General features: G+C 50.1%; 6 protein-coding genes and 4 pseudogenes across 8 annotated transcripts; 5 read left to right on the top strand and 5 right to left on the bottom strand.

The window, feature by feature from the left end:
- Positions 1-11,714: 11,714 nt before the first annotated feature.
- Positions 11,715-14,471, bottom strand: LOC136501279 (uncharacterized). Of its 3 annotated transcripts, none has more exons than XM_066496781.1 (8): positions 14,009-14,471; positions 13,783-13,898; positions 13,596-13,684; positions 13,424-13,498; positions 13,207-13,299; positions 12,947-13,042; positions 12,607-12,795; positions 11,715-12,234 (listed from the first exon to the last, which is right to left on the bottom strand). In XM_066496781.1, the coding sequence occupies exons 1-8, from the start codon at positions 14,377-14,379 to the stop codon at positions 12,157-12,159; spliced, it is 1,107 nt and encodes a 368-aa protein (XP_066352878.1). In that variant the 5' UTR covers positions 14,380-14,471; the 3' UTR covers positions 11,715-12,156. The 3 variants fall into 3 exon arrangements, with proteins under 3 accessions (XP_066352878.1, XP_066352877.1, XP_066352879.1); XM_066496780.1 differs by having other exon boundaries at positions 11,716-12,234; positions 12,947-13,045; XM_066496782.1 differs by lacking the exon at positions 11,715-12,234 and having other exon boundaries at positions 12,444-12,795; positions 12,947-13,045; positions 14,009-14,470.
- Positions 14,472-18,148: 3,677 nt separating this feature from the next.
- Positions 18,149-19,239, top strand: LOC136501967 (dehydration-responsive element-binding protein 1I-like). Its single transcript, XM_066497469.1, has one exon. The coding sequence runs from the start codon at positions 18,203-18,205 to the stop codon at positions 18,959-18,961; it is 759 nt and encodes a 252-aa protein (XP_066353566.1). The 5' UTR covers positions 18,149-18,202; the 3' UTR covers positions 18,962-19,239.
- A 1,537-nt stretch (positions 19,240-20,776) lies between these two features.
- Positions 20,777-22,437, top strand: LOC136500078 (dehydration-responsive element-binding protein 1J-like). Its single transcript, XM_066495498.1, has 2 exons — positions 20,777-21,072; positions 21,400-22,437. The coding sequence occupies exons 1-2, from the start codon at positions 20,777-20,779 to the stop codon at positions 22,046-22,048; spliced, it is 945 nt and encodes a 314-aa protein (XP_066351595.1). The 3' UTR covers positions 22,049-22,437.
- A 23,763-nt stretch (positions 22,438-46,200) lies between these two features.
- On the bottom strand, positions 46,201-48,423 carry LOC136501212 (uncharacterized; annotated as a pseudogene).
- Positions 48,424-52,100: 3,677 nt separating this feature from the next.
- On the top strand, positions 52,101-53,191 carry LOC136502042 (dehydration-responsive element-binding protein 1I-like). The gene has a single exon (XM_066497524.1). The coding sequence runs from the start codon at positions 52,155-52,157 to the stop codon at positions 52,911-52,913; it is 759 nt and encodes a 252-aa protein (XP_066353621.1). The 5' UTR covers positions 52,101-52,154; the 3' UTR covers positions 52,914-53,191.
- A 2,050-nt stretch (positions 53,192-55,241) lies between these two features.
- LOC136501487 (dehydration-responsive element-binding protein 1J-like) lies at positions 55,242-56,388 on the top strand. Its single transcript, XM_066497008.1, has one exon. It carries the CDS (start codon positions 55,334-55,336, stop codon positions 55,997-55,999), a length of 666 nt encoding a protein of 221 aa, XP_066353105.1. The 5' UTR covers positions 55,242-55,333; the 3' UTR covers positions 56,000-56,388.
- A 23,665-nt stretch (positions 56,389-80,053) lies between these two features.
- LOC136500488 (sorbitol dehydrogenase-like) lies at positions 80,054-82,989 on the bottom strand. Its single transcript, XM_066495843.1, has 3 exons — positions 82,642-82,989; positions 81,263-81,330; positions 80,054-81,147 (listed from the first exon to the last, which is right to left on the bottom strand). Exons 1-3 carry the CDS (start codon positions 82,775-82,777, stop codon positions 80,239-80,241), a joined length of 1,113 nt encoding a protein of 370 aa, XP_066351940.1. The 5' UTR covers positions 82,778-82,989; the 3' UTR covers positions 80,054-80,238.
- A 1,317-nt stretch (positions 82,990-84,306) lies between these two features.
- On the bottom strand, positions 84,307-86,103 carry LOC136500079 (pentatricopeptide repeat-containing protein At3g09650, chloroplastic-like; annotated as a pseudogene).
- Positions 86,104-131,351: 45,248 nt separating this feature from the next.
- On the top strand, positions 131,352-133,819 carry LOC136499091 (uncharacterized; annotated as a pseudogene).
- A 39-nt stretch (positions 133,820-133,858) lies between these two features.
- Positions 133,859-137,881, bottom strand: LOC136499092 (hydroxymethylglutaryl-CoA synthase-like; annotated as a pseudogene).
- Between the last annotated feature and the right edge of the window lie 6,298 nt (positions 137,882-144,179).

A 144,179-nucleotide genomic window follows, 5' to 3' on the forward strand; every position in this document is an offset into this window, starting at 1 on the left:
AGAACCCATGTGCTTCATGTTCAAACTTCTTCACACCGCAGTGAGGACAATTTGTGACTAGGTTTTAGCATATGGGTATCTGTAGGCATGTTACTATACACCTTTTCGTATTGGTCAGGTACTTCAAGGACAAAAGTCGTGTCTTCCTCAAAGTCATGGTCTTAGACATCGTTATGGTCTTCCTAATCTGAAATGACATTTAAACCACAATAATTTAAGTAAAGAAGTGGAAGATTTTATTGCCATTCGGTATTTCGCACAAATACCTTGCCCAGCAAACAGGCATCCCTCGTCCTCTTCCTCATCATCTTTAAATATATCTCCCTCATCATCGTCATCATCTTGAAATATATGACCATCAAAGATATGAGAGTTAGTACAATGATGGGTAAAAATAAATAAAGGAGTTCAAATAGTCTATGGAATGCTAGAAAATAGTGTAAATTACCACTGTCATCAAATTGTGGTTCCGTCGGTGTGACTGATGTAGGCTGAAGGCTAGGTCCTGTCCTTTCTGATAATCATGTAACGACCAATGGTTGCATTAGGTATAATATGGTATGCAATATTGGTCACCTTGCTAGGATCATGAGGCCTTAGTTTTTACCGTTGTTGGTCACGACTGATTGAGGTAAGGGTGTTATCATTTAGGTGTTCTTCAGCCATGCATTCATAATCATCAAATAGTGGTTCTAGCGATGTCGTTGTTGTAGGTTGAATGCTTGTTCTGCCGCTTTCTGTCAAACACATAATGGCGATGGATGGGATATGTATAACATGGTATTAGGTCAATGAAATGGGATAATAAGGCCTTAGTGTTTACCGTTGTTGATCATGACTGATTGAGATAATGGCGTGTTATCATCCATATGGTCTTCAACCATGCATTCACAATCGTTAGTAGATGATCTTGTGTTCCCACCGATGCGGCACCCAAACAACGTGTTACGACGGGTTAACAATGGATGTCTTTGCCCAGATTAAACAGTGCATCTATGTGTCATATGGCTAGGTAGTATATCATCGGATCTGTCTTCATTCATGTCCTCTTTAGCTTGTGGGATGTGAAGATGTGTTGCACTGGACTCTAGGATAACCCAATTCCTTGGACTTATAGATGCATTTGTAGTGGGCCATACAACCTCAGGATAGTACATTGGATTCTCCATGGCGATGGACTCCTTGTTGAGCATGTGCTTTTGCACCTCTCTAAATTTTTTGTTAGACAATTTCAATACCTCCTTACGCCTTGGTTCAGAATTATGCAGCCTTTGGCGCTCATGCCTCACTTTCCTCTCATTAGGTGTCATATTTTTATACCTCTTCCTAAAGTACAACCTTTTTGACTCATTCTCAAGGTGAAAGGTAAACTTGCAGACCAGATCTGGTACTTCCAAAAATAAACTCATTAGAGTTTCAAAGGATTGGAGCATTTTTCTAGAGAAAGTTTGTTGGGAAAAAATGAAAATGCATTGACCAGATGGTCTAATGCCACAATTGGAGTACGAACCAAAGTATATAAGGTGATGCCAAAACTAATGGATGGATTTTACTATGCTTTGGGAATGCACATACCATATGGTTCAACGTTGACCATTGGATCATCCGGTGCTTAGCTTTTTAGAGAGTTGTTGGTGATAGCTGGTTTTTTGTCTCGCCTATTTATACCGTTTCATTGCATTCATTTGGTGACTCTTAGATACCAAAGAAATTCATTCATCTAGGAGAGAAGTTCTTGATGCAATATTAAGGACATAATTATTGCAAGGAGAGTAGTAAGTGTGCATGTAAGTCCTTATTAGGTTTGTTCTTGGTCAAGTGAAGCTCAAGGCTTGTTACTCTTGGTGGTTCGCAGCAACTAGCCAATCTTAGAGAGAGTAGTAAGTGAGTGCAGGGTCACTTGGTGAGTTCTTAGAGAGAGTGTGAGCCTCCTATTAAGCTTTGTGCTCGGTTTGAAAGCCAACCAATCTGGAGATGGAGAAGGGTCATTCTTAGTGATTGCTGGAGTGGTAGTGTCTAAGTGAAAGCAAACCCCTTAGTGAATGCTCCATCAAGTACTAGGAGGAAGTGCTAGCTACTCCAATAACTTATGAAAAAAACAGTGTCTTATTGCCCAATCTTTTAACATTCCCACACAAAGATTTAAGCACTTTACTTTCTTATTACAAGTTAATTCTTATTGTGTGCTTTATATTCTTATGTTTGTATTGTTTAGCGCTCTCTAGCATTTCACTTAGGTTGGTCACAATGATGGTTCCACAAGCTTTCTAGGTGTGAAACATGGTGTAAACTAGAATCCAAGGTTGCTATTTTTCTAGCTTTTTTAACCCATTTACCCCCTCTCCCCTTCTTGGGACATCAATGCCATGCTTGCCTCAGTTGCCATGTCTCCGCCTTCTTCTAGTGCTTGATAGTTGATAATGAAAATGTTGTGCCAGATGGTCTTGCCAGTCTTGCCCCAATCTTACTGCACTCATCCTTTTCGACCATAATAACCTCCTTAATATATACACTTGACTCTATTTCACCCATTACTTTGAGCTTAGCTGCCAGATGCTGTCATACACATGTTTGTGTCCATATAGGAGATCATCGGTTGGCCCTACATCATCATTCATAGGTGGCTCATGTTCCTGTCCTCGTTGAGTTTGCACATTGTTGTCTCTGGGTCGGCTACACCCCATATTCATTGTCGGTGGTAAAAAAAACAATGATAAATATGGAGCTAAATTTGAGTAGTAGGTGCTGAAGACCAAATGCTAATTAATTAGGGTGTATCCTTACTGGTTACAAACTCACAGAAGGTGCGCCGGCAGAATTAGAGCCATATTTTTCCTTGAAACACACAAAAACACTCAGTACATGCACACATACTTACCCCCTATGAAGCACGCACACCCTGCTTGGCCATATGAACGCCTTTGAGATATCATGAGTAATGACATATCTTATGATCAATGAAGTCACAACATGCTCCTCTCTATTGATGCGCACATCGCGTAACATTGGAAGAAAATTTATCTATTTAGAACGCACAAACTTCACATGATTCAATTTGTTAATTACCATATGAACTATGAAAAGAACTTGCACTTTAAAAGTATCCTTAGAGTTTATTCTCTTCCTAGAAAAATCTTTTTAGGTTCATACTTAAAAGTTATTGCACATGAAACTGATGTTTAGAGAAGTATAAAGGGTAAAATGTAAGGTTAGAACATAGGCAGTGAGAGGACAATAAGACCAGATTGGGGAATTTCACCATATTAAAATAGTATAGTTCTCACTCCTAACATACCCCCCCCCCCCCCCCTTCCGCCCCGTCCCTCTTCAAGAATGTAAGCATATTTATTTGACTCCATATATAGTTTACAATTATTTTTCATAAAATCTATAATTCAACCAGTACTATCTGAAAAAGTTGAAATATGAATTTTGTTAATGCATTGCAATTAATGTTTCTAAAATAAAATGTGCATTGCTAATTTAGCATTAGCATTTGAGCTTCTTCTTGCTGACCAGGATAATCTTAAATTTTAGCTTGGCCTTAATCAGCAAACAAAAATAGTTATTTACACTATGCACAACCTTCATACTTTGAAAAAGAAACATTGTTCTGCGTATTGAAATCACATATCTGGTTACCAGATATTCTAACAATACAAATGTAAATGTGCTGCAACGAGCGGGGTCTCTTCCAGCTTGGACCTGAAATCGAATTGTTCATTTTAATTTTTTAAAAGGAAATTAGTAGTGGTTCTTGAATTTAAAAAAAAAATCCAAATGATTATATCACCTCAACCTAGGTGGCTATGAATAATGCAGGACAAAAACGACAAACAATTCACTCTCAGTGAACAATGCATTTTGTCGGCATGGAGCGTGCATGCTGGCTCACATGCACCTTATCTAAAAGAAAAAACACTGTCCTTGTTGTGTTGAATTATTCGCATAATTGCGTCCACAAGTACAAGGCTCCCGCTGCCATTAGAAAGATTAAAAAGTAAAATGTACCTTTCAAGTAAGCCATCCCTCTCAACAACAGGAAAGAGCTGCTGCTGATCATTCAAGAGCGAGCATGCAGGAGCATGCACGCGCACGACCTGCATCTGCATGGCCCCCCGGCACACTGGATGGAGCCACCCTGGATTCCTCATCAGGAGACAACTTGAACTTAAGTCGCTAGCAATGCTTATTAACCGTGTATGCGTATTACCTTCCTGGATACTACTGCTATAGATTACCACATACTGCGCCACATGAACTTTTGTTGTTTCTCCCTGTCATCTCTGCTCTCTCTCCTTTTGTCCACTTGTCCTGAAATGTTACACACAACAACTTCTGCTTCATTCATTTTGCATTAGCAGTAGCAGTAGCTATAGCTGTAGCTGTGCTACCTCGGCTAGGGGTTATTGAGTGAGTAGTTCATGTGCACCAACTCCTTAGGCTGTTTCATGCAAAGGAGCATATTCACAAAAGGAGCAAGATTCCACCAAGTTCCAACAAAGGCCATGGAGTGCTCATCACATCTGCCTTTTTTAACTAGTCAGTGGCACAAGGCATTAGCTAGCTCTCTCATTATTAGCTTTTGTAATTTTTCAAAAAAAATTACTAGCTTTTGTCAGAGGAATAAACAATGTTGGCGACAGCGCATGAATACATATGCATGCAAAAGCTAGCGGACCAATTGGACGTAGCTCTTGCGTTGCTATCCACATAAGCAATTTGTACTGTTACCTGGCAAATTTGCCCTTGCGTTGCAATGAGAGAAAATAAGCAATCGAATATTCAAAGAAAACAAGAACAGGAACGGTATAGATCTATTTATGTTTTACTTTGGAAGCTACAATTTATTTTGAAACATAGCATAAGTTAGTTATGCCAATAATATGACAATGTTTTATTAAACCTATGTCAATTAAAGCACGTCTTTGTATACAAAAGTACAATTTTGAAAGTTTTTTTCGGTACAAAACACAGAAATATTTAATCATAAATATATCTAACTTTAATTTTCATACTATACATGTACTATTACAGTAATATCAAATTTTGTGCTTCCTTTGATGAGGACCCATAAAAATATGTAATTCTAACATTTGATTCAAGTCGACAAGGAATTAGTTGCTGATATATAGAGTTCTGATATCATCATGACAAGAGATATCTCTCTATTTTACACATGGTGGCACTTGTCACTTAGGCTTCTCCTCTCTCTCCTCTGCTCACTCCTCTACCTTAATATTTAGCCTGCTTACAGCACATTATTATGCTTGGCTCTTAGCAGCACACATGCATTTGCATACATGAGAGGTGACGATTGGTCGAGCAGCCCATTTTTTTTTTGCGTCTAGTAGCGTATCATCATTAACCTAAGTACAATGTAGGCATTAGCTGCCCTCTAGATTATTAGAACCGATGAACATATTAAACAATTCAGTAGCAGTCCCCTGAGGATTTCCAAGGGCCATAAAAGCAGTAAAATATTCCTGGAATTGTACGTCGTTTGTGTGCACGGAGCACGGGAGGCTTTAGGAGTTGGATGATGGACGGATCGGCTGTAAAGACAACTGGAAAAAGGGTCCAAAATAGTTAATTTCATCGGACCTGAAGATCGAGAATGCATGTACAGTACGGGCATGGACATACACACACATGGGCAGCTAGCAGTAGCAGTAGCAGGGCAAGGACATGCATGCATGCATCTCAGTTCTCAAGAATGCAAGCAGAGCACTGCATGCAGAGACGAATGACTGATGAACTGTCTGGAGACAATTATCTTTTTAGGAAAGGTAGCTGCTGAGCATACTTAAATATATGCAGAAAGCACGCAACTTTGCTACGGCTTGGTAGTGCTAACTCCCCTGCTGATGCGTGAGTGATGATGAACTGCATCTATCGATCTATATTCAGATGAGCTTTTGAAAAGGCCTTGGCGTAGTAGTAGCTTTCGTGTTCGCAATGATACGACGGGCGAGGTTGCTAGCTCGATGTGTGCGAGCTGCGGCTGGGCGGGCGCGCACGGAGGGGATGGTCTGGTTGGCCAGCCACGCATGCGCATGTGGCTTAACTGAAGCAACGTGCATCTTACTGTGCTGGACCCGGGCGTCGTCGAGGTCGAGGGCGATCCTGCATGCAGGCCAAGTAGCTGCATGCATGCATGGTGTGGACATGTGGTCGTCGCGGTAGAGACGACGAAGCATGTGTGTGTGTTCTCGATCCGCGATATGATTGTCCGGATGCAAGGTCCAGGCGGCACTCATGTATGTATATGGGGCTTTTCAATTCATGTATACTCATACATGGGAGAAAAATTAAAGTATCAAGCTACTAGCTAGCAACTTGTGCTAAAACTGCCAAGCTTCGCCTCTCTCTCTCTCTCTCGCTCTCTCTCTCTCTCCCTCTCTCCTCTCTCTCTCGTATATCTCTCTTATATATTAATATATAATATATATATATAATATAGATATATATATCTATATATCTATATACGGTAAGGCTATTATGCAGCTGGCCACAGAATAACTTATTCTATAGCCACCTTGTTTTATGATAATGTTTGTACCAATTTACGATAATGACAATACATATTTACGATATATGGGTTACTATAATTCAAGATGATACTTACCATAATGTTATAGTAAATCACTTATGAGAGAGTTACCATAATCTCGTAAATTAGTATAGTAATTATCATAACTCAAATTGGCCACAGAATAACTTATTCTGCGGTCAGCTATAGAACAATACGTCTATATATATATATATATATATATATATATATATATATATATATATATATATATATAGAACTACTATCCTGTAGCTGGCTACAGAATAACTTATTCTGTAGCCACTTTGAGTTATGATAATTACTATGTTAATTTATGAGATTATAGTAACTCCTTACTAAGTGGTTTAATATAACGTTATGGTAAATATCCCCATGTGTTATAGTAACCCAACTATCGTAAATATGTATTGACATTATAGTAAATTAGTATATAAAATTATAGTAATGAAAGTGGTACGATTAACTTATTGTAGCATTGATAGCCTTCCCATAATATATATATATTATAATATTATAGAGAGGCTATTCAGCAGCTACAAAAAGTTATTCCACCTCATTACCATATTTATATCTAATTTACGATAATGTCACTATAGTGGTACGGGATCCTAAATATATTAACACTGTGGAATACTATATCTCATATTAACATATATTATGTACTCAAAGGGCTAAAATAGATTTTTACTACAGTAGTTCTATAATATTATAATATATATTATATATCTAATATATATATATATATAAAATAATATATATAATATATATATTATACTGTAGCTAGGAGTGGAGTATGCATGCATGCCGTTGCTGCCAAGCACTCGATCGTAGTGCTGACTAGTGGTGATGGATCACGAGCGGGGGTCATAATAAGCTTTTCTTTAGTTCCATATATAACATACGTGAACGCGACATGATCCTGATCCACCGTCGACGATCTATCAATAATGTGGAGCATGTACTACGCTGTCTGTGATTCACCACCAGCCAGCTGATCGAGAGAGAGTTAGTTAGAGGCTAGCCCTGTACGTAGCTGTAGGTGTGGGCACCGCCCCGGCCTGGCCCTTCTCCTCCGTCGTCGCGTGTCCATATATGCAACTTGGAATGAAACCGAACCAATCTCAGTTCGTCACCCGTCGTCGTCGTCAGTCGTCAGATGGCACGTCGCTGTCGAGCACACGAGCCGCACAGTATCTCGTCTCCGATTCGATCGCCCGTGCATGCGCACGAGTCCGCGAACCCGGTGCTACTACAGGCCGGGCGGGCGGACAGGTCCATCAAGCCGAAGCCAATATGGAGATCATCGGCATGAAAGCTAGCGCGGGCGCGGGCGCGGGCGGCAGGACCAGGACAGTGCCGCGCCATGGACCGCGCGCATGCAGGACCGACAGGCCGAGCAATGCCACCTAGGTTGCAGAGCGAAGCGTGCCTGCGGCTTGCGAGCGCGCGGGACGGACATCGGAGGTCATCGGCTCATCGCAGATGCACATCCGTGGGTATGCACGCCACCGGCACCGATCGGCTGGGAGCGACAGCGTAAAGGCGCGCCGCCATGCACGGTGGCGACCCGTCGTCTAACACATGCCAAGCGGCTAGGGCCAGCCCTACGCGCGCCCTGGCGTGCACACCGCACACGTACGTACAAGTGGTCTCGACTCGCGTCTGTCTGCTTTTTTTCTTTTGTGTGTGGTTCGCGTCTGTCTGCTTCGGGCTATAATTTGTAGTTTCTGCACGGGCCACGTACGCCAGTGATTGGCACACAATCGGCTCGCGACCATCGAATGCATGCATGGTGCGCGTGGTCCGTGCATCGATCTACCGACGCCGGCAGCGGCAACGGCACATTGGCTCCGCTAAAAGCCCCGGCCGGCGCGGTCCCCGGGTGGGTGGGGCTGCGGCCAGCTGGCCAGGTTACCCGCGCACGAGGTTCCCTTCCGCTCGCCTTTTGGCTACTACCTTTTGGCGTCGATCGGGGGGGTCGTCGTGCGTTCGCGAGACGTACTTGTCCCCGGCCGCCCGGCGCGGGGCCGCCGTGCGGTGCGCAAGAGGACGCTGGCCTTACGGGTTCATCAGTCCTTCACGGCTGCAAACGTGTACACGGCGCTGAGATGCAGTGAGCTAGTGCGCTGAGCTCCAGTCCTTCGCTCTAATAATTTCTTCGTTCCCAGCTCCCATCTTCCTGGGAGACCAAGGCAGCGATAATAGGCCCAAGAGGCCAAGACTACAGTGCACGCTAGCTGGTTGCTGTTGCTGCACCTGAACTTTGCACGTGTCCCGCGTGAAGATTTCATTATTATTACACTAAATACACCTCGGGAGCTCAAACTGGACTAACGGCAGTATCGGAGGTTTCATCTAATTTATTTTGCGTTTAATATCTCGTGACACATCAGTGCTCACAGTTACGTACCAGCACAGCACAGAAGCTGACGTGGTAGTCAGACTATCCTAAGAGTGCCAAGGTCTCTAAACTTCCAAAATAGTACACATTTAGGGCATGTTTGGTTCGTCTAGTAGCTACTAAATTTAGTAGCTTTTAGTTACTTTAGTAACTTTTTAACCAAACGCTATGACTAAAGCTACTAAAAGGGTTTTAGTCCTCTCTAGTAACTCTGGAGTTACTAAAAGTGACTAAACCGTTTAGTAGTTACTAAAGTTTAGTAGCTCGAACCAAACACCCCCTTAGACCATCAAACTTGCTAGTCATATCACATCAGGAAATGATTTCTACAAATAATTAGCACTATAAACCTATATATTGTCAGCTGTTGACTATACGATGACTCGATCTCTTCCTCTCTCTTCGCCTTCCTCTTCTTAGACCGTCTTCAACGAAGAACTCATATGGGCACCTAAACCTAAAATGGGTGGTAAGAGACCCAAAATCAACCTCCAACATAGTACATATATGAGAGACCTATTTTTGGTTGCCTAAGAGACACAACCTAAATATGGACATACTCTCTCCTGAAAACTCATTTGTAGAAATGATTCTTTTTTTAGTCTTATTGTTGGAGAATATGCCGAATATGTATTGAACCTTTAGTCTATAGCGCTGCCTAAAGAACGAATGAGTCTTGTATTTTGGGTGTTGTTGTTGCCTTAGACTTCTTCCAGGACTAGCGCGATGCATTTTTACTCTTGACGAAAAATAAGCGTGCATGCCCAAGGTGATCTCGATCGATGTGCTGGTGGCTGCTGCTTGCCCGGCCAGGGTTCGTTTGACTGCGGCAGCCGGCGGAGCTCAGCTCACTCACCCACGCGTTGTGTCTTGTGGGAGCCGTTTGAGTTGACCTGGGGACCGTGCTTACCGCGGCCGCCCCAGCTCCAGCTGCACCCATAATCAGTCTGTTAGCTTAGTCGTATTTAACTTATAAGCATAATTTATCAGTCAACGAATAATATTTTTCTCTCACTATCAAACTAATCAACAGTATTTTCAGCCATGACTTATAAGTCAAATCAGTCCAAACGAACGGAGCGAATAGAGGCAGTCTTTTGCGAGGAACAGCCCCGGTCGCCAGCTGCACTATACTACTTAGCGTCACCCAGTGCGTCTGCATATATATATAGCCATTTCGTATACCTAAGCCTCACAGTGGATCGATCAGGGACCTTTTGTTGGGTGATCGATCAGCTTGGAAAAAGGCAGCCAACATAGACGTACGTACGTACTAATAAGTACGTATAGAAATTGTGTGTGTCGTATATATATACGTGCAGATGCGATCGTTAAGTGGATCACGCGAAGTCGTCAGGCAGTACAGCTACAGATGGCCTTTCGATCGGCTCCTTTTAGTTTGGAGCTCATCGTGCAAATAAATTGCCTCGCAACCGTTTTCCTCAACACGTGTGCAGCGCACCAGACATATGATGCATGGTATATATCTGACCTTTATTCTGCACAATTGGCTTCTACGTGTATATATATACACTATATCTTAGGTTGACAGTACTCCCTCTCGGTCCCAAGATAAACGTGTATTTCACTTCTCGAGGACTAGAAATATAAAAAAACAGTATCAACATTTGTATCTCTAAATAAGTTTATTATAAAAATATATTCTAATCTAATGATAATTATTATACTGCATAATATTGGTATACTTTTGTATAAAATGTAGTTAAACTTTACAATGCTTGACTCCTCGGGAAGCGAGATGATGCGTGTACTTTGAGACGGTGACGTTGAGTTCAGTATGGCAAGGTATCATAACAGGTACAAAAAAATGAATTCAAATTAATGCGTGTGGTAGTTTAGCGTTTTGACATATTCACAATACTTGTCCTCCTATCCTCTGAGTTTCATCTCGTGGATTTCCTGCACATTTTTATCCTTTGTTTGAATCATCACATGATATTCAAATAAAAGATGCAGTTATTAGCTAATAAGCTAAGATCAGTACAACGACGATTACTATGTTGTCACTGCTTACCCTTACCCAGCTCAGGGCGCTAATTAAGCTAGGGAGAAAAACACCGTACTACATTTTTAATATATAATAGTGAAGCTGTTTTAGAGTTATAGTCGATCAAGTACTCAAGTTGTTTACATGCATTATTTGTCTTGATTAAGTTCACAGAAATTAAGTGCCTATATGGCCACTGGTATTGACAGCTTCTTCCTCCGATTCAACTTGGATGCCCTTTCCTTGCTCGTGAAGCCACTTGATGAGAACAAGCTAATCAGCATGTTAGCTTGTTAGTTTCAGCCAGGGCTTATCAGTCATGGTACAGTATTTTTCTCTCACAACAAACCAGCAGCCAACAGGACTTATCAGCCCAGAAACCAACCAGCAAACAGGCTAAATATAAGATGATAAGATACTCCCCCAGGTCATAATATTGCCTTCGCCCTGTTCGCTTGGCTTAAGTTCTAGTTTGAGTCCATCGGTTGTAGCTACACGATACCTTAGTTCATAAGTCAAATTCGGATTTTGCTTGGACTTTGCATAACTGGTGGTGTACTATTATACTACCAAGCTATACACAATACCTTAGTTCAATATTCTGAATACTGACACAACAAGATCATACACGGGCCAAACTCAGTCCGTTAAAAATAGAAGACCTGAAGTGGACATGTTCAGCATTCCTTTAGCACATAACCATCCATAGACGCACCAACTTACATGGGCCTTGTAGGCCTTTCTGTTTCCGGCCTTCTCTTTTCCTCTGTTTTCAAAATGGTGAACATGCCTTTCCTTTGGCTTGAAAAAATAAAATTGCACTTTCCTACAAAAGAAGAATACTGAATTACACAGCAAACAACGATCATCTCGCGCCAACTAGAGTGACATTGGCACCAAGAAAATAACCTAGGTGCTTTGTAACTTCCTAGTGACAATGGCACCAACGAATCAACTCGGTTTTGGTAAATTAACTTCGGCAGATCCTCGCCGCAGGGTAATCAATGAGTCCACAATTGCATTTTTGCGAAGCTCGTTATGGCGATGGCAACTTAGAAAAGCCACATGTTGGCGATGGCAAAAAATAAATCTCAAAGGCATTACTACCAAGGGTAACTGTACAATCCGCAGCAGGCACAACAGCCAGGATGCCAGGTCCTCAACAAGTTCTGGTCATTCAGGTTTCAGAGGAAATTCCATCAGAATTTTCTCAAAATCTATTGGTTTTCTCCAAGCATATTTACCAGTGTCCTGCATAGGGTGACAGGATGATTAAAACACAAAATGCATCTTTGTTGCTTTGCCCAAATATGAAATGGCAAAGAAAGTAGAAGAAAAAATACAGGTAGTGTTTTGTTGTCTTGTGTAGAACTGTAGATATTCAGAAGATAAAACTGCGCTTGACAGTTCATCTAGAGGTACTTCAATCAAGTCATTATCCTTGTGGAGAATCTGGACTGTTAAGTTTCAGATTTCCGCTGAATCGAAGTTTAAGTTTCAGCTAGTAAAAAGTTCAGTACTGTACTGTGAGTTTGTGTACATTGTGGAAGTCTTCATCTATAGCACACCCTGCAGCTGTTCATACAAAGCCCAAAGGACCAATCCTATTATAGTGTCCCTCACCAGGCCCTTGATGAGTGAGCTAACCCATGTATCAGATGATGCTCTACCAACCAGGTCTCGGAATCTCAAATCCCCTTGATCAGAGATCAGCGCGTACACAATGCCATTAATGTGCCCCTTCCCTACAACTCCAACAACAGTTTTGCTCTTGTTCACAGCCTTGCTCCTCTTCAGCGACCATGCAAGGAACTGCAAGAAAGCATCCAGAGTTTAACTGAACTGCTAGAGGCATGGATGATTGAAGTATGGTGCAAAGGTTGATGCAATTAAAAAATGCACATAGTTGCATGTTCTGCAAGAGTGGAGGATTTAAATAGGCTGTTCAGAATCATACTCATACCATGTCGCGTTCATGTATTAGAGACTGCGAGAGTGCAGGATAAGATGTGCTAAGTTTCTCATACAACTCATATGGGCTGACGGCAGTTTTTTCATCCTGCTACAATAGTAATAATCAAACAAGAATGTCAACAGACAACGGCAGTAAAAAATGATTTCTCCGACATTTGGTTCATGATACATTCTTGTACTAAAAGGACTGGCAACATTTTCTTTTAGGCAATTACCACTGAGGACTGACAAATGAATACAAGTACTTACTGGCGTGTCAGTTGTCGACGTAATTCCGCGGAACAGTGAGATGAGTAGCTTTGTCTTTTGATCCCAGGTAAGGGATTTCCATGCTCGTTCAAGCTGCATGAACAATCTGATATGAGCTTCAGCTATTCTATCAGCTGTACTTTCCAGAGTTAGCAATGCAAGCTCAGTGTGCAAATACCATTAAAATAAACCATTGTTCAGCTAATAAGCCACATACAGTTATTTCAATCGGGCGATCGCCAAGAACAAGCTGAGCTCCAATGTCTTCAGACACCCTCCTAGCTGCCCGGAACTACCAAAACACAGTATATGGTAGTAGAATTCAGTTGCTATATTGTCACATAACATCTGAAGAAAACTTACATGTCAGTTTATGAGCAAGCACCTACCTCTTCTCCAAACGGCCGGTTCGCACTGGAAGAAATTTTAGAAGAAAAAACAGCGAGGAGCAGACGCAGAGCAAGGGCGCTCTGACCACCTGTACCATCCCAAAGAAACCAACAAAATCAGCAGGTCTCAGTCGTTCCATGGCTGATGAGAAGTGGTAAACACAAGGCAGTGGTCGGTCGCTCTTACCCAGGTTGATGCTTCTGTTGACTGCACCGAAGAACTTGGAGCCACCAAGAGAGAACATGTTGGACTTCAAAAGCGGCTCGTCGGAAGAATCAGTGGACACGTACATGATTCCAGCTCTGTAGCGAGGGCTCTGCAATGGCGTCAATTAACCCCGGGAGAAGATTTGACAACACTTCTTTAGTTTAAGCGGCTTAATAATGTTTATTAAGGGAAGGGAAGGCCTTGCCTGCTCCGGCAGAGCTCGACGACGACGTTGTCGGGTTGGACGGCGCGGAGGACGCGCTCGACGTCGGCGACGGAGTCCGGGGAGAGGTGCGAGGTGCCGAGGATCCACACCTCGTCGGGCTCCACGAAGTCCGGCGGGCGCCACGCCGGGACCGGTCCGAACCGCCGCCGCGGGATCCGCACGAGCGCGCCGGACTCGACCAGCCCCGCCAGCGCTGGGTTCCCCGCGGCGGCGGCGCGCGTGTCGGCGAGCACGGCCGCCCGGTAGTCAAAGCACGGCGGCGGCGGCGGGATCGGCGGCCGGAACGACGCCGCCGCGGCGGATGGGGTGGGCCCCGCTGCCATCCTGGCCGTGGCCGGTCGGCTGCGCATCTGGGATTCTGGGTGGCGGGTGGTGCCCGCGCGGCCGCGCGCCGTGGGGAGGATATGAATGGGACCGGGCCGGGGATTGGGCGGCTGCGTCGATGGGCTCGGCACCAGTCGCCTGGTGTTGATCGTAACCTGGTCACGGTTAGTTTTTTTTTTTTCTCTCTCCATCTCACTTTAATTTCATTTTGAGGACTGAGGAGGTGTCCAAATATGGGCCTATCATCCATGGGCCGTGTGTTGGAAACAAAAAAAGAAACTTCAATTTTGAGGCCCGTTTGAAAACAGAATATTTTTTTACTGTTGTTATTACCGACTCGCAATGCACCTGTGCCACTTCAACGTAGGGATAACTTAGAAGTGAGGTAGTCTAAAAGAAAAAACTTAGAAGTGAGGAGAAAGTTCAGTGGCTATAATAATTATCATAAATGAATATCAAAATGTGGAGAAAATGTCACATGTTTTCAAATTCACGTTTGGATGTGTGTCATGTTTCTTGCATTAAAATTTGAGTTCAAAATCAAATTGGATTGTCATTTTTTTTAGCTGTGAATTTTATGGTAAATTCAATTTTCATGGTACAACCTACTAGGATTACAAAGCGGATGACCACTGCTTAGCAAACGTCGCCTGATTTTCTTGGAAAAACCAGGCGCCTGTACAATAGCAACTCCCTTAATTTTATCTGCAATCTAAAAACAGAATTCCTATTTAGTTTTCTAAAGCCCATGTTATAACATCCGGATGGCAGCTCATGTCTCTGTAGATGTGTCCTGTCCCTCTCTGCATAATTGAACACAATCTTGCCCCAGATTGGGGTTAATCTGGTGGATAACATGCAATTACTATCATAAATGCATCTTAGAATGTGGAGAAGTATATATATGCCCTTATTTGGAGCCATCAAGGTGAAGCAGAGGGTACACGGAAATGCATAGACGAACCCTCTTATTTTCATTTTTGTTTAGTTTATTTAGAGCAAGGCTAATAATACAGCTAGTTTGCTGACTGTAAGATTCCTTACAGCCTTCTTTCAGCCCACTCATATAGTAGTTAGCTCTTTACAGTTAATACATGACCCACTTGTCTCTCTCACAGACTTTTTTTGTTCTTGTGCTCAAGCCGGCTGTAAGCTTACAGCTCTCCTCTCCTCTCTCCTCCACCTCAGCATTTAGTCGGCTTACAGCCTGCTATTATACTTGCTCTTAAAAGCAGGCACTTAAACAACTTTGAGATCGATTGGCGTACAGACTTCAGGCATGAGGTGGAGCTAGAATCCCATCGAAGAGTACCTTGTCAATCCCCATACGAATCGAAATATTGCTTCTTTTCCTAGAAAAATATTCGTACAGGCAACGAGGTCTTTGGCTAGGAGTATAGTACTTCAAAAATGAAGAAGAAGCAAAGAGGTCCTAAGATTGAAACTGAACCCGATGGCTGATGAGTCATCTTTGTCTAGCGCTAGTTAACCACGCAATTGCAATGTAAGGGCTGATGCCGTCAGTCGCACAATCCTAGCCGCCGTCATGACTCATGGTTGACATCAGGACATATGTCTGCTTACACGGGCTAAAGGAACCGTAGTACTTAGATCCTATTTGATCCATTTGTCACGACAGCCTCTAAACTTTTGCCGCTAAACTTTAGTCCTTATTTGAGTGTTTGAATCCATGGCTAAAAAAGAGCTAAAACTGTAAAATGAGGTGTCCTTCACACCCCCAATACTTTTAGCTCAATTTTGCATTCTTGGTGTGCAAATGGACTAAATTTTAGTCTTCTCTTTTGCTCACTTTTAGCCTACCTGTTTGAATCCATTTGCTAAAAAAAAAATAGACTAAAAATACAGGGCAAAAGTTTTGCCATGGGAAACAAACTAACAAAAACCATAAAATAGCACATTACTACTAGAGCATCTCCAGCAGGCTACTTAAATCCACGACCTATCCTATATCTGAGTAGTGGAGGCCAAAAAAAACATACTCCAACAGGCTACCTACTTTTGTTGGCCCAATAAAATTTTCCTCCCACTACCTACATCTGTTGGACCAACAAACCTGGCTACCTATTTTTTGCTCGGTAGTTTTCCTGCCCGCACTCGTCTTCCTCCCGATGCCGACCTCGCTCTTCCCCATCCCGGCCGCCGCTGGCCCTCCTCCACCACGCCCCCGTCGGATCTGGAGGTATGCCATCGCCACCGGCCCTCCTCCACCCCGCCCTAGCCATCATTGCCCCTAGCGACGACGCCCTCCTCGGCTCTGTGATGCCTGCCGACGGCCCTGTTCCACGGCGCGGTTCCCCCGGCGCACGACCTCCTCACCGGCGTGGGCGTGCGGCGGCCGTCCCCCGGCGTGGCCATGCCTCGTCGACGCATCTCTCTGCCTCCCGGCGGCGCGCCTCCCCTGCCCAGCTTGCTCCTCCCCGGCGCTGAGTAGCCCCTGCCCCCGCGTGGCCCTCCCCGGTGGCCTAGCCCGAAGGCACAGAGGCCACCCCAAGGCCCGCCCTGGCCCTGCGCGCCTCTCCAGCCAGCCGGCCGCTGCCAGCCACGCTCCTCGCCGGCGCTGAGGAGCCAACATCGCCCAAGAGTACAAGACAGAGGATGACATATGGGACCCACGTGTCATTCTTTGCGAGGATTAATTTCGATAGCCTGTTTTATGGAGTACTGCTAAAGTTAGAACCGAAATATAGGTAGCATAAAAATAGGTGCCTACTAAATAGACATTTAGATAGTCTAATTTGGATAGTACTGTTGGAGATGCTCTTAGCCTCCTGTACACGCTAGCCATCACCGGCTCGTATTGCAGTAGGAGTACTATATTTTTGCTCTAAGCGGATAATTCCATTTCACTGATTGGCACAAGCTAAGGACGATGTGCTCACTCTTGGTTTGGTCAATGGTCCTCCTCCTGTTAGCTGCCAGCGGCTGCATGCATGGTCCGCCGGTTGAACAAAGAGCAGACTGGCAAACGCCGGCGCCCCTTACCCCTTGAGCGACAGTCATCCGACCGGTGAAAAATGCGGCACGAGCGCGAGCACGCGCGGCGCGTCAGCGCGCAAGTCACCGCCGCGGTGGAGCTCTCGTCGTCGTCGGCCCGAGCTGGTCCCCGGCCGGCGGTCCTTCCTCCGACAAGTTCGGCGAGAGTCTCTCTGCAAGTGGCACCGGGATTTCTGCCCGCGCGCGGGTGTTCTGTTTCCGGCTGCTGTGCTGTGCAAGTTGTTCTGCTTCCGTGGGTAATTTCTACTCATGCCCGGCGGCATCCTGTGCTGTGTTTGTTGGTGTCGTTATCGCACAGCGGACTGGGACCGAAATTGTGCTGTCTGGCGCTGCATGCATGCACTGGTCTGGTTTTGGTTTCGGTGGCCCGCGGCAGGCCACGGTGTGCACCTCCCTCGCCCTGCCCAAACGGATAACGAGCCTCGCGCTCCTTCGGGCAGCCGTTGCTGAAGCCGCACTTGTTTATGGCACTGTTTGGCAGATAGATAGCAGATCGGTTAGGCACAGGCACAGGCACAGGCATTGTGCGCGCAACCAGCCAGCCTGGTCTAGTGACACTAGTGACTAGTGGTCTGCTGCAGCTGCACGCGACGGGCACCGGATACACCTCCTCCGTCCTCCCCACGGCTGCACCGGCACCTGTTTTCGGTCATGTCCTCGCCCACGGCCCACAGGACGACGAAACAGTTTCCACTTCCTGCCAGCGCCTTCCTTGCCTTCCCTCCGGCGGCCACTTACAAATACGCGCGCTCCAAACCGCCATTTCCCACGCCACGCCACCTTCGCACGACGACATACCAGTACCACTCCTCAGTCCTGACCTGCCACTCTCCGATGGCGCGCCAGATCAAGCAAGAGCCGAGCGCCTGCTGCGAGTCGGCGGCCTCGACGCCGCAGTCGCCGCCGGCGCAGCACACGGAGGACGTCGCCAGCCCCAAGCGCCCCTCGGGGCGCACCAAGTTCCGGGAGACGCGGCACCCGGTGTACCGCGGCGTGCGCCGGCGCGGCAGCGCGGGGGGCCGGTGGCGGTGGGTCTGCGAGGTCCGCGTGCCGGGCCGCCGCGGCTGCAGGATCTGGCTCGGCACCTTCGCCGCCGCGGAGGACGCCGCGCGCGCGCACGACGCCGCCATGTTCGCCCTCCGTGGCGGCCACGCCGCCGCGGCCGCTACGCGGTGCCTCAACTTCCCGGACTCGGCCTGGCTGCTGGACGTGCCGTCGCCGCCGCCCAGGGCCGACAACGCGGCCGGCGTCCGCCGCGCCGTCGCGCTGGCCGTCGAGGGGTTCCTCCGGGCGCGGTCAGCCGCCGAGGACGCCATGTCCGCCACCTCGGAGCCGTCGGCGGTGGCCAATGATGATGGCACGGCCACGGAGACGGAGACAGAGGCGTCCTCCTCCTCGTCGTCGTCCGGGAGCGACGACGCGCGAGAGGCCTCGCCGTTCGAGACGGACATGCTGAGCGATATGGGCGCGGGCTTGTACTACGCCAGCTTAGCGCAGGGGCTGCTCATGGAGCCGCCGCCGTTAGACGCGCCGTGCGCCGACGACGACAGCCACTGTGACGACCTCGCTGGCGTGGCGCTCTGGTCCTACTGAAACTGAAACACAAATCGACGAACGCTTGTAGTTGTACAGATTATCTCTTCTTTCCTTTGTGGATAATGTGAATATTCCACAATCCTAGTGAAACAGAGAAAAGCAGCAGTGGTATCCTTTTCTGCTGGAATGCTAGAAATAGAATGTGTAGTTGTTTTCAGTCGAGGAATGTTGCACCTCGAAAACACACGGTGATATCCGGTATGCTGATTTCAACTATTTTCGATCACTTAAGCAATGTACCGTATTATGACCATTCCACTTGATCTATCAGAACAGAATCAGAATGAATCCTTTGGTACAACATATGGATTGTCAAGTTCTTACATGGAACGCGTAAAATTTGCAAGTGTTATTGGCAATGTTTTACTAGAAATGGTGACACAAATATTGCACTTCTTCATTTAATTATAAATGTTGAATGAAAGTGTCGACTCAAAAATCTATTAAAAACGTTGAATAATATTCCTTTGTGAAAATTGTTAAACCAACAAGTCTTATATAGAAAAGTTTGAATCAGCTAAAATGCCGAGTAAACAAATTGCAAATAGTAAGTTGATTGAAAGAAAATATTGAATCAATATTTTTTAAAAAGTAGTAGATGTTTAATCAATGAATGCAGTCAGTGAGAAAATGTTGAGTCAACGATCATGGAACTAGGAAGGAACATGTAGACTAGATTTATCTCCATGAAACTTATTTCAACCCGTTCAACTTTGATTATCAGTATATTTGCTAAGTTGATAACTTATTTAATGCCATAAAACTTTCATAGAACTTTTGTTGAGACCGGCTTTAGAAAGTACGCAGGTACCTCAAAAGGAGAGAGATCGGATGAAATTGACCAAAAATAGAAATAAAACCCCATGATTGGTTGGCTAAGGTAATCAATGATGATTATGACGCGACCCACACACACATAGCAAGGCTAAGGCTAGTCTCAGTGAGGGGTTTCATCTCCCAGTTTCCAACATACCCATATTTTGAAAATAGTATAGAAGAATTTCATCCCCATGAAACTCCCTCTACTCTTATGAAACTTTTATCTTCTCTCTCTTCATCAAGACAGTGTCATGTCAGCATATTTAATGCCCATAAAACTCTATGAAATCCCCATTGAGACTGGCCTAATACAGCCGGTTGTTGACTGTACGAAGACTTACAGCCAATCTATTAGCCTACTTGTATAATAGTTACCCGGCTTATAACTCACTTTTCCGTCTCATAGAACTTCTTGGTTTCTGTGCATAAGCTGCAGCCTGCTTGTCTTCTCTCTCCTCACATCCCTCCTCCACGTCAGCATACAGTCCACTTACAGCTTCTTCCTATACTTGCTCTAAGGATAGAGGTGGGGGAGCATGTTAGACCAGGCAGTAGATTGGTGGTTTGTGGGTACCTAACTGGGCCCGGGTGAAGGAAGAAGGCAAATTTTGGAGGAGACGAGACGACGCCCAGCATCAGCGTGTGAGGAATTGAAGAAGGTAAGACAACAAGCTAGCGACCGGGTGATGTATCTAGACGGGCCTCAGTCAGCCCTCTGGTTGGCACTCACACGAGGAGGGTGGTCGCAAAGTAGACGCGCCCTTTGTGCAAACATATGGCTGCTACGACTGCATAAAGAACGCATTCTGTATGTGATGGTGCAAGTGTACAATTTGGCATGGTCCATGTACGCACAGGACCAGCGCAGCAGAGCAGCCTGCCCAAAGAGACAAAGAAAATGCTCAGAAAACCGGCCGCCGCGCCCACGGGTGGGTGCATCGGCATACCGGAAACGGAAATACCCCTAGCCCGTTTCTGGCTAATGGTGCCGGTATGGCGGTATCCCGGTGGCAGGTGCCTTGGTATCCGCCGCTGCAGCAGCCTGCAGTGCAGGCGTGTGCGTGTGCCCGATATCGTCGTCAGCTCGCCGTAATCCGATCCTGGCAGTCTGGCACACCACGGCCGGTCCTGGAAACCGGGGGAGACCGCGACGGCGTTGGCTGGCCGACCGTCCGCGCATTCGAAGCGGCTAAGCAATCGGCCGCGGCGGCGAAGTCGACGTTCCCCAGTCCCCGCTCGGGGGACTCGGCGGCGCGGCAACCCAGCCCAGCACCTGGGTTCGTGCGGCTGTGCGCTACAGCGGCCGCCGGTCACGAAGGTTCCCATCTGCTTCTGCTTCTGCTCTGCCTGCCGGAACATGTCAAACACAGGCGCAGTGCAGCCATCACAGACGCTCGCACCTCATCATCGTTTTCTGCGCACTGTACGCCAGAGAGACCAAACCAAACCCGTGTTCTCCTTCCGACACGTAGTCCGCCGCAGTATAAATCTAAATCATCAGCTTCCGTCTCCGGCCGCGGAGGAAGGAGTACCTATAAATACGCTCGCTAGCCCGCGAACCCGCGCAACAGCGCCAACGACCAACAAGTGCAACGGCCATGGATTTCAATTTCAAGGGGCAGCACCACCGAGCCCCCGGCGCCGGCGGCATCATCGCCTTCTTCGAAGCGGCCGGCGGGGCGGACCAAGTTCCAGGAGACGCGGCACCCGGTGTTCCGCGGGGTGCGGCGGCGCGGCCGGGCCGGGCGGTGGGTGTGTGAGGTGCGCGTGCCGGGCAGCCGCGGGGACCGCCTCTGGGTGGGCACGTTCGACACCCCCGAGGCCGCCGCGCGCGCGCACGACGCCGCCATGCTCGCGCTCTGCGGCGACGCCGCATGCCTCAACTTCGCCGACTCCGCATGGCTGCTCCACGTCCCGCGCCCCGGCGACCCCTCCGCGGGCCTCCCCGACGTCCAGCGCGCCGCCACCGAGGCCGTCGCGGGCTTCATGCAGCGCCAGCGCGGCGGGGACGCGCCCAACGCCGCCTCGCAGGCCAATGCCGCTACGGCGGCGGCGGGCGTGGACCACGCCGACGACGCGCCGCCGGCGATGGACAGTGGCGGCGGCGGCATGCTCGAGCTGGATGTGTTCGGCGGCATGGACGACGCCGGCTCCTACTACGCCAGCCTGGCACAGGGGCTGCTCATCGACCCGCCGCCGCCCGCCGTGGACTGCCCCGAGGAGGATGAAGATTGCGGCGCCGGCGAGATGGAGCTGTGGAGCTAGCCCCCATGATCCAATGATCCGAAGATCCGAGTAGGAGTAGAGCAGAGGATTAACGCAAACAAAACAATCTGATTTTTCGTTTTATTTGTTTGTGCTTTTTGTTTCACATGGTTAGAAATCCTGCCGTTCTCTCTGGATTGGCGAGGACGGCATGATGCTTGGTGGAACTGGAATTCTACGTTGCATTTGAGAAGGTTCTGCGGGTGGTTTATTTCGACGGGGTTTATACAGGCCCAACTTGGGCTCTAGTTTTTCCCGTCTTTGAACCAATCAAAATTTGTTGAAACGAACAATGCATCCAGTATTGAACAAACACTCGATCAGTTAATTCCTACTCCGTACTACTTTGCGCTGCGGAGATTCTTTTTGCGAGGCACAACCAACTTGTGGAGTCAGTCACCATCAACTATCCGTCAAATGGATTGGAGAATCCCTACCAAACTCTGATCTGGGGTTGCAGCCGTGGCTGTTGTTTTCTATTCTAGCTACAGTAGAAAGATGTCTATTGTGTGCGGGTCTCTTCGTTTGAACTTATCAGCTAGAATCGACAGTATTTTTCTCTCACACCAAAATAGCTTTAGCCGGCTTATCAACCGGCTTTAATACCGGCCGAACAGGCCATAGAATCATTCTCGGCTGGAATGGTTCAATAATCTGTATAATGTTTGGAATAGTTTCTAGCTTCGTTTCCGGCCAGGTAACCGAACGGACCCTTAAGGGCTTATTTAACTGCATGTCAACTCACTCTAATCTATATGGGTTGCAAGACATTAGGATCGAGAATCAACTAGTTATACACTCCAAGACCTTTTATTTTAATTTTATATATGGATTGTTTTACATGTATTGTGATGGATCGGCATGTAGCTAAATAAGCTATAGAAGATATCGGGATTTAATTTGGTTCCCTGGCGCGCGCTAGCTGCTGATGGGAAGTCAAACCTGATATGCGTGCCTCATGTTTGTAGTAGTATCAGAAATCGACGAAACCACTGTTGCATCCGTGCTTCCCCCGTCCCATCATTAGTCATCGCACCGAGCCACTGACCACTGTACGGGGTTGCCTTGGGAGGCTGGGAGTCGGCACAACACGCGCGACGCGACGCGACCACGACGCAAGTGGGAGGCCACGGAGACGTGGACGCGCGCGGCTCCACTCGGTCCAGGTCGACGGAGACGGCAGCACGGACGTCACCGCGCGGTGGCAGCGGCGGCGGCGGCCTTGGTTTGGCTTTGGCTTGGGTCTTGCAACCTGCAAGCTCCCCACCACCACCACGCTCCCGCGTCGTCGGGGCGGGATTCCAAGTCCGCGGACCGGAACGGATGGACGAGGAGGAAAAGGTGGTTTTTGTCATGTGCACCGTGTGGACGTCGTGGCCCTCTTGACTCTTTCTGGGCACTGGGCCATGGTGGCTCCTCGCGGGCGGCGGGGCGGCGTGGCGCTGATGGCTGCCTCTGCCTCGGCGGCGGGCGTGGCAGGCGACGGCATGGGATCTTTCTTGCCCACGTCCTGTGCCTCGCTCTCGATGCAAACCGTCGAATCGAGGGGGCATTCATTCAATTCGGGAAAGGTACCTTAAGCCCGAAGTCATGCGACGCGACGCGGCGGTATGGGGGATCCTGAAAAGGTGATCCTTGAAGTCATCCGCCGCCCATACATGGATTTTTTTAAAAAATTTTAGCACTTTTTTAAACTAAATCTAAATCTAACACTGTCTGCTTTTTATTTTTAAAACTAACATTTTTTGCCACGTTTATTGTCATAGCGTGGCGGGCTAACGTGGCGATGACCGGACCGGCTGACCGTTGACGTGGCGGGGTCTACCGCGCCACCGATCTTGGCGCAGCAGTGCCTCTCTCTCTCTCCTCTCTCTCTCGCTCTCTCTCTCTCTCTCTCTCTCTCTCTTCTCTCTCTCTCTCTCTCTCTCTCTCCACAGCAGAGACTATTGGAGCATCAGTGGAGAGATGATCGAAGCTTCCAAGGTTAGCCATGGTCGGGCGGAGGCGTAGGCATCGAAGTCCAACAAGGTGCGCTAGTAGGCAGGTTGTCACAAGCCAGACTCCAAAGCATGGGTAGAGACGAAGCTACATTGGAGGTAGGGCTCGGTGGCCACCAGTATCTCCGCTCACTACGAGCGTGCAAAACCCGTCCACCTCCATTGCTCCATCTCCCTTTCTCCTCCTCGGTCTTAAAGACCAGCAAGGGGACGGCATCTGAATCGAAGGCGGAACCAAATGAATTCATCCCTTACAAGCAGCTGAATCGAAGGTGAGACCAGGTGGGTGGCAACGCCCCGGAATCCCTACGTGAGAGTGCTTGTTGTGCGTCGGCACAAGCCACAACGTGCGCAGTGGCATACGGTGGCGTCTGGGGAGAGGGACGTGTGGCGCAGCCAAGCAGGTGAAAAAGAAGCACGTGGATAAGGTTAAAGGGGGCATTTTGGTCTTTTCTCCATCCGTGGTCACCTTTTAGCCCCCGTCAAATGCTATTTGCCAACTAGTTGATAAACAACTTGTCCTTTTCTTGGCTAACAATTAGTCCATCTTTTAGCCCCCATGTTTGGATCCTTAGGAGCTAAAAAAATAGTAAACTAGTAGTTGTTAGGCCATGGGATCCATACAGACTCTTAGTTGGTTGACTTAATAAGTTTAGTGATGGATAGTCCCATTTCACAACTTTGTGACCGATTTGCTCGTATATGACCAAGTTTTGGTGACCATAAATACAATGTACTTGAGTGAAAAATATACAGAAGCAATTATATATTTCATATGTTCCTTGATACCTTTCAACTATTTGAAGTAATTATTTCATACCTCTTATCTTGCAACTAAGATAACCCCAACCCAACCCCTACCTGAACCCCTACCCTAATTTTGATGGAAATTCAAACAAATTTGGTTCCAAAACAACATTGTATCCTACCTTTTAATTTTGGAGCCCCTCTTTTCACATGGGTAACCCTCTATATATAGCTGGGAGCAATCCATGGGGCTCCTATCCACATCATTTCCCACTTCCAACACCACTACCCATAGTTTTGCCCTATCCTGAGCACATTATTCTACTAGGTATGCGTTGTCATGAGTTGTGCAATCTACTCATACCGCAAGCACATAGTGATGTTGTAGCCTCTTCCCTAGGAATACATCAGTGTTTATATCGAACTCAAGGAACATATAGGACTCTAGCTAAGCAAACAGTTCTACTAACTAGATCCTTGAAAGGTTGAAATGTTTATATCAAAAATGTTCGCCAGACTGACTTATCACAACTCTCAGTGACATCTTGTGCCACTCTTTACATGCTCTATGATAATGAATAGATTGGCAAAAAATCTAACCACCACGGTTACGACCACTAAGCAAGATCAAACTTGATTAAGAATTGCATTGTACAATTGACCAACCACCAGACATATGCATAGCCAACTATAGGTTATACTAAAAGAGTGCAAGAGTTCAAATAGATGATTGCCCCTTGCATAGGAAGAACATATGATACTAGCTCATCAGGGCCTTTATGTCGATGACTGGCCCCTATGGGAGAAATCTCAGGAAAAATGAGCATGGGACGGAGCGATATTAGGCGGTGCATACTACAACCAAAGCTAGTGGATTCGAGTCTTTGCCTATCTTCATGCCTTTTGAGCCCCAATCTTGATCTCTTGGGTGGTGCTTCTTACCAAAAAGAGGTGATCATTTAAGCTTGCCTCTTTGCAAATAGCAACATCAACCAAAAAACACAAGATGTTGTGTTATGGGGGTTCGTGTTAGCGCCACATTGCATAAACCCTATTATAAAGGATGAAACAATCAATATAAATGTTGTAAAAATGTTACTGCAAATAGCACCAATAGTAAGTGACAAGTGTTTTGGTGATCAATAACAACTTTAATGTTTGTGATTAACTATTTGTATTAATGGCATATCTTAAATCAAGTCACAATGACCATAGGAATCTTAAGTCTGTAACTTATGGAACGATCAAAGAATATTGATGTCAAGATTAAGGGTCTTCTAGTTCTAAGTGTTACAAGGAGATGAAGGACACTTAGAGTTGTTTTTTCTAGTGGTAGTTCTTTGAACGTTCAACTATAAAGATGGGCAAAGAGATAGTAGCTTAACCTAACGAGTTTAGATTGGTTGGATATGGAATTGTGGAATTTTAGCATAAGGTAGACCATAGAAGTTCTTGGAAATTTTTGGATCAAAGAATTGATTCAAAAGGATTGAATGGGATATGTCCATGAAAAAATTACAAATATCGAAATGTCTGATGGTTCGTAAAACACACAGATAGGAATATATTCAACAATAGACTTTAATAGCAAAAGCAGTAGATGTTCCAGTGCTTGGTGCTTTGACTAGTCTACTTAATAGTGACATCTCAAGGTGAAAGGTAAACTTATAGACCAGATCTGGTACTTCCAAAAATAAACTCAGTAGAGTTTCAAAGGATTGAGGCATTTTTCTAGAGAAAGTTTTTTGGAAAAAAATGAAATGGTCTAATGCCACAATTGGAGTACGAACCAAAGTATATAAGGTGATGCCAAGACTAATGGGTGGATTTTACTATGCTTTGGGAATGCACATACCATATGGTTCAACGTTGACCATTGGATCATCCGGTGCTTAGCTTTTTAGAGAGTTGTTGGTGATAGCTGTTTTTTTTTTGTCTCGCCTATTTATACTGTTTCATTGCATTCATTTGGTGACTCTTAGATACCAAAGAAATTCATTCATCTAGGAGAGAAGTTCTTGATGCAATATTAAGGACATAATTATTGCAAGGAGAGTAGTAAGTGTGCATGTAAGTCCTCATTAGGTTTGTTCTTGGTCAAGTGAAGCTCAAGGCTTGTTACTCTTGGTGGTTTGCAGCAACTAGCCAATCTTAGAGAGAGTAGTAAGTGAGTGCAGGGTCACTTGGTGAGTTCTTAGAGAGAGTGGGAGCCTCCTAGTAAGCTTTGTGCTCGGTTTGAAAGCCAACAAATCTGGAGATGGAGAAGGGTCATTCTTAGTGATCGCTGGAGTGGTAGTGTCTAAAGTGAAAGCAAACCCCTAAGTGAATGCTCCATCAAGTACTAGGAGGAAGTGCTAGCTACTCCAATAACTCATGAAAAAACCAGTGTCTTATTGCCCAATCTTTTAACATTCCCACACAAAGATTTAAGCACTTTACTTTCTTATTACAAGTTAATTCTATTGTGTGCTTTGTATTCTTATGTTTGTACTAGGTAAATGCCCGTGCATTGCAACGGGAAACATAATACCACGATAAGATATGTAAGAGCCCGTGTTATACTGTTACCTACAAAAGATACTACAATCATGATGTTTGAAACATCAATATTACATAAATCTTCAAGAAAGATAGATAATTAAATAGTTCAACAAGGAGAACATGCTTTGTACGGACGCCAAGCTACAGCTGGTCACAAATCAAAAATGGTCTAGAAGATTTTCAAGTCTTAGATGCGGTATCTGACTTCTTGAGTTGAAGAAAAACTATAGTTTGATGTATCCTCATATAACTTGTTTGTTAATTTTTAAAGCTACATTATTGTTGACTATCCTAAAAAAAAATATGTATCGACACGTGAGATATTACCTCTTTTATAGAGTTATGACCTCTTTATATACGATATTCTTTGTGAATATGTTTCTTATTCCCTTTCCCCTTGTTCACGTCCTTCTCAGCAACCAACACAGCCAGGATCCTAATGTTCGATCTTGTCGTAGCTCTTGATAGCGCCACATACAATTGGTTGTGTGAAAGCTCTAGTTTGGTTTTGATGAATTGATGAAACCCTAAGTGCTAACCTAGTTCATCTAAGTTATCATGAGATAGGTAGCATTATTCCAAGTGGTGAAGCAACAGTGAAGATCATGATGATGGTGATGCCATGGTGATGATCAAGTGCTTGGACTTGGAAAAGAAGAAAGAGAAAAACAAAAAGCTCAAGGTAAAGGTGAAATTGATAGGAGCTTTTTGGTTTAGTGATCGAGACACTTAGTGAGTGTGATCACATTTAGGATCGATAGCCGTACTATTAAGAGGGGTGAAACTCGTATCAAAATGCAATTATCAAAGTGCCACTAGATGCTCTAACTCATTGCATATGCATTTAGGATCTAGTGGAGTGCTAACACCATTGAAAACATTTATGAAAATATGCTAACACATGTGCATAAGGTGATACACTTGGTGGTTGGCATATTTGAGCAAGGGTGGAGAAGTTGGTGAAGTGAAGGAGATGATAGTTACTGAAAAATAGTGACCGGACGCCGGTCACATGGTGACCGGACTCAGGGGCGCAGCGTCCGATCATTTATAAAATTAGTGGTGTGCTTAGGCTACTCTTAGCCTAAGACTAGACATAGGTGACTGGACTCTGGCTGAACATTGTTCAGCATCTGGTCCTACTGACGTGGTGGCGCGCAGAGAAGAGGAGGAGGAGCGGACACACCAGCGCATCCGGTCATGGTGGACCGGACGCGTCCGATCAAAAAAATTGGCTCTGGTGGCTTACTGGAAACGACTGGACTCCAGTGATGGAGCGTCCGGTCACTTTGAGCAGCGTGTCCGGTCGCAACTTAACACGTGGCATGAAGCAGACTAGCTATTAAGATCAATCGCTTAGCATTTGAAGTTGATGACACATAGCGAGCATCTAGCGACTGAACGCTGGGGTCCTGCGTCTGGTCAACCTAACCGGCGTGTCCGATCAGCCCGTGTTTCACTAGATAGAGGAGCCAACGGCTCTATTCATGGGGGCTCTCTATTTAAGCCCCATGGCCAGCTCAAGCTCACTTTCTTGGTCATTTGCATTGACATAGCAACCTTGTGAGCTTAGCCAAAGCCCTCTCACTTATCACCATCATTGATTCTTCATCTTTGTGAGATAGGGAGAGAATCCAAGTGCATTGCTTGAGTGTTCGCATCTAGAGACACTTGGTGTTCGTGTTTCACTACGGGATTCGCTTGTTACTCTTAGTGGTTGCCTCCACCTAGATGGCTTAGAGCAGCGAGGATCATCGAGCGGAGATTGGTGATTGTCTCCGACTCTGATCGTGGTGATTGTGAGGGGTTCTTGACCTTTCCCTGGCAGAGAGCCAAAAGGTACTCTAGTGGATTTCTCGTGGCTTGTGTGATCCTCATCTTGTGTTGAGTGTGTGGCACCCTATTGAGGGTTTGACGTGTGATGCCAATTAGCGTGTGAACCTCCAAGTGAGTGAATCGCCACAACGAGGACTAGCTTGTCGGCAAGCAAGTGAACCTCGGTAAAAAATCATTGTGTCGTCATTTGATTCTAAGGTGATTGGTTTTCATTGGTATTCATTCTTGTGATTGATTGGTTCATTCCTTGACTCGGCGTTATAACCATCTTACTCTCTCTCTCTCTCTCTCTTTACATTACCGCAAACTAGTTGTCAAGCTCTTTAGTGTAGCCAGTCGTGAGAGCTTGTTAGTTTGGTTAGTGTGGCTCTTTAGTTAGCCTTTGAGAGCACACTAACTTAGTGTAGTGACATAGCCATTGTGTGGATAGAGACTATAGAAACTAGAATTATGGTAGGTAGCTTGCATTTTTAGTAGGCTAGCGCAACACTCGCTTTGCCTCATATTTGTCTAACCGGTTTGTTAAGTGTTATTGTAGAAATTTTTAATAGGCTATTCATCCCCCTCTAGCCATTAGGACCTTTCATCGTGCGAGAACACTAGCTTCGATAAGTATACCCTGATGTTTGGGATAGTCTGCCCCTGTGCCTTGTTAATAGTCATTGCGAAGCTAAGCCAAATAGGGAACTGGTGTTGCTTAAATTGGAAAGGGAACACCTCATCGTCCGATGGACATAAGGGTATGTGAGGCAAAAAAAACCCTCTTTCCAGCATGCTATCCCAACACAATTTCTACATCTATGGTATTCTTTTGGAACTCCCGTATGATAAGCCTGGTACCATTACAAAGTCTGTTTGTAGGGTCAATGTTCCGAAGCAATATGACTGGGCAACCAATCTTCAGCTTCAACACATGTGGAGGTAGACCATTGGGTGCCAAAGTGTTAAGGAATTCCTCAGGGTAGTAGTTGTGCAGATCATCCACCGCACAATCAAAGCTATGGTACACCATCTCATCCCTATGGAAATGACCTATCATCTTCATATTAATTGTATCAATCCAGTCATTTGGCATAGGTAATATCGCTTGAGAGGTGATATAATCTTTGCTTGACATATTTGCATTGAGGTTAGGGAATATGCAATTAATTAGAGTATCAAGATCACTATCTTCCCCGGTGTGCAGTACACATATATCACGAGGAAGACGGATTTCATCATCATCAGTTGCCTCCTCAGAACCTCCACCGACGCGCAACAAGTATTCTGCAAACCACTGGTCACTCTTTACCCTCATGTTGCGCACTTGTTTTAGATGTCGCATGGAATCCCAAAGGTACGACATCCGCAGCGAGGCACTAACTATTTGAGCCCTCGACCCTCTTCAAACAACGGAAAGAACCCGTCTAAAATCTTCATCGAACACCACGGTCTTCCCTCTGAACGCCAGCTCTGGTCGGTCCGTTATATCATGAAGACTATTGTCTAGCGCCTCAATAGCCTGCCTCTTTGTCATGCTAGCCTCGCCCCAAATTATGAGAGATGATGCTCGAAGTGGCTTGGCAGTACCACTCTATTTTGTGAAGGCGCAAAAGGCTCCATTATTAATAGTGAGGGGAATCTTGAAGCGTGAGTGGGCGGTTTTACCACCAGGCATTATTGAGGCTGCGACACTAGATGTAGCTACTGCCATAGCAATCTTTTTCTGACTGCATATAGTAGCAAGAAGTGCTTTGTACAAATAAGTCTTTCTGGTCCCACCAGGACCATCCACAAAGAAGAGACCCCCATGTTCGATATCAACCGAGGACATAATCTCATCATATGCAGCCCGCTGCTCCTCATTAAGGGTGTCTGACAGAGCCACATCATCCTCGTTAGCCTCAATGCTAGCCTCCTCAAAAATCTCTCTAGGAATATCACAAGAGGCGTCATATGAGTGGTCGATATCAGAAAGTGGGTACATCTTTATATCCTTCTGCATTGATTGTAGCAATTTTTGAATATCTATGAGGACCATCTGCTCCACCATGAAGGTGGATTGATTATTGCGCCTATAGTCCTCCGACATTGTCTCTTTGTGTCTCTCCCATAGTCCAAACACATCGTTGGGGTCACAAAATACCAATATTGTTGTAAAAAGCCTTCGCAGCGCATATGGCATCATCCAATCTGTTGCCTCAGCAAGACTCTCGTCCAGTGTGTTGTCCTCTTCAATTAGGCCTCTTCTTTCTACAGCTTCACGGAAGGTCAGTAGGAGTTTGCCGTCAACAGTCCTTAGACACTCAAAGGAGGTTGCACCAGCCATGTGGTTCAGGAGAACCTAAAGATAGTAACGCTCCCCCTCGGCTGGATTAGCAGACACGATTCTCCCAATCTGTCATAATGTATCACGACGTACCCTATTTTGCCAAACTTTGCCCTGTGCTTACCATATATAGAACTCAGGAAAGTCCTGGTACAATATATCTCGTGCTGTTTCATCTATCCTATTCTTCTCAAAGTACGCTGTAAGCATTGACTTTTCAGCACTTGGATAATCAAGCACTCATCAAATCCCCTTGCACTGGTGAAATGACACCGTGTGCATGTCTAGAAGATGTAGCTATAAGGACAAAATAGCAGGGTACATATCACTCAAATCAAACCAGTATATCCTCCACAAGGCTTCTAAAGGGGTTACCTATCTAGCATCTTTGTATTGCTTGATCTCATCGATGTTCCCTTCATTAGCACCCTTGTTAGCCTCTCTCATAGCCATAGATGCCCGGTCATGACCCTTGTAGATGTACTTAAATAGATACTTGACTGCCTTGATGCTCCCACATGCCTCAATATTAATGTGGCAGTTGAATAGATGGAGGAGATATGGGTTGTAAGGCACAACCCATCTATTGTCAAGCTCGTGGCCACAAACCTTTTCCTTTCGGCCATCTTCACGTCGTCTGTAAACCGGGTATGAATCCTTGCCCTATACTGTGACATCATAGAAAGGTCAAGGGTAACGGTTCTTGCATGAATCATGACCCTTTGTGCATGAGCAATTGCGATTAAGCACTCCGCAAGGTCCATGCATCATATGCTTGGTAACCATCTTGTACAAGACCGAGTACTTCTTGTTCGGGAGCTCAGCTGAGATGAGGAGGTCATACTGCTCTGGGCACGTGATCTTGTACTTTATCTCCGTAAGTAGCAAAAAAATGTGCGTGCGACAGACCCCTCTTCTAGAACTCCACAACATACACATGTGCCCAGACCTTTCCAATGATATCCTTTTCTAGTAGCCTATCCTTTAGCTCTTGTTGTTTTGCTTTGAAGACCCAAACAATGAGATCTGGATGATCCTGTGGCGTCTAGCTAGGGTAGAGTTCACGCTTGATCTCATCCCAGTTCGAGTTACATGTCATAGTGAGGAATATGTTTGGTTTACCAAACCTCCATACCAGAGCCATGGCGTCCATGTATCGACATCTCATGTCATGTGGTCCTCCCATAAATGATGAAGGCATCATAGTACACTTTCCAACAGCTTCTGCTCTACCCTCACCAGCATGTAGGCCATCAACCAATCCTTGATAGAGGTCACCCTAATATCAATTTGATGGTTGCGTATATAATCCAATTGAGAACTCTCGATCTTGATGTATGTGCCAACCACAAACTACTAGAAGACGCTTGTCATAAAGTATGGGATTCAATAATCCTAGCCGCATCTAAAATTTGTAGTAGTAGTAGTCACGTACAGACACGCATAGTCTCCCAGGGGAGTCTACAAAAAATAACCATGAATTAGAATTGCTTGTAGAATAAGTATTGAGGTATATGCGAAGTATTAAATAAGAAGAATAACAAACATGTTTCTTCTTCTGACCAACTATGAGTCTTCTGTAGGGCATGATACTCGATGACTTCCTCTAGAGTAACTCCTTTTTTGGAATATCCATATGCCACCCAAGCTCACCCTTAGGGAAGAAAATGGGGTATGAAAGAGCATCGTAACATCCATGATACGAGCGGAGCCATGTCTACTTCTATCTTTCCCATGCAGGACAACACTATTCTGAAACTAACCAAGGAGTTTGCTTCCCTCGATCCAAACAGCAGCCACCTCTGAAGCCAATGGCACATTGTATGTTCTCTTGTCAAGATTTAGTGTGACATGATAGTCTTTGAGGTGTTCAGCCTAGCCCACACTCCTAAGATGTTGTGAGTATGGGTTGTCATGAAGGATGGCCACCAGCTTGCCAATGACTTCCTTATCTTTTTGGCACTGCTCTTCACAACAAAGTCGATAGCGGTGCTCAAGGCTTGGATCATCATCGTATAAGTAAAGCTCAAGATGTCTTGGATCCTTACCATCTTCTCTCCCAAATGACCTTATGTTGTGATAAATCTAGCCATGTGCACGGAAGGTGTATATTCCACTATTTTTCATGCTTGCGGTAGCGCTATCGAGGCAACAATATAGAGAAGTGAAATAGAAATGGTCATTGAAAAACCTAATGTTGTTACAAAAGTTCCTAGCATCAGTGTCGGTACTTGACCAAAGCCTTATCATCTTGTGAGGTATGTCTTGTGCATTCAGCTCAACCTTTCCATTGCGGCAACAGAACCCATGTGCTTCATGTTCAAACTTCTTCACACCGCAGTGAGGACAATTTGTGACAGGTTTTAGCATATGGGTATCTGTAGGCATGTTACTATACACCTTTTCGTATTGGTCAGGTACTTCAAGGACAAAAGTCGTGTCTTCCTCAAAGTCATGGTCTTAGACATCGTTATGGTCTTCCTAATCTGAAATGACATTTAAACCACAATAATTTAAGTAAAGAAGTGGAAGATTTTATTGCCATTCGGTATTTCGCACAAATACCTTGCCCAGCAAACAGGCATCCCTCGTCCTCTTCCTCATCATCTTTAAATATATCTCCCTCATCATCGTCATCATCTTGAAATATATGACCATCAAAGATATGAGAGTTAGTACAATGATGGGTAAAAATAAATAAAGGAGTTCAAATAGTCTATGGAATGCTAGAAAATAGTGTAAATTACCACTGTCATCAAATTGTGGTTCCGTCGGTGTGACTGATGTAGGCTGAAGGCTAGGTCCTGTCCTTTCTGATAATCATGTAACGACCAATGGTTGCATTAGGTATAATATGGTATGCAATATTGGTCACCTTGCTAGGATCATGAGGCCTTAGTTTTTACCGTTGTTGGTCACGACTGATTGAGGTAAGGGTGTTATCATTTAGGTGTTCTTCAGCCATGCATTCATAATCATCAAATAGTGGTTCTAGCGATGTCGTTGTTGTAGGTTGAATGCTTGTTCTGCCGCTTTCTGTCAAACACATAATGGCGATGGATGGGATATGTATAACATGGTATTAGGTCAATGAAATGGGATAATAAGGCCTTAGTGTTTACCGTTGTTGATCATGACTGATTGAGATAATGGCGTGTTATCATCCATATGGTCTTCAACCATGCATTCACAATCGTTAGTAGATGATCTTGTGTTCCCACCGATGCGGCACCCAAACAACGTGTTACGACGGGTTAACAATGGATGTCTTTGCCCAGATTAAACAGTGCATCTATGTGTCATATGGCTAGGTAGTATATCATCGGATCTGTCTTCATTCATGTCCTCTTTAGCTTGTGGGATGTGAAGATGTGTTGCACTGGACTCTAGGATAACCCAATTCCTTGGACTTATAGATGCATTTGTAGTGGGCCATACAACCTCAGGATAGTACATTGGATTCTCCATGGCGATGGACTCCTTGTTGAGCATGTGCTTTTGCACCTCTCTAAATTTTTTGTTAGACAATTTCAATACCTCCTTACGCCTTGGTTCAGAATTATGCAGCCTTTGGCGCTCATGCCTCACTTTCCTCTCATTAGGTGTCATATTTTTATACCTCTTCCTAAAGTACAACCTTTTTGACTCATTCTCAAGGTGAAAGGTAAACTTGCAGACCAGATCTGGTACTTCCAAAAATAAACTCATTAGAGTTTCAAAGGATTGGAGCATTTTTCTAGAGAAAGTTTGTTGGGAAAAAATGAAAATGCATTGACCAGATGGTCTAATGCCACAATTGGAGTACGAACCAAAGTATATAAGGTGATGCCAAAACTAATGGATGGATTTTACTATGCTTTGGGAATGCACATACCATATGGTTCAACGTTGACCATTGGATCATCCGGTGCTTAGCTTTTTAGAGAGTTGTTGGTGATAGCTGGTTTTTTGTCTCGCCTATTTATACCGTTTCATTGCATTCATTTGGTGACTCTTAGATACCAAAGAAATTCATTCATCTAGGAGAGAAGTTCTTGATGCAATATTAAGGACATAATTATTGCAAGGAGAGTAGTAAGTGTGCATGTAAGTCCTTATTAGGTTTGTTCTTGGTCAAGTGAAGCTCAAGGCTTGTTACTCTTGGTGGTTCGCAGCAACTAGCCAATCTTAGAGAGAGTAGTAAGTGAGTGCAGGGTCACTTGGTGAGTTCTTAGAGAGAGTGTGAGCCTCCTATTAAGCTTTGTGCTCGGTTTGAAAGCCAACCAATCTGGAGATGGAGAAGGGTCATTCTTAGTGATTGCTGGAGTGGTAGTGTCTAAGTGAAAGCAAACCCCTTAGTGAATGCTCCATCAAGTACTAGGAGGAAGTGCTAGCTACTCCAATAACTTATGAAAAAAACAGTGTCTTATTGCCCAATCTTTTAACATTCCCACACAAAGATTTAAGCACTTTACTTTCTTATTACAAGTTAATTCTTATTGTGTGCTTTATATTCTTATGTTTGTATTGTTTAGCGCTCTCTAGCATTTCACTTAGGTTGGTCACAATGATGGTTCCACAAGCTTTCTAGGTGTGAAACATGGTGTAAACTAGAATCCAAGGTTGCTATTTTTCTAGCTTTTTTAACCCATTTACCCCCTCTCCCCTTCTTGGGACATCAATGCCATGCTTGCCTCGTTGCCATGTCTCCGCCTTCTTCTAGTGCTTGATAGTTGATAATGAAAATGTTGTGCCAGATGGTCTTGCCAGTCTTGCCCCAATCTTACTGCACTCATCCTTTTCGACCATAATAACCTCCTTAATATATACACTTGACTCTATTTCACCCATTACTTTGAGCTTAGCTGCCAGATGCTGTCATACACATGTTTGTGTCCATATAGGAGATCATCGGTTGGCCCTACATCATCATTCATAGGTGGCTCATGTTCCTGTCCTCGTTGAGTTTGCACATTGTTGTCTCTGGGTCGGCTACACCCCATATTCATTGTCGGTGGTAAAAAAAACAATGATAAATATGGAGCTAAATTTGAGTAGTAGGTGCTGAAGACCAAATGCTAATTAATTAGGGTGTATCCTTACTGGTTACAAACTCACAGAAGGTGCGCCGGCAGAATTAGAGCCATATTTTTCCTTGAAACACACAAAAACACTCAGTACATGCACACATACTTACCCCCTATGAAGCACGCACACCCTGCTTGGCCATATGAACGCCTTTGAGATATCATGAGTAATGACATATCTTATGATCAATGAAGTCACAACATGCTCCTCTCTATTGATGCGCACATCGCGTAACATTGGAAGAAAATTTATCTATTTAGAACGCACAAACTTCACATGATTCAATTTGTTAATTACCATATGAACTATGAAAAGAACTTGCACTTTAAAAGTATCCTTAGAGTTTATTCTCTTCCTAGAAAAATCTTTTTAGGTTCATACTTAAAAGTTATTGCACATGAAACTGATGTTTAGAGAAGTATAAAGGGTAAAATGTAAGGTTAGAACATAGGCAGTGAGAGGACAATAAGACCAGATTGGGGAATTTCACCATATTAAAATAGTATAGTTCTCACTCCTAACATACCCCCCCCCCCCCCTTCCGCCCCGTCCCTCTTCAAGAATGTAAGCATATTTTATTTGACTCCATATATAGTTTACAATTATTTTTCATAAAATCTATAATTCAACCAGTACTATCTGAAAAAGTTGAAATATGAATTTTGTTAATGCATTGCAATTAATGTTTCTAAAATAAAATGTGCATTGCTAATTTAGCATTAGCATTTGAGCTTCTTCTTGCTGACCAGGATAATCTTAAATTTTAGCTTGGCCTTAATCAGCAAACAAAAATAGTTATTTACACTATGCACAACCTTCATACTTTGAAAAAGAAACATTGTTCTGCGTATTGAAATCACATATCTGGTTACCAGATATTCTAACAATACAAATGTAAATGTGCTGCAACGAGCGGGGTCTCTTCCAGCTTGGACCTGAAATCGAATTGTTCATTTTAATTTTTTAAAAGGAAATTAGTAGTGGTTCTTGAATTTAAAAAAAAAAATCCAAATGATTATATCACCTCAACCTAGGTGGCTATGAATAATGCAGGACAAAAACGACAAACAATTCACTCTCAGTGAACAATGCATTTTGTCGGCATGGAGCGTGCATGCTGGCTCACATGCACCTTATCTAAAAGAAAAAACACTGTCCTTGTTGTGTTGAATTATTCGCATAATTGCGTCCACAAGTACAAGGCTCCCGCTGCCATTAGAAAGATTAAAAAGTAAAATGTACCTTTCAAGTAAGCCATCCCTCTCAACAACAGGAAAGAGCTGCTGCTGATCATTCAAGAGCGAGCATGCAGGAGCATGCACGCGCACGACCTGCATCTGCATGGCCCCCCGGCACACTGGATGGAGCCACCCTGGATTCCTCATCAGGAGACAACTTGAACTTAAGTCGCTAGCAATGCTTATTAACCGTGTATGCGTATTACCTTCCTGGATACTACTGCTATAGATTACCACATACTGCGCCACATGAACTTTTGTTGTTTCTCCCTGTCATCTCTGCTCTCTCTCCTTTTGTCCACTTGTCCTGAAATGTTACACACAACAACTTCTGCTTCATTCATTTTGCATTAGCAGTAGCAGTAGCTATAGCTGTAGCTGTGCTACCTCGGCTAGGGGTTATTGAGTGAGTAGTTCATGTGCACCAACTCCTTAGGCTGTTTCATGCAAAGGAGCATATTCACAAAAGGAGCAAGATTCCACCAAGTTCCAACAAAGGCCATGGAGTGCTCATCACATCTGCCTTTTTTAACTAGTCAGTGGCACAAGGCATTAGCTAGCTCTCTCATTATTAGCTTTTGTAATTTTTCAAAAAAAATTACTAGCTTTTGTCAGAGGAATAAACAATGTTGGCGACAGCGCATGAATACATATGCATGCAAAAGCTAGCGGACCAATTGGACGTAGCTCTTGCGTTGCTATCCACATAAGCAATTTGTACTGTTACTGGCAAATTTGCCCTTGCGTTGCAATGAGAGAAAATAAGCAATCGAATATTCAAAGAAAACAAGAACAGGAACGGTATAGATCTATTTATGTTTTACTTTGGAAGCTACAATTTATTTTGAAACATAGCATAAGTTAGTTATGCCAATAATATGACAATGTTTTATTAAACCTATGTCAATTAAAGCACGTCTTTGTATACAAAAGTACAATTTTGAAAGTTTTTTTCGGTACAAAACACAGAAATATTTAATCATAAATATATCTAACTTTAATTTTCATACTATACATGTACTATTACAGTAATATCAAATTTTGTGCTTCCTTTGATGAGGACCCATAAAAATATGTAATTCTAACATTTGATTCAAGTCGACAAGGAATTAGTTGCTGATATATAGAGTTCTGATATCATCATGACAAGAGATATCTCTCTATTTTACACATGGTGGCACTTGTCACTTAGGCTTCTCCTCTCTCTCCTCTGCTCACTCCTCTACCTTAATATTTAGCCTGCTTACAGCATGTTATTATGCTTGGCTCTTAGCAGCACACATGCATTTGCATACATGAGAGGTGACGATTGGTCGAGCAGCCCATTTTTTTTGCGTCTAGTCGCGTATCATCATTAACCTAAGTACAATGTAGGCATTAGCTGCCCTCTAGATTATTAGAACCGATGAACATATTAAACAATTCAGTAGCAGTCCCCTGAGGATTTCCAAGGGCCATAAAAGCAGTAAAATATTCCTGGAATTGTACGTCGTTTGTGTGCACGGAGCACGGGAGGCTTTAGGAGTTGGATGATGGACGGATCGGCTGTAAAGACAACTGGAAAAAGGGTCCAAAATAGTTAATTTCATCGGACCTGAAGATCGAGAATGCATGTACAGTACGGGCATGGACATACACACACATGGGCAGCTAGCAGTAGCAGTAGCAGGGCAAGGACATGCATGCATGCATCTCAGTTCTCAAGAATGCAAGCAGAGCACTGCATGCAGAGACGAATGACTGATGAACTGTCTGGAGACAATTATCTTTTTAGGAAAGGTAGCTGCTGAGCATACTTAAATATATGCAGAAAGCACGCAACTTTGCTACGGCTTGGTAGTGCTAACTCCCCTGCTGATGCGTGAGTGATGATGAACTGCATCTATCGATCTATATTCAGATGAGCTTTTGAAAAGGCCTTGGCGTAGTAGTAGCTTTCGTGTTCGCAATGATACGACGGGCGAGGTTGCTAGCTCGATGTGTGCGAGCTGCGGCTGGGCGGGCGCGCACGGAGGGGATGGTCTGGTTGGCCAGCCACGCATGCGCATGTGGCTTAACTGAAGCAACGTGCATCTTACTGTGCTGGACCCGGGCGTCGTCGAGGTCGAGGGCGATCCTGCATGCAGGCCAAGTAGCTGCATGCATGCATGGTGTGGACATGTGGTCGTCGCGGTAGAGACGACGAAGCATGTGTGTGTGTTCTCGATCCGCGATATGATTGTCCGGATGCATGGTCCAGGCGGCACTCATGTATGTATATGGGGCTTTTCAATTCATGTATACTCATACATGGGAGAAAAATTAAAGTATCAAGCTACTAGCTAGCAACTTGTGTAAAACTGCCAAGCTTGCCTCTCTCTCTCTCTCTCCTCTCTCTCTCTCTCTCTCTCTCTCTCTCTCTCTCTCTCTATATATATATATATATATATATATATATATATATATATATATATATATATATATATATATATATATATGTGTGTGTGTGTGTGTGTGTATGTATATATGTGTGTATGTATATATGTATATGTATATATGTATATATGTATATATATATATATATATATATATATATATATATATATATATATATATATATATATACGGTAAGGCTATTATGCAGCTGGCCACAGAATAACTTATTCTATAGCCACCTTGTTTTATGATAATGTTTGTACCAATTTACGATAATGACAATACATATTTACGATATATGGGTTTACTATAATTCAAGATGATACTTACCATAATGTTATAGTAAATCACTTATGAGAGAGTTACCATAATCTCGTAAATTAGTATAGTAATTATCATAACTCAAATTGGCCACAGAATAACTTATTCTGCGGTCAGCTATAGAACAATACGTCTATATATATATATATATATATATATATATATATATATATATATATATATATATATAGAACTACTATCCTGTAGCTGGCTACAGAATAACTTATTCTGTAGCCACTTTGAGTTATGATAATTACTATGTTAATTTATGAGATTATAGTAACTCCTTACTAAGTGGTTTAATATAACGTTATGGTAAATATCCCCATGTGTTATAGTAACCCAACTATCGTAAATATGTATTGACATTATAGTAAATTAGTATATAAAATTATAGTAAATGAAAGTGGCTACAGAATAACTTATTTTGTAGCCGGCTACTGAATAGCCTCTCCCTATATATATATATATATATATATATATATAGGGAGAGGCTATTCAGTAGCCAGCTACAGAATAAGTTATTCTGTAGCCACCTCCATTTACCATAATTTTATATACTAATTTACGATAATGTCAATATATATTTACTATAGTTGGGTTACTATAACACATGGGGATATTTACCATAACATTATATTAAACCACTTAGTAAGGAATTACTATAATCTCATAAATTAACATAGTAATTATCGTAACTCAAAGTGGCTACAGAATAAGTTATTTTGTAGCCAACTACAGAATAGTAGTTCTATATATATATATATATATATATATATATATATATATATATATATATATATATATATATATATATATATATATATATATATATATATATATATATCATGTAGCTAGGAGTGGAGTATGCATGCCGTTGCTGCCAAGCACTCGATCGTAGTGCTGACTAGTGGTGATGGATCACGAGCGGGGGTCATAATAAGCTTTTCTTTAGTTCCATATATAACATACGTGAACGCGACATGATCCTGATCCACCGTCGACGATCTATCAATAATGTGGAGCATGTACTACGCTGTCTGTGATTCACCACCAGCCAGCTGATCGAGAGAGAGTTAGTTAGAGGCTAGCCCTGTACGTAGCTGTAGGTGTGGGCACCGCCCCGGCCTGGCCCTTCTCCTCCGTCGTCGCGTGTCCATATATGCAACTTGGAATGAAACCGAACCAATCTCAGTTCGTCACCCGTCGTCGTCGTCAGTCGTCAGATGGCACGTCGCTGTCGAGCACACGAGCCCCACAGTATCTCGTCTCCGATTCGATCGCCCGTGCATGCGCACGAGTCCGCGAACCCGGTGCTACTACAGGCCGGGCGGGCGGACAGGTCCATCAAGCCGAAGCCAATGGAGATCATCGGCATGAAAGCTAGCGCGGGCGCGGGCGCGGGCGGCAGGACCAGGACAGTGCCGCGCCATGGACCGCGCGCATGCAGGACCGACAGGCCGAGCAATGCCACCTAGGTTGCAGAGCGAAGCGTGCCTGCGGCTTGCGAGCGCGCGGGACGGACATCGGAGGTCATCGGCTCATCGCAGATGCACATCCGTGGGTATGCACGCCACCGGCACCGATCGGCTGGGAGCGACAGCGTAAAGGCGCGCCGCCATGCACGGTGGCGACCCGTCGTCTAACACATGCCAGGCGGCTAGGGCCAGCCCTACGCGCGCCCTGGCGTGCACACCGCACACGTACGTACAAGTGGTCTCGACTCGCGTCTGTCTGCTTTTTTTCTTTTGTGTGTGGTTCGCGTCTGTCTGCTTCGGGCTATAATTTGTAGTTTCTGCACGGGCCACGTACGCCAGTGATTGGCACGATCGGCTCGCGACCATCGAATGCATGCATGGTGCGCGTGGTCCGTGCATCGATCTACCGACGCCGGCAGCGGCAACGGCACATTGGCTCCGCTAAAAGCCCCGGCCGGCGCGGTCCCCGGGTGGGTGGGGCTGCGGCCAGCTGGCCAGGTTACCCGCGCACGAGGTTCCCTTCCGCTCGCCTTTTGGCTACTACCTTTTGGCGTCGATCGGGGCCGCCGTGCGGTGCGCAAGAGGACGCTGGCCTTACGGGTTCATCAGTCCTTCACGGCTGCAAACGTGTACACGGCGCTGAGATGCAGTGAGCTAGTGCGCTGAGCTCCAGTCCTTCGCTCTAATAATTTCTTCGTTCCCAGCTCCCATCTTCCTGGGAGACCAAGGCAGCGATAATAGGCCCAAGAGGCCAAGACTACAGTGCACGCTAGCTGGTTGCTGTTGCTGCACCTGAACTTTGCACGTGTCCCGCGTGAAGATTTCATTATTATTACACTAAATACACCTCGGGAGCTCAAACTGGACTAACGGCAGTATCGGAGGTTTCATCTAATTTATTTTGCGTTTAATATCTCGTGACACATCAGTGCTCACAGTTACGTACCAGCACAGCACAGAAGCTGACGTGGTAGTCAGACTATCCTAATAAGAGTGCCAAGGTCTCTAAACTTCCAAAATAGTACACATTTAGGACATGTTTGGTTCGTCTAGTAGCTACTAAATTTAGTAGCTTTTAGTTACTTTAGTAACTTTTTAACCAAACGTTATGACTAAAGCTACTAAAAGGGTTTTAGTCCTCTCTAGTAATTCTGGAGTTACTAAAAGTGACTAAACCGTTTAGTAGTTACTAAAGTTTAGTAGCTCGAACCAAACACCCCCTTAGACCATCAAACTTGCTAGTCATATCACATCAGGAAATGATTTCTACAAATAATTAGCACTATAAACCTATATATTGTCAGCTGTTGACTATACGATGACTCGATCTCTTCCTCTCTCTTCGCCTTCCTCTCCTTAGACCGTCTTCAACGAAGAACTCATATGGGCACATAAACCTAAAATGGGTGGTAAGAGACCCAAAATCAACCTCCAACATAGTACATATATGAGAGACCTATTTTTGGTTGCCTAAGAGACACAACCTAAATATGGACATACTCTCTCCTGAAAACTCATTTGTAGAAATGATTCTTTTTTTAGTCCTATTGTTGGAGAATATGCTGAATATGTATTGAACCTTTAGTCTATAGCGCTGCCTAAAGAACGAATAAGTCTTGTATTTTGGGTGTTGTTGTTGCCTTAGACTTCTTCCAGGACTAGCGCGATGCATTTTTACTCTTGACGAAAAATAAGCGTGCATGCCCAAGGTCATCTCGATCGATGTGCTGGTGGCTGCTGCTTGCCCGGCCAGGGTTCGTTTGACTGCGCCAGCCGGCGGAGCTCAGCTCACTCACCCACGCGTTGTGTCTTGTGGGAGCCGTTTGAGTTGACCTGGGGCCGTGCTTACCGCGGCCGCCCCAGCTCCAGCTGCACCCATAATCAGTCTGTTAGCTTGGTCGTATTTAACTTATAAGCCATAATTTATCAATCAATGAATAATATTTTTCTCTCATATTAAACTAATCAACAGTATTTTTAGCCATAACTTATAAGTCAAATCAGTACAAACGAACGGAGCGAATAGAAGCAGTCTTTTGCGAGGAACAGCCCCGGTCGCCAGCTGCACTATACTACTTAGCGTCACCCAGTGCGTCTGCATATATATATAGCCATTTCGTATACCTAAGCCTCACAGTGGATCGATCAGGGACCTTTTGTTGGGTGATCGATCAGCTTGGAAAAAGGCAGCCAACATAGACGTACGTACGTACTAATAAGTACGTATAGAAATTGTGTGTGTCGTATATATATACGTGCAGATGCGATCGTTAAGTGGATCACGCGAAGTCGTCAGGCAGTACAGCTACAGATGGCCTTTCGATCGGCTCCTTTTAGTTTGGAGCTCATCGTGCAAATAAATTGCCTCGCAACCGTTTTCCTCAACACGTGTGCAGCGCACCAGACATATGATGCATGGTATATATCTGTCCTTTATTCTGCACATTTGGCTTCTACGTGTATATATATACACTATATCTTAGGTTGACAGTACTCCCTCTCGGTCCCAAGATAAACGTGTATTTCACTTCTCGAGGACTAGAAATATTAAAAAAACAGTATTAACATTTGTATCTCTAAATAAGTTTTTTATAAAAACATATTCTAATCTAATGATAATTATTATACTGCATAATATTGGTATACTTTTGTATAAAATGTAGTTAAACTTTACAACGCTTGACTCCTCGGGAAGCGAGACGTGCGTGTACTTTGGGACGGTGACGTTGAGTTCAGTATGGCACGGTATCATAACAGGTACAAAAAAAATGAATTCAAATTAATGCGTGTGGTAGTTTAGCGTTTTGACATATTCACAATACTTGTCCTCCTATCCTCCGAGTTTCATCTCGTGGATTTCCTGCACATTTTTATCCTTTGTTTGAATCATCACATGATATTCAAATAAAAGATGCAGTTATTAGCTAATAAGCTAAGATCAGTACAACGACGATTACTATGTTGTCACTGCTTACCCTTACCCAGCTCAGGGCGCTAATTAAGCTAGGGAGAAGAACACCGTACTACATTTTTAATATATAATAGTGAAGCTGTTTTAGAGTTATAGTCGATCAAGTACTCAAGTTGTTTACATGCATTATTTGTCTTGATTAAGTTCACAGAAATTAAGTGCCTATATGGCCACTGGTATTGACAGCTTCTTCCTCCGATTCAACTTGGATGCCCTTTCCTTGCTCGTGAAGCCACTTGATGAGAACAAGCTAATCAGCATGTTAGCTTGTTAGTTTTAGCCAGGGCTTATCAGTCATGGTACATTATTTTTCTCTCACAACAAACCAGCATCAGCAGGGCTTATCAGCCCAGAAACCAACCAGCGAACAGACTAAATACAAGATGATAAGATACTCCCTCAGGTCATAGTATTGCCTTCGCCCTGTTCGCTTGGCTTAAGTTCTAGTTTGAGTCCATCGGTTGTAGCTACACGATACCTTAGTTCATAAGTCAAATTCGGATTTTGCTTGGATTTTGCATAACTGGTGGTGTACTATTATACTACCAAGCTATACACAATACCTTAGTTCAATATTCTGAATACTGACACAAGAAGATCATACACGGGCCAAACTCAGTCCGTTAAAAATAGAAGACCTCAAGTGGACATGTTCAGCATTCCTTTAGCACATAACCATCCATAGACGCACTAACTTACATGGGCCTTGTAGGCCTTTCTGTTTTCGGCCTTCTCTTTTCCTCTGTTTTCAAAATGGTGAACATGCCTTTCCTTTGGCTTGAAAAAATAAAATTGCACTTTCCTACAAAAGAAGAATACTGAATTACACAGCAAACAACGATCATCTCGCGCCAACTAGAGTGACATTGGCACCAAGAAAATAACCTAGGTGCTTTGTAACTTCCTAGTGACAATGGCACCAACGAATCAACTCGGTTTTGGTAAATTAACTTCGGCAGATCCTCGCCGCAGGGTAATCAATGAGTCCACAATTCCATTTTTGCGAAGCTCGTTATGGCGATGGCAACTTAGAAAAGCCACATGTTGGCGATGGCAAAAAATAAATCTCAAAGGCATTACTACCAAGGGTAACTGTACAATCCGCAGCAGGCACAGCAGCCAGGATGCCAGGTCCTCAACAAGTTCTGGTCATTCAGGTTTCAGAGGAAATTCCATCAGAATTTTCTCAAAATCTATTGGTTTTCTCCAAGCATATTTACCAGTGTCCTGCATAGGGTGACAGGATGATTAAAGCACAAAATGCATCTTTGTTGCTTTGCCCAAATATGAAATGGCAAAGAAAGTAGAAGAAAAAATACAGGTAGTGTTTTGTTGTCTTGTGTAGAGATATTCAGAAGATAAAACTGCGCTTGACAGTTCATCTAGAGGTACTTCAATCAAGTCATCATCCTTGTGGAGAATCTGGACTGTTAAGTTTCAGATTTCCGCTGAATCGAAGTTTAAGTTTCAGCTAGTAAAAAGTTCAGTACTGTACTGTAAGTTTGTGTACATTGTGGAAGTCTTCATCTATAGCACACCCTGCAGCTGTTCATACAAAGCCCAAAGGACCAATCCTATTATAGTGTCCCTTACCAGGCCCTTGATGAGTGAGCTAACCCATGTATCAGATGATGCTCTACCAACCAGGTCTCGGAATCTCAAATCCCCTTGATCAGAGATCAGCGCGTACACAATGCCATTAATGTGCCCCTTCCCTACAACTCCGACAACAGTTTTGCTCTTGTTCACAGCCTTGCTCCTCTTCAGCGACCATGCAAGGAACTGCAAGAAAGCATCCAGAGTTTAACTGAACTGCTAGAGGCATGGATGATTGAAGTATGGTGCAAAGGTTGATGCAATTAAAAAATTCACATAGTTGCATATTCTGCGAGAGTGGAGGATTTAAATAGGCTGTTCAGAATCATACTCATACCATGTCGCGTTCATGTATTAGAGACTGCAACAGTGCAGGATAAGATGTGCTAAGTTTCTGATACAACTCATATGGGCTGACGGCAGTTTTTTCATCCTGCTACAATAGTAATAATCAAACAAGAATGTCAACAGACAATGGCAGTAAAAAATGATTTCTCCGACATTTGGTTCATGATACATTCTTGTACTAAAAGGACTGGCAACATTTTCTTTTAGGCAATTACCACTGAGGACTGACAAATGAATACAAGTACTTACTGGTGTGTCAGTTGTCGACGTAATTCCGCGGAACAGTGAGATGAGTAGCTTTGTCTTTTGATCCCAGGTAAGGGATTTCCATGCTCGTTCAAGCTGCATGAACAATCTGATATGAGCTTCAGCTATTCTATCAGCTGTACTTTCCAGAGTTAGCAATGCAAGCTCAGTGTACAAATACCATTAAAATAAACCATTGTTCAGCTAATAAGCCACATACAGTTATTTCAATCGGGCGATCGCCAAGAACAAGCTGAGCTCCAATGTCTTCAGACACCCTCCTAGCTGCCCGGAACTACCAAAACACAGTATATGGTAGTAGAATTCAGTTGCTATATTGTCACATAACATCTGAAGAAAACTTACATGTCAGTTTATGAGCAAGCACCTACCTCTTCTCCAAACGGCCGGTTCGCACTGGAAGAAATTTTAGAAGAAAAAAACAGCGAGGAGCAGACGCAGAGCAAGGGCGCTCTGACCACCTGTACCATCCCAAAGAAACCAACAAAATCAGCAGGTCTCAGTCGTTCCATGGCTGATGAGAAGTGGTAAACACAAGGCAGTGGTCGGTCGCTCTTACCCAGGTTGATGCTTCTGTTGACTGCACCGAAGAACTTGGAGCCACCAAGAGAGAACATGTTGGACTTCAAAAGCGGCTCGTCGGAAGAATCAGTGGACACGTACATGATTCCAGCTCTGTAGTGAGGGCTCTGCAATGGCGTCAATTAACCCCGGGAGAAGATTTGACAACACTTCTTTAGTTTAAGCGGCTTAATAATGTTTATTAAGGGAAGGGAAGGCCTTGCCTGCTCCGGCAGAGCTCGACGACGACGTTGTCGGGTTGGACGGCGCGGAGGACGCGCTCGACGTCGGCGACGGAGTCCGGGGAGAGGTGCGAGGTGCCGAGGATCCACACCTCGTCGGGCTCCACGAAGTCCGGCGGGCGCCACGCCGGGACCGGTCCGAACCGCCGCCGCGGGATCCGCACGAGCGCGCCGGACTCGACCAGCCCCGCCAGCGCTGGGTTCCCCGCGGCGGCGGCGCGCGTGTCGGCGAGCACGGCCGCCCGGTAGTCAAAGCACGGCGGCGGCGGCGGGATCGGCGGCCGGAACGACGCCGCCGCGGCGGATGGGGTGGGCCCCGCTGCCATCCTGGCCGTGGCCGGTCGGCTGCGCATCTGGGATTCTGGGTGGCGGGTGGTGCCCGCGCGGCCGCGCGCCGTGGGGAGGATATGAATGGGACCGGGCCGGGGATTGGGCGGCTGCGTCGATGGGCTCGGCACCAGTCGCCTGGTGTTGATCGTAACCTGGTCACGGTTAGTTTTTTTTTTTTCTCTCTCCATCTCACTTTAATTTCATTTTGAGGACTGAGGAGGTGTCCAAATATGGGCCTATCATCCATGGGCCGTGTGTTGGAAACAAAAAAAGAAACTTCAATTTTGAGGCCCGTTTGAAAACAGAATATTTTTTTACTGTTGTTATTACCGACTCGCAATGCACCTGTGCCACTTCAACGTAGGGATAACTTAGAAGTGAGGTAGTCTAAAAGAAAAAACTTAGAAGTGAGGAGAAAGTTCAGTGGCTATAATAATTATCATAAATGAATATCAAAATGTGGAGAAAATGTCACATGTTTTCAAATTCACGTTTGGATGTGTGTCATGTTTCTTGCATTAAAATTTGAGTTCAAAATCAAATTGGATTGTCATTTTTTTTAGCTGTGAATTTTATGGTAAATTCAATTTTCATGGTACAACCTACTAGGATTACAAAGCGGATGACCACTGCTTAGCAAACGTCGCCTGATTTTCTTGGAAAAACCAGGCGCCTGTACAATAGCAACTCCCTTAATTTTATCTGCAATCTAAAAACAGAATTCCTATTTAGTTTTCTAAAGCCCATGTTATAACATCCGGATGGCAGCTCATGTCTCTGTAGATGTGTCCTGTCCCTCTCTGCATAATTGAACACAATCTTGCCCCAGATTGGGGTTAATCTGGTGGATAACATGCAATTACTATCATAAATGCATCTTAGAATGTGGAGAAGTATATATATGCCCTTATTTGGAGCCATCAAGGTGAAGCAGAGGGTACACGGAAATGCATAGACGAACCCTCTTATTTTCATTTTTGTTTAGTTTATTTAGAGCAAGGCTAATAATACAGCTAGTTTGCTGACTGTAAGATTCCTTACAGCCTTCTTTCAGCCCACTCATATAGTAGTTAGCTCTTTACAGTTAATACATGACCCACTTGTCTCTCTCACAGACTTTTTTTGTTCTTGTGCTCAAGCCGGCTGTAAGCTTACAGCTCTCCTCTCCTCTCTCCTCCACCTCAGCATTTAGTCGGCTTACAGCCTGCTATTATACTTGCTCTTAAAAGCAGGCACTTAAACAACTTTGAGATCGATTGGCGTACAGACTTCAGGCATGAGGTGGAGCTAGAATCCCATCGAAGAGTACCTTGTCAATCCCCATACGAATCGAAATATTGCTTCTTTTCCTAGAAAAATATTCGTACAGGCAACGAGGTCTTTGGCTAGGAGTATAGTACTTCAAAAATGAAGAAGAAGCAAAGAGGTCCTAAGATTGAAACTGAACCCGATGGCTGATGAGTCATCTTTGTCTAGCGCTAGTTAACCACGCAATTGCAATGTAAGGGCTGATGCCGTCAGTCGCACAATCCTAGCCGCCGTCATGACTCATGGTTGACATCAGGACATATGTCTGCTTACACGGGCTAAAGGAACCGTAGTACTTAGATCCTATTTGATCCATTTGTCACGACAGCCTCTAAACTTTTGCCGCTAAACTTTAGTCCTTATTTGAGTGTTTGAATCCATGGTAAAAAAGAGCTAAAACTGTAAAATGAGGTGTCCTTCACACCCCCGATACTTTTAGCTCAATTTTGCACTCTTGGTGTGCAAATGGACTAAATTTTAGTCTTCTCTTTTGCTCACTTTTAGCCTACCTGTTTGGATCCATTTGCTAAAAAAAAAATAGGCTACAAATACAGGGCAAAAGTTTTGCCATGGGAAACAAACTAACAAAAACCATAAAATAGCACATTACTACTAGAGCATCTCCAGCAGGCTACTTAAATCCACGACCTATCCTATATCTGAGTAGTGGAGGCCAAAAAAAACATACTCCAACAGGCTACCTACTTTTGTTGGCCCAATAAAATTTTCCTCCCACTACCTACATCTGTTGGACCAACAAACCTGGCTACCTATTTTTTGCTCGGTAGTTTTCCTGCCCGCACTCGTCTTCCTCCCGATGCCGACCTCGCTCTTCCCCATCCCGGCCGCCGCTGGCCCTCCTCCACCACGCCCCCGTCGGATCTGGAGGTATGCCATCGCCACCGGCCCTCCTCCACCCCGCCCTAGCCATCATTGCCCCTAGCGACGACGCCCTCCTCGGCTCTGTGATGCCTGCCGACGGCCCTGTTCCACGGCGCGGTTCCCCCGGCGCACGACCTCCTCACCGGCGTGGGCGTGCGGCGGCCGTCCCCCGGCGTGGCCATGCCTCGTCGACGCATCTCTCTGCCTCCCGGCGGCGCGCCTCCCCTGCCCAGCTTGCTCCTCCCCGGCGCTGAGTAGCCCCTGCCCCCGCGTGGCCCTCCCCGGTGGCCTAGCCCGAAGGCACAGAGGCCACCCCAAGGCCCGCCCTGGCCCTGCGCGCCTCTCCAGCCAGCCGGCCGCTGCCAGCCACGCTCCTCGCCGGCGCTGAGGAGCCAACATCGCCCAAGAGTACAAGACAGAGGATGACATATGGGACCCACGCATCATTCTTTGCGAGGATTAATTTCGATAGCCTGTTTTATGGAGTACTGCTAAAGTTAGAACCGAAATATAGGTAACATAAAAATAGGTGCCTACTAAATAGACATTTAGATAGTCTAATTTGGATAGTACTGTTGGAGATGCTCTTAGCCTCCTGTACACGCTAGCCATCACCGGCTCGTATTGCAGTAGGAGTACTATATTTTTGCTCTAAGCGGATAATTCCATTTCACTGATTGGCACAAGCTAAGGACGATGTGCTCACTCTTGGTTTGGTCAATGGTCCTCCTCCTGTTAGCTGCCAGCGGCTGCATGCATGGTCCGCCGGTTGAACAAAGAGCAGACTGGCAAACGCCGGCGCCCCTTACCCCTTGAGCGACAGTCATCCGACCGGTGAAAAATGCGGCACGAGCGCGAGCACGCGCGGCGCGTCAGCGCGCAAGTCACCGCCGCGGTGGAGCTCTCGTCGTTGTCGGCCCGAGCTGGTCCCCGGCCGGCGGTCCTTCCTCCGACAAGTTCGGCGAGAGTCTCTCTGCAAGTGGCACCGGGATTTCTGCCCGCGCGCGGGTGTTCTGTTTCCGGCTGCTGTGCTGTGCAAGTTGTTCTGCTTCCGTGGGTAATTTCTACTCATGCCCGGCTGCATCCTGTGCTGTGTTTGTTGGTGTCGTTATCGCACAGGGACTGGGACCGAAATTTTGCTGTCTGGCGCTGCATGCATGCACTGGTCTGGTTTTGGTTTCGGTGGCCCGCGGCAGGCCACGGTGTGCACCTCCCTCGCCCTGCCCAAACGGATAACGAGCCTCGCGCTCCTTCGGCAGCCGTTGCTGAAGCCGCACTTGTTTATGGCACTGTTTGGCAGATAGATAGCAGATCGGTTAGGCACAGGCACAGGCACAGGCATTGTGCGCGCAACCAGCCAGCCTGGTCTAGTGACACTAGTGACTAGTGGTCTGCTGCAGCTGCACGCGACGGGCACCGGATACACCTCCTCCGTCCTCCCCACGGCTGCACCGGCACCTGTTTTCGGTCATGTCCTCGCCCACGGCCCACAGGACGACGAAACAGTTTCCACTTCCTGCCAGCGCCTTCCTTGCCTTCCCTCCGGCGGCCACTTACAAATACGCGCGCTCCAAACCGCCATTTCCCACGCCACGCCACCTTCGCACGACGACATACCAGTACCACTCCTCAGTCCTGACCTGCCACTCTCCGATGGCGCGCCAGATCAAGCAAGAGCCGAGCGCCTGCTGCGAGTCGGCGGCCTCGACGCCGCAGTCGCCGCCGGCGCAGCACACGGAGGACGTCGCCAGCCCCAAGCGCCCCTCGGGGCGCACCAAGTTCCGGGAGACGCGGCACCCGGTGTACCGCGGCGTGCGCCGGCGCGGCAGCGCGGGGGGCCGGTGGCGGTGGGTCTGCGAGGTCCGCGTGCCGGGCCGCCGCGGCTGCAGGATCTGGCTCGGCACCTTCGCCGCCGCGGAGGACGCCGCGCGCGCGCACGACGCCGCCATGTTCGCCCTCCGTGGCGGCCACGCCGCCGCGGCCGCTACGCGGTGCCTCAACTTCCCGGACTCGGCCTGGCTGCTGGACGTGCCGTCGCCGCCGCCCAGGGCCGACAACGCGGCCGGCGTCCGCCGCGCCGTCGCGCTGGCCGTCGAGGGGTTCCTCCGGGCGCGGTCAGCCGCCGAGGACGCCATGTCCGCCACCTCGGAGCCGTCGGCGGTGGCCAATGATGATGGCACGGCCACGGAGACGGAGACAGAGGCGTCCTCCTCCTCGTCGTCGTCCGGGAGCGACGACGCGCGAGAGGCCTCGCCGTTCGAGACGGACATGCTGAGCGATATGGGCGCGGGCTTGTACTACGCCAGCTTAGCGCAGGGGCTGCTCATGGAGCCGCCGCCGTTAGACGCGCCGTGCGCCGACGACGACAGCCACTGTGACGACCTCGCTGGCGTGGCGCTCTGGTCCTACTGAAACTGAAACACAAATCGACGAACGCTTGTAGTTGTACAGATTATCTCTTCTTTCCTTTGTGGATAATGTGAATATTCCACAATCCTAGTGAAACAGAGAAAAGCAGCAGTGGTATCCTTTTCTGCTGGAATGCTAGAAATAGAATGTGTAGTTGTTTTCAGTCGAGGAATGTTGCACCTCGAAAACACACGGTGATATCCGGTATGCTGATTTCAACTATTTTCGATCACTTAAGCAATGTACCGTATTATGACCATTCCACTTGATCTATCAGAACAGAATCAGAATGAATCCTTTGGTACAACATATGGATTGTCAAGTTCTTACATGGAACGCGTAAAATTTGCAAGTGTTATTGGCAATGTTTTACTAGAAATGGTGACACAAATATTGCACTTCTTCATTTAATTATAAATGTTGAATGAAAGTGTCGACTCAAAAATCTATTAAAAACGTTGAATAATATTCCTTTGTGAAAATTGTTAAACCAACAAGTCTTATATAGAAAAGTTTGAATCAGCTAAAATGCCGAGTAAACAAATTGCAAATAGTAAGTTGATTGAAAGAAAATATTGAATCAATATTTTTTAAAAAGTAGTAGATGTTTAATCAATGAATGCAGTCAGTGAGAAAATGTTGAGTCAACGATCATGGAACTAGGAAGGAACATGTAGACTAGATTTATCTCCATGAAACTTATTTCAACCCGTTCAACTTTGATTATCAGTATATTTGCTAAGTTGATAACTTATTTAATGCCATAAAACTTTCATAGAACTTTTGTTGAGACCGGCTTTAGAAAGTACGCAGGTACCTCAAAAGGAGAGAGATCGGATGAAATTGACCAAAAATAGAAATAAAACCCCATGATTGGTTGGCTAAGGTAATCAATGATGATTATGACGCGACCCACACACACATAGCAAGGCTAAGGCTAGTCTCAGTGGGGGTTTCATCTCCCAGTTTCCAACACACCCATATTTTGAAAATAGTATAGAAGAATTTCATCCCCATGAAACTCCCTCTACTCTTATGAAACTTTTATCTTCTCTCTCTTCATCAAGACAGTGTCATGTCAGCATATTTAATGCCCATAAAACTCTATGAAATCCCCATTGAGACTGGCCTAATACAGCCGGTTGTTGACTGTACGAAGACTTACAGCCAATCTATTAGCCTACTTGTATAATAGTTACCCGGCTTATAACTCACTTTTCCGTCTCATAGAACTTCTTGGTTTCTGTGCATAAGCTGCAGCCTGCTTGTCTTCTCTCTCCTCACATCCCTCCTCCACGTCAGCATACAGTCCACTTACAGCTTCTTCCTATACTTGCTCTAAGGATAGAGGTGGGGGAGCATGTTAGACCAGGCAGTAGATTGGTGGTTTGTGGGTACCTAACTGGGCCCGGGTGAAGGAAGAAGGCAAATTTTGGAGGAGACGAGACGACGCCCAGCATCAGCGTGTGAGGAATTGAAGAAGGTAAGACAACAAGCTAGCGACCGGGTGATGTATCTAGACGGGCCTCAGTCAGCCCTCTGGTTGGCACTCACACGAGGAGGGTGGTCGCAAAGTAGACGCGCCCTTTGTGCAAACATATGGCTGCTACGACTGCATAAAGAACGCATTCTGTATGTGATGGTGCAAGTGTACAATTTGGCATGGTCCATGTACGCACAGGACCAGCGCAGCAGAGCAGCCTGCCCAAAGAGACAAAGAAAATGCTCAGAAAACCGGCCGCCGCGCCCCCGGGTGGGTGCATCGGCATACCGGAAACGGAAATACCCCTAGCCCGTTTTCTGGCTAATGGTGCCGGTATGGCGGTATCCCGGTGGCAGGTGCCTTGGTATCCGCCGCTGCAGCAGCCTGCAGTGCAGGCGTGTGCGTGTGCCCGATATCGTCGTCAGCTCGCCGTAATCCGATCCTGGCAGTCTGGCACACCACGGCCGGTCCTGGAAACCGGGGGAGACCGCGACGGCGTTGGCTGGCCGACCGTCCGCGCATTCGAAGCGGCTAAGCAATCGGCCGCGGCGGCGAAGTCGACGTTCCCCAGTCCCCGCTCGGGGGACTCGGCGGCGCGGCAACCCAGCCCAGCACCTGGGTTCGTGCGGCTGTGCGCTACAGCGCCGCCGGTCACGAAGGTTCCCATCTGCTTCTGCTTCTGCTCTGCCTGCCGGAACATGTCAAACACAGGCGCAGTGCAGCCATCACAGACGCTCGCACCTCATCATCGTTTTCTGCGCACTGTACGCCAGAGAGACCAAACCAAACCCGTGTTCTCCTTCCGACACGTAGTCCGCCGCAGTATAAATCTAAATCATCAGCTTTCCGTCTCCGGCCGCGGAGGAAGGAGTACCTATAAATACGCTCGCTAGCCCGCGAACCCGCGCAACAGCGCCAACGACCAACAAGTGCAACGGCCATGGATTTCAATTTCAAGGGCAGCACCACCGAGCCCCCGGCGCCGGCGGCATCATCGCCTTCTTCGAAGCGGCCGGCGGGGCGGACCAAGTTCCAGGAGACGCGGCACCCGGTGTTCCGCGGGGTGCGGCGGCGCGGCCGGGCCGGGCGGTGGGTGTGTGAGGTGCGCGTGCCGGGCAGCCGCGGGGACCGCCTCTGGGTGGGCACGTTCGACACCCCCGAGGCCGCCGCGCGCGCGCACGACGCCGCCATGCTCGCGCTCTGCGGCGACGCCGCATGCCTCAACTTCGCCGACTCCGCATGGCTGCTCCACGTCCCGCGCCCCGGCGACCCCTCCGCGGGCCTCCCCGACGTCCAGCGCGCCGCCACCGAGGCCGTCGCGGGCTTCATGCAGCGCCAGCGCGGCGGGGACGCGCCCAACGCCGCCTCGCAGGCCAATGCCGCTACGGCGGCGGCGGGCGTGGACCACGCCGACGACGCGCCGCCGGCGATGGACAGTGGCGGCGGCGGCATGCTCGAGCTGGATGTGTTCGGCGGCATGGACGACGCCGGCTCCTACTACGCCAGCCTGGCACAGGGGCTGCTCATCGACCCGCCGCCGCCCGCCGTGGACTGCCCCGAGGAGGATGAAGATTGCGGCGCCGGCGAGATGGAGCTGTGGAGCTAGCCCCCATGATCCAATGATCCGAAGATCCGAGTAGGAGTAGAGCAGAGGATTAACGCAAACAAAACAATCTGATTTTTCGTTTTATTTGTTTGTGCTTTTTGTTTCACATGGTTAGAAATCCTGCCGTTCTCTCTGGATTGGCGAGGACGGCATGATGCTTGGTGGAACTGGAATTCTACGTTGCATTTGAGAAGGTTCTGCGGGTGGTTTATTTCGACGGGGTTTATACAGGCCCAACTTGGGCTCTAGTTTTTCCCGTCTTTGAACCAATCAAAATTTGTTGAAACGAACAATGCATCCAGTATTGAACAAACACTCGATCAGTTAATTCCTACTCCGTACTACTTTGCGCTGCGGAGATTCTTTTTGCGAGGCACAACCAACTTGTGGAGTCAGTCACCATCAACTATCCGTCAAATGGATTGGAGAATCCCTACCAAACTCTGATCTGGGGTTGCAGCCGTGGCTGTTGTTTTCTATTCTAGCTACAGTAGAAAGATGTCTATTGTGTGCGGGTCTCTTCGTTTGAACTTATCAGCTAGAATCGACAGTATTTTTCTCTCACACCAAAATAGCTTTAGCCGGCTTATCAACCGGCTTTAATACCGGCCGAACAGGCCATAGAATCATTCTCGGCTGGAATGGTTCAATAATCTGTATAATGTTTGGAATAGTTTCTAGCTTCGTTTCCGGCCAGGTAACCGAACGGACCCTTAAGGGCTTATTTAACTGCATGTCAACTCACTCTAATCTATATGGGTTGCAAGACATTAGGATCGAGAATCAACTAGTTATACACTCCAAGACCTTTTATTTTAATTTTATATATGGATTGTTTTACATGTATTGTGATGGATCGGCATGTAGCTAAATAAGCTATAGAAGATATCGGGATTTAATTTGGTTCCCTGGCGCGCGCTAGCTGCTGATGGGAAGTCAAACCGATATGCGTGCCTCATGTTTGTAGTAGTATCAGAAATCGACGAAACCACTGTTGCATCCGTGCTTCCCCCGTCCCATCATTAGTCATCGCACCGAGCCACTGACCACTGTACGGGGTTGCCTTGGGAGGCTGGGAGTCGGCACAACACGCGCGACGCGACGCGACCACGACGCAAGTGGGAGGCCACGGAGACGTGGACGCGCGCGGCTCCACTCGGTCCAGGTCGACGGAGACGGCAGCACGGACGTCACCGCGCGGTGGCAGCGGCGGCGGCGGCCTTGGTTTGGCTTTGGCTTGGGTCTTGCAACCTGCAAGCTCCCCACCACCACCACGCTCCCGCGTCGTCGGGGCGGGATTCCAAGTCCGCGGACCGGAACGGATGGACGAGGAGGAAAAGGTGGTTTTTGTCATGTGCACCGTGTGGACGTCGTGGCCCTCTTGACTCTTTCTGGGCACTGGGCCATGGTGGCTCCTCGCGGGCGGCGGGGCGGCGTGGCGCTGATGGCTGCCTCTGCCTCGGCGGCGGGCGTGGCAGGCGACGGCATGGGATCTTTCTTGCCCACGTCCTGTGCCTCGCTCTCGATGCAAACCGTCGAATCGAGGGGGCATTCATTCAATTCGGGAAAGGTACCTTAAGCCCGAAGTCATGCGACGCGACGCGGCGGTATGGGGGATCCTGAAAAGGTGATCCTTGAAGTCATCCGCCGCCCATACATGGATTTTTTTAAAAAATTTTAGCACTTTTTTAAACTAAATCTAAATCTAACACTGTCTGCTTTTTATTTTTAAAACTAACATTTTTTGCCACGTTTATTGTCATAGCGTGGCGGGCTAACGTGGCGATGACCGGACCGGCTGACCGTTGACGTGGCGGGGTCTACCGCGCCACCGATCTTGGCGCAGCAGTGCCACAAACGCCTGCACGGTACGGCCGCCGGCGCGCCACCGCCTCCTGCCACGCATGGCGGCTGCCTTGTTTAGATGTTGTAGTTAGCCTTGTTTAGATGTTAATATTAGATTAGTTAGTATAATTATAGTTAGAATATGTATTAATATTACTATGGACATTACGTACGACGATTTCGACGAGTTGATGAAGTTTCTGGAAATGCTTTTGCAGATGGATTGTTGTGTTAGAGTTTTATATGGAGGAAGTGTTAAGAGAGAAGATAGTATATTTGAGAATATGAAAGAAGAATTGGAATAGTTTGATGAACCTCCTAACTTCAACGACCTTTGTGTCCGTTTGAATGCAAAGTTTAACGGTGATTTCACACTGAATGAGAGGTTTGATACTGAAAAGACTAGGGCACACTATGTCCCCATGCCTTTGCGAGATCCTGCTCACTGGTCCCACTACACTAGTGCTCCAAGGTTCCAATGTGCCCATAATTGAGGTGGTGGTGGAGAATGGGTACAGAATGCAGGGTGTTCAAAACGGCCCGTCCATTGATGGTTTTGGAGGCAGTGAATAAGAATTAGGGGTCGAAGGGGAAGCAACTCAGGATAAAATAGATTTGGACGGTCAGTTGACGCAGGAACAGATTCATTCAACTACAGTATGCTGTATAAGCAATGACTTCGATGTGAATAAGTTCGAACAGGAAGAGGAGGAGCAGGAGGAGGAGGACAGGATCGGTGATGTAGTTAGCAGTGATTCAAACGATTCTGATGATGACCAAGAAGGTACAGATGCTATACCAACACCGGCTGATGCCATGCCAGTACTGGTTCATACTATGCCATTACCAGTACCAACTGGCGATTCAATGGGGTAGTTGGGAGGAAGCGTACAACAGGGTGCTCCGTATCTTATGTGCAATGCATTACTACAACACTGGCTTGAAATAGTTTGTGGGCACCGGAGGGATGTGTTTTCGGGACCCATTGAGGCATGTCCTCTATCGTGTGTTCTGGTCGTTCGCGCAAATGGAACATGCATTCCAGTTTTGTCGGCTAGTCGTACTTATTGATGGCACTTTTCTGATAGGAAAATACAGGGGCAACTTGATGATGGTTGCTGCTGTTGATCCTGAGAACCAAATAGTACACATGGCTTTTGCTTTGACAGAGGGAGAGAACAATGAATCGTGGTCATGATTCATGCGGCTTCTACATGTACAAGTGCTTCTTAGACCATCACGCAGGGCTTCTTAATGCTGCAGCTGAGCATATAGATGGGTTCCCGCCTCTAGCGCATAGATGGTGCATGAGACACTTTGCTGCTAATTTCTGGCGGTATCAGCGGAAGCAGGAGGTATGTGACAAGGTAAAGGCTCTATATTGTGTAAAATGCTCTATGTTGTGTACGTACAGAGCACCAGTTCAAGAAGACAAAGAGAGAACTAGACAATATGGTAAATAAAGCGAGAAAGGCCTGGTTAGAGACGCAGATGGAACAGAAGGCTTAGAGGACGTTAGCATATGACGGGAATGGAAGGGAAGGGAGGGAGGCGGCAACGGAGGGCTAGGCGGGACATGGGCGTGGTGGCCAGGTGCGGGCGGGGCGAGCAGGCTGCTCGAGTAGGTGGGACTAGCCACGGGGCTTTTATACGGCTCTATCGCGCCACGGATCAGGGCACGGCACTACCGTGCCAAGATCAGTGGCGCGGCAGACCCCACCACGTCAACGGTCAGCCGGTCCAGTCGTCGCCATGTTAGCCCCCTGCCGTGTGGCAATAGGCGCGGCCAAAAGTGTTAGTTTTGAAAATTAAAAATAGACAATGTTAGATTTAGAATTAGTTTACAAAAAGTGTTAAAATTAAAAAAATCACATACATGCAGCTTGCGGAGCAACATGGGCACGGGGGCACCACCCCACATTCCACACCGCGGAGTATCGGTATTGCACGCCCTCGTCTCGCTCGGCCACGCCGCGTCGCATCGCGCCACAACCGTGGTGCACGTCAGCTTCGGAGTGCGTCTGCGCACCTTCTTGTGGGCCGGAAGGTGATCTCCTCCTCCTTGTAGAAAAGGAAAGAAAGAAAAAAGGCCACGACGCGACCCGCTCTAGATTAGGCCCGCGACGTGGCTAGCAGAACGGCCACCATCTTGTGGGCTGCCATTGCCAAGGCCTTGGGTGGAGGAGTTTGAGGCATGGGCCACCCTGATTTATTAGGTGGGGAAGACCTAAGCATTCTTAAAGATGCATCGACATGTATGACTAGTTCAGATTTCAAAGAGATTGATAAAATTTACCTTAAAAAGATGAAAGAAGGGACGAGCCAAACAACAAGAAGCTTTTATCTCTCCATGTCAAGAACAAGCAAGCCGTTTGTTTTCTGTTCACTTCGCTAAAAAGCCAGGCTAAAAAGTACCGTTGGCTGATTTGTTGTGAGAGAAAAACATTGTACCATGGCCGGTAAGTTCAAGCGAGCAGAGTTCAAACTTACTATCTAGGACAAAACAGACATGAACTACTCCAGACATTAGAGGGGAGGGCGACTATCATCAGAGAAGTATCATAAGCAGTAAAGGAATGCAAATAGGCTGATCTGAACTACTCCATGATTCAAACCAGCAGAAGAGATAAACAGAACAACATAGTTAAATTCAAATACAAATCTGACATCAAGTAGCATACCACTGGATTCACAGTTCCACCATCAAACACGAATCACAAAATAGTCATAATAAGAATCATAAACTAGTCAATAGTCTGACATCACTGATACCACACCATCAAGCCCTCCCAATAACAATTAAACTAAGAGGAGACATGATACACCACAATGGCTTGATTTTACCAAGCACTGACTCTCCACGACACAACTATCACTCGATTTAACAAACCACCACCTTTCTCACCTCTCTCAGATCAAAGAGTAAAGGCAAGCAACAGAGGGAGGATAAATCTACCAGATCTGACTGCAATCGATGACCTTGACCACCTGCGTGGGGATCCCGCTACGGGAGCCCACGTCGCTCATGTTCAAGACGGTATTCCTGCCAGTTGTGACCGTGCCAAAGACGACGTGTTTATCGTAAAAAATGGGGGCCGTTTCGAAGCAAATGAAGAGTTGTGATCCGTAGGTGTAGGGGTAGGGACCGGTGTGCTTCCTTAGAATCTTGGGGACTACGTGGGCCGTGATGATGTCAAACGGCCTATGCCTTCGTCCTGACATCTCTACGTCGGGGAACTTATCGCCATAGATGGACCCGAAGCGAGTGCCGTTGCTTTTCTTCAAGTTGCTGCCTTGACACACATAGTCAGGAATGATGTACTGGAAGATAGAGTCTGTAATAGAACCGTCCAATTTATAAGAGCACAAGTACAATAGCAACCACCGAGGTAGTCAAACTGTCATATTTGAGCCCATATAAATCTGGTAGTCCGTCGAGTACTATGAAGGATCTTGAATCAACCAACATACAAGCCAAGATCGTATATGATTCAACATACAAGTCACATGTTACAACAGGTTCACAAATAGTTCTCATACATCAAAGTTTCAACAAAGTTATTACAACCCAAATTTAGAAGTAGCGGAAGCAACATAGTTTTGAAACAACATCAAGATAGTTCAAATATATAACATAATCTGAAACTTACAAGGGGGAGGAACAATGTAATGATATGAATGAATGATTTATCATGATGCATGCATGTTCCATACACCCTCACAAACTTAGAAAAAATTAAATCCTTAATGATATACGCAGTGGCATACATACATTCTCTCAATATAATCATAACTAAACAAGCTACTTGTTTCGTTGTTAGTGTACCCGCAGAAGATTCATTTCAGCCCATCCTAATTATTAAATGTACAAGAATATAATCTGGGCTCTAGGTTGAATATTGAAGAACAACGGGATATATGAGAGCGGTAAGCTAAACACTTCCATATATATCCCAATATATATACTTCTGTATCAAAGCTACTAGATGATAATTTATTACCCACAATTAAATACGCACCATACACACATGCAAGCATGTATATATAGCCGTATCAAAGCTAGCTCTCTCCGACCGCATGCTCACATCTTGCGGTCATGTCACTCATCAACTTACCTTCTTACCTATGCGTAGAGGCATTCGATCCATATATTACCACTCAAGTGAATAGCCACCTAATAGTCTTTAACTGGGCATAAAGGAGATGACCACTGACATACTTTATATTTTATAAAATAAAACATTTGTTTTAAATACACATATGACAAGTTTAATGTTGAACCTTGCTTCAATGCCAGCTGTAACAGAACCATCCAATTTATAAGAGCACAAGTACAATAACAACGACCGAGACAGTCAAACCATCATACTTGAGCCCATATAAATCCGGTAGTCCATCGAGTACCACGAAGGATCTTGAATCAATCAACATACAAGCCAAGATTGTACATGATTCAACATACAAGTCACATGTTACAACAGGTTCACAAATAGTTCTCATACATCAGAGTTTCAACAAAGTTATTACAACGCAAATTTAGAAGTAGCGGAAGCAACATAGTTTTGAAACAACATCAAGATAGTTTAAATGCATAGCCAATTTAAGATCATCTCCAACAAAAGCGCATAGTTGAGATGATATAGAATGACCATGACCTTGGTCTTACTCTCCATCAACTGCAGGAGTTATGCAATGCTTGCAGTAACCATGGTACATCACATCAGCTGCAACAAATGGGAATAAACTCTGAGTACGAGAATATACTCAGCTAGACTTACTTGTTATAAACCAAAATAATAAGACACCAAGGAGTATGCAAGGCTTTAAAGGTGGAGCTAACTTGACAATATTTTGCATAAAAAGCTTAAGTGCATAACTTGAATATATAATATCTTTAGCTTCAAGTTATCCCTATTCAATTAAGCATCTCTAAATTAGCACTTGTACTAGAGCAAGCACTTGATCGAGCTAAACAAGCATTAGTAACCATATCCAGTGTAGTAATTTGAGCAATCATCATAACCACCAAGTTTTAATTAGTGCTTCTACATTGCCGCTGCTCAGTCAAGTTCTCACTATCCGGAAGAGATGGTGATTTGAATTGATTCTTACCCAACTGGAGAATTTATTCCTAACACAAACCAACACACACCCACTAAGGTAGCCTTAGGTCACCTTTGGTACAATTCAGGTATAGTCGCAGGTCTGATCAGCGTCGCACCCTCAGAGATTCTACCAATCTGCCAGGAAGATCGGGACTCAAACCCACCCTTTGACTCACGCCATTGGCTCTCTGCACATCCTTACTGCCTCTAGTGTGCGCACTTCCATATATCGGGGCCCTGCCTGAATTAAATTACTCAGCTTAGTGGTCATATCATCGGATCTGCCCAGCTAAGTGGTAGGCATACGTTCAACATGACATGATGATGTACAACGAATCGGTCCTTAATCGACACAAACGGGGATAGATAGGCACCCAAGACCTTTATGTCTTGTTGCTTCTCTATCACAATCCTGCCTGGTCTCCTTTATTCATTGACACATGGTTATTTCTACACTAGCAAATATAGCCAACCATGATTAGTTATCAGCCTATATCATGCAGGTGACAGGTAATCACCTGACTTCTACCGACTAAGCATGGCTAAGCATATATTTGATCCTAGACCTACATATAATTCAAGATATATATATATATCTGGATAAGGAAGATATATGCAGCAAGTGGTTCCAATCAACTCCTAGTATTTAATGCATCAACATAAAAGAACTCAAGTTGATAGTTTGAAAACATAGGACACTTAGAATGCTCTGGAACTTGCCTTTCACAAAGGTTGATGGTCGATGATCTAGACACTCGAGCAACTGTTCACCATCAGGCTCGCCTTCTCCTGGGGCCTCTTGTTGCTGCACTTCCTGATGCTCTTCCTGGGGATCGGTCTCATACTCCAACTCATTGATTTCTTCTGTCACGCCTATTGCATGCACATGTAAAGAGTGAGAATCATGAATACATAAGAAGGGTCATGGATGACATGACATGATAATGTGCATGGTTAAATGATGACTATCATATTAGGTCATTAGGATGATAACAAAGTTGAATTCTTATTTATTGAGTAGGTGCATATCTCTTCTCTACAAATTTCAAGAATCCACACTAAGTCCATTTCTGAAATACAACACAGCAGCTATAAGTTTAGATCATAACTAGAGTTCTACTTAACAAAATCCTATGATCCTAGACTTTCTGGAAAGCTTATAAAATTACCTAAAATTTTCATTTAATCATCAAAAGGTGATTCAGCCACTATCCTCGTCAAAACCGGTAAACTTTTTAGGTCTGTCCAGAAATTCCAGAGAGTAAGCATTTCAGGAGACCAAATTATAACAGCTATAACTCCTAAACCATTTAGCCTATTGCCCTAAAATTTTGACACAAGCAAGATAAGTAAGTTATCTACAACTTTGTTATTGATAAGATTCACAGCAAACATCACCTTACCCATGTAATTTACTTAACAACTGAAACTGTCCAAATAGTCACTAAAATTAAATTATAGAGCAATTAATATTTCATTGCATACAAGCAATCTAATTTGGGCACAACCAATGGTACCAATAGTTCATAGGCATCATACACACTCTAGAAAACATGATGGTTAAGTCCAAATAAATTATTTACATGCCTTTATTAATTTATTTAGACACTAAGGTAAAATAAGAAAAATATATCAAAAGTGCACAATAAATTCTAAGAACATTATAGTGGTTCATATATGATCCCAATAGGCTAATGTAAAAATTTCATTCCAAAAAGACAAGCACAGCACCCGCTACATAAATGACAAGTTGCATAGGCTTATTTTAGTAAAAATAGTTTAACCTAGTGAAAAGTGTCAAACAATATATTTTATATTTTTCTTACATTCATCCTAGAACCATAACATCGTGTAAAATTTTGCATGATCATTAGTTATGTATTTTTACCTCATTTATTTTCACTAGAAACTAGCAATTATTTAAGATTAAATACGAAGACCATATTCCATGTATGCTTACTGTAGGTTTAGTATTTTTCTTAGCTATAGCATATCAACACAAGATCAGAAAAATTGGAATCACAATTTTATCACTTTCCTAGCTCAAGTTAGGTATTTTACAAGATTGAAAATAATTTAAAAGCACTTATCTAGCTCCATTTAATTCTTCTAGAAAAACATCCCAAATAGTAGGTTTAATATTTTTATCAAATAATACACTTCATGATGAATCCAACAAAATTTGGTTCACCCAAAATGGACATCGACAACTCTACTTATAAATTTTCAAAGTTCACAAGCATTTCATGAAAATAATAAAAAGAAAAACTAAACTACAGCCGCTGGCAGCTGGGACCCGCTGGTCAGTAGGACCCACATGTTAGCGATACCGGGGCAGGGAAGGTGCTCCAGCCAGCCCTATCTCACTGGCGGCGAGATCACCGGTGTGGGGATATTAACCCCTATACCCTTACGGCTAAGCTTGGGCCAGCCCGGATCGATGGGTCCGGTCCACCCGAAAGACGACGTGCGGCCCAGCCAACCTGATCGGAGTCCCGCACAAGGAGTCAAGACAGATTTGGCGATCAAGCAGGATCCTGATCGGTTAGAATAGGAATCCTTATCCAGCCACATATAACCATTGTAACTGACTAGGATTGATTTCTAGATCTATAACCCTGCCCTCGGACTATATAAGGTGGGCAGAGGATCTCTCTAAAAAACATCTCTCATTAACATACAGCAATACAAATCAGACATAGGACATAGGTGTTATGCCTTCTTGGCGGCCGAACCTAGATAAAACCTCGTGTCTGTCTTGCGTCACCGTCTTGTTTGTGGCTTGCGCATCTGTCTGCCGACAATCTACTACCTTGGGCATACTCCTAGGTAGACTGCCGACCATATTTCATCGACAGTGGCGCGCCAGGTAGGGGGTGTGCGTACTGCTCTCCAAGCAAACAAGATGGTCATCGCCTCTGGCTCCATGGCTACGCCGAACGGCCTCACGTTCACCATCGGTCAGATCACCTGGACCACCGACTCCGACGACTTCATCGCCATGACCATGGAGGAGGCGTGGATTCAGTCCACGCCGACCACTGCTTCACCTGCATCGGCTACAGCTCCGACCACGACGAGTACGGCTTCGACCATGATGGATCTGGATCTGACCATGGTACATCTGGCTCCAACCACGCCTGCATCATCAGCCACGCCGACAACTCATCATCTGCTTCCCCGCTACAAAGGGAAGCAGATCGACAACACCGACCTGCTCAACTCCATCGACCGGGTCGGCACCAAACTTGTTGAAACCCTAGCTCTGGTAAGTATGATTCAAAGTCAACCTAACGAGCAGGTAACTGCTCCCCATAACAGATCTACCCGACCAGCTCGGACCAGTCGTCCTGCACGACTTGGTATAGATCTCATGGTCATATCTACTCCTGAAGGGCGCTCCGCTCGTCGCCGGCCAGCCTCCACGATGGGTCCCTGGCTCTCCAAGTACGAATCCTCAATGGAGAACCACCAGGTCTAGCCCTACAGCCTGCGAAACGCTGCCTCAAGCTACGCGTATAACCTATAGCGCCGCTTGGATCTGTGTTTTATGCACCGACCTCGACCGAAGCCGCGCGACCTCGTCAACATGATCCAGACTGAAGATTATCAAGAAGGATCCGTCCACACAGTCCAAGAGGGTGACTCCAGCTCCTCGTCTGGCATCGCATCTAAAGCATCTGTACACACCAAGCTTTAGCATCACGAAGACGACGACACCAAGTACGATCTGGATCTGCCAGGCCACGCCCCGGGGTTTTCACAATTCCCGTCTTTCCTACCAAGACGAGGGGATTTGATCCATGTTGTTAGCAATGACGAACCACCGGTGGTTGGCGAAACAGAACAAGAAAGGACCGCACGCGAAGCACACAATATTGATCGGTTCAATCGCCGACAAATCGAAGCCAAAGCAGACCAGGAGGCGCGACGCATAAGGGTCCAGCCACGCGACCTCAACGATGCTTTCGATAGGGTGGGGGACAAACAGGTCTTCAGGACTCCAAGTGCCAATGTAGCCATCACCATGGCAACAATGCAACGGCTACCCAACACCCTAGAAACCCAAGCGGTTCACGATGAAATACAAGCCTATCTGATGGCTGCTATGGCCTAGACCGCTGAGATTGTAAATCAAGTCCGGGCTTCATCCATCTCAGTCGAGTCAAGCCATAGCCGCCAGCTTCCAAGTCGCTCATAGCCACTCAACCCACGTGGCTCACACAACAACGACCCATCAGATAACCGTCAAGGCAGAAACGGTGGCCATGACGGTGGTCAGGATGACAACCACCGTCGGGAAGACAACCGTCGCGACATCCGGGACGATAATCACTGAGACAACCATGACAATCGCCGCGATAACTGTAGTCGTAGGGCTAATCTAGATGGCAATTGAGATCACCGTGATGGCAATAATGATCTCCGCCATTACCTCGGTGGACGTGATCTACGCGCTCGCATCAACCAGAGAGCCGACGATCGAGCATCCCACGAAAGCTATCACCGTATGGAGTATGACACTGCCCACGGTCCGCTGGGTTTAAAGCAGTTTACTCCACACCTTCGCCAAGTTATATGGCCCAAGAATTTCAAGCTCGAGAAACTTCAGAAGTACGACGACAAAGAAAACCCTGAATTATGGGTCATGCTCTACGAAACCATGTGCAGATCAGCCATGGCTGACAAGCATGTCATGTCTAACTACCTCCCAGTCGCTGTTGGCCATACAGGTCACCAATGGCTAGTCAGCTTGCCGGTGAACTACTTTGATTCCTGGCAGGAGCTTAAGCAAGCCTTCATCGATAATTTCATCGCTACCTGTGAACAACAGGGCAACAAGTACGATCTGCAATAGATTCGAGATCGGAAAGATGAGCCACTGCACGAGTACGTCTGGCGTTTCTCAGAGATGCGCATCAAGGTCCCATCAATCTCCGACAATGAGGCAATCGAGGCTTTCATCACTGGCCTCCGCTTCCACGACGCCCTAAGAGACAAGCTCCTCCGAAAGAGACCTGAATCGGTCACAGCGCTCCTATCTACTGCTAAGAAATATGCGGACGCCGACAATGCCAAGAAGATAATTATTGAAGAAGCAGCAAGGGTTCCACGCTCCGACCACCCCTCACACCGCGACGACTATCGTGGCAACCATGGTCGGAACGACAGTTTTGACCGCCGCAACTAGCGCAACGACTCCCGCGACCACCGCGACCAACATAATCAGCGGCGTAACCGCCGTGACGATTATAGGAGCAAGCGTGCTTGGGAAGACGACGGTGAGGTCAATACCATTAAAAAGGGTGGCAGACATCGTAATTATGAAGACGACTATGCCAAAGCATTGAAGGGGCCCTGCTAGCTCCATCCTAAGTCAAACCATACCATGGAGAATTGTTGCGTTCTCAAGTCTATCTATATGCATCAACAGGTTCTGGATACATCCGACAAGCCTAACGATGCAGCGGAACAGTGCAACGAGGATAACAACGACGACGATGCAGACCCTCGTCACAAGTACGTCAAGCCAACCGATCATGTGCACACCATCATCGGAGGCAAAGTGTCCATCGAGACCAAGCGGGAACGCAAGCTGCTCGCCCGTGCTTGCTTGAACGTGGCCAACGCCAATAACCTCCTCGCCGATCCCCGGCTCCCTCCGTGGTCTCACCGCAAAATCTCTTTCAGCAGGAAGGACCAATGGGCCACAATACCGGAGCCAGGACGTTTTCCCTTGGTCCTCAATCCCTATATCAACAAGGTCCAGTTTGATAGAGTACTGATCGACGACGGTAGCTCCATTGATATACTGTTCAAGAACAGTCTGCCCGCCCTGAAGATAGCTCAGGCAGATCTTAAGCCATACGAGGCACAGTTATGGGGTGTTCTCCCCGGACAGAGCTCTACACCTCTCGGGCAGATCATGCTACCTATGTAGTTTGGGACCCCAGACCACTTTCGCACCGACTACGTCAACTTTGTGGTCGCTGACTTCGACGGCACCTACCATGCTATTCTTGGTCGACCGTCGCTCACCAAGTTCATGGCCATACCTCATTATAGGTATCTGGTGCTCAAGATGCCTACCGAGAAAGGAGTCCTAACCCTCCGTGGTAACGTGTACGCCGCTAACACCTGTGAAGACGACAGTTTCAAAATAGTAGAGGCCCACGACCTCTCTATTCGCATGGCCGAGACCATGCTCGACGCTAAGAAGACCTCATCTGACCACCTGGAGATCCCAGAGCTCAAGGCTCCATGCAAGAACATCAAGTCAAAGGAGCACAAGGTGATCCAGCTGGTAGATGGCGACCCCAGCAAAACGGCCCTTATCGAGGCCAACCTGGATCCCAAATAGGAAGACACGCTCGTTGGGTTCTTGAGGAGCAACGTGGATGTGTTCACATAGAAACCTGCCGACATGCCTGGTGTACCTCAGAACTTGATCGAGCACTCCTTGAATGTCAACAGCAAGGCCAAACCTATCAAACAGAAGCTACGACAGTTTGCTCGTGATAAAAAGAAGGCGATTAGGGTAGAAGTTACACGACTTTTGGCAGCCGAATTTATCAAAAAAGTGTATCATCCGGAGTGGTTAGCCAACCCGGTTCTTGTACGCAAAAAGAATAATGAATGGAGAATGTGCGTTGATTACACTGATCTCAACAAACACTGCCCTAAGGACCCCTTCGGCTTACCTCGCATAGACGAGGTCGTAGATTCAATCGCCGGTTGCGAGCTCCTTTCTTTTCTCGATTGCAACTCTAGTTATTATCAGATCGCTCTAAAAAAGGATGACCAGATCAAGATGTCTTTCATCACGCCTTTCAGCCCCTACTGCTACACGACTATGTCATTCGGGCTCAAGAATGCCGGGGCTACATACCAATGCGCCATTCAGGCCTGCCTCGTAGATGAGATAAAAGACGACCTTGTAGAGGCCTATGTGGATGATGTAGTTGTCAAAACCAAGGAAGCACATACCCTTGTTGACAACCTAAAATGCACCTTTGCAGCCCTCAATACATTCTAATGGAAGTTAAACCCAAAGAAGTGCATCTTTGGTGTTCCTTCTGGTATATTGCTAGGCAACGTCGTCAGCTACGACGGCATACGCCCTAATCCGAAGAAAGTCAATGCTGTCTTAGACATGAAGCCCCCCAAAAAGGCAAAGGATGTCTAGAAGCTTACCGGATGCATGGCTGCTCTCAACCGTTTCATATCAAGATTAGGAGAAAAAGGGCTACCGTTCTTCAAACTGCTCAAAGCATCCGAGAAGTTTGAGTGGTCGGAGAAAGCAGACACTGCCTTCACATAGCTAAAACAATACCTTACATCACCTCCAGTCCTCACTGCTCCCAGAGAAGATGAAACTCTCCTACTTTACATTGCGGCAACCAATTGGGTGGTCTCCACTACCATGGTGGTCGAGCGCGACGAGCCGGGCCACGCCTATAAGGTACAGCAGCCAATTTATTTCATCAGTGAGGTACTCAACGGATCCAAGACCAGGTACTCACAGATTCAGAAACTGCTCTACGCAATACTGATAACATCCCGAAAGTTGAGACATTACTTCGATGGATATCATGTGGTGGTCATGACCGAGTACCCTTTGGGGGGACATCATTCGCAATAAGGATGCGAACGAGCGCATCGTCAAATGGGCAATGGAGCTATGCCCCTTCTCCTTAGAATTTGCAAGCCGTACTACAATCAAGTCTCAGGCACTCATCAATTTCATCGTCGAGTGGACAGACTTAAGCACGCCTGCCTCTCCGGGATCCGACGAATATTGGATGATGTACTTCAATGGCTCTCTCAACATTGATGGTGCGGGAGCAGGAGTTCTTTTTGTGTCACCATCCAAGGAGCAGCTCCGGTACGTCCTCAGGATTTATTTCCCAGCATCTAATAATGCCACCGAATATGAAGCATGCCTGCATGGTTTATGCATTGCGGTTGAGCTTAGTGTTAAATGTTTTTATGTCTACAGAGACTCAGCTCTGGTCATTAACTAACTCAACAAGGACTGGGACACGACCAGCGAAAAGATGGACGCATACTGCAAATCGATAAGAAAGCTAGAAGGCAGGTTCTATGGCATCGAGTACATACACGTGGTCTGGGACAAGAACCAAGCAGTGGATGCGCTGTCAAAGTTAGGATCATCTCGAGCCAAAATCCCACATGGCGTATTCGTCCAAGACCTGCTCATGCCTTCCATCGAAGAGGAAGTTTCCACGGTAGTCAAGCCTCCAGACCAGCAATTGGTGGCTATGGTTCCGGCGTCGAGCACCATCAGGCCACCTCTGACCACTCATGAGCCTGATTGGAGAGTACCTTTCATCAAGTACTTAATAGATGGCAGCGGTTATACTAATTGGACAGAAAATGAGCGCCTAATGCGTCGTAGTAAGCAGTATCTGCTCGTCGATGGCAAGTTATGGCACAAAAACGCAAAGGAGGAAATTTTGATGAAGTGTATAACCCAGGAGGAAGGCGAACATCTCCTGGACCAAATCCACTCTGGCTCCTGCGGCAACCACGCAGCCTCAAGAACACTGGTCAGTAAGGCTTTCCGAGCAGGGTTCTATTGGCCGTCAGTAGTAGCCGATGCAGAGAAGCTAGTCCGCCACTGTGAGGGTTGTCAGTTCTTCGCCAAGAGAATCCACGTACCAGCACATGAGATCTAGATGATTCTAGCCTCTTGGCCCTTCGCATGCTGGGGACTGGATATGATCAGGCCTTTCAAATCGGCTCCTAGGAAATTTACATGCGTCTTCGTGCTGATCGACAAATTTTCTAAGTGGATAGAATACATGCCTTTGGTACAGGCATCCTCAGAGAAGGCTGCCATGTTCCTCGACCAGGTCATCCACCGTTTCGGCGTACCCAACAGCATCATCACCGATCTGGGAACTTAGTTCACCGGGAACGCTTTTTGGGACTTCTACAATGAAAGGAGCATAGTAGTAAAATATGTCTCGGTGGCTCACCCTAGAGCTAATGGACAAGTCGAGTGGGCAAATGGCATGATCCTGGATGCATTGAAGAAGAAGATGTATAGAGAAAACGACAAAGCTCCCGGACGATGGCTCAAAGAGTTACCAGCCGTGGTCTGGGGCCTTAGAACTCAGCCCAGTCAAAACACCGGCGTCTCACCATACTTTATGGTTTACGGTGCTGAGACAGTCCTCCCACCAGATATAGCTTTAAGATCCGCATGGGTAGAGAACTTCAATGAAGGTAAGGTCAATGAAGTACATGAGCTAGAAGTGAACAGCATAGAAGAGAAAAGGCTCGATTCTTGTGTACGTACGGCCAAATATCTTGCTGTTTTGCGCAGGTATTACAACAAGAACGTTAAAGAGCATTTCTTCATGGTCGGGGACCTGGTCCTGAAGTGGAAGACGAGCCAGGCTGGCATCCATAAACTCGCAACCCCATGGGAGGGACCCTTCATGATCAAGGAAGTCACACGACCAACGTCTTACAGGTTAGCTCACCTGGATGGTACGAACGTACCAAACTCATGGCACATCGATAAGCTTAGACGTTTCTATGCTTAACTACTAAGATATGTACTCCTCTTGTACTTTTGATTTACTTCAATAAAGCAATTGTGATTCCTCCGACCACTCTAATGTGTCACTTCGAATTTTATGGTTATTCTAACTTAGCCAGTGAAAGCCGACCACTACTCCTTCTACGGTTTTCGGAGCCGGCCCTGTCTACGGTTCCTCCCAACATGTGCATGGGATCCGCTCTCTACGTTACAAGTGATCGGTAGGTCCCCCTTGGTTTGACTTGTCCGCGTCTACGTGTGCACAGGTTACTGTACCTCACACTCCGACCACATGCCAAGCTAGGGCCGCACAAACTTTTTAGGATGATGTGTCAAGCAAAATGGTACAACTAAACAGAACGTTAACATGTTCTCACTTAGTTACACCAACATAAAGTTTCAAGCTTAAATACGTTTCATATAAAGCAAACAATCTTATAATGATATATAGTTACGTTATTACAAGCTTGCCTAAAGAGGCTCAAGTTTACAATAACACAACTATGTCCTCCTTCTACAGCTCTAAGCCTATTACATTGGCCGGTCGGGGCGCGTGGCACTTACTGCTCGCCGATTCCGACATCCTACTCGAGTCTCATGGACTCTTGTGCTAGTCGAGCTGAAGGGGATGGCCCCACCGATGCCTAGCTGGTCGAGACCGCAGGCTCCGTTGGTTGATTTGCAACTGATGGAATTTCCAGCTGACTCATCAATGGCGTACTCTGTACAGGTGCTGTTCCACCTCCACACAGGTTAATGTCGCCAATTATCTTTGACGACAAGTCCAGCTAGGTCATCCAAAGCTCCTCCGCCCTGTCTGGGTCTACCTCCTTCAGGTACCCATCCTCTAGGCGCTTGAGATCGATCAGGGGGTAGTGAGCACGTACCATGCTTAGTACATGGGCACCCGTGTACTCACCCGCCTCCTTGACGAACTCTTGGAACCATCCCCATGTTTGTCTGCATCTCTCGACTAGTCTGAGTTGGGGCATCTTTGGCTCTTCCTCTGTAAGCACCGGGTCGATAAGGTCGAGGACGGGGACAATGCCAGTTGCCACTTCTTGGCGCCGTTTCTTCCATGTGTCCCGCTCCTCGATGGCCTCGAGGCATCGTGCTTTCCAGCTGTCACGCTCTTTGATCACGGCCTCCAAATGCCTCTTGGCATTGACTTTTAAAACTAAACACCATATGAGACATCAAAATGTTATGGCACGACAAGACAAGGCGGGCAACAGAATGAGAAAGGTGGTCTAGAATACTTACTTTTCAGTTCATCCTTCATTTTGGTCGTGTGGTCCTGGAGTTGAGACTGGCTACGTGCCAGTTTCTCGTTGTCTTCCTTCAGACGACCACACTCTACGGTCACGCGGCTATTCCCCTCTTGGAGGCGGGTTACTTCAGCTTCTAAGCCTACATTACAGCTGTCACTACCAACAACACAACAATACATGTTACACACTTGTTGTGATAAAGTAACAACTTACTTATTCTTTCCCGCTCTTTGTTACTAAGCTGGCCGACTAGGTTCTGGTTTTGTGCCTCTAGCTCTGCCCTCTTCTGGTCGACGGCTTCAAGTTGGCGGCGTAAGTGTTCCACCTCGGCTACTAGTTCTTTATTATTGGCCATGATCCCCTCAATCTAGTTGAAGCACCTCTTTCGGTACTTCGCGGTCTTCATCAAGTCCTGCTCATAAATAAGCTAAGTCAGATAGATCGACTACATAACAGGGTCAAGTGGTCAAGCCAAACATACCTGGACTTCTATCACCAGACGCTTTGACCTCTAGGATTTCTTCTTGCATAACCCATTCGTCGTTCCGCCAGCGTGACACATATACATGTTGTCGCTTATCTTGGGGACGGCCCAGGACCTCTTCTACTTCATCCTTTTTAGCCTCCTGTTCGAGGGGTGGTGCTGGTCTGGAGTATGCAGTCTTCGCGACCACCATGGCTTTTCCATGAGCCGTTGCATTTGCAAGAGTGCTCTGTGTCACTTTCGGCTGCTGCTCCTCGGCTTGATCTGGCTCCCTTGGTGCCAAGGTATCCGCCTCAGTAGGGTTTGTGCTCGGAGCACTTGTACTCTACTCGGCTATTTTTTCGACCAGCCGCTCGGGGACTAATGTCTGGTCGTCCGCCTGCTGAGGTCCCGACGGAGTCCCTTCTACAGGCTCCTCCATGGCTAGCTGCTGGGCAGTTTTTCCCACCATTGCTAGCGAAGTTGTGCCACACCCGGCTAGCTGGTCGGGGTTCTCGGTGGACGCCGACCTAATATATCAGAGAAAAGTTCAGAAGATAATAGTATTCAATACAAATTACAAGCTTAAATCAAAGTTATAGATACTTACAGCTTTGAAGCACGGAATGATGTGGCGAAGGAGCGTCTCCTCGACCGCCCCTGCTTCGTGTGCTCGGCAGGTTCCACCAGAACTCTTTCCACCACCGGTACAGGCGTCGGGGTTTGATGCTTGATATTTCCTTCGTTTGTCCTCTGTGTTGCAGTGGTCGGTGATGCGATCACTACTGGCACAGAGGAGCCACCCTGCTCCGTCGACCCCATTTGTCTCCTCCTCTTTCAGGGGACGAGCCAGAAGATGTCCGCATCCTCTGCTTCGTCGTCCGAAAGGGGAAAGATGGCTTGGCGTCGTTTGTTGGTAGCCGGACGCTTGCCAGCGGCTCTGGTCGATGCATCCTCCACAGCCATGAGTGCCGCCCAGTGGACGTCGTCGGTCCTAGCATTGGTCTAGGCAACTGGGCCAGCAACTTGTGGCCAATCCACACCGAGGGCGGAGACACGAACACTGCTGCCCGGTCACAACCATTACTCTGAGACACATAACGGAGACAACAGTTAATTTCTTGTTACAACATGATTCTACAGGTAAAAGGAAGCATCATTTACCTTTGGGGGAGGTCGGGCCAGCTTGAAGGCGTGCTCGATGTCGTTCAACCTGACATAATTGGAATCGGTCAGGTTGAATAGCTTCCCAATCCTGGCCTTGATTTCTATCTTGTCGAGCGCCTCTTTCCTGGTTCTTGTTGGATCTACGCTCCCCTGGTACTCGAAGCTAGGATATAGCCTCTTCTGGCAGGGCTAGATCCTTCGGCTGATGAAGTTCCTGACCACACTTAGGCCATCTAGCCTTCCCCACGGGATCATCCTGAGCAGTTCGGCGATCTGCTCCAAGTTCTCGGGCTTCTTCGACCAGCTGTTCTTCTTCTCCGGAATCAGCCCCATGTCGCATAGGGTGATAGTGTTCGGCTCTTCACGGATGTAGAACCACTTCTTGTACCACTCGTCCAGTGAGGTGTTCCAGGGGTAGTGCAAGTATTGGGCTTTCATACCGTCGCGCAGATTCAGGTAGACGCCTCCGACTATCTTCGAGCCACCGCTCCCTTTCTTCCGAAGACAGAATAGGTGGCAAAAGAGGTCGAAATGGGGCTAGAAGCCACCATAAGCCTCGCATAGATGGATGAAGGTGGAGACAAGAAGAATCAAGTTGGGATGCAGATTGCAAATCTCAATCTCGTAATACAAGCAGAGACCCTGAAGGAAAGGGTGCACTGGAACCCCAAAACCCCGTTTGAAGAAATCCTCGAACACCACAATCTCACCTGGTTGTGGATCGGGGAAGCTTTCTCCTTCCGACGCACGCCATCCCGCAAGTGCCTTGTTGTGGAGCACTCCTATGGCGACGAGGTCTTTGATGGTCTGCTCATTGCTCCGTGATTTCCACCACTCCTTTGCCATGACTCCACCTTTCTTCTGGGTGTCTCTCTTCGCCATTAGTCTGTCCTTACTAAGTGGGTGGATGCGGTGGCGAGGGGGATGGCGATGATTTTCGGAGAAATAGGGTTCGGCAAGAGGAAGAAGAAGGTTGCGGAGGCGAATGACAATGGGGAATGGTATGAGTAACTTACCAGATCTATATTATAAATAACAAAGAGCTCCATCGTTTCATCCGCTCGAGATTATTGGGAGACATGCGCACATGCCGCAGACGGTTGTTCATACAACCTTGAGATCTATGCCAATAAACGCACCCCTTCGTTACCAGTGTACACGCCTCTTCGTTGATAGTGTTAGAGGGCCCACACTGACGCACCTCCATACAGGTGCCAAGTGACTGTTTGCTAGAAAAGAGTAAGAAGACAGAATGACGTACTGTACCCATCTGCTTTTTTGACCAGACGTGTCAGACTGGACTTGACAGAGAAAGGAGATACATAAATACACCAAATAAATACATCAATGGCATTCGTATTTTCGATGCTTGTTCTGTGCTTGTGGACTGCCTAGACCACTGCCGTGCTCGGGGACTGCCCAGACCACTACCGTGCTCGGGTACTGCCCAAACCACTACCGTGCTCGTGGACTGCCTAGACCACTGCCGTGCTCGTGGACTGCCCAGACCACTGCCATGCTCGGGGACTACCTAGACCACTACTGTGCTCGTGGACTGCGAAGACCACTACCGTGGTCGGAGATTGCTCCGACCACTGACGTGCTCGGGGACTGCTTCGACCACTGCCGTGCTCAGGGACTGCTGCGACAACTGATGTGCTTGGGGACTGTCTCACCCACTGCTCGGAGAATGGTTCTCCTCGGCTATATGTGATTTGTACTCACATACAGTTGAGAGACATTTATTTAGACCTTGCTACAAGATTCATACATCGCCTTCCAGCAAGCTTAGGGACTACATCGGTACGATGCACCTGCCGGTGCATCTCGTATCGCCTGTACGACGATTGGGTTCTCAACTTAACTGGGAATTCTTTTTAGACCCTAGCACCACGTGCCTACGTCACCTACTACCAGGCTCGGGGACTAAGTGGGCACACTTCACCTTGCGGTGAATGTGTTTGTTTTTCGACCCCTACGCCTCTGATGATCAAAGACGCTACGCTTCAAGACGCATTTACATTTCTTTTTAAAAATACAAGTGGGTACACTTCATAGGAGGAAAATCTTTTTCTTTCTTCTTAAGAGCACCATACATTCTTCGGACAACCTACTTCACCGGCGATGACGGTGGTCAGAAATGTCAAGAACTCAAGCCTTACTTGTCGGAGAAGGTTAAAATGGCGTGTCTCAGCATAATACATGGTGCTCGGGAACTAGCTATGGGGATATTAACCCCTATACCCTTACGGCTAAGCTTGGGCCAGCCCGGATCGATGGGTCCGGTCCACTCGAAAGATGACATGTGGCCCAGCCAACCTAATCGGAGTCCCGCACAAGGAGTCAAGGCGGATTTGGCGATCAAGCAGGATCCTGGTCGGTTAGAATAGGAATCCTTATTCAGCCACATATGGCAATTGTAACTGACTAGGATTGGTTTCCAGATCTGTAACCCTGTCCCCCAGACTATATAAGGCGGGCAGGGGATCCCTCTAAAAAACATCTCTCATTAACATACAGCAATACAAATCAAACGCGGGACGTAGGTGTTACGCCTTCTTGGCGGCCGAACCTGGATAAAACCTCGTGTCTGTCTTGCGTCACCGTCTTGTTTGTGGCTTGCGCATCTGTCTGCCGACAATCTACTACCTTGGGCATACCCCTAGGTAGACTACCGACCATATTTCATCGACAACTGGCAATGAGGGTGACACCAACATGTTTCCCTCATCGACCCTGCGTCGGTTGGTGGTGAAGACGTGACCTAGGGTTCACCAAAGATGGCTCACCGGCGGTAATGGCGGACGGCGAAGGTAGCGTAGCGGTACATCGGCGTTCTCCGGCCATCACTTGCTCCGGTGAGGTGCGCTATGGCTTCGTGGAATCCTAACGAAGCTATCTAGGGTGGGTTAGGGTTCTGGTGAGGCGACAGTGAGCTCTGCCCACGTGCATGTTGCGGCGGTGGCGATGGCACAGCGGTGCGTGGCCGTATTCCGATGCCGTTAGGGTGGTAGCGTCTAAATGGTCACCGACACGAGTTCCTATGATCTATAGAGGTGACAGGATGAGAGAGATAAAAATGAAAAGGCTCAAGCTTGCGTTGGCCACGACGAGCTTGGAGCTTGGCGGCGCTCCGGTGAGACCACCGGTGGCAGAAACGGCAATGCGCCCATACCTAGACTTGAAGGGCTTGGCAAAGGGGTGGAGATTGTAGCGCGGATCAAGGCGGAGCTGTTGGCATGCTCGATTGGAAAATGGTGTGGCGACGGCGACGCTACGCGGTGGCAAAGCTTGCGGTGGTAATGGCGAGCTCAGCATCGCCTTTGCGGATGTAAGAGCGAGCGAGGGAGAGGAAATGAGCGAGAGAGAGCAGACGGGCGCGTCGTGGTGGTGTTGAAGCCCTCCCCGGCTAGACTGGTGGGGCACGTGCCAGCGTACGGCCGCCAGATGGCGAGCACGGCCACCACCGGCCCGATTTGAATCGGCTTAAGCCGTTTCAGCTCGACTGAAACCGCCCCCTTCCTCACTCTCTATCTCTCAAACTAGCGTGATTCAACGAAAACTGTAATAATCAAAGTTGTAGAGCTTCATGAGTACTCCAACTTTGCTTAAATGAGTTTGGTCTGGATCGCCCTAGTTTTCAAACTACGGCGCATCAAACTCGGTTACATTGAAACTGTAAATCACTCCCAGACTTGGAAAATTTTCAAAGTGCTAGAACAGTATTTTCTTGCTACTTATGCACTATTTTAGAGCAAGTTAGGAGCTGAATTAGACCATGACCCAAAGATAAAAGTTGTTACCCTGGTTGAGTTCTACAACTTTGCTTTAGGGTGCACAGCCATGCAAAGTCTCTAGGGTATAGTTTAACTTAGGTCAAACATGCAACTTGAAAATGATAACTTATATTATAATCATGACTTAGAGGCCAATTTGGTCCAAGTCATGAATACCAAAGTTGTTCCATGTGACATTCTAAGCATGTTTAAGGTACTCCTAGGGTCCCACAAGTATTTCACACATTGATCACATGTAAACCCTAGCCTAGGTATAATTTAAGAGACATCACATGCGATATAAGCAAGGCAGAGATAGAATTTGACATGCTCATGCTCATGAATGCTCAATGCTGCTTGTGCTCATGCAATGCTAATGCCAAATGCATGCTTAACACCAGGGTGTTACAGAGTCCTTGAAGGAGACCGGGTTATCCTTGTGTAGAGGATGTGGAAGTTTTCGACGACCTTGTTCCTGTACAGATCTATCTCGATCTGATCCTTCTGGATCGGATGCCGCCGATGGTGATGTCAAAGAACACATGAGGGTTCACCGCCATCTACGCCGGCGGGGGAGGGGGGCTGCAGCTGCTGGCGCAAAGGTGAGGAGGGCGGCGGCTAGGGCAGGGGTATGAGAGGGGGAAGGCGTAGGATAGAGAGGGAGAGGGATTGAGGGGAGAGCCGCTGCTTATAGTCCCGGCAATAAAATCAGGTCTGGGCTTTGATTTGGACTCTCCTTTCTTAACAAACCAATCTTATACTATTTGCTAAACAAATCGACTCAATTTTGTTTCCTCGGCCAAAACACGAGAGCTCAAAAAACCGCGAATCGATCAAGACAAATGGCACGACAGCAGAAGCGAAACAACACAAATTAAAGTTGAAGTTATTCCAAACCAAACCACGGCAAACTGCCCATTCGATGTTTTTTCTTGTCATTTTATTCCAGGGCTGGGGCCTGGGTGGGGGCAGGGGCACACGGCGCTACGGCGGCGCCTAGACGGACGGCAGGACCGAGAGAGGCAGCGTAGCCGTAGCCGCCTAGAGGTTGAACATGACCTTGATGGCGTCGCGTCCGCGGGCGCTGACCTCAAAGGCCTCCTCGACGTCCCGCTGCGAGAAGCCGAAGCGGTGGGTGATGAGCGGCTTCACGTCCACTTTCCCGCTGCGCAGGAAGTCGATGCACAGCGGCCAGGTGTCCTTGTACCTGAACACGCCCACCACGTCCACCTCCCGGGCCGCCGCCGACGTCATCGGCAGCGTCATCTCGTTGTGGCCCATCCCGACCAGGCACACCTTCCCGCCGGCCCGCGTCGCCTCCAGCGCCGTCGACATGGTCTTGCTGAACCCGGCGCAGTCCAGGCTCACGTCGATGTCCGACCCCATGGCCGCCTGGATGCGCAACACCTCCGCGTCCAGGTCCTCGTCCCGGGTCGACACCTTGACCGTCGCGGCCGCGCCCAGGGCCGTGGCCACGGACAGGCGGTGGTCGTCCACGTCCACGATCACCACGCGCGGCGCGCCGAAGGCACGCGCCGCCAGGAGCGTCACCAGCCCGATGGGGCCGGCGCCCACGACGAGGACGCCCGTCTCGGGCCCCACCCCGGCGCGGCGGCACGCGTGCACGCCCACGCTCAGCGGCTCGCACATCGCGCCCTCCTCCAGGGTCACGCCGTCGGGGAGCTTGAAGCACAGGTCGCCAGGGTGCACCACCTGGTTCGCCAGCGAGCCGTGCACGGGTGGGGTGGCGAAGAACTTCATGTCGGAGCAGAGGTTGTACCGCCCGCCCTTGCAGTGGCGGCAGCGCCAGCAGCTGACCCCCGGCTCCAGCGCCACGCGGTCACCCACGGATAGGTGCGTCACGCCGGCGCCCACCTCCTTGATCACGCCCGCGCACTCGTGACCGATCACCATCGGCTCCTTCACCACGAAGTGCGCGATGCGCATCTCCTGCGTAGTAGTTGATAGATACATGCGAATTGAGTCAGTGCTCTGGATGGGAATGGGATGCGAAAAACGAATTGAATTGATGAACAAAACAAGGAGATGGGATCGCGCACTGCACCCTGAGGTAGTGCACATCGCTGCCGCAAATCCCCACTGCCTTCATGCGCACGCGGACATCATGAGGTCCTGAAAATGCCACCCAAAATTCACTGTCAGAATAATACTGTTGAGTTGGAATTGGCACGTGTGCTACACCAAAATACTTCAGAACCACAAGTCCATGGATAAGTAGCTTAGGGGGCGTTTGGAACAAAGGATTTTTGAAGGAAAATCATAGGAACTAAAACCAAAGGAAAGGAAGTTGATTGGAGTGTTTGGAACACAGGAAGAATCGATTCCTTTCCTCCATTTTACTGTAGTTGGATGCTCATTTCACAGGAAATAAAAAATCTACCGGGATCTCTTGGTTTCCTTTCCTTTGCGTATGCCCGATACACTGCCCGTGAAGAAAACAGGAAAGAAGGGAGCGTACCGCAGTCTGTCAGTTTGTCAGTGACCCAAACATTTCAGCTAACGCAAGTGAAGCATGTTGCTATTTTTTTTCTTTGTTACTTCCTGTGTTTTTCCTGTGTTATAGATTCCTACGTTCCAAACACCCCTTCTAGTTATTTTCTGTGTTTTTTCTTTCCTCTATTTTACCACTACACACTCACCTCATTCCTACATTTTTTCCTATTCCCGTGTTTTTGATTCATGCGTTCCAAACAGGCCCTTAATGTGCTGGCCCTGGCATCATAGCAGCCTGTAAGTTGTTGGTAAACTGCATCTTAGTGGCATTACAGATAAGTTGAGTTTTTCTGAACCGAGATAAGTACTCTGCAAGACAAGAGTATTAGTAACTAGAAATTATCTATGCAGGTCTCAACTTTGAAGCTACTACAAATTATGTTCTTCTGGTTAGTCTAGTGAATGAGTGAGTTCCCTTGTACTGGAGTAGTTCGGATCTTGGAACAAATATGCACTGATGTTACTTGCAGACGCGATACAGTGCTGATGATGATACTTGTAACTAGTTGTGGAATAAATACCCCCTTCTTTTGACGAATTTGTTTAATGTAAAGAAGAACATGCCATTTCCTAATCCTAAAAAGAAGAAGAACATGCCCTAATTCCTTCCCCAAAGGGGGAAAAAGCTGAGGCTGATCCAAATCTTGGACACAGATTCCTGACTACATCTGTACAATACCCACCCACCCTCGTGTTCAGCGCGTGCAAACACGATAAGATATACGGAGTAGTATAATGTAAAAAAGATGGAAACTTGCCAGGGCTGTCAAGATTCCTAATATATACTACCGCAGATTATCGATCGATTTGGTCAAAAGCTTCTCGATTTCTCTGATTCCTAGAGCAGAGCAAATAGTAACAAGCGAATTCATTCCTAGAACAGAGCAAACAATAAGCAGCGAGAATCAAAGAAGCACGGCAGCGACGTACCAAGGGGTGGGAGCTTGAAGGGCATGATCTTGAGGGTGTTCTTGGCCACCAGCCACGCCGCCATGTTCTCCTCCACCTCCCCGGCCCCAGCCGCCGCCGCCGCCGCCGCGTCGCTCCCTTGCGCTCCCTTCCCCATCTCCCCTTGTCCCTCCTCGCTGCCTCACTCACTCACTCAACTACTGACTGACGGACGGAGACTGAGAGCACTGCACGGCACAGGTGGGCGATGTGACGAAATTTATAGCGGGGGATGACGCCGGCGCAGACGCAGACGGCATCGATCTCTATTGCAGTTGCACTTGCAGGCCTTGGCAGAAGAGTCCACGCCACGCCGCGCGGCCTGCGCTGTCATGCTTATCTATCCGTTGCGACCAGCAGGGGAAGAAGCGACAGTGGAGGCCGCGCGAGATTTTTGGCTCGCTTTCGGCCTCTCACGCGCGCCGCGCGCAGTCACCAGGACCAGGATGAGTCGTCGACGGCTGATGACTGATGAGTGATGACCTCACTTGGCAGTTGGCATCCGTTGGATAGTGCTTTGACCTTTTGGCTGTGGCTGCAAAATCTTCTGGATCGATGCGGAAACACGTGTTCGGCCGATACTGCTGGTTAATTTAGTGTGAGAGAAAAATATTATTTTAACTGAAAATTTATCATCAATTACAACCAACGATATCTGGGGATTAATATCAGTGATGATGCAGTGATGCGGATCGTATTCGTATATCCACGTATCCCTCGTGCTAGGGCCACAGCATTTTGATATTCCGTCTGGAAGACGGCGACCGGCGATAGCAGCCCTGATGACGACCTAAGGAGACAGACGCATCCTTAGCTTTTCTTTTGTAGATAGACGTAGATAGAGGTCAGGTTCGCTTATCATATAATCTGTCTTTTTAGTTTGTTTTTTAGCTGAAATAGTATTTTTTTTTTTATAAAAATCAATTGAAACAGTGTTTTGGCTGTTTTTTTTAGCGAAGCTTACTCCAGCTGCGTGATGGATGGCCTGCTGCAGAAATTGAAGTTTTATATTTTACTATTACCGGAAAGAATATATATAAATGTTTCTTCTATCTGAAGTCTGAACTGGCGCAGGCCTCAGCTATCCACTGCACCGTCAGTGTCTGCGTCGGCTGCCAGATGTCCAGTACAATGTTTTCTCTCTCTCTTGTTATAAAAAAAATTGTTCTCTCTCTCTTGTGCTAATAAAATGTTTTCAGACTTTTCTCTATCTCTTGCTCTAAAAAGTGTTCTCTATCTCTTGCTCTAAAAATGTTTTCTATGTCTCTCTTTTTCTCGCCAACTTTTTTTTTATGTTGCGTGATTCTATGTGCCACCCCTATCTATCTATCTATCTTTGTCTCTATCTATATCTATCTACCTATCTATATGTGCCACCACTAACAATTTGGCATAAGTCTAAATCTTTAGGGAGAATTGGTTCTGTAGCATCAAAAGATCACAAGAATCGGAAAATACCACCGAAAAAGCTCCATCACGTGAAATACCACTGAAAGATGTAAGCGTTAACCGAAATTATCATTTCGTCACGTTCAGTCAATTTTGGGGTAACGACCGTCATCTCCACCCGCACGAGCATGCGCTGTGATGCGCCCTTCTTCCTCCTTCGTCCATTTGCTGCCCCATGCTCTCCAGCTGTGAGCAGTGTCACCTCACCACGTCCGGCTGCACGCCGCGTTCCTTCATCCTCTCTACCACCTGCTTTGCCGTCTCCACCAGCCCCAGCTGGCAGTACCCCTCCACGAGCATGTTCCACGCCGCCCTGTCCACCGTCACCCTGGGTCCCGCTCCATCTCCTTGAACACCTTGTGCGCCACCTTGGGTTGCCCCGACACAGCGAACGCCTTCATCAGCGTCGTGTAGCTCACCGTGGACGGCGCGATGCCCCATGACCGCATCTCGTTAAAGAAGGCTAGCGCGCCCGCGCTGTCGTCGCTGAGCACGCACCCGTCCATGAGGGTGTTGTATGTCACCACGCCGGGCTGGATGCCGGCGTCCGTCACCATCTCCTAAAAGAGCTCCCTGGCCTTGCCGATCTGCAGCTGCTGGCAGTACCCCTTGAGCAGGACGTTGTAGGTGACACGGTTGGCTGGAACTCTGGCCGCGGGCATCTCGCCCAGCACGCGCGTGCGCGCGCGCCACATCGCCCGCACCGACAAGCGCTGATATCACCGTCGTGTAAGTCACATGGTCCGGCAGGCTTGCGGGTACCGTCAGCGCCTCTTGCCGCATCGCGCGCAGCACGGCCACGACATCGTCGACGCGGCCTGCGTTCATGTATCCCTTCATCAACGTGGTGTACACCCTGGCGTTGGGCGGATAAGCCTTGGGGAGCAGCGGCACCTCATCTGAGCCCTGTCCCTATTTGGCCCCGGCAACAATGTCGTCCAGCAGCGCGGCACCCTCCTCGACGTCAGTCGCATCGGCGCAATCCATAGCGATAGCCCTGAGCAGTGAGCATATGTCTTTGCGCTCTTCCCGCATCGCCTGCGCGATCCTCTCCACCATGGTGATGTCACCGAAGCCGACGAACGAGGTGACGAGGGAGTGGAAAGTGGTGGCGCAGGGGGCGAGGCCCGAGGAGACCATGCGCTCAAGCACGCGCGCGACGAGGTCCTTTCGGCCGGTGCGCGCGCACATCTTGATGACGACGTTGTAGGTGAGCGCATCGGCGGCGGCGCTCCATTCGCTCATTGCATCGAACAGCCGCCGGAATCGGCGGCAGTCCTCGGCGTCGGCGCAGGCGCTGAGCGCTGCGTTGAATGCGGCTGCGTCGAGGAGGCAGGAGGGATAGACGAGCTCTGGTGGCATGCGGTGGAGGTGGCAGAGGATGGCGTCGAAGAGGCGGAGCGCCTTGGTGGGCGGCGTGAGGCGGGCGACGGCGGTGCTGTACGCGCGTCGGTCGGGGAGGAGGCCCTAACAGAGCATGTAGAGGAGGAGGGAGTGGGCGAGGTGGGCGTCACGGGAGCGGGCGACGGCCGCGGCCGTGGCCGTGAGGGAGAGGGAGTTGGCGTCGAGGAGGTCGAGGGTGCCGCGGGCGCGGAGGCTCTGGAGGAGGCGAGCGGCGCGGGAGAACGTATTGGGGCCATTGGAATTGAAGGAGAGCTGCGCGAGGAGGCGAGAGGCCGTGGTGGGGGAGGATGGGAGGGCAGAAGGCTTCGAGGAGAAGAGTCTGTAGGCGGCATCGGTGTCATGGGCGCGGAGGAGCGCCAGGAGGGCGTCATCGGAGGCGCCATCTTCGTCATGGTCAGGCACGTGGGTGAGTGGCGGGGTGGAACGGGAAGTAGCTGGGGATAGGGCGGCTGGCGGATGGAGCCTCTGGTGCTGGTTGCCGGAGGAGGAAGAAGGCGGGGAACATGAGCATGAGCAAGAGTAGGTGGCGCCACCGGGGAAGGAGGGATGGGGTTGGAGGAGTTGGAGCGAGTAGTGCATGCAGCATAGCATCCCTGGAGTACCACGTGGTTCCTCGACTCCGGTGACCTCCAGCTCCTCGCGGACGACATGTGGATGGCGGTGCGGCACGGTGTTCGCGGGCGTGCGGACGGTGGCGCGGTGAGGCGACACTGCTCACAGCTTACGAGCATGGGCAGCAAATGGACGGAGGAGGAAGAAGGGCGCATCATAGCGCATGCTCATGTGGGTGGAGATGACGGCGGTTACCCTAAAATTGACTGAACGTGACGGAATGTTAATTTTGGTTAACGCTTACATCTTTCGATGGTATTTCACGTGACGGAGCTTTTTCAATGGTATTTTCTGATTCTTGTGATCTTTTGATGCTACACAACCAATTCTCCCAAATCTTTAAGGGTTAAATCCCTAGAGGTCAGTTTGGCATAAGTCTAGATCTTTAAGGGTTAAATCCTAGAGTCCTTTGGATTAACCAAAGCTAACTAAAATGATGGTAATTAACTTTGAACACGAAAAATGGATCCATGACTTTGATCAAAGTTTATTGAATTAGGTCTTTTGAAAAGGGAGTTTCCAAGTGGAGTGCTTAAATCAAATTTGTAGACACAAGCTTCAAACCTTAGTTTGACAATGAGTTGTGTTTCAAAACTAAGGGCCTGTTCGCTTGTAGGAATTCTGGAGGAATTTGGATGGTTTGGAGGAATGCTGAAGGAATATGTGAGAGAAAAACACTGTTCCGAATGAAAAAAGAAGCGGATCAAACCGGATTTAAGGGCACGCGAACGTCATCGAGAAATGTGACTAGCCAAGCATGAAGCCAAGCTCTACAGCACCGCTCGTGCCACGCAACAGCTTACCAACAGTCGATACTTGGGACTGCCCACTCTAGGTTTTTGCAGCTCCACTCCAGCTTCATATTGCTAAACACCTCTAGCTCTTAAAATTCTGCTTCATGAAAAATATAGAGTTAGGGGGCCAACTTCATTTTTTTCCTGGAGCACCTCAAGAGATACTCCAAATTTTGGAGTTTTAAACTCCACATGAAGTTGAGAGTACCTACACGCTTCGTCACTCATTAATCACCTATACCGATTCAGTTTTTTCCATCCGTCCGACACCCTCCTACGCGACATTTTGTTTTCTGAGATGCTTCCTTCTCCCCCGCTGCTCTTCTTCCGGTAAAGACGCCTCCTTTCTGCGACACTAGGGCCAGGCTGCCGTCACCGTGATGGATGGATGGATCCGATGTCCCAAACGGCCATAATATTTGTTTAACCAAAATATTTGTTTTCTGTTTTCCTCAGAAAAATTAAGTGCAATTTCTTATATTTTAAGTCGGATTTCATTTGGCAAAAATATTCACTTATATACAATCCATTTGCAAAACATACGACAAACATCAATGAGGGGCATAATAGACCATTTGCAGAGAAACAACTCATTTCTAGCACTGAAGCTACACCGTGTGTCAAACAGTACCACCCGCTCCATAAACTCTACGATGAAGCTACTCCATGATGAACTTGGTGGAGCGAGCTGCAAAATTAGAGCGGAGCAGTCCCGAATAACCCGTAAATCTCATAGCTTTTCAACAAAGTGACATGCGTCAGTCTTGTATAACTAAGACGCATGGCGTGTGAACCAATGCACAAGGCGTGACCGACGTTACGAGTCGTATCATGGTTTCTGACGCTGCTAAAAGGACTAGTTCCTGTAAGGCTGTGAATTTAGCGTGTGTTTAGTTTGCATCCAAATTCCCAAAAAAGTGCTACAGATACGTGCATGGAGCATTAAATGTAGACGAAAAAAAATTAATTACACAGTTTGGTTGGAAATTACGAGATGAACGTTTTGAGCCTAATTAGTCCATGATTGAACACTAATTACTAAATAAAAACGAAAGTACTACAGTAGCCCAAATTCCTAAATTCAGGGAACTAAACACGCGCTTAGTCTGTGACGTGCGCTTTTGAAATGTTAGTGTTTTATTAGGCTAATAAAATAAAGAAAATCGAGAGCAATAGGGTTTTCCTGAGATGGGCCGTACATTAATCATAAGGGTCAGGTTGGGCTGGACTTGCAAGCTGGTCCACTGAGGTCCGCTTCGGCATGCTTGGGACAACTTGGGCTGCAACCGAATGATAAAGGCCTGGTAGATTTTTGGCCCGATTCGTTCCGAGGCTTTTGTTCCAACATCCGGACTAGTCAAGCACAAGGGAACTAACTCATTCACTAGACTAGATTAATCAGAAGAACAGAATTTTGCAGTAACTTCAAAGTTCAGATATGAGCTGGATAAAATCGTCTGTGCATCATATAAAGAATTTATGGCTCACTATTTCTTTTCCTTTACTAGAAAGATTTTGATTTACATGGCCCACGCAACATTACAATTGAGCATTTGAGATATGTCACTAGGAACTTGGGTACAAGGAATGTGTTGAGCCCAGTTCCACTGCCGTTGATGCCCTTTACCATGTTTCTTTGGACTTGTTTGACTTATAAGCCGTACTTTTTCAGCCAACAAATAATATTTCTCTCACACAAAATCGACGAATAGTACTTTCAACCATGGCTTATCAGCTAAATAAGCCCAAACAAGCCGTCATCGATCGGATGGCCGGGTCCACAAATGGTCCTAATACTATACGTGATAGGCTGCTAGCTGCTAGGTGCTGATTCAATGTTGTTTAATTTGCAGCGTTTCGGATGAATTGGCTTATAAGCCATGGCTGAAAGTACTGCTGACTGGTTTGGTGTGAGAGAAAAACACTGTTCAAGCCGTAGATTATAAGTCAGATGCGAGCGAATAAGCCGAAACGAAATGTGGACATCACCTTAACAATGACAACAATGCTTTGTGTTCATACTTCGCATTGTAGGAGAGCCTCAGACTACTTCTTCAGTTTTGTTTGTAGAGGTTATCTCCCGTCTTAGCAATAGCATAAGACTAACTTCATCAAAACAGGTTACTGCTCCCGTTGATTTGAAAGCACAAAAAACATGAAGCTCGCCCTCTTAACAGACGTACACAAACCCTTACGATCGGCCACGATGACCTACACCCCTCGGATTTGAGTGCTTTTGGACTAAAATCTCAGGGTTCCGAAAGAAGTTTCAAGATGCTGGCCATCTTAAACTCGCAAACATCGCAGGACAACTCCGAGCCTAGAGGGAGTGCAGTGGGCAATTAACCAAATGCTGGCCGATAAAACTCCAAGCTTACCGATCGGTTCGCAAGCGTTTTGTCAAGTTAACCTGGCACATCATTAAATGTGACATTCTCACACCACTACAAGCTGATTATGATCAAAGATGCAATAGCTTGAAGCAGCTAAACACCGCGAACATACTATTAACACCAAAGAAGGAGGGGGCTGATACAATTGCGCTGATTATAGACCCATTAGTCTCATATAGGCATTACCAAGCTGAGCTCCATTAGAGGGGTCTTCGCACGGCAACGCACCTCCATGTATGTTGATGATGCACTGGTTTTCCTAACGGCCTATGAAGGAGGATCTACAAGTCCTATTGCAAGAGTAGGAAAATCTAAGAAATAGCTTAATCCAACATCTTATCGAGTTAGGCTTGGCACTAAGATTTTAGCCGACTAACATTCTTTTTCTTTGGCTCGATCTGGACCCGACCCGACCTGATCCAGAGTACGATTAGACCGTCTACTTGCATGGGTAGACGGTAAGCTCCGATGCTGCTTCCGACTGTGAACAGGGACGCCATTGGCATTGCACAATTAATTTGCTCGTTTGTTTAACACTAATACTCCTCCGCGGGCGTCTGTCCCACGTCCGCACTCCCAGACGCTCCTACCTGGACCTGCTGACCGGCCCACTGGCCTGCTCCCACCTTCGGTTCGTCCGCACCGTTCTTTAATTAGCGACGTGACTCCTTCTCATCCACATGACGCACACGTGGAGGCGCCCCCACTTTCTGCCTAGCCACGCGAAGCGCGAACTCGGGCTGGCTGCTCCCTGACGCAGCGCCGCGGGCGTTGGCCCCGACGCGAGCTGCTCCAGCTCAGCGAGTGTGTCGAGCTCGTGGCACGTGTGTCGTGGCAGCCACCAGGCAGTGCATCTTTCACGCCTTCCAGTCCATCATGGGCAGCATAGCATAGCCGGTGCTGGTCGCCGGTGCCGGAGGAGGAACCTTGCTTGATGAGCACAGCGAAAGAGGGTGTCGAAGCGGCGGAGCAATGGGTCGGCGCAGCGAGCGGACAGGCAGGCGACAGCAAGGGAGCTGGTGGAGCTCAACAAAATCAGCTCCCAGCCCTGCACCGCGCCGTGCACCGGTCGACCAAGCCCCGGCCGAGGCCGCGCCCCATCCGCACCGCAGTTCCCACCAGGTAGGCCACCGGCGATGTCATGTTTCAAGTGTTTCAGTTATTTTTAGACTTATGTCTCAAGCGTTTCATCTAAATGTTACAAAAGTCGATTGGTATGTTGAATACGCATGCTGCAAGTATATGTTTTCTTGTGTTTCAGTTGTTTCAAAAGTATTTTTCAAGCGTTTCATCATGATGTTGCGGAAGTATATCTGGATGTTGCATAACATGCATGTTCAAACGCATGTTCTAAGTGTTTCAGTTGTTTCATACGTATGTTGCAAGTGTTTTTATTTATATGTTGTAAAACTAGATCTGGATATTGCATATGTTGCTATGGCTATACACGCATGTGTTCAAGCGTATGTTTCAAGTGTTTCATCTGTGTTTCAGTCACATGTTGCAAGTGTGTATCTACTGGATGTTTTAAAAGTAGATCTAGGGGAGCACATATAGCAATGGCCCCGGTGGCGGGCGGACAGCGTCCTGCCATAGCCGCCTGCTACTGTTGCTGGCGCGCCGTCCGTGGGTCACCGTGCAGACGCCTGAGGCCGACAGACACCTCCCGATGCGTATCCGCAAGCGGGGTGAGGCGGGTGCGTGGGGCACGCTCCTGTTTGTTACAGTGCGGCAAGGTAACGGTCCTCCTGTTATGCGGACACGGCAGGCACGGGCGAGCACGCATTTTACGCTAAGCATGCACTAGGCAACGATAATATTCTCATGAGCGGCGGGTGTGGCACGGGTATCTGGACGTGCGCTTTTGTCCAGACGTTCGGACGCTAGACCCTCCCTTCGTTTAAATCAAGGGCAAGGGCAAGGGCAAGGGCAAGGGCAATTAAGATAGCATAGCATGATGTCCAAATTACGACGCTTGCAGATACAAGTAGTACAAGGACCTTATGTGAAGGCGAGCTAGGCGTTGATGGATGGGCATACGTTTCGACAAGCGACGATGTCCGGCGGAATGACAAACAGTTGGAGGAATAATGTCCTTGTGGCCGGCCTCGCCATCAAGGTGCGTACATGTCCTTGCGCATCGTGTTTAACACACTCTGTACTGTACCTGTAGCTCCAGGGCAGCGAGCATTAAGAACCTTTCCGTTTACACTGACAGTTGACTCTCCCTCCCTTGTACATGGACCCCACCCGACAGAGAGACCTACTGACGCACCGGTCCCACGCACGGCCCAGAGCAAAGTGGTCTCGTCTCGACGGCGACAGTGGACACCTCGTCGCCGGGCGCCGGCCGTGGCTGTGGCCAGTGACAGCCCATCACTTTGGACGGGCAGTAAAATCGTGTGGACGACCGTGGAGTCGATGGCGAACGAACGGTGAAGGCCGGGTTCAGCCAGCGCGGAGGGAGGCGCCGACATGCGCACGTACGCAGGTGTGGCTGTGGTTGGCCCCCGCGCACACATCGAGAGCGCAGAGCTCGAGCCGAGTCCATCCACTCCAGCCGCAATTACCGGTCGCCTTTCCACATTTAGTTTTACGACAGGCCGGTTACATTAACCTTGGCATTTACCGTCGGTCATGATCTACTCATCTATCCCCATCGCCATCGGCGTCTACCGCCACATCATATACGTACACACGCTAGTAAAACATCGTGGCATGGTCAAGGATTCACCGCTGTTTTGAGGAAGATAAAACACCAGCGGTGACTCGGTGACGGCGACTCCACCGATACAATACAGCGACTCCCGTAAGCGTCGAGCGGTGGACTGGAAGGATTCAGCGTCGGCGTCGGCGGCGAGGGAGAGAGGTCGCCCACGGGGCCACGGCGCGGGGGCGCACCACTACGCCCGGCACCGCGCGGACCTGGAGGCGTGGAGTGGACCGGGAAACCGCGTGGCCGAGCGGGGATATCAATGATTTTTTTTTCCAGTGTAATTTATCAGAAAGAGTGATGAAATTTAGGAATAACATAAATATATACTAAATTTTTTAAAAAGATTTACAAATTACTTATATGAATTTCAGATATCATAGAAATATATATCAAATTATTCACAAATTCTTCAGAAATAAAAAAAAAACAAAATACACACAAGGAGGTGAGAGAGGAGAGATTGTCGCAGAGTGTTCTGTGCTCGCGTTCGTGTGTCAGGCAGGGACACAGGCTACGGCATGATTGCTTGCTTGGCGCTGAAGCCGAGCGGACGCACGCACAGGGACGCATCGCACGCACGTAAACGCCAGCATGATCGCAGGCGGGGAGGCCTGATCGTTAGCCTTTCTGTTTATTTTTTGGTACGGGGCGCACGGGATTATCTGCTACCCGGAGCTACGGATATATAATAAAACTATGATTATCTACGTCCATATCCATGCGTATTATCGTTATCTATTTTCATCTTTTCCAATCTTGTTATCCACAGTCATTGTTGGATAATGATCATCCTTAATCATTACTATTATCGTTCGCACCTTAAAATTTTAGTCAATTTGAGTAAAATTTGCTAAAAATAACTCATTGTAACAGCCAACAACTTTGTGCAGATTAGCATGACAAATATATGGACCCACGTCAAAAACCGGATCCTAACTCGCCCACACGTAAAATTTGAGTAATGAATGAATTTTTTTTAGATGACTCAGTACGACAGCGGGATGCAGACTGGTGCGGCAAAATTTAAATATAGTCTCACGTCAAAAGTTGGACCAAAAACTAAAAACACCGCGTTTCACATTTTACAATTTTCACAAAATTAACTATATTTTTTTTTTACGTTTGAGAGGACTCGTTATAACAGGCCCACTACTTCATGCAGAATGGTGTGACTAGCAATGGCGGGCCTCACACTAGGGCCACTAGGGCTATGGCCCTAGTCTTAGCCTTTAATTGTAGTCGACAAATTACCATTTTTCTATATCCAAGCACAATATAGATGTCTAAGTAATGGCCCTAGTCGTAACTCCTGGATATGTGAGTGATTTGATCTTGTATGAGGCCTCGGCCGCCCCAACTCGAACGAAAGGCAAGCAAGTCACAAAAAGAAAAGTGTCGGGTACTTGAACGGGGTACCCCGAGCGAACAATCAAAAGGTTCGCTAAAGTCCCATAAAAAATAAAGCTAGAAGGTAAGCCGTGGGCCCCTCACTCGCCACGACCGAGCCCACTGGGCCCTCCTCCTCCTCGCCTCGAGCCTCGAGCAGGAGGTCTCGGCATCCTGACATGAACTCCGCCTCGCGCGAGGCTCTCCACGGAAGGCCTCGGCAGGTGGCGCATTCTCTGTATCGCGCGAGGCCTCTCGCGCGTGCCTCGGCAAGGAGTCCGATCTCCGTCTCGCGCGAGGCCTCATTCTCCGTCTCGCTCGAGGCCTCATTCTCCGTATCGCTCGAGGCCGGCTCGCCCGCAGCCCGTCGCCCCCCGCCTCGACCGACCCTGTCGACAGCGCGTCATGTCTCATTAATGCTTCAACCACTCCCGCAATCCCAGCCGGACGATGGCTCAACGCCACGGAATGACCGACGGGACCCGAGGTCGCATCAGCGCCACACCGACCGGGACAGGGCACGGCGGGGATTACCGGCCACTATGTCCTAACGCTGTGTCCACGATCAGCGCCACACCGGTTGGGACAGGGTACGGCGGGGATTACCGGCCACTGTGTTCTAACGCTGTGCCCACGATCAGCGCCATACCAGCTGGGACAGGGTACGGCGGGGATTACCGGCCACTGTGTCCTAACGTTGTGCCCACGATCAGCCGCCCACTCGAGGCCTCGGCACTGTACACCAAGGTCTCGGCTATCTTGGGGTTCGCGCCTGCCGAGACCCCTCCACTACGGTGCAGCCTCGGCACCAACCAAGTCTCGGCCTCACGTATAATCCGTCCACAGTGGTTTGCACGTTCACCACCGTACCCACTCTGAGGCAGTCTTAGGGCTCCCACGACGCACAGGATCGGGTGGGACGACCATGCCGCCCCAGTGCTCCAAGGACGGACCACTCCGACGACCACGCCGCCACAGGAACAGGCTACAGGGCCCAGACACGCCGCCTCTGTTCACACGACACCGTATAGTTAGCTCATGTACCGTCCTTGTCCTCCCTTTAGGCTATAAAAGGAGAGGACTTGGGCCGTTTTAGAGGGGAGAAGACCCGGTAACACATTGTAACACACGCACACATCCTAGCCGCCTGAGAGCAACGTCTCAAGCGGCCCACACGACACCTTGCCGAGACCTTAGACTAGCTCCCTCTCTCACCTAGCTTGTAACCCCCTACTACGAGCACTTCGGTACAAGGAATACAAGATCGATCTCTCAGACTGGACGTAGGGCATCGATTGCCTAAACCAGTATAAACCTTGTGTCTCTTTGCATCACCATCCGGGATTGGGAACACGCAGAACAAATTCACTGGTTGGTTGAGGACCCCTCGGTCCGAAACACCGACAGTTGGCACGCTAGGTAGGGGCCTCTGCGTGTTAGTTTCGTCATCCTAGCAGGTTCCGGATGGCAGACCCCGCACGACCATTGCGTCTCGGCACCGTGGTTTGGTTCGGGAGCCTAGAGTTCATGTCTCTAGGGCATGAGTACGACATGGTACTCCTCACTCCTCGAGCCCCACCGTCCGAAGATGAAGTTACGCACCAGTAGCCCAGGTGCAGGGGGCGCCCGGGCGGCCGCTCTCGCTGCGCTCGCCAGGCATGACATGAGTAAGGCCACCCCAACGCTACGCAAATCCGGGGCAGCACGCCACCCCCCGCCGATATCCTATGACCAGCTGTTGGCATAGGGTCCCTGGCTGGGGACCTGTCTAGCCTGAGCTTGGACAAAGGAAAATCGCCGGTGACACGCGGCGATGCCTAGTCGTCAAGCTCTGCTCCACCACTCCCTGAAGAACCGACCCTGGCGGAGTAGAATCTGGCGATTGCACCATCCCTATACCCCTTTGGGTTGAGAAATGCCGCCGCCTCTTACGCCTATGCTTACACTGCCGCTCACGAGCATCCCTCGGAACGCCGCCAGCGCTTCGCTCTCGACCTGAGCACCCACGCCGACTCCTCGGATGAGGACGAGGCATGGCCCGGAGTGGATTTCTCTGAACTCCACGACCCTAGGGCTTTGCGCCAGTTCTTGGCCGCAAGCGACTACTACTTCGGCTACTCCGACTCCGACGACGAAGGCACCTACGACCCCACTCGCGAGTGTTTTCACGTCAGGCTCAGGATGCCGAGGGCGGACGAAGAGGACGAGGGGGCAGGTAGCCGTTCCCCGCTTCGCCTAGGTGCAGGCGCCGCCACACCTCCACGTGCCGTCCTGCCGGCCGCACGAAAGGAGAACGTCGCTCTTGCGCGACCTCAGCGCCCAGACCTAGAACAGCTCCGTGAGCTCCAAGCCAAGGTTAAACAAGACCAACTCCTTCGCAGCAGCTTCGAGACTCTCTCAAACAGGAACAGTGAGGTTACGGCGAAGGCAGGAGAGCCCGACGGAGGGCCCGCGATGTGCATCACCGCATCCATGATGACGAAGGGAGTGAGCAACCCCCAGTCTTCAATTGCGCTAGCTAGAACGTCGCGGCTATGGCAATGCTGGTCCGCGCAATGCCCGAGCCCTCTACCATGGAGGGGTGGCGGGTCCGCGGTGAGCTCCAGGATCTCCTAGAAACTGCCGCGGTTCAGCAGGCTGAGAGTTCCACCTCCCGACGACACGAGGGCGCCTCGAACCTGCCCACGGCACGGCCTCGGTAGGACAGGGAAGCCTCGGCTCGTCCTGAGCCCGACCGAGTGCCGATAGCCCACAAGGTCCCCTTGCTTCTGGACCGCCTCGGCAATCGACGTGAGGTACAGGGAGACCATGAGGTGGTCAGCAGGCGACGACGCCATGACAACGAGGGGCCCGCTTGGGGCTACCACCCACACCGAGGCGGTTGCTACAACAGCGGGGAGGACCGCAGTCCTTCCCCTAAACCGCCAGGCCCCTAGGTCTTTAATGGGGCCATCCGCGCTGCTCTTTTCCCCGCCCGGTTCCGGCAACCAGCCAATCTCGTGAAGTACAGTGGCGAGACCAACCCTGAACTCTGGCTTGCCGATTACCGCCTGGCCTACCAGCTAGGTGGCGCGGACGATGACCTGCTCATCATCCACAACCTCCCCTTGCTCTTGTCAGACTCAGCGTGAGCCTGGCTCGAGCACCTTCCTCCCTCGCAAATCCACATCTGGCGCGACTTGGTTAGAGTCTTCATCGGGAACTTCCAGGGCACATACGTGCGCCCTAGGAACTCCTGGGATCTTAAGAGCTGTCGCCAGAAGCCGGACAAGTCTCTCCGAGACTTCATCCGGTGCTTCTCCAAACAGTGCACCGAGTTGCCCAGCGTCGGCGACTCGGAGATCATCCAGGCTTTCCTCTCCGACACCACTTGCCGGGACTTGGTTCGAGAGTTAGGTCAGAACGTGCCGCGCTCTGCTGCCGCGCTCCTCGACATCGCCACCAGCTTCGCCTCAGGTGAAGAGGCTGTTGGAGCCATCTTCCCCGACACCGACACCAAGGGTAAGCGGAGGGACCAGGCCCCCGAGGCCTCAGCCTCCTACCTCTCCAAGAGAAAGAAAAAGGGGCGCCTGAGGAAGCAGGAGGTCCTGGAGGCTGATCTGGTCCTGGCCGTAGAACACAAGAACCCTTGAGGCTTCAAAGGCCCTAGGCCCTTCGATGACATGCTCAAGAAACCCTGCCCTTACCACCAGGGCCCGGTCAAGCACGCTCTCGAGGATTGCACCATGCTGCGGCGTTACTACGCTAGGCTTGGGCTCCCCAACGACGACGCCAAGCAGAAGGGCACCGGTGGTCGGGACGAAGACAAGGACGACGGGTTCCCTGAGGTACGCAACGCCTTCATGATCTTCGGTGGGCCCTCAGCATGCCTTACGGCGTGGCAGCGCAAGAGGGAACACCGAGAAGTCTTCTCGGTCAAGGTGGCCACCCCCTAGTACCTCGACTGGTCTCGAGAGGCGATCACCTTCGATCAAGATGACCACCCTGACCATGTTCCGAATCCTGGGCAATACTGAAAGCTCTAGTTTGGTTTTGGTGAATTGATGAAACCCTAAGTGCTAACCTAGTTTATCAAGTGATCATGACATAGGTAGCACACTTCAAGAAGAAGAAGCTAATGAAGATCATAGCATGACAATGGGGATAGCATGGAGATGATCAAGGGCTTAAACTTGAAGAGAAGAAAGAGAAAAACAAAAAGCTCAAGGCAAAGGTATAAACCATAGGAGCTATTTTGTTTTGGTGATCAAGACACTTAGAGAGTGTGATCACATTTAGGTTTGATAGCCGTACTATTAAGAGGGGTGAAACTCGTATCGGAATGCGGTTATCAAAGTGCCACTAGATGCTCTAACTCATTGCATATGCATTTAGGGTCTAGTAGAGTGCTAACACCCTTGAAAATATTTGTGAATATATGCTAACACTTGTGCACAAGGTGTGTGCAGGGTTGAGATGGGTTTGTGAATATATTCGGCGCTTTTTGAAAAATGAAATGTCTATTTTCTATTGCGCCGGATGCAAAATTCTTGGTGATTGGCTCATTGGAGCAAGGGTGAAGAAGTTAGAAGTGAAAACGAGTTGGTCGCAAAGATGCCAGCGTCGGTCAACTGACCGGACGCTAGATCTGAATGCACCGGACGCTGGCAGGCTGCGTCCGGTCGCGCTGACGTACGGTGACATAGTAGCTGGAATGTGACCGGACGCTGGCTGCGTCCGATCGCATTCGACCGGACGCGTCCGGTCATGCTCGGGAGCTTACTGGAAACGACCGGACGCTGGGCCTTCAGCGTCCGGTCGGTTTATACCGGAGCGTCCGGTCAGGTCAAGTGACCGTTGGAATCAGGACACGTGGTCGTCTGCAAGCGACCGGACGCTGGGGTCCAGCGTCCGGTCAACACGACTGGAGCGTCCGGTCAGAGCGCGTTTTGCCCAGTGAAGGGGTATAACGGCTCTATTTGATGGGGGCTCTATTTATAGCCCCATGGCCGGCTCAAGGGATAGAGCTTGCACATTTTCATTGACAATAGCAACCTTGTGAGCCTAGCCAAAGGACTCCCACTCATCTACATCATTGATTCATCATCATAGTGAGATTGGGAGTGATCCAAGTGCATTGCTTGAGTGATTGCATCTAGAGGCACTTGGTGTTCTTGTTTCGCTGCGGATTTCTCTTGTTACTCTTGGTGGTTGCCGCCACCTAGACGGCTTGGAGCAGCGAGGATCGTCGAGCGGAGGTGGTGATTGTCTCCGGCTCCAATCGTGGTGATTGTGAGGGGTTCTTGACCTTGTTCCCGGCGGAGAGCCAAAAGGTACTTTAGTGAATTGCTCGTGGCTTGTGTGATCCTCATCTTGTGTTGGTTGTGCGGCACCCTATTGAGGGTTTGGCGTGTGAAGCCAATTAGCACGTGAACCTCCAAGTGAGTGAATCGCCACAACGAGGACTAGCTTGCCGGCAAGCAAGTGAACCTCGGTAAAAATCATCGTGTTCATCCTTTGATTCCGAGGTGATTGGTCTCCATTGTTATTCATCTTTGTGATTGATTGGTACTTCATCTACACGGCGGTATAACTATCCTAATCACTCTCTTTACTTTACCGTAAACTAGTTAACAAGCTCTTTAGTGTAGCTAGTTGTGAGAGCTTGCTTGCTTGGTTGGTGTGGCTCTTTAGTTAGTCTTTGAGAGCACACTAACATAGGATAGTGTCTTTGCTATTGTGTGAATAGACACTATCTAAACTAGAATTGTGGTAGGAGGCGTGCATTTTGAGTAGGCTAGCGCAACACTTGCTTCGCCTCATAATTGTCTAACCTTTTGTTAAGTGTTGTTGTAGAAATTTTATTAGGCTATTCACCCCCCCTCTAGCCATTAGGACCTTTCAAGTACCCACTGGTTGTCGACCCGATCATCGACAACACCCGACTCTCCAAGGTGTTGATGGATGGAGGCAGCGGCCTCAACATCCTCTACGCCAACACCCTAGAGCTCTTGGAGATCGACCGGTCGCGGCTCCGAGGCAACGTCGCACCTTTCCATGGCATCGTGCTAGGGAAGCGCACGCGACCCCTTGGGCGCATCGACCTTCTCGTCTGCTTCGGCACCCCCTCCAACTACCGCAAGGAAGTCCTTACCTTCGAGGTAGTCAGGTTCGGGGGAGCCTACCACGCCATTCTGGGGCGGCCATGCTATGCCAAGTTCATGGCAGTCCCCAACTATACCTACCTCAAGCTCAAGATGCCAGGCCCCAGCGGTATCATCATGATTGAGTCCACGTACGAACATGCATACGACTACAATGTCGAGTGCATCGAGTACGCCGAGGCTCTTGCGGAGGCCGAGACCCTCATCGCCCACCTCGACCAACTTAGTGGCGAGGCGCCTGACTCCAAGCGTCACGCGGGGGCGTTCGAGCCTAGCGAGGCCATCAAACTCATCCTGGTCGACCCCGCCTACCCCGACGACCGAGCGCTGAGGATCAGCACCACCCTCGACATCAAATAGGAAGCCGTGCTCATCGACTTTCTCCATGCGAACACTGACATATTCGCATGGAGTCCCTCGGACATGCCGGGCATACCGAGGGAGGTCGCCGAGCACGCCCTAGACATCCGGGCCGAATCTAGACCGGTGAGGCAATGCCTACGCCGCTTTGGCGAGGAAAAGCGTAGGGCCATCAGAGAGGAGGTATAGAAACTCTTGGCGGCCGGGTTCATCAAGGAAGTGTCCCACCCAGAGTGGTTGGCTAACCCCGTGTTAGTCAAGAAGAAAAATAGGAAATGGAGGATGTGTGTAGACTACACTGGTTTGAACAAAGCATGTCCAAAAGTCCCCTTTCTATTGCCCTGAATCGATCAAATCATTGATTCCACTGCAGGGTGCGAGACCCTATCCTTCCTTGATGCGTATTCTGGTTACCACCAAATCAAGATGAAAGAGTCCGACCAGCTCGCGACTTCATTCGTCACACCATTCGACATGTACTGCTATGTGACGATGCCCTTCAGCCTCAGAAATGCAGGTGCCATATACCAGCGGTGCATGACCCAGGTCTTTGGCGACAACATTGGGCAGACCATCGAGGCCTACGTAGATGACATCGTGGTCAAGACCAAAAAGGCCAAGGGTCTCATCGATGACTTGAGGATAACCTTCAAATGCCTTAGAGAGAAGGGCATCAAGCTTAATCCCGAGAAGTGTGTGTTCGGGGTCCCCCGAGGCATGCTCTTGGGATTCATAGTCTCGGAACGCGGCATTGAAGCCAACCCAGAGAAGGTCTCGGGCATAACCGACATGGGATCAATCAGAGATCTCAAGGGGGTATAGAGGGTCATGGGATGCCTTGCGGCCCTGAGCCGCTTCATCTCGTGCCTCGGCGAAAAAGGATTGTGTCGGGTACCGCGAGAAGGGGTACCCCAAGCAAGACCCAAAAAAGCAACTGCTTACACTTCGTAAAGATCGAAACCAGCTAAACGCTGCTGGCCTCGGCCGATTCTCCGACTCGCCCGAGGCTCCAAGGGCCTCGGCCAATTCTCCGACTCGCCCGAGGCCCATCGCCGCAGGCCTCGGCCGATTCTCCGATTCGCCCGAGGCCCCCTCGTTACGGGCCTCGGCCGATTCCCCGTCAAAGGCCTCGGCCGGGCCACCGACCCTCTGTCTCGCGCAAGGCGGGCTCGGCAGCGCTCCGCCACCTCTTCCTTCTCCCGTCCCTCTGGCAAAACGTCGTGTCACGACGACTCAGCCAACTGCTGCCCCTGACAACAACCGCACGCCCGGCACAGTACAGCAGAATGGCCGATGGGACAGGAGGCAGGACTGGGCAGGGGTTACCCGCCACTGTACTAACCACCGTGACGCCCATGCCTCACTATGCTGCCAACTCCTGCACCGAGGACAATGCAGCGTGGGAAGTCACATCTGGGCTACTATAGCCTCGGGATCAGTACCCAAGGCCAATAACTCCCCCCAAGGACCTCGACAGTTTGCTTCACGGGCTCGGCAGCCTGAGGGTCCATGACCACCGAGCCCCCCGCGATGGCTCGGCCTCGGCATAGCCGCTGACCCCTACGACATCATTACACGGCAACCCGCACGTCGCCCGCCATGTCCTGCATCAAGCCGTACTGGAGCCCCACGATGCACAAGACCGAGTACGACCAGCATGTCGCTCCCGCACGTCCCATCGAGGCGCTCAACCACTCCGACAAATCACACGACGGCGCAGTGCAGCGACGTGGCAGACCAGGCGTCCGTCACGTCAGCACCCTGCCATCCACGACGGGACTGTGCAAGGGTTACCGGCTCCTGTGCTGCCTAAACTCCTGCACTAAGGACGGACACGACGTGGGGAGTCAGAACCGGGCTCCTGTGACCTCGGGGCCAGCGAACCGACCACTCCGCCCCGCTCGAGACCCCCGATGAGCCTCGGATTCCGCCTCGCCCGAGACTCCCGGTAGGGCCTCGGGCGAACCGGCCATGCTCCGCCTCGCCCGAGGCTGGGCTCGTCCTGCAATCTCGTCACCTCCGCCTCGAAAGTCACTCTGGCAGGCTATCGCATCCAATTAATGCACCCAGCTGCCCTCACTATGAAAGCCACGATCGGCAGTATGCCGCGACAGGACAACGGTCAAATCGCCTTTTTACCATCCCTTACTGACGATACAGGGCACCGTATCCTGTAGACGCATGTTCGGCACTGTCCCGCCCAAATCAACTATCGACGATGGCCGCCCAGACCTCACATTACCACCCGCTAAAGGCCTCGGCACAGCAGGCCTCAGCACAGTGGGTCTCGACCTCAGCGCGATAGGCCTCGACACAGCCTACTACAGCAGCCACCAGGCCTCGGCATTTCACCAAGTCAACAAAAGTACAAGAGCGCAGCATGTCGTCAGCCTGAAGACCATACCGACTAGACATCGACTGGAACTCCCACGACGCCATACCGCTTCAGGGAGCGGAATACGTCAGGAAATAGTAGCCTTCTCATGTACCCCTCGCTTCCTCCTTGTAACTATAAAAGGAGGTAGCCAGGGCCATTTCTGGGGGGGCAGCAGGACAAACACACCGATAGAATCACGCACTTCCACGCTGCTTGGGAGCAACGTCCCGAGCAGTTCGCACCACCCTCGTCGAGACCTGGGGCTAGCTCCCTCTCTCACTCAGCTTGTAACCCCCTACCACTAGCACTCCGGTGCAAGGAATACAAGATCAATCTCTCAGACTGGACGTAGGGCCTCGATTGCCCGAACCAGTATAAACCTTGTGTCTCTTTGCATCACCATCCGGGATTAGGGACACGCAGTACAAATTCACTCGTTGGTTGAGGGACCCCCGGTTCCAAAACACCGACAGTTGGCGCGCCAGGTAGGGGCCTCTGCGTGTCAGCTTCGTCATCCTAGCAAGTCCCGGATGGCAGACCACATACGACCATTGCGCCTCGGCACCATAGTTTGGTTCGGGAGCCTAGAGTTCATGTCTCTAGGGCACGAGTACGACATGGTGCTCCTCGCTCCTCGAACCCCACCGTCCGACGACGAAGTCGCGCCCCGGCAGCCCTGGCGTAGGCGGCGTCCGGGCGGCCGCTCTCGCCACGCTCGCCGGGCACGGCGCGAGCAAGGCCACCCTGACGCTACGCGAGCCCGGGGCAGCACGACACTCCCCGCCGATATCCTGCGACCAGCTGTTGGTACGGGGTCCCTGACTGGGGACCTGTCTGACCTGAGCCTGGACAAAGGAAAATCGCCGGGGGCTTACGACGACGCCCAGTCATCTAACCCCGCTCCGCCACTCCCTGAAGAACCGACCCCGGCGGGGCAGAATCTGGAGACGGCCCCGTTCCCATACCCCTTTGGGTTGAGAAATGCCGCCACCTCCTACGCCTACGCTTACGCTGCCGCTCACGAGCACCCCTCGGAACGCCGCCAGTGCTTCGCTCTCGACCTGAGCACCCACTCCGACCCCTCGGACGAGGACGAGGCGTGGCCCGGGGTGGATTTCTCCGAACTCCACAACCCTGGGGCCTTACGCCAATTCTTGGCCGCAAGCGACTACTGCCTCGGCTATTCCGACTCCGACGACGAAGGGACTTACGATCCATCCCGTGAGTGCTTCCACGTCGGGCTCGGGATGCCAACGGTGGGCGAAGAGGAAGAAGGGACAGGCACTCGTTCACCGCCCCGGGCGGGGGCGGGTGGTGCCACGCCTCCGCGTCTCGTAGCCCCGGCAGCACGGAACGAGGATCTCGTCCACGGGGGGCATCGTCGCCCAGACCTAGAGCAGCTCCGCGAGCTTCAGGCCAAGGTCGAACAGGACCGACTCCTTCTGCAACAGCTCCGGGACACTCTCGAGCAGGAGCAGCGAGGGCGCGGCGAGGGCGGAGGAGCCCGAGGGCGGGCCCGCGACGTTCATCACCGCATCAACGACAACGAGGGCGGAGAGCCACCCCCAATCTTTAACCGCGCTAGCCAGAATGTCACAGCTGCTGCGATGCTGATCCAAGCGATGCCCGAGCCCTCCACCACTGAAGGGCGACGGGTCCGCGGAGAGCTCCGCGACCTCCTCGAGACCGCAGCAGTGCAGCAGGCCGAAAGTTCCGCCTCCCGCCGGCGCGGAGGCACTTCGGAGCAACCCACGGCACGACCTCGCCAAGGCCAGGATGCCTCGATCCGTCCCGAGCCCGCTCGCGCGCCGACGGTCAACAGGGCCCCCTCGGTGCGCGACCGACCTGGACACCAACGCGAGGTACAAGGCGACCACGAGGTAGTTGGCAGGCGACGGCGCGACGACGACGGAGCCGCCCGAGGCTACCACCCGCACCGAGGCGGTCGCTACGACAGTGGTGAGGACCGCAGCCCCTCCCCTGAGCCCCCAGGACCTCGGGTCTTCAGCAGGGCCATCCGCGTTGCTCCTTTCCCCGCCCGGTTCCGACAGCCGGCCAACCTCACCAAGTATAGCGGCGAGACGAACCCTGAGCTATGGCTAGCCGATTATCGCCTGGCTTGTCAGCTGGGTGGCGCGGACGATGATCTGCTCATCATCCGCAATCTCCCTTTACTCTTGACGGACTCGGCGCGAGCCTGGCTTGAGCATCTCCCCCCCTCGCAAATCCACGACTGGCGCGACTTGGTTAGGATCTTCGTCGGGAACTTCCAGGGCACTTACGTGCGCCCTGGGAATTCCTGGGATCTCAAGAACTGCCGCCAGAAGCCGGACGAGTCTCTCCGAGACTTCATCCGGCGCTTCTCCAAACAGTGCACCGAGCTACCCAGCGTCGGTGACTCGGAGATCGTCCAGGCTTTCCTCTCCGGCACCACTTGTCGGGACTTGGTCCGAGAGTTAGGGCGCAACGTCCCGCGCTCTGCCGCCGCGCTCCTCGACATCGCCACCAACTTCGCCTCGGGCGAAGAGGCGGTGGGGGCCATCTTCCCCAACAACGACGCCAAGGGGAAGCAGAAGGACGAGGCCCCCGAGGCCTCGCCCACCCGCGTCCCTAAGAGAAAGAAGAAGGGCCGCCCGGGAAAGCAGGAGGTCCTCGAGGCCGTTCACGTCGCCACAACAGATCGCAGGAATCCCCGAGGCCCCCGCGGCCCCGGGCTATTTGACGACATGCTAAAGAAGCCCTGTCCTTACCATCAAGGCCCGGTGAAGCATGCCCTCGAGGAATGCACCATGCTCCGGCGTTACTACGCCAGGCTCGGGCTCCCCGACGACGATGAGGCCAGGAAAAGGGGCGCCGGCGAAAGGGACGGTGATAAAGATGATGGGTTTCCCGAGGTACGCAACGCTTTCATGATCTTTGGCGGACCCTCGGCATGCCTCACGGCGCGCCAGCGAAAGAGGGAACGCCGGGAGGTCTTCTCGGTCAGGGTAGCCACCCCCCGGTACCTCGATTGGTCTCGGGAAGCAATCACCTTTGACCGGGATGACCACCCTGATTACGTTCCAAACCCCGGGCAGTACCCACTGGTCGTCGACCCGATCATCGGCAACACCCGGCTCACCAAAGTACTCATGGACGGAGGCAGCGGCCTCAACATCCTCTACGTCAACACTCTGGAGCTCCTGGAGCTCGACCGATCACGGCTCCGAGGCGGTTCCGCGCCCTTCCACGGCGTCGTGCCAGGAAAGCGCACGCGACCCCTCGGGCGCATCGACTTACCCGTCTGTTTCGGCACTCCCTCCAACTACCGCAAGGAGGTCCTCACCTTCGAGGTGGTGGAATTCAAGGGGGCTTACCACGCCATCTTGGGGCGCCCGTGCTACGCCAAGTTCATGGCGATCCCCAACTACACCTACCTCAAGCTCAAGATGCCAGGCCCCAACGGCATCATCACCGTCGAGTCCACGTACGAGCACGCATACGACTGCGACGTCGAGTGCATCGAGTACGCCGAGGCCATCGTGGAGGCTGAGACCCTCATCGCCGATCTCGTCCAGCTTGGTGGCGAGGTTCCCGACGCCAAGCGGCGCGCTGGGGCCTTCGAGCCCGCGGAGGCCGTCAAGTTCGTCCCAGTCGATCCCACCGTCCCCGACGGTCGGGGACTGAAGATCAGCGCCACCCTCGACAGCAAATAGGAGGCCGTGCTCGTCGACTTTCTCCGTGCGAACGTCGATATGTTCGCATGGAGTCCCTCGGACATGCCGGGCATACCAAGGGAGGTCGCCGAGCACGCCTTAGATATCCGGCCAGGCTCCAGGCCGGCAAAGCAGCGCCTGCACCGGTTTGACGAGGAGAAGCGCAGGGCCATCGGCGAAGAAGTACAGAAGCTCGTGGCAGCCGGGTTCATCAAGGAAGTATCCCATCCAGAGTGGTTGGCTAACCCTGTACTAGTCAGGAAGAAAAGTGGCAAGTGGAGGATGTGCGTGGACTACACTGGTCTAAATAAAGCATGCCCGAAAGTCCCATTCCCACTACCACGAATTGACCAAATCGTCGACTCCACTGCAGGATGCGAAACCCTCTCCTTCCTTGATGCGTATTCCGGTTACCACCAAATCAAGATGAAAGAGTCCGACCAGCTCGCGACTTCTTTCATCACTCCATTCGGCATGTACTGCTACGTAACCATGCCGTTTGGCCTCAGAAACGCAGGGGCCACTTACCAACGGTGCATGATCCAAGTCTTTGGCGAACATATCGGACGAACCATTGAGGCCTATGTGGATGACATCGTAGTCAAGTCCAGGAAAGCCGGCGATCTCGTCGGCGACCTGGAGGTTGCCTTCACATGTCTCAGAAAGAAGGACATCAAGCTCAACCCCGAGAAGTGTGTCTTCGGGGTCCCCCGAGGCATGCTCTTAGGATTCATAGTCTCGGAACGTGGGATCGAAGCCAACCCGGAGAAGGTCTCGGCCGTGACCAACATGGGCCCGATCCGAGACCTCAAAGGCGTGCAGAGGGTCATGGGATGCCTTGCGGCCCTGAGCCGCTTCATCTCCCGCCTCGGCGAAAAAGGCCTGCCCCTGTACCGCCTTTTGAGAAAGGCCGAGCGCTTTTCTTGGACCACCGAGGCCGAGGAAGCCCTCGCCAGGCTCAAAGCACTGCTCACCAACCCCCCCGTCCTGGTTCCGCCCACCGAGGGCGAACACCTCTTACTCTACGTCGCCGCGACGACCCAAGTGGTCAGCGCGGCCGTAGTCGTCGAGAGGCAGGAGAAGGGACACGCTCTGCTCATCCAGCGACCTGTCTACTTCGTCAGCGAAGTGCTCTCCGAGACTAAGACACGTTACCCGCACATCCAGAAGTTAGTTTACGCCATAGCCTTGGCTCGACGCAAGCTGCGTCACTACTTCGAGTCCCACCCGGTGACTGTGGTGTCGTCTTTTCCTCTGGGAGAGATAATCCAAAACCGGGAGGCCTCGGGTAGAATAGCCAAATGGGCTGTCGAACTCATGGGGGAGACCTTGTCTTTCGCGCCTCGGAAAGCGATCAAATCACAGGTCCTGGCCGACTTTGTAGCCGAGTGGACCGACACACAGCTGCCACCCGTTCAAATCCAATTAGAATGCTGGACCATGTACTTCGACGGGTCTCTGATGAAGACTGGGGCCGGCGCGGGCCTGCTCCTGGTCTCGCCCCTCGGAATACACATGCGCTACATGATCCGGCTTCACTTCGCCGCCTCCAACAATGTCGCCGAATACGAGGCCCTCGTCAATGGCCTGCAAATCGCCATCGAACTTGGAGTACGACGTCTCGACGTACGGGGTGATTCGCAGCTCGTCGTCGATCAGGTGATGAAAGAGTCAAGCTGCCACGACCCCAAAATGAAGGCGTACTGCGCGATGGTACGTCGTCTGGAGAACAAGTTCGACGGTCTCGAACTCAACCACGTTGCACGAAAGTTCAACGAGGCCGCAGACGAACTGGCAAAGATGGCGTCGGCACGGACCCCGGCCCCTCCGAACGTCTTCGCCAGAGACCTCCACAAGCCGTCCGTCGACTACGCCTCGGCGACGGAAGAGGACCCATCGGCCGAGCCCACCGCAGGGCTCGAGGCCCCCTCTGCCGCCGAGACCCCGCCAGCCGAGCCCGAGGCGATGGCGATTGACGAAGAGCCTCCCAAGACCGACCAAGGAACGGACTGGCGAGTCCCTCTCCTTGATCGCCTCGTCCGAGGAGAGCTTCCTGCTGACAGAACCGAAGCCCGACGGCTTACGCGACGCGCCAAGACTTACGTCCTCTGCGACGGCGAGTTATATAGGCGCAGCCCATCTGGTATTCTCCAACGATGCATCACCACCGAGGCTGGCCAATCCTTACTTCAGGACTTACACGCGGGAGTCTGCGGGCACCACGCGGCGCCTCGGACGCTCGTAGGTAACGCCTTCCGCCAAGGTTTCTATTGGCCAACAGCGGTGGCCGACGCCACAAAGCTAGTACGCACCTGCGAGGGATGCCAGTACTATGCTCGACAGACGCACCTCCCGGCCCAAGCCCTCCAAACCATCCCCATCACATGGCCATTCGCTGTGTGGGGACTGGACATGGTTGGGCCTCTGCAGAAGGCACCCGGGGGCTATACCCATCTGCTGGTAGCTATCGACAAATTCTCTAAATGGATCGAGGCTCGTCCGATCACTCAGATCAAGTCCGAGCAAGCGGTGCTGTTCTTTACGGATATCATCCACAGGTTCGGGGTTCCTAACACCATCATCACTGACAATGGGACACAATTCACCGGGCGCAAGTTCCTAACGTTTTGCGACGACCACCACATCCGGGTGGCCTGGGCGGCCGTAGGGCACCCAAGGACGAATGGCCAAGTAGAGCGTGCCAACGGCATGATCCTACAAGGCCTTAAGCCAAGAATATTCAACCAGTTGAAGAAGTTTGGCAAGAAATGGCTTGCCGAACTCCCGTCAGTCATCTGGAGCCTAAGAAATACCCCGAGCCGAGCCACGGGATTCACACCGTTCTTCCTGGTCTATGGAGCCGAGGCCATCCTCCCCACTGACTTAGAATACGGCTCCCCGAGGCTACAGGCGTACAACGAGCAAAGCAACCGCACTGCCCGCGAAGACGCCCTCGACCAACTGGAGGAAGCCCGCGATGTCGCGCTACTACACTCAGCTAGGTATCAGCAAGCCCTACGACGCTACCAAGCCCGGCGCGTCCAAAGCCGGGACCTGAAGGTGGGCGACCTAGTGCTGAGACTGAGGCAGAGCAACAAGGGCCGCCACAAGCTGACCCCACCCTGGGAGGGGCCGTATATCGTCGCTCAAGTACTGAAGCCCGGGACCTACAAGTTAGCCAACGAGAAGGGCGAAATCTTCACCAACGCTTGGAACATAGAACAGCTACGTCGTTTCTACCCTTAAATTTCCAAACGTTGTTTACATTGTTTCTCGAAATAAATAAAGAAGCGTTCTTTAATTGTTATAATCTTTCGAGGAACCCCCTTATAGACAAATCGGCTGTATAGGACCCAAGGACCGAAAGATCGTCTCAAGGGCGAAAAGGCCGGCCGAGTCGTGAGAACGGCCTATGCCTCTGGGCTACGGCAGCTCCCTCACCACCGTTTCGCCCAAAGGACAGCTTAGGTTCCGAGGAAGTTCTTTGCAGAGAGGTTGTCTATCGATAGGGGCTCGACGTCACTATAACGCAATAAGGGAGACTCGGCTCTGCCTCTGCAAAGTCGAGCCTCCCTCGGGGGCTAAAAAGGGGGAACCCCCCTAAGTCCCGGACACCATTTCTCAACCGTTTTTTCCGAAAATTTCCACGCCAAACTCTCTCGCGCTCCAACGGGACCTTCGCAAGAAACCCAAAGACCAAAAGCCTGTCTGGAGGCCAAAGGGCCGGCCGGGTCGTGAGAACGGCCTACGCCTCTGGGCTACGGTAGCTCCCTCGCCACCCTTCGCCGAAGGACGGCTTAGGTTCCGAGGGATTTCTTCGCGATCGAGACAGAGGGCACGAACTTAGAAATAGAATGGAAAACGGTTAAGAAGCACACATACGCAAATACTTTAAGGGCCTCGACGGCCACAAAAAACGTCACGATTCGGCAACTAATTCGATCCGATTACATGGCCCCTTTTGGCCCAGGTCAAAGCTCAAGGATCGGCGGCTGGTGCGAGAGGGACCACCTCTTCTTCGAACAGCTTGGCCAACGCGGTGCCAGGTGCCTCGGCCGCCTCCAACAGCCTCACGACCTCTGCATCAGCCTCCTCGTCATCTTCTGGCAACACGTAGCCGTCGCTGACAGCCTCGAGGTTGATGGCGTAGTGCGAGGAGATGACGGCCAGGGCGCGCTTGACACCCGTGTGCAACGCCCCCCAGAGTCTCTCGCGGACGTGGCCGCTCAACGCGATGAGGCGGCTCCCAAGGGAGCTAGCTGATTGGACCTCCTCGACGTTCAGAGCCTCGCAGGCAGACCGGACAGCGCTGCGCAGCGCCTCATGCTCCCGGACCTCGACATCCAGCGCTGCTTGCGCCGCAACGGAGGCCTCAGCCGCCTGGGAGGCCTCTTTCTCCAGATCTACGTCGCAGCAAGGGGCCAGGAGTCAAGCGCGAACCAGGACAAAAAGAGCAAATGGAACGAGGAACATGGTTCAGCGGAACTTACCCTCGGCCTTGCCCTTCCAGGCTGAGACCTCGACCCGAGAGGCCTCGGCCGCCTTGGTAGCCTCTGCCAGGGTGACTTTTGTCGCCTGATGCTCGCTCTGCTCCGCACCCAGCTGCCCGGCTGTAGCCTTCGCAGAGGCCGTCGCTTCTTGGGCCCGAAGCCTGAAGGAGTCTCGCTCCTCCTCCAGTTCCTTGATCTTGGCCACCAGAGGGGCGGACTGCTCCTTAGCCATGGCCAACTCCGCCTGAATGTCGGCACAACGAAGGCGGAGGTCCTCCACTTCCGCACTCCGCGCCGACAATAGTCCCTGGGCATCGGCAAGCAAGCCCTTCTGGCGCCGGAGCTGGTCCCAGATATCCCTCTCATTTCGCAGGAACACCGATTTCCCAAGGGATCGGGTCTCGAGCTCCTAAGGAGGCAAAACAAAAAACACACGTCAAAACACTGCGAGCGGGCTCGGAGAGAAAACAACGCGGCACGAGAGGGGAAAGTACTCACCCGAGTGACACCAGGCAAGTCCCTTTCCATGACAGTCATCGCTGTCTGCAACGACCGCACGGCCAATCGGCGATACTCCTCGAGGGTATCCCAATGCCCCCCCTCGGCGACGTCCTCAAGGGCGAACACAGGCTCCCCCTCGGGATCAGCCTGGTCCCACCAGAAAACACGCGGGAAGTTCCACCCGCGGGGCTCGGGCCATAGCGGGACAAGGGCCGAACTCCCCTCGGCAGGATCTGGGACTTGTTGCTCCGCGGTACTGGCCGCCTCGACGTCCGCCGCCTCCTTCCCTCGGGAGGAATCATCAGACGAGATTGTCTGAACCAGGGGCGGCGCCAAAATTTGCCCCGTCTCCACCTCCATCGCCTCGGTCTCGACGGACCCGAGGGCTCTGGCCTCCGCCATCTCTACCTTGATGGCCTCGGCGTCCACCGCCCTGACGTCGGAGGTCTTGGGGGCTCCGGCCTCGCCCTCAGTGGCCTCGGCAATAGCAGACGCCCCAGCCTCCTTCGCGGCCGCCTCGGCCCCCTGTTCCTGGGCAGCCTCCTCCTCCACTCGCTCCGCGGCCGCCTCGGCCCCCTGTTCCTGGGCAGCCGCCTCCTCCGAAACGGCCTCACCCGACGCCGCGCCACGTCGCGCGTCAGCCTGCGCCTCCGCTGCCTGATGGGCGGAGGAGCTAACGTTCACCTTGAGCGCCTTACGGGGCGCCAAGGGAGGGTCTCCCACCTGAAGCGTCTGGCTGCAAGAAAAGACACTCCCAAGGTCAGCATGCAACCAAAGGGCAAACAAGAAGCGGACTCCGCCAGGAAAGACGCTTACCGCGAACGGGGATGCAACCGCTTCGACACCGTCCGCCTCCTCTGCAACGGCGGCGGTGGTGGCAGCAGCGCGGCCTCGGTGTCCACCAGCGCCAGCTGGTCCCCGTCGGGCCCCGGCACCTCCTCGACCCTTCGCGGAGATAATGGGGTCGCCCCCACCGTCACCCGCTCAACCTCCACCGTCGAACCCATCGGGCCGACGGCACGCTCCTCCGACACCCGCGCCTCGGGTGTGCCGGCCTCGGCGCCGGGACGGGCCACCACTGGCCCCGGGACACCTCCTCCTCCTCCTAGGGGCGTCAGGCTCCTTGCCGGCGCCCCGGGAACCATCTCCCTGATGTCGGGGAGGTGTTCTAGGCAGGCCGTCCCCACCTCGCGCCCACCGCCGTCGCTCGAAGAATCCGACACCGACGACGAGGGAGACGGCTCCAAAGGGAGACCGTCGAGCCTCTGGCGCCGGCGACGGGCGTCCAGCTGTTCGCGCGCGAGGATCTTCTTCGTGCGCTTCGCCTCCTGGGCATCTTTCTTCTTCTTCTCCTCCTCGGCACGCGCCCTGTTCACGGATCGCCGCCGGGCGTCCTCAGGAACGGGCGGCGGGGAGCCTCGCACGTCTCTTATCCCCTGTAGTTACGTCCCGTCGACTGACGCCCCGTCTTACCGCCCACTCCCTCCTCATTAATTGCGCGTGCAGTTACGTCCCGTCGACTGACGCCACGTCGCGCCCAACCGCAGCAGCAGCAGGCGCCGTTTCACCTCCCCGAAAAAACTGCCTCAAAAGGCGCGCCTGCCGTTGCTAACCGCAGGGAGAGAGGTAACCCCCACCCGATTCCTTTCAGACAAAGGAACCAGGCACCGAGCCCGTTACGGTCCAGGGGTTCGAAGGCTGGGCCCTCAGGGGTTTCGACAGCCGCCCCAGGACAACAGAGTCAGGGGCGACTACGGGCGAGCCTATGCGAGGCCGAGGCCCAAGCAAGCGAGACGCTTGGGATGCCCTGTGTCGTGTCCGAGACCGGCAGGGAAGTCTCCGAATGGGATCCCACCGTAGGGAGGCACCGAGCCACCGAGGCCCAGCGAACGGCCTCGGCACCCACTAGAGAAACCCTCCGGTACTCTTGGAGCGCGTCTCCGGACCGCTAGCCGACCCCCAGCGAACGGGGTACGGGCCTCCACTCGGACTTACCCGATAACAGCTCACCGGAAATGCCGTCGCTCGCGCCCACCGAGGGTAGCGTGGCATCTTCCACCCCTCCTTCCGAGCGAAAAGGAAGCGCGAGGGTCGAACAAAAAGTCAGGAGAATCCCTGACGGCCCTCTTGCTCCGTGCAGAGGCTAAGGGACTCTTCCTGCGACACATTGCCGAATCCCAGCGACTTGGGCTCGCACACGAGGGGGCTCGGCAATACAAACCCTCCTTCCGAGCGAAAAGGAAGCGCGAGGGTCGAACAAAAAGTCAAGAGAATCCCTGACGGCCCTCTTGCCCCGTGCAGAGGCTAAGGGACTCTTCCTGCGACACATTGCCGAATCCCAGCGACTTGGGCTCGCACACGAGGGGGCTCGGCAATACAAACCCTCCTTCCAAGCGAAAAGGAAGCGCGGGGGTCGTTCAAAAAGCCGGAAGAACTCCTGACGGCCCTCTTGCTCCGTGCAGAGGCTAGGGAGCTCCTTCTGCAAAAAGACGCCGAGACCCCGCGACCTAGGCTCGCACCCGAGGGGGGCTCGGCAGTCAGACCCTCACACGCGAGGGGCGAACCAAAAGCCAGGGGACCTCTGACCGCTCTCTCGCTCCGCGCGAGAGACTCGGGGGCCCTCCTGCAACTTTGCCGAGACCCAGCAGCTCAGGCTCGCACACGAGTGGGCTCGGCAAACAGCCCCCCCCCCCGTCCGAGCGAAAAGGACGGGCGGGGGACGGGCCAAAAAGACGGGAGGACCCCTGACCGCCCTCTCGCTCCGTGCGGAGGCTCGGGGGCTCTTCCTGCACCCGAGATAAAGACAAGCGACCCAAGCCCGTTACGGTCCAGGGGTTCGAAGGCTGGGCCCCCAGGGGTTTCGACAGCCGCCCCAGGGCAAAAGAGTCAGGGACGACTACGGGCAAGCCTGTATGAGCATGCCCTGTGTCGTGTCCGAGACCGGCAGGGAAGTCTCCAAATGGGATCCCACCGTAGGGAGGCACCGAGCCACCGAGGCCCAGCGAACGGCCTCGGCACCCACTAGAGAAACCCTCCGGTACTCTTGGAGCGCGTCTCCGGACCGCAAGCCGACCCCCAGCGAACGGGGTACGGGCCTCCACTCGGACTTACCCGATAACAGCTCACCGGAAATGCCGTCGCTCGCGCCCACCGAGGGTAGCGTGGCATCTTCCACCCCTCCTTCCGAGCGAAAAGGAAGCGCGAGGGTCGAACAAAAAGTCAGGAGAATCCCTGACGGCCCTCTCGCTCCGCGCAGAGGCTAAGGGACTCTTCCTGCAACACTTTGCCGAGACCCAGCGGCTCAAACTCGCACACGAGGGGTCTCGGCAAAACAAACCCTCCTTCCGAGCGAAAAGGAAGCGCGAGGGTCGAATAAAAAGTCAGGGGAATCCCTGACGGCCCTCTTGCTCCGCACAGAGGCTAAGGGACTCTTCCTGCGACACTTTGCCGAGACCCAGCGACTTGGGCTCACACACGAGGGGGCTCGGCAATACAAGCCCTCCTTCCAAGCGAAAAGGAAGCGCGAGGGTCGTACAAAAAGCCGGGTGAACCCCTGACGGCCCTCTCGCTCCAGGCGGAGGCTAAGGGGCTCTTCCCGCAGCATCGTCGAGGCCCTGCGATCCGAACTCGCACCCACGGGCCCGGCAAACACAATGTAACTCCCCACTCGAAAGAGAAAAAAGCCCCTGGAGAAATGAAATCACTCCTCCAGGGCCTCGGGGGCTACACCCGGCGGGTGCGCTCGCGCGCACCCACCGAAACCTCGAAGACAAAACACCATCCCGACAGGAACTATCAAGAGCCAATTCTCGTCAGAACCTCAGGGGGAGTGCCTCCACTCCCCCCAAGGCTCGGGGGCTACTGTCGGGTACCGCGAGAAGGGGTACCCCAAGCAAGACCCAAAAAAGCAACTGCTTACACTTCGTAAAGATCGAAACCAGCTAAACGCTGCTGGCCTCGGCCGATTCTCCGACTCGCCCGAGGCTCCAAGGGCCTCGGCCGATTCTCCAACTCGCCCGAGGCCCATCGCCGCAGGCCTCGGCCGATTCTCCGATTCGCCCGAGGCCCCCTCGTTACGGGCCTCGGCCGATTCCCCGTCAAAGGCCTCGGCCGGGCCACCGACCCTCTGTCTCGCGCAAGGCGGGCTCGGCAGCGCTCCGCCACCTCTTCCTTCTCCCGTCCCTCTGGCAAAACGTCGTGTCACGACGACTCAGCCAACTGCTGCCCCTGACAACAACCGCACGCCCGGCACAGTACAGCAGAATGGCCGATGGGACAGGAGGCAGGACTAGGCAGGGGTTACCCGCCACTGTACTAACCACCGTGACGCCCATGCCTCACTATGCTGCCAACTCCTGCACCGAGGACAATGCAGCGTGGGATGTCACATCTGGGCTACTATAGCCTCGGGATCAGTACCCAAGGCCAATAACTCCCCCCAAGGACCTCGACAGTTTGCTTCACGGGCTCGGCAGCCTGAGGGTCCATGACCACCGAGCCCCCCGCGATGGCTCGGCCTCGGCATAGCCGCTGACCCCTACGACATCATTACACGGCAACCCGCACGTCGCCCGCCATGTCCTGCATCAAGCCGTACTGGAGCCCCACGATGCACAAGACCGAGTACGACCAGCATGTCGCTCCCGCACGTCCCATCGAGGCGCTCAACCACTCCGACAAATCACACGACGGCGCAGTGCAGCGACGTGGCAGACCAGGCGTCCGTCACGTCAGCACCCTGCCATCCACGACGGGACTGTGCAAGGGTTACCGGCTCCTGTGCTGCCTAAACTCCTGCACTAAGGACGGACACGACGTGGGGAGTCAGAACTGGGCTCCTGTGACCTCGGGGCCAGTGAACCGACCACTCCGCCCCGCTCGAGACCCCCGATGAGCCTCGGATTCCGCCTCGCCCGAGACTCCCGGTAGGGCCTCGGGCGAACCGGCCATGCTCCACCTCGCCCGAGGCTGGGCTCGTCCTGCAATCTCGTCACCTCCGCCTCGAAAGTCACTCTGGCAGGCTATCGCATCCAATTAATGCACCCAGCTGCCCTCACTATGAAAGCCACGATCGGCAGTATGCCGCGACAGGACAACGGTCAAATCGCCTTTTTACCATCCCTTACTGACGATACAGGGCACCGTATCCTGTAGACGCATGTTCGGCACTGTCCCGCCCAAATCAACTATCGACGATGGCCGCCCAGACCTCACATTACCACCCGCTAAAGGCCTCGGCACAGCAGGCCTCAGCACAGTGGGTCTCAGCCTCAGCGCGATAGGCCTCGACACAGCCTACTACAGCAGCCACCAGGCCTCGGCATTTCACCAAGTCAACAAAAGTACAAGAGCGCAGCATGTCGTCAGCCTGAAGACCATACCGACTAGACATCGACTAGAACTCCCACGACGCCATACCGCTTCAGGGAGCGGAATACGTCAGCAAATAGTAGCCTTCTCATGTACCCCTCGCTTCCTCCTTGTAACTATAAAAGGAGGTAGCCAGGGCCATTTCTGGGGGGGTAGCAGGACAAACACACCGATAGAATCACGCACTTCCACGCTGCTTGGGAGCAACGTCCCGAGCAGTTCGCACCACCCTCGTCGAGACCTGGGGCTAGCTCCCTCTCTCACTCAGCTTGTAACCCCCTACCACTAGCACTCCGGTGCAAGGAATACAAGATCAATCTCTCAGACTGGACGTAGGGCCTCGATTGCCCGAACCAGTATAAACCTTGTGTCTCTTTGCATCACCATCCGGGATTAGGGACACGCAGTACAAATTCACTCGTTGGTTGAGGGACCCCCGGTTCCAAAACACCGACAGATTGCCTTTGTACCAACTCTTGAGAAAATCCGAGCATTTTTCTTGGACTCCCGAGGCCGAAGAAGCCCTCGATAGACTCAAAGCACTGCTCATGAATCCTCCCATCCTGATACCCCCAGCCATGGACGAGGCCCTCTTACTCTACGTCGCCGCAACGACCCAAGTGGTCAGCGCTGCCGTAGTGGTAGAGAGGCAAGAGGAGGGACGTACTCTGCCCACCCAACGACCAATTTATTTCATCAGCGAGGTGCTCTCTGAGACCAAAGCACGCTACCCCCACATCCAAAAGCTGGTCTACGTCGTGGTCCTAGCCCGACGCAAACTACGTCACTACTTCGAGTCACACCCAGTGACTATGGTATCATCTTTCCCCCTGGGCGAGATAGTTCATAACCGTGAGGCCTCGGGCAGGATAGCCAAGTGGGTTGTCGAGCTTATGGGGGAAACCCTGACCTTTGCGCCTCGAAAGGCGATCAAGTCTCAGGTCTTGGCTGATTTCATGGCTGAATGGACAGATACCCAACTGCCACCTGCTCAAATTCAGACGGAGTGCTGGACCCTGTACTTCGACGGATCCCTGATGAAGACTAGGGCAGGCGCGGGTCTGCTCTTCATTTCACCCCTTGGAGTACACATGCGCTACATGGTACGGCTCCACTTCGCCGCCTCCAACAACGTGGCCGAATACGAGGCCCTCATCAACGGCCTACAAGTCGCCATCGAACTTGGGGCATGGCGCCTCGACGTCCGAGGCGACTCGCGGCTCGTCATAGATCAAGTGATGAAGGAGTCAAACTGCCTCGACCCCAAAATGGAGGCTTACTGCAAGTTGGTACGACACCTTGAAGACAAGTTTGATGGTCTCGAACTAAATCACATCGCGTGGAAGTACAACGAGGCCACCGACGAGCTGGCAAAGATGGCCTCGGCACAGGCCCCGGTCCCCCAAATGTCTTCGCCAGGGACCTCCACAAACCTTCCATTGGCTACACCTCGGCAATAGAGGAGGGCCCACCTGTGGAACCCATGGCAAAGCTCGACACCCCCTCTGCTGCTGAGACCCCCTCGACTGAGCCCGAGGTCATGGAAGTCAATGCCGAGCTTCCGCAGACTGATTAGGACACGGATTGGCAAGTCCTGTTCCTCGATTGGCTTGATCGGGGGGAGCTTCCTGACGACAGAACCGAAGCACGACAGCTTGCGTGCCAAGCCAAGACCTACGCCCTCTACAATGATGAATTGTACAGGCGAAGTCCCTCAGGTGTCCTCCAACGGTGTATCAGTGCCGAGGCGGGCCAAGCCCTACTTTGGGACTTACACGCAGGCGCCTGCGGGCACCATGCGGTGCCTCGGACGCTCGTAGGGAACGCTTTCCGCCAAGGGTTCTACTGGCCGATGGCGGTCGCCGACGCTACCAAGCTAGTACGCTCCTGCGAAGGATGCCAGTACTATGCTCGGCAGACACATCTCCCGGCCCTGGCCCTGCAAACCATCTGCATCACATGGCCGTTCATCGTGTGGGGGCTCAACATGGTTGGGCCTCTGCAAAAGGCCCTCGGGGGCTACACCCATCTACTGGTATCAATCGATAAGTTCTCCAAATGGATCGAGGCTTGTCCGATCAATCGAATCAAATCTGAGCAGGCGGTGCTGTTCTTCACTGACATTATCCATAGGTTTAGGGTCCCCAACACCATCATCACCGACAACGGGACACAGTTCACCAGCAAAAAGTTCCTGACGTTTTGCAACGACCACCACATCCGTGTGGCCTGGTCAGCCGTAGGACACCCAAGGACCAACGGCCAAGTAGAGCATGCCAACGGCATGATCCTACAAGGCCTCAAGCCAAGGATTCACAACCGGTTGAAAAAGTTTAGCAAGAAATGGCTTGCCGAACTCCCGTCGGTCATCTGGAGCCTGAGGAACACTCCAAGCCGAGCCACGGGATTCACGCCTTTCTTCCTAGTCTATGGGGCCGAGGCCATCCTCCCCACCGACTTGGAATATGGTTCCCTGAGGCTGCAAGCCTATAACGAACAAAGTAACCGCACCACCCGAGAGGACACCCTTGATCAACTAGAGGAAGCCCGAGACATCGTGCTACTACACTCGGCCAAATACCAGCAGAGCCTGTGGCGCTATCAGGCCCGACGCATCCGAGGCCAAGACTTGAAGGTAGGCGACCTGGTGTTGAGGCTAGCACAGAGCAACAAGGGTCGCCACAAGCTGACCCCACCATGGGAAGGACCGTACATCATCGCCCAAGTGCTGAAGCCCGGGACCTACAAGCTGGCCAACGAGAAGGGCGAAGTCTTCACCAACACTTGGAACATAGAACAGCTACGTCGCTTTTATCCCTAAATTTCCAAGCATTGTATATGTCGTTTCTTGAAATACAATTAAAAAGCGTTCTTTAGTTGGTCTAATTTTTCAAGAAACCCCCCGAGCCCATCGTAGGCCTCGGCAATACAGTAACACGGTAAGGGAGACTCGGTTCTGCCTTGGCAGAACCAAGCCTCCCTCGGGGGCTAGATAGGGGACCCCCCTAGGTGTCCCCTAGGTCCTACGCACCATTCTTCAGTTGTTTTCGCAAAAATTCCTACACCAAGTCCCTAGCAGGCTCTGACGAATCAATTGTAAAAACTCCTTAGACCAAGGTCTGTTTCCTAAGCAAGAGGCCGGTAGAGTCACGAGACGGCCTACGCCTCCGGGCTATGGCACTCCCTCACTACCTCTCGCTCAAGGGACGGCTTAGGCCCCAAGGGGGTGTTTTGCAAACAAAATCCGATCAGGAGCAACAGAGGGCAGAGGCTCGAAAATATAAGAAAAACAACTAAGAAACACAAATACTTCAAAAATAAAGGCCTCAATGGCCACAAGCGTTACAATACAAAAATAACCCCTATTCTATTTTTACATAGCCCCCGGGGCCTAGATCAACGCTCAGGGCCTTCAGCACCGGCAGATGGTAGGGGAGGAACCACCTCCTCTTCAAAGAGCATCGCCAGCGCTGTGCCAGGGCCTTCCACTGCCTCCATTAGCTTCGTGACCGCCGCGTCGGCCTCCTCGTCATCATCAGGCAGAACATAGCCATCACTGATGGTCGAGAGGTCAACGCCAAGGTAGTGAGAGGAGATGACGGCCAACGCCCATGTGACACCTATGTGCAGCGCCCCTCGGAGCCACTCGCGCATCTAGCTGCTCAGCGCAATCAAGCGGCTCCTAAGGGAGCTGCCTGACTGAACCCCCTCGACCTCCAAGGCCTCGCAGGTGGAAAGGGCAGCACGCTTCAGCGCCTCGTGCTCCCCGATCTCGGTCTCGAGCACCGTCTACACTGCGCTGGAAGCCTCGGCGGCCCGAATGACCTCCGCCTCTGACTCTGCACCATGGAAAATGGAATGAGGTCGAGTGAGAGAAAGAACAACCTAAGTTAGGGATGAAAGCCCACAGAACTCACCCTTGGCCTTCTGCTCCCAGCGTCGAGCCTCGGCCTGACAGGCCTCAGCCTTCTCCATCAACTGCTGGGCCTCGACCCGAGAGGCCTCGGCTGCCCTGGAAGCTTCACTTCCCAGCTCTGCGTCATACAAGGAAGTCAGGGAGCGAACATAAGGAAAAGGAAACAAAACAAGGGGACTGGAACTCACCCTCGACCGTCCCCTTCAAAACCACAGCCTCGATTTGTGAGGCCTCAACCACAGCAAGGGCCTCGTTCAGAGTGCCTTTTGTCAGCTGGTGCGCACTCTCCTCTGCCCCCAGCTGCCCGGCGAGGGCCTTGCCCGAGGCCGTCGCTTCCTTGGCCCAGGACCTAAAGGCATCCTGATCGCTGACCGCATGGGTAAGCTCCTCCTCTAGCTCCTTGACCCGCACCACCAAAGAGGCGAGCTGCGTCTGGGCCATGGCTGCCTCGACCTTTGCGTCGGCACAGCGAAGGCAGAGGTCCTCCACCTCCGCGCTTCGTGTCGATAGAAGCTCATTAGCGTCAGCAAGAAGGCCCTTCTGCCACTGAAGCTGGTCCTAGATGCCCCTCTCCCACTGAAGAAAGACCGACTTCTCGAGGGGCCGGGTCTTGAGCTCCTGAGGAAGCAGAACAGAGGTCGTCGATTGCGACAAAACCAAGAAAAGAACGACGTCACGCGAGAAAGGAAAACGCGAACCTGGGCGACTCCGGGCAGTTCATCAGCCACCACGGACAAGGCCATCCACAGCGACCGCTCCGCTAGCTGGCGGTATTGCTCGAAGGTGCCCCAGCACCTGCCCTCAGCTGCGTCCTCGAGGGCGAACAGAGGCTCCCCCTCAGGGTCATCCCGGCTCTGCCACAGTACCCGCGGGTGGTCCCACCCGCAAGGCTCGGGTCGCGCCTGCACGAGGGCTGAACTTCCCTCGTCCAAGATCGGCGCCGGCTGTTCCACGGCACCGACATCCTCGGCGTCGACCACCTTCCGCGTCCGGGAGGTATCGTCGGAAGAGATTGGATAGACCTCCGCCTCCTGGGCGCTCTCTCGCAACAATGGTGGCCCCTGAGCCAAGGGCACCACCGAGGCCTCTATCGCCTTCATCTCCGCCTCCTGGACGGACAGCCCCACTGCCATTACGATGGCCTTGGTGATCTCGGGGGCTCTAGCCTCTGCAATTATGGCCTCGACGGCCTTGGGGGCTCCAGCCTCCGCCATCGTGGCCTCGGAGGACACAGAAACACCGGCCGCGGCCACTATGGTCTCGGCGGTCTTGGGCGCCCTGTCCTCGATCGCCTCAGCCTCGGAGACCTCGGGGGCCTCGGCAACCAAGGGCATGCCGGCCCCATCCGACTCATGAGCCTCGCCCCCGCGGGACAGGAGCGCTTCCTCTCTCGTCGGTGTAGGGGCCGCTTCGACAGCCCCTCCTTGGGTGGCCGGTTCTTTCAGGTCGACCCTCGCCGATGCCACGCCACGGTGGATGGCGGCTTGTGCCTCCGCCACCCAGTGGGTGGAGGAGCCGGGGCTCGCCTTAAGCGCCTTAAGGGGCGCCAAGGGAAGGTCGTCCACAGGCCGCTTCCGACTAAGGAAAATTAACCTACAGGGTCAGCGCGAGACCAAAAAAGCGAATGGAAGGCACTATGACCCTGCCAAAAATACACTTACTTTGAACGGGGCGGCAACCGCTTCGCCACGGCAAACCTTATCCGCAACGGCGGAGGCGGCAGCAGAGGCGTCGCCTCCGTATCCATCGGCACCGGTCGGTCCTTAGCGGACCCCAACGCCCCTTCGGTCCTCTACAAGGGCGGTGGCGTCGCCTCCACCGCCACCTGCTCCACCACGGCCGCCAAGCCCATTGGGCTGATGACGCATTTGCCTAACGCCCGCGCCTCGAGCGTCTCGGCCTCGGCCCCGGAGCGGGCAACCGCCGGCCCCGAGTCCGCTTTTCCTCCCCCTCCTAGGGGTGCCGGGCTGCTTGCCGACACCCCAGGCGCCACCTCCACGACGTCAAGAAGGTGGTCCAGGGGACCTCGCCCTCCCTCGCCCTTGTTGTTCCCGTCTAAGGCCTCCGTCGACAACGACGTCGACGAGGATTCCTCCAACGGGAGACCATCCTTCCGTTGTTAACGACGGTGCTTATCTAGCTCCTCACGCGCGAGGATGTGCTTCGTGCGCTTCACCGCCTTGGCGTCCTTTCGCCTCTTCTGCGCATTGGCGTGAGCGCGATTGATCGCTCGCCGCCCCGCGTCCTTGGGAACGAGCGGCAGAGAGGAGCGCACATCCCTCATCCCCTGAAGGAACGACAAACGCGCATAAGGGAACAAGGGGTAAGGGGAGACTGAGGAGGCTCAGAGGCTACAGCAGCACACAACTTACCAGTGATAGGAACCCCTATGATGGTCGCATCGCGAAGGGGGTCAAGTTGCCGCCCTTCAACTTCGCCTCTACCGTCTCCCCCACCTGACAAAGAATTTCCTCGTCAGAGAGGGCGGAGGAGGACATCCGGATGCCCTCCATGGGTTCACCCAGCCTCATCTCAAACAGCCACCGTCACCGAGCCATCAGCGGCAGCACCCTCCGGCGGTGGAAGGCAGCCACGACCACAGCCACGGTGAGGCCATGGCCCTATAGCCTCGCCAGCCCCTCTAGGAGCGGCTCTAGCTTGGGCTGGTCGTCCTTTAGGACGCCCCATTTCCACCTCTCCGGGCAGCTCCCCACAATCTGCTCAGTGTAAGGGGGAAGTCCTCCGTCATCGTTACGAAGGTAGAACCAGCTCATGTACCACCGTCGGTTGGAGGACGCGAGCTGGGCCGGGATGTAGAGGTGCTGGCGGTCCTAGCGCACCTGGAGAGTGCAGCCGCCGGCCCTCGTCGCCTTCCTCTTACCCGACGTACCCGTCGGCTTGGTAGTGTGCCCTGCCCAGAATAGGTGGAGCCACAACTCCCAATGGGGAGCAATCCCCAAATACCCCTCGCAGATGGCAACAAAGATAGCCGCCTGAGCGATGGAGTTGGGATTGAAGTTATGGAGCTCCACGCCGTAGTAATGCGGGAGCACCCGCATGAACCGGTCCACCGGGACGCCAAGGCCACGCTCATGGAAGGAGATGAAGCTCACGACGTAGCCATCGTGAGGCCTCGGCTCTGGCTCACCGTACAGAGCAATCCACTCTGGCCTAGCGGGGTCTGTCACCGGGCGAAGGAGTCCACCGTCGACAAGCGACTGAAGTGTCTCCTCGGTGACGTCCGATGGGTCCTAGGGGTCTGCCTCGACAACGACGATGTCACCGGCCATGGGTACGATGGAGGAATTGGGTGCGGCGGTGAGTTTTCTCTCTCTCTCCCACGCTCTCGCTTTTTTCTCACTTTCTCCCTAGGCTCGCTCTTCTCTCCTCTTCTTCCAGGCACCTGCTGCTCTAGCGACGGCTCAACGGGGGCGGTGCTAATGCAGACAAGGTAAGATGAGGAGGGGCGAGACTCTTCGGGTATTTATGCAAGGAGGAGGCAAAACGAACGGGCGACAAAATCAGGGAGGTTTTCCCCCCGATCCGGTGTGGTTAACCACGAGCCGATTTTGCCGGCCCACGCGCCCACGTCTCCCGCATTAAATACGAGGACAGTTACATCCCATCCACCACGCCACGCTCGACCACTATGGCAATAGGCGTCGTTTCGACTCCCCATGAAACCGCCTCAAAAGGCGCACCGCCCGTGCCGAGCCAATAGGGAAGATATTCCCTGTGGCCTATTCCTTTCGTATGAAGGAACCGGGCTCTGAACCTATTACGATCTAGGGGTTCGAAGGCTGGGCCCCAAAGGGTTTCGACAGCTGCCCCAGGATAATAGAGTCAGGGACGACCGCGGGCGAGCCCATATGGGGTCGAGGCCCAAGCAAGCGAAACGCTTGGGACGCCCAAAGTTGTGTCCGAGACCGGAGGAAAGTCTCCGAATGGGATCCCACCGTAGGGAGGCACCGAGCCACCGAGGCTCAGCGAACGGCCTCGGCACCCACTAGAGACATCCTCTGGTACTCTTGGAGTGTGTCTCTGGACCACTAGCCATCCCCTAGCGAATGGGGTTCGGGCCTCCACTCAGACTACCCGATAACAGCTCACTAGAAGTGCCACCGCTCGTGCCCACCGAGAGTAGCGAGGCACATTCCACCCCTCCTTCCGAGCGAAAAGGAAGTGTGAGGGTCGCACAAAAAGTCAGGGGAACCCCCGACGGCCTTCTCGTTTTATGCAAAGGCTAAGAGGCTCTTCCTGCAACCTTGCCGAGACCCAGCGACCCCAGCTCGCACTCAAAGGGGCTCGGCAAAACAAACCCTCCTTCCGAGCGAAAAGAAAGCGTGAGGGTCATACAAAAAGATAGGAGAGCTCCTGACGGCCCTCTCACCCTGAGCAGAGGCTAGGGGGCTCTTCCTGCAAATACGCCGAGACCCCAACTCTCAGGCTCGCGCCCAAAAGGGGCCTCGGCAAACAAATCCTCATGCGCGAGGGGCGTATAAAAAGTCAGGGGAACTCCCGATGGCCCTCTCACTCCGCGTAGAGGCTAGGGGCTCTTCCTGCAACCTTGCCGAGACCAGAATAGGCTCGGCAAACAAACCCTCCATCCGAACAAAAAGGACATGTGAGGGTTGGATGAAAAAGTCAGGGGACCCCCGACCGCCCTCTTGCTCCAGGCGGAGGCTCGGGGGCTCCTTTTGCACCCAAAGACCAAGATAAACGGTCCAAGCCCACGCTAGAGGTGTCATTACAAAACATGATAAAGGGCACCGAGCCCGTTACGGTCAAGGGGTTCGAAGGCTGGGACTCCAAGAGGTTTCGACAATCACCCCAGGGCAACAGAGTCAGGGACGACTTCAGGGCGAGCCTACGAATGGCCCAGGCCCGAGCAAACAGTCGCTCGGGGCGTCCTAAGTCGTGTCCGAGACCGGCAGGGAAGTATCCGAATGGGATCCCACCATAGGGAGGCACCGAGCCACCGAGGCCCAGCGAACGGCCTCGGCACCTACTAGAGAAACCCTCTGGTACTCTTGGAGTGCGTCTCTGGGCCGCTAGCCGTCCCCTAGCAAACAGGGCTCGGGCCTCCACTCGGACTACCCGATAACAGCTCACCGGAAGTGTCCACGCTCGTGCCCATCGAGGGTAGCCTGGCACATTCCACCCCTCCTTCCGAGCGAAAGGAAGCGTGAGGGTCATACCCAAAGTCAGGGGGGCCCCTGACGAACCTCTCGCTCCGTGCGGAGGCTAGAGGGCTTTTTCCTATAGCCTTGCCGAGACCCCCGCAACCCAAACTTGCGCTTAGGGGCTCGGCAAATGCAATAAGAACTACTCGTTCAACACAAAAATAAAAAAGCCCCTAGAGGAGTACTCCACTCCTCCAGGGCCTCGGGGGCTACACCCGGCGGGTGCGCTCGCGCACACCCACCGGAACCCCAAGATACAAGACCCAATTCCTACGGGAGCGGGTACGAACCAAGCCTAGGCAAACCCTCAGGGAGAGTGCACGCACTTCCCCGGAGGCTCGGGGGCTACTGTCGGGTACCTTAGAACGGGGTACCCCGAGCGAACAATCAAAAGGGTCGCTAAAGTCCCATCAAAAAATAAAGCTAGAAGGTAAGCCGTGGGCCCCTCACTCACCACGACCGAGCCCACTGGGCCCTCCTCCTCCTCGCCTCAAGCCTCGAGCAGGAGGTCTCGGCATCCTGACATGAACTCCACCTCGCGCAAGGCTCTCCACGGAAGGCCTCGGCAGGTGGCGCATTCTCCGTATCGCGCGAGGCCTCTTGCGCGTGCCTCGGCAAGGAGTCCGATCTCCGTCTCGCGCAAGGCCTCATTCTCTGTCTCGCTCGAAGCCTCATTCTCCGTGTCGCTCGAGGCCGGCTCGCCTGCAGCCCATCGCCCCCCGCCTCGACCAACCCTCCCGACAGCGCGTCATGTCTCATTAATGCTTCAACCACTCCCGCAATCCTAGCCGGACGATGGCTCAACGCCACGGAATGACCGACGGGACCCGAGGTCGCATCAGCGCCACACCGGCCGAGACAGGGCACGGCAGGGATTACCGGCCACTGTGTCCTAACGCTGTGTCCACGATCAGCGCCACACCGGCTGAGACAGGGTACGGTGGGGATTACCGGCCACTGTGTCCTAACGTTGTGCCCACGATCAGCGCCATACCAGCTGGGACAGGGTATGGCGGGGATTACTGGCCACTGTGTCCTAACGCTGTGCCCACGATCAGCCGCCCACTCGAGGCCTCGGCACTGTACACCAAGGTCTCGGCTATCTTGGGGTTCGCGCCTGCCGAGACCCCTCCACTGCGGTGCAGCCTCGGCACCAACCAAGTCTCGGCCTCACGTACAATCCGTCCACAGTGGTTTGCACGTTCACCACCGTACCCACTCCGAGGCAGTCTCAGGGCTCCCACGACGCATAGGATCGGATGGGACGACCATGCCGCCCCAGTGCTCTAAGGACGGACCACTCTGACGACCACACCGCCATAGGAACAGGCTACAGGGCCTGGACACGTCGCCTCTGTTCACATGACACCATATAGTTAGCTCATGTACCGTCCTTGTCCTCCCTTCAGGCTATAAAAGGAGAGGACTTGGGCCGTTTTAGAGGGGAGGAGACCCGGTAACACATTGTAACACACGCACACATCCCAGCCGCCTGAGAGCAACGTCTCAAGCGGGCCACACGACACCTTGCCGAGACCTGGGACTAGCTCCCTCTCTCACCTAGCTTGTAACCCCCTACTACGAGCACTTCGGTGCAAGGAATACAAGATCGATCTCTCAGACTGGACGTAGGGCATCGATTGCTTGAACCAGTATAAACCTTGTGTCTCTTTGCATCACCATCCGGGATTGAGAACACGCAGAACAAATTCACTGGTTGGTTGAGGACCCCCCGGTCCGAAACACCGACAAAAAGTAACGACCCTAGTCTTTGGCCAATCCTGGGTCCGCTCCCGGTGACTGGCTATATGTGGGGCCCACGTCAAAAGGTGGACCTTAGAATTAAAATTTTAGCATTCACACTTTGAAAATTTGATCAAAGTTAACTAAAACTTGTTGCACGTGATTGAACATAGAAGCCGGTACTTTAGGTAGATTAGTGAGGGAAGATCAAGATGTAGGCTCTGTTCGTTTGAATTTATCAGTCAAGGTACAGTGTTTTTCTCTCACAACAAATCAGCGAACAGTACTTTTCAGCCTGGCTTTTCAGCGAAACGAAGAGAGCCAGCCTTACATTAGAAACCTGAAACTAAAAATAACTTCATATTGATAGATGGTTAATTGAGTTAAAAACTTATTCATAGTCCACGATAATCTATTTCCCACACCCTTCCTACTCTACCTATGCCCTTGTTTAGTTCGCGAAATTTGGATTTTAGGGCTACTGTAGCACCTTCGTTTTTATTTGGCAAATAGTATCCAAACATTGACTAATTAGGCTTAAAACGTTCGTCTCGCAATTTCCCACCAAACTGTGCAATTAGTTTTTCTTTTCGTCTACATTTAATGCTCCATGCACGGGCCGCAAACATTCGATGTGACAGGTACTGTAGCAACTTTTTGGATTTTAGGGTCCAACTAAACAAGGGCTATTTCTATTATATTGAAAAAACAGTTATCTATGTCCTACCTAGACGAGACGGACAGGAATTTGAATATGAGTAATGGCACCCCTCAACAGGGATACGGGAATTCCGCCCGCCCCTGTCGTAGCCTCCTAGGCGTCGCGATCGTTGAACCGGTCGCGCGGTCCACTTCGCGAGTGGGACGTCACGGCGTCACCCACTTGGCAGCTGGCACTTCACTCGCTGCCTTTTTGGGCCGTGCCCATTTGGCCTCCTTCGTCCTTGCTCAATCGATCACACGCCACGCACGCTGCCTTTTTTCTTTCTGCTCGCGAGAGGGACGGTCCCGATGGCTACCCCCAGTTCCATCTGTTTTTTTTTTAATTAACGAACAATTCCATCAGTTGTTCTGCCTGCTGATTGGAATATAGATTGCTGAGTTTTGAAGCTGGGTGATGGGGCTCCTGCTCCTCCGTGCGTGATCGCGCTGCCGTTGTTGCAAGAGCACTGGATGTAGCAGCGACCGGCAACGTCTGGGCAGGTGCACGTGTCACTGTCGCAGCTCCAGCTAGTCTTTAGTCAACGGGACTAAAGCGATAATCTGACCGAATACTCGCTTGTGTCATTGTTTTTAGCACGTTTCTCCTCTCAGATAGGCTAACAGAGATACTCTCTGTGGAACAAACCTGGTTCCAGTGCACATATCAGATGGTGATTGGTACTACCTATCTATCAGTTACTCCCACTACTGCCTTGCAGCAGGGCCACGCTAACAAATCCCGTTGGAGAACGCATGTGTCATCCGACCACAAGGTTTACCGACGTGGCCTCCGTCACGCACGCGTATGCGACGCCAGTACGCAACTCCGGCAAGGTAAGGCCGGCCACACCACATCGGTCAGTGGCAATGCTGGTCAGCCCAATGCAAAACCGTTCTGGGGCGGCGCTCCCGGCCGGCACACGGCGCTGTCGGTGGTCACCTCCGTCCCTCTCGGTCCACGGCGCGGCCGTGCGTTTCTTCTCTTACCACCCCAGAGAACCAACCACCTCCGCTGCCTTTTCTGCCTGCCTGTGCCTCAGTGCCTGCCAGGCTGCCACCATCGCTCCGAGTCGGAGTCGCTCTACAGCTACAGGGGATAAAAACGCTTGCTTGTACGTTTGCGTTGCGGCACTATGTTGAAACAGTCAGCGTTGCTCTGCTTTTGTGTGGCCGAAGTTGCTATCGCACTCGGACGAGACACGAACACGAGAGAGGTCCCCGGCCGGCGGCCGCTTGCTTTGTCCAATGACATGGAGAATTTTCTCCTCTTCACCTCTCAGTGTCCGCAGCGCCTGTCGACGTTCAAAACAACCTACTGACTCGAGTTTGAGTGAGAAATAGGTACTGACGCGGAGCCAAGTAACCGCGCCGTAATAATTCTGCATTTCTGTTGGTGAATACGACTGGCATGAACAAGCAGGCCGGTCAGCGCCGGCACCGCAAGAGCGGGGGAAGAAAACAAGCTTCCTCAGGCCGCGAATCGTGCAAGTCGGAGCCATTCACATTTCACAATCACACCCAATCAGAAAAGATCTCTTCTTAAAAAAATTAAGGAAAAAAAAAAGAGAAGGAAAAACGAAAATCCTATCCTATAAAGGACTATTTCTATTATATTGAAAAAACAGTTATCTATGTCCTACCTAGACGAGACGGACAGGAATTTGAATATGAGTAATGGCACCCCTCAACAGGGATACGGGAATTCCGCCCGCCCCTGTCGTAGCCTCCTAGGCGTCGCGATCGTTGAACCGGTCGCGCGGTCCACTTCGCGAGTGGGACGTCACGGCGTCACCCACTTGGCAGCTGGCACTTCACTCGCTGCCTTTTTGGGCCGTGCCCATTTGGCCTCCTTCGTCCTTGCTCAATCGATCACACGCCACGCACGCTGCCTTTTTTCTTTCTGCTCGCGAGAGGGACGGTCCCGATGGCTACCCCCAGTTCCATCTGTTTTTTTTTTAATTAACGAACAATTCCATCAGTTGTTCTGCCTGCTGATTGGAATATAGATTGCTGAGTTTTGAAGCTGGGTGATGGGGCTCCTGCTCCTCCGTGCGTGATCGCGCTGCCGTTGTTGCAAGAGCACTGGATGTAGCAGCGACCGGCAACGTCTGGGCAGGTGCACGTGTCACTGTCGCAGCTCCAGCTAGTCTTTAGTCAACGGGACTAAAGCGATAATCTGACCGAATACTCGCTTGTGTCATTGTTTTTAGCACGTTTCTCCTCTCAGATAGGCTAACAGAGATACTCTCTGTGGAACAAACCTGGTTCCAGTGCACATATCAGATGGTGATTGGTACTACCTATCTATCAGTTACTCCCACTACTGCCTTGCAGCAGGGCCACGCTAACAAATCCCGTTGGAGAACGCATGTGTCATCCGACCACAAGGTTTACCGACGTGGCCTCCGTCACGCACGCGTATGCGACGCCAGTACGCAACTCCGGCAAGGTAAGGCCGGCCACACCACATCGGTCAGTGGCAATGCTGGTCAGCCCAATGCAAAACCGTTCTGGGGCGGCGCTCCCGGCCGGCACACGGCGCTGTCGGTGGTCACCTCCGTCCCTCTCGGTCCACGGCGCGGCCGTGCGTTTCTTCTCTTACCACCCCAGAGAACCAACCACCTCCGCTGCCTTTTCTGCCTGCCTGTGCCTCAGTGCCTGCCAGGCTGCCACCATCGCTCCGAGTCGGAGTCGCTCTACAGCTACAGGGGATAAAAACGCTTGCTTGTACGTTTGCGTTGCGGCACTATGTTGAAACAGTCAGCGTTGCTCTGCTTTTGTGTGGCCGAAGTTGCTATCGCACTCGGACGAGACACGAACACGAGAGAGGTCCCCGGCCGGCGGCCGCTTGCTTTGTCCAATGACATGGAGAATTTTCTCCTCTTCACCTCTCAGTGTCCGCAGCGCCTGTCGACGTTCAAAACAACCTACTGACTCGAGTTTGAGTGAGAAATAGGTACTGACGCGGAGCCAAGTAACCGCGCCGTAATAATTCTGCATTTCTGTTGGTGAATACGACTGGCATGAACAAGCAGGCCGGTCAGCGCCGGCACCGCAAGAGCGGGGGAAGAAAACAAGCTTCCTCAGGCCGCGAATCGTGCAAGTCGGAGCCATTCACATTTCACAATCACACCCAATCAGAAAAGATCTCTTCTTAAAAAAATTAAGGAAAAAAAAAAGAGAAGGAAAAACGAAAATCCTATCCTATAAAGGATAGATAGGAGTAATCATGTACTATGTCATCGGTCAGCACGATGTCATTGACCCAACGAGAGGCCGAGAGAGCGCAGCGCAGGTGAGGCGGATGCCTCAAGCTTTCTCTTCTTGGTGGGTTGCTGTCACTCTGAGGCCCCGAGGCACTACTAGCTGAAAGCCGAAAGAAGGAATCTTCGGCGGGCGGCAGGAGAACCACCGTTGATCAGCCCCCAACCCGTCCCCAGAGCAAGCAAAAGCAAGCTAGCAACAAGAAGGAGAAGCGACCGGGCAAGGGGGCAGGGCAGGCCGCGGCCGGCCACCTCGCCCGTCGCTGTCCGACCAGCATCAGCAACTCGCCGGGTTGCAGGCCACAAGAGGGCTGCTCCATCCATGAGGCAGCCATGCTCGTGCTCATCAACAGATATTTCAGGAGCCGGAACAACAACAACAACCCGGCGGGAGGAGGCGGCGGCGACGAGATGGCGCCGGCGGCGGCCTCCAACGTGCCTGCGGACCTTGACCGCATGTGCCTGCCGGGCTGCATGCCCGTGCGCGCCAAGCGGGCAACGGCGGCGGCGGCAGCCACGGTCACCACCACGGCGAGGGCGTCGCGGCACAACTTCGTCAAGGCCGCGGCGTCGGGCCTGCTGGCGGGGGCGAGCTTCACCAACCACGAGTCGCTGCTGCCGCTGCCGGACGCCTACGCTGAGTTCGCCGTGGCGTTCCCGCAGTACGCCCAGGGCGGCGCGCGGGCCGACGCCATCCGGGGCGAGGAGTACCAGCACCTGGACCGCCACGTGTGCCTCGACTACACCGGCATCAACCTCTTCTCGCACGCCCAGATGAACTCCTCCCTGCCGTCCACCTCCTCCGCCGCACCGCCGTCCTCGTCCGCGTGGCAGCCGCCCTTCTTCGACATCGCGTACAAGTCCACGAGCCTGCGCACGCAGGTGCAGCAATGCGGGGACGCCGCCGCAGCGGCGAAGACGGCGGGCGGCATCGGCGCCGCCGTCACCAGGCGCATCATGGCGTCGCTCAAGATCCCCGACGACGAGTACGCCATGGTGTGCACCGCCAACAGGACCACCGCGTTCCGCCTCCTCGCGGAGTCCTACTCGTTCCAGCCCGGGAAGCAGCTGCTCCCCGTGTACGACTACGAGAGCGAGGCCTGTGGCCGCCATGGCCGACAGCGCGCGCCGCCGGGGCGCGGAGGTCACCTCCGCGAGCTTCGCCTGGCCGAGCATGAGGATCCACGGCACCGACCTCCGCAAGAGGCTGGCCAGGGGTCGCCGCCGCGGCGGCGGCCGCGGGCTCTTCGTCTTCCCGCTCGCCTCCCGCATGACGGGCGCCCGGTACCCGTACCTGTGGATGAGCGCGGCGCACGAGCAAGGGTGGCACGTCGCGCTCGACGCCTGCGCGCTCGGCACCAAGGACCTCGACACGTTCGGGCTCTCCCTCATCCGCCCGGACTTCATCGTCTGCAACTTCTTCAAGGTGTTCGGCGAGAACCCCTCCGGCTTCGCGGGGCTCTTTGTCAAAAAGTCCAGCCTCGCCGCGCTCGAGCGCTCCGTCATCGCGCGCAGCATCGGCATCGTCAGCATCGTGCCCGCCCGCCGCTGGTCGCTGCACGACGGCTACTCCACCGAGCTGGAGCACTCGCTGAGCTTCCCCAAGCTCGCCGACCCGGCGGCCCTGGACGACGTCGACGTCGAGACCACCAGCTCCTTCTCCGGCCCGCTCAGCTCCACCGCCATCACTCGCAGCAGGACCCTGCAGTCTGACGCGGCGGAGAACGGCGACGCCCATGCCCCGGAGATCCGCGAGGTCGACGACAGCACGGCAGAGAACGGCTTCTACTCGGAGGAACCCAGAGCAGAGAACGGACACGAAACAGAGGAGCAGCTGGCCAAGGAGGAGGAACACGGGAGCGTGATGGAGGTGGAGTGCCGGGGACTGGACCACGCGGACGCGCTGGGGCTCATCGCCATCGGCAACCGGCTGCGGTGCATCAGCAACTGGCTGGTGGTGGCCCTGCAGAAGCTGCGGCACCCGCGCGCTGACAACGGCCACCAGCTGGTGAAGCTGTACGGCCCGCGCGTCAAGTTCGACCGGGGCCCGTCGCTGGCGTTCAACGTGTTCGACTGGAAGGGCGAGCGGGTGTCGCCGCTGCTGGTGCAGAAGCTCGCCGACCGCCATAACATCTCCCTCACCTGCGGCTTCCTGTGCAACATCTGGTTCTCAGACAAGTACGAGGCCGAGAGGAGCGTCGTCCTGGAGCACAGGATCGGCGTCGATTCCGTTGCTGTGGGCGCCGCTGGGAAGAAGAGGAAGGACGCCGGCGGCGACGTGGGGATCCTCGTGGTGAATGCGTCTCTGGGGTTCCTGAGCAACTTCGAGGACGCGTACAGGCTGTGGGCGTTTGTGGCCAAGTTCTTGGACGCCGACTTCGTGGAGAAGGAGAGGTGGAGGTACACCGCGCTCAACCAGAAGACGGTCGAGGTGTAAACAACTAAGAGGAGAGGAGAGCACTGCAGAATTGCACCCGGTAGCTTCAGCTCAGCTTGGCATATTGGTACGGTTCAGTTCATCACTGTAAAGCAGCATTCTTTTGGGATCAGCTTGGCCATCCCTTCCAGCCATTCTTTCAGTGTAAACTGTCAGGTCTAAAGTGTAGGTTTTGTTTCCGTAATAATGATATCATTTGGTATATGAAACAATGAGTTTGTGTCAAGCACAATCACTAATGATAGAATCATAGCACAACCAAAGAGAAAACAAGGGTACAAAGTTCCTGTTTTCAGCACAAATATAAAGTTCAGTGTTTAGGGTGAACAGATTTGCAGGATGGCTAACCTGAGGATTCTAAACATAAATACACAAAACAGAACAAACAATGATGGTTAATAATAGTGCAGTTATCTAGTAACATTATTTTGCTATATTTCCTCGCCGCTATTGGCCATTTGCTACGACATTGCTAACCTTGGTTTTATGCCAATCAATGTCGTAAGATGCTTTCTTGTCATAGAACCTCCTATACATGGAATCAACTTTTGTAAGGTAGAATGCGCCAGGTGGCAACAGGCTTGTGTCATGGCTTGTCTCGAAATCTTTTGCTCCGTAACGGTGCTCCATCAGCTTCAACGTCTCAACAAACTTCTCAGGTGACGTCTAGTTACAAACAACAGATCAAATTAGACTGCAAGCAAGGGAACTTCTCAGGTGATGGAATCAACTTTGGGGAGAAGTTTGGCAATAAATTTCATTCCCATCACTGCATTCAAGAGATATGATGTGCCACACCAAGGGTGATGCAATGAGCATCACTGCATCTGCCTGTACTAGTTTTTTGAAATTCCTGTTGAGGCTGCATACCACACTTGACACTTTACAGTTACTATTCTATTTTCTGTGATTTTTATGTAGTTCATAAGGAAACTATTAAGCATTCTATGTTTCCCAATTTCTTTTGATAATGGTATACTATATAACATGAGGGACCAGTAATAATCCACAAAGTTCTACTGGGCATGCGCTCACCCAGGCACACATAAATAAATACCTGCAGAGTATTAAATTAAATCCCCAAACACCTAAATACTTGGCCAGTTCCGGTCAGCAATTATCTGGAATCTAATATAACATGCCAAAGGGAACCACTATTGGAAATGAATTCACCTCGTGTGTCTTAAAAGGGTACTGTGCGCTCTGATAGTTTGCTGCATGATCATACTATAACAAGTTCCCTATCCCATCCTATCAACAAGACTACAGTAGCAAACTGACCGAGAAAGAACTAAGGAATGGAAGACCATACCACATGTCTTGAGTCGAGCTTTGCTGTTACATCAAGCATGGAAGCAATGTTTCCTAGGCTGAAGGGATGTTGTCCCTCATGCAATCTTAATGAGAACAATGTCGATGTCAAGCCACTGCCGTATGAGAACATAATGATTCGTTGGCCATCCTGTATAAGAAGCAAAAATTAGCTGTGCAGGATGAAGATACATAAGTGCATGGAATAGAGACAAAACTCACTAGACTGTTGTGCTTGTTGTAGATTACAGATGCCAGTGCTGCATACAGAGATGCAGTATACATGTTACCGATTTGTTTTGGAAGCAAAGTTGACGGTTGAACTTTGATGTCATACAAATGCTTTGCAACTTGTTGAGAAGCCTGAAAGTGCATAGGATCAGCTTAGTGCTTACATCAATTAAGCTTTAAGAATCATCCACCAAATAAGAAAGAACCTTTTCCAAGTCACGGCTTTGGTAACTTTCTTCACTAGTCAGATTTGCAAAAGGTAGTAGCTTCTCTTTAGCATCATTATCAACTGAGCTAGTGTTGAAGAAAGAAAAGAAAATAGATAAGAAGCTTTGCCTGGGGACCAAAAGCGTTGAATAAATAAAGGGTAACTTGTACCTCCCAAAAGGGAGGTCTTAGAGAACTTCAAAACATTATTTGGTTGACATACCAAAAGGATAAGTATTAATAAGTAGGAAAACGAATGCAATTTAAGCGTAAAGAAAACAAAATACACCTGCAATTGCGCATGAAATCATTAAAGAAGAGTCGAGCGAAACTCTTCTGCACAAGCTGCAATAATAAATGGAAGTGTTAGCATTCCACATAAATTGGGTGAATGGATGGGAAGAATTAATCAGCTGCTAAAAATTATTAGTATTTGAGCAAGCGTGAAGTCACAATACCTTATTATATGGAGAATGGAACATGCAGTAATCTGCATCAGATATTGAGAACTGTTCTCCGACTAGCTTTTCATACCTAATGTCACTCACCATGCATGAATTCACTCAAGACCAATACAATAGTAATCGCAGCAAGCTTACTTGGTACAAAACTGTCTATAACATGAATCTAGAGCCATCAAGTAGCATGTTTGAGATAACTTTCCATCAACAACCTACATAATATAAGTCCAGGAAATAAGCAATGGCACAGAAAATATGATAGATAGCCTGAGAAAGGAATAACGAAAAGTATCACTGTGATTTAGAGAAGTCCCTGTTAGCATGCCAAAGTAATTATAGTCATAGATATGAGAGTGGACATGGCTGAATCCTACCGGGTATTCACTTGCAAGATCTGGCTTGTAGAAATCATAAACATGGGCCATGTGGGAAGCTTTATATTTTCTTTCAAAAGATATAGGAGCATCTGGACCAATAAGCATTGCAATAGCAGCAGCACCCCCTGTAGGACGAGCAGGTCCTTCTGCATAAACCTGAAAAGAAAAATTGCATAAGGTAGTCTAGTGCTAAATGTTGCACAGAGACAAAAGGGATAGACTTAACAACTAGGTTCCAAAACTAGGTGATTTGAGGTGACAAACCGCGCTATCTGTGCAAACGACAAGGCCATAGCGTCCATCCCATGATTTACTCTCAACCCAATTCACACAGTTCAACAGGGCAGCTGTTCCACCATAGCATGCATTGCTCGAGTCAACTCCTTCAATGTCAGTATTGCCACTTTCCTGTGTTTGTATTTCATAGCAAACGTTGACAATGACAGATTATTAGGTGAAACTGAAGTGGGGCTAGCAAAATGATGAAAATGCCACATTGCGACTTTGGGTTAGGTGGAGAGCTCCCCCCTCCCTCTTTTTTGTTTTGTAATTTGCAGAGTTTGTGTCTCAGGGGACAAACCTCGAAAATTTGCATCAGCCATGTTTTGATGGACTTGCTTTTGTCTATCACCGTCTCACTACCAACCTCCAAGCGTCCAATTAGCTTAGGATCAACGTTGTACTTTCGCAGCAGGGATGCAACAACTGTCAAGCTGAGAGAATTCCTCGTCATGAACATTTGCAATTAAAGTAGATCGTTACATGAAACACATTCATCTTCACTACAATTGCTTGCTAGTTTCTACTCTTTGGTTTAGGAGGTCTAATTCCAAAGATAGAAGGGAACTAACAGTTATGAACATACCTCATGGAAACTACGTCTTCCACCTCGCTGCAGAATGCCATGCAATCCTGCCCAAGCCCAATTGTGTACTTCCCCTTGCTGGCACCGTCATGAGCCTCCAGCGCTTCCTGCAGTCAATCCATGACTAAATGCATCAGGAGCCTACAACCATGACGCATAAACCAACCCATCTTATCCCCTTACAAGTTACAACGCCAAATCGAATTCAGTCCTGAACATCAGGCGTCGCCCCATGGGCAACATCTCACATGACAAATGCAGCAGGTGGATCGAACTTGAGGTTGACTCAAGTTTTCTTATAAAACAGCAGAATCCTCCACCGCTAGCGATCCACAAAATCAATGTGAAAACGGCAGCGGGAATTTCCACTTCCCCAATTGACGCGATTTCAACCACCTTCTTCTGAACCCAAAATTTCGCCTGCCAAACCGGCCCTAAAACCCCTCGCGGCAGTAAACACTCCCCCCAAAACTCACCCGTTCCCAGGGAAACACCAAACACACATCACATCACACGAGACGGGCACGGTGGGGAACGCAACGAATCGGAGCGGGGGGCGAGCGTCTCACCTGCTGGACACAGGTGGGGGGGGGGGGGGGGGGGGGGGGGGAAGATGTCCATGGCCAGGATCCCGACGTCCTTGCGCACCTCCATCTCGGCGATCGAGACCCCTCCTCCAGTCCTCCGCTGCCGCCGCGGCGCCTTCGACTGCGGCTGCGTGCGAGGCCGGCTCGACCTCTCGACGCTTCCGGCTCTGAGAGCTCTCACGCGACGTCGCCTTTGGTGTGTGGGTTTGTGACTGCGAGCGCTCTAGAGCGAGTCGAGCTGCCCGTGGGCGTGGATGGGTCTCAGTTCTCCGGTCTCCACCTGTCCCGCCTCGACTGTGGTGGCCGTTGGCCGTTCGACTTGTTTTTTTTTTTTTTTAAGTTAGAACAGTATTTTTTTTCATAATAATTTAGTTAGAACAGTATTTTTTAGTCAATTTCAATTAAGATTTAGGCAAACCGAACGGGGACAAGATGGAAGAAATTTTGGTACTTCGAGGCAGAAAAAAATATACATGAACCCGGCCCGGCGCATTTTTGCTCGTCTCAAAAGACAGGCTTCCGTTCCATAAAACCTAGCTTCATCCCTCAAGCAGTCAACACCCTTTGTGATGGAGCCCTGAAGCAAAGCTACACAGAAACTTGACCATCTTGTGAGGGCTTATTTGGTTGCTCGATGATGGTAAACCTGTTAAAGATATAAAATATCTCTTCCTTTTAAATTCTAAGTTATTTTTAACCTTTTTAGTACGCATTAGATATCTATCGCTATTGCTATTTCATGATAGCACACACGACGACGGAGGGTGAAGCAAAATTTAAGGAGGAGAGAGCGAGGGAGGGGGCAACTGCATAGCTATCCAAACATCTCTTTGCTAAGATGTCATAGAAGAGAATCAACAAAATGATTATATTATATAGGTCTATAGAGTTCTAGTCCTGGCCAAGAATCATCTGCTATCTTCTGACTAAATTAACTATAAAATCGTTCAAATATTTTTAACAATAGGGGACGGAAGGACAGTTTCATCATCTGCTATTTTCTGACTGAACTTACTCCGTACTATACAAGGCATTCGTATATCTTTTCAAAGGTAGAAGGGGAAGGCCCAATTTCACCTCCATGACGCTCCACACCTGAGTACATATATCACTATATTATCAAACAATTTCCTTAAGTGTGGTTCACATTTTACGCTGGAGGAACTAAGCATGTGTAAATAATATTGAGAAAAGCTTTCTAAGAGTACATATTTGCAATATTTCAACAATATCTAAGAGTTAAAACTTGTGTGTAGCGGCATGTCAAAGATGCAATAAGTTTGAAGGAGATAGCCATATAGGCGGCCCAAAAACTAGGAAAAGGTAGAGTAAAAAAAAAAGGGCACCATAGTATGAGTCTGCCCTGACAGGAAACTTATATGCTACTCCCTCCGTCTAAAAAAATGCAAATCTCATTTTTTAGGAGTCAATTAATCTTAACTTTAACTAAATATATATAAAAATATTAATAGTTATGATACGTAATTAGTATCACTTTATATACTTTTATAATAGACCTATTAGAGATGCATATGTTGATATTGTATTCTATAGAACTAATCAAACTTAAGAATGTTTGACTCGAGAAGTGAGATTTACATTCTTTATAGGATAGAGGGGTACTCTTATTTAAAATATGAAATAAAGCTAATAAAAAATAAAGAATTGATATTTGAAGAAATCATTAACTTATATATGAACAAAGTTATTGTAATAGTAAATATAACTGTACAATACAGAGAGGGTACTGATTTGTTGCACATACATTTTAAACATGAATGGCCAATAAAAAAATACAGTTAAGCGGTTTGCTCCATAGGATTTTTACAATCAACGGATAAAGAGAAACGACACTGCCGAGATATGGGCATAGATTGTGAGGCATTGTGTACTCTTGCGTGTGAGAATAGCATGTGCTGATCGTCGTTACCGGTCATCACTCACCAGTCACCACATCCATGTTGCTGTTGGATTTTCTGGCTTTCTGCCCGATTGCCAGAACGATATGTGTCAGTCTGACATCCACTGCACCCCTGCCGAACTCGGGAAAATTTTACGTTCATGGCAACAAAACAAGCAGCCCATTTGCTCTTTGAGATGGGCTGAGCTCTCAGAAGAAGCCCACCAGACATACTTGGCATAAGACCCGAATACAGTACGTACTACATACAAGGGCAACCCTTGTATATGCTGTATGCACGTGGTGTTCGTTCAGAAAGAAGAGTCCTCCGGCTAGTACGTAGCAACGATTAATGAACAATCACACAAGCTATACCATTGCAGTTCAACATGAATTATTATTATACTCCCTACAATCATAAGGTGAACCCCGGCAGGGGACATGTGACACGTCACTCGAATTGTGTCCGCCGTTGGATTTTGAGATCAACGGTCCTGGTTGCTCCCACCGATTCCTACATTACCTGCCTTGAAATACCTACTCCCACCGCGTCCGCCCGTCGTACCGTAAAAAAAGGAAAGCAAACCCCGTCTCCCTCGACCTCTCCGCGACGCTCGCCGCCCCCTTCCAGTGATGCGCCGCACACGTGGCCGCCCTCTTCCAGCCCTTCCTCTCCCTCTCCCTCTCTCCCGACGCGGTGAGGCCCTCCTCCTCCTCCTCCCCTCGCATCGCCGCATGCCTGGCGGATCAACGCTGCCGGCTCACCACCCGAGGCCCTGGCGGACCTACAGCGCGATGCCGCGTGGCCGTCCTGCCCACAGCGCGGCAGCGATCGGGCCCTGCTGGTGGCCGCCGACGTCGCTGCGACCCGGTGCTACCTCCTCCCGTAGCGCCGCGTGTCATCCCGATGAAACCCTAACTTCCTGTGCTCCACGTCACGACCGCCCAGCGTCGGTACCACCCCGGTGGTGGCGCCCTGCGTGGAGACGATCCCTAAATTTGTTTGCTTTCTTCTCTCAGATCCCTATAGCAGTACGTGTGATGATAATGATCCATACAGCAGCCTGCGCGGTAAGCTAGCCCTAAATGTCAACATCTCATCCTAATTGTCTTATCCATGCTAATGATTTGTTTATTTTATGCTGAGCATATGCCATTGCCGATGATGTAGCCATTCCAATTTTACCATATGTCAATGCCTGTGATGTACCATGCCTATGCTACTCATTTATGTATTTAGTCCTCATGATATGCCATTGTCGATGCACGTGCCATTGCTGATCGTGTATTGGGAAAACAATTTTACCATGACAGTGCCTGTGAGGTGCATCTGATAAGTCTGACCATATTTCGATGCCATTACTATTTGCCAATTTTTTTTGTCGAACATATTTCATTGGCAGTCAGAATATGCCATATGAGAATATGTAGTTATGATTATCATTGTTTTTAAATATATTTTTATTCCGCCTTTATTGACCTGAGTCATTTGGCCTATGGAGTGACATGAGCCATTACATATATATATTGTTCCTTTTGTTATTCTTAATGAACTGAGGCACTTTGGCATGCAGTGATGAGCCACTTTTAGGAATGTTTCTTTTCAATGCATAGTGTACATACTGAGATAAAAAAACCAGTCTCCTGATATGCTTAAACTTAGTTACCATATTGTCATATGATTTGCCAGGGGTGATAAAGTTGTTGTTTTTTGCAATGTAGTGACCACCGCTGCCTCAGACAGAAAGATCACTGAAAGATCTTGAAACTACTCTAAAGGGCGTACCCAGTGCAGAGAGCTCCTGCTCTGTGCGGGGTCTAGGGAAGGGTGTCCAGTGGCAAGCCTTACCCTCACCCGTGCAATGCGAGGAGACCGCGACTCGAACCCTGAACCTTCCGGTCACAGGCGGTAATCTTGAAACTACTCTCCCACTGCAAAATGATTTGGAAGAAGTGACATTGTATATGTTGATTTGAGAAAACATCATACATGTACATGGAAGCTTCTGCAGGTTTCCTCTTGCACAAAAAAATCAATCCACTGAACTTACTTACATGTTCAAGAATTCCACAGGTAACACTTTTCAACTTTTGTTATTTGTAGGATATGTTAATCCATTATTCTTCACCAGCATATGTTATTCCACAAATGGTCACTACTTACTGCTCAAATTTTTTAAATGCATCCTGTTCTATAAAAGTTTTTGTGCCATGCCCCCCAGAATGCATGGGTCACTCCGAAAGTTGATCTAATATTTCAAGAATATGGTAATGTCACCATCTGAGAATACTGTACTCTCCTTCGATGTTGAGTTTCAATACAGGTTGTGGTTAAGGTCATTTTTCTTTTAGCACTGGTAGTGTACTTGCCCCCCCCCCCCCCCCTCTCCTCTAGCTCACCTTATTATTACCAGGGATCTGATGGTGTGTGAGAGATTTTATAAATTTTCCACAGCCAGGTGAAATGGATCCTTTATTAGGATACTATATTAATAAAAAAGAAATAGATTGCAGTATATACATTTTAATGTCATATTGTCATACATCACTGAAGAGTCATGAACTATGTTATTTGTGTCAAATGATTTGATCGTTCATTGCCTAGATTGAAGCAGAAACAAACATTGCAGGTCTACTGCTGCATAGAGAAGGGAGGATGCCAACCAGAGCCCATTTCATGGATAGATGGGGTATTGATTCTTTTTTGTTTTCTCCTCAGCTATTTTTTTACAACTTCATGGTAGAAATAGTTGGAATATATTCTTTCACGGCCTGGACTGAAGCAGGGACAAACCGTGCATGTTTACTGTTGTGGAGACAAGCGAGGATGCCAATCAGAGCACATTTTCATGGATAGATGGGGTATCAATTTTTTTCCTCCTCAGCTGTTTTTAGAAATCTCCATGGCAGAAATACTTTGAATTATATGCTTCTCTATTAAAACTTGGACAGACCTGATTTCTGTGCCTTGAATTATGTGATGAGCAACGATTCTTCTATACTTGGAATTTTAGTCTGCTTGTTTGTCAATATATAACACCGGGATACATTGCTACTACACTTATGCACGTGTGCGCCAAATAAAAAAATAACTCTATGAGTTTTGGTCATTAAAAAACTATTTATCAAAGTAACTGATAGTTCAGCCATGCTGCATACAGTGCTACGTCATCTTCAAATGATAAGTCTCAAACAACACTGAATTGTTTTCCTTTCTGTAGCCTGTAGGGTCCTTTCTTAAGAAAAAGGTTGCTTGTGCAGGGTTTCACTAAAAGGTCGGTGCTTCTATAAATCTATTACATGGATACTGTTGCATGCTTCACATGTGTGTTCATATAAAGTTGCATAATGATCTTCCAGGGAACGCTCCGACTCATTTTCTAGGCCATTGATCCTTCATGGTCATTACGAAAGTTTGGTGCTTTGCATCTTGTCTTCCTTTTGATGATAAGAGGTTGCTCTGCTCATTCTTTTTCCTGCTGATGCAAACTCATTTCTATGTCCGTACACTGGATGTGGTTTCCAATTGAATGGACAGGCTAAAGTCATTTTATATGTTTCATAAAATATCATTTACATATTCAAAGCTGATGATTAGTCAGTTTCTTAGCTATTTCTTTTTTTTTTGGAAATCCAGGCAACAAGATATTGACCGGTAATGGACTTCTATTAGGGGAAAAAAAGATGCTCCGTGTATTTCCACTTCGTATAGAGAAGACACTAATGCTATGCTATTACATACAATTCGGAATTTCATAGTAGTTTTCCTGATGTATGTCAAGGTCACATTGGTGCTAATCATGTGTGTAGAACTTCTTAAGCTGTTCATCTGCTAGCCAAAGAACTAGGCCGCAAAGCAATTGGGCAACTCTATACATTGTTGAAACCCGTGTTTTCTTCCCTACAAACGGCCTATTCGCTTGTTGGTTTCAGCCAGCCCAAACCAGCCCAGAAACCAACCAGCGAACATGTCGAAAATCAGTTTCATGATTTTATATGGATAATGCGTCTTCATTGTTTCTGTTCAGTAAGAACCTGCATCTTTGCTCAGCCCTCAAATAGAACCTTGTCCTATTTACATGGATAATGATCTCTGTTAGTTTCACATGTCTAAATTCAATCCTAGACTGATCCTATTGTGTGCCTTTAATTATATGCCGCCACCAATAAGAGGTGTTTCTAAAGCCTGTGCTTTTAGCGCCAGCTTTTGATATAAGATCACACTCCCAAGGACAAGGTCTTGTCCGTTTGTGGATTCTATTTCTTATACTTAATCTTCTTTTTGCTGCAGATCCTTCATGACATTTCGTCATTCTTCCAGACTATTTTCATGTTAAATTCGAGGTTCGACATACAATTCTTGGTTACATTCTGCTAATCTTTGTTACTGACATTATTCAGTATTCATAGTTCTGCCACTAAAGCATTATGTGAAATTAAGTGGAGGTGCTGTTTTTCTACCCTATTGGCCGTCCAGGTGACTAAACAGGTCTTTCAGTTTCATTTTTCCTTCCTTGTCTTTCAGTTTCATTTTTCCTTTCCTATAATGTTATGTTACATGTTCTTTTTGAGTAAAATGTCAGATTCTCTGCCTTGCCATTATAGTCACCACAAAGTATATACATAGGTCCAGTGTGTTGCGTCAAC

Source organism: Miscanthus floridulus, chromosome 13 (assembly GCF_019320115.1).
Source record: "Miscanthus floridulus cultivar M001 chromosome 13, ASM1932011v1, whole genome shotgun sequence".
Lineage (NCBI taxonomy): Eukaryota > Viridiplantae > Streptophyta > Magnoliopsida > Poales > Poaceae > Miscanthus > Miscanthus floridulus.

Coding starts and splice junctions, on each gene's coding strand:
- LOC136500078 (XM_066495498.1), top strand. CDS start 20,777: ATGGCGGTATCCCGGTGGCAGGTGCCTTGGTATCCGCCGCTGCAGCAG. Junction 21,073..21,399: donor GCACCTGGGTTCGTGCGGCT/GTGCGCTACAGC, acceptor TTCAATTTCAAG/GGGCAGCACCACCGAGCCCC.
- LOC136501279 (XM_066496780.1), bottom strand. CDS start 14,379: ATGCGCAGCCGACCGGCCACGGCCAGGATGGCAGCGGGGCCCACCCCA. Junction 13,899..14,008: donor GTCGAGCTCTGCCGGAGCAG/GCAAGGCCTTCC, acceptor CCCTCGCTACAG/AGCTGGAATCATGTACGTGT. Junction 12,796..12,946: donor TAATACATGAACGCGACATG/GTATGAGTATGA, acceptor GCTTTCTTGCAG/TTCCTTGCATGGTCGCTGAA.
- LOC136501967 (XM_066497469.1), top strand. CDS start 18,203: ATGGCGCGCCAGATCAAGCAAGAGCCGAGCGCCTGCTGCGAGTCGGCG.
- LOC136502042 (XM_066497524.1), top strand. CDS start 52,155: ATGGCGCGCCAGATCAAGCAAGAGCCGAGCGCCTGCTGCGAGTCGGCG.
- LOC136500488 (XM_066495843.1), bottom strand. CDS start 82,777: ATGGGGAAGGGAGCGCAAGGGAGCGACGCGGCGGCGGCGGCGGCGGCT. Junction 81,331..82,641: donor CTTCAAGCTCCCACCCCTTG/GTACGTCGCTGC, acceptor TGGCATTTTCAG/GACCTCATGATGTCCGCGTG. Junction 81,148..81,262: donor GCGATGTGCACTACCTCAGG/GTGCAGTGCGCG, acceptor ACTACTACGCAG/GAGATGCGCATCGCGCACTT.
- LOC136501487 (XM_066497008.1), top strand. CDS start 55,334: ATGGATTTCAATTTCAAGGGCAGCACCACCGAGCCCCCGGCGCCGGCG.